We start from the raw sequence: 144,179 nt of genomic DNA on the forward strand, positions 1-144,179 counted from the left end.
CTTTGTATGTCATGGTTAGGATTTTGTATTGGGGTCTCTGGGTAATGGGGAGCCAGTGAAGGGATTGACAGAGGGGAGAGGTCGGGGAATAGCAGGGGGATAGGTGTATTAGTCGGGCAGCAGAGTTTAGAATAGATTGGAGGGGTGTCAGAGTGTTAGAGGGGAGGCCACAGAGCAGGAGGTTACAGTAGTCGAGGTGGACTAGGGCATTTGCAGATTCCTGGTTGAGGAATGTACAGATCCGTGAAATATTTTTGAGTTGAAGGCGGCAGGAAGTGGAAAGGGCTTGGATATGCGGTTTGAAGGAGAGGTCAGTGTCAACGATTTCTCGAAGACAGCGAGCTTGTGGGACTGGGGAGAGTGGGCAGCCATTTACTGTAATGGATAGGTTCATTGGGGGGTCGCGTAAGATGGGGAAAGACGATGAATTCTGTTTTGTCCATAGAAATTTAGCTGAGAAGGATGAAATAGCGGATAGACATTGAGGGATTCTGGTTAGTAGGGTGGTGATATCTAGTCCAGAGATGTAGATCTGTGTGTCGTCAGCATAGAGATGATACTGAAAACCGTGAGATTCTATGAGCTGTCCCATGCCAAAAGTGTAAATGGAGAAGAGCAGGGGCCCTAGAACTGAGCCTTGCGGGACTCCGACAGATAGGAGCGAGGTGAGGAGGTGGTGTGTGAGTGGGAGACGCTGAATGTCCGGTCAGTTCGGTATGACGAGATCCAGGATAGGGCCAAGTCTGTGATGCCATGGGATGAGAAGGTCTGCAGCAACAAGGAATGGTCCACTGTGTCAAAGGCAGAGGACAGGTCCAGGAGGAGGAGGATAGAGTAGTGTCACTTGCTCTTGGCGGTTAATAGGTCATTGGTGACCTTAGTTAGGGCAGTTTCAGTGGAGTGGTGTGACTGGAAACCTGATTGTAAGCGGTCGAAGAGGGAGCAGGAAGATAGATGGGAGGACAGTTCAAGATGGACGTGTTGTTCCAGTAGTTTTAAGGCATAGGGGAGAAGTGATATAGGGCGATAGCTCGATACAGAGGATGGGTCAAGAGAGAGCTTTTTGAGGATAGGTGTGATTGAGTCATGTTTAAAGCTTGAGGAGAAAACACCAGTTGTTAGTGATAGGTTGAAGAGATGGGTTAGGTTTGGGATGAAGACTGTGGCGAGGTTTGGGGTGAAGTGGGAAGGGATCGGGTCAAGCGCACAGGTGGTGAGATGCGATCTTGAGAGTAGAGTGGAGAGTCGATCTTCTGTAATGGTGGAGAAGTTGGTTTTGGAGGTGGAGGGCTGGGTAGTTGGGAGGAAGGGTTCTGGGGGTTGTCGACTAAAACTCTCTCTGATGTTCTCAATCTTCTGCTTGAAAAATGAGGCAAAGTCTTCAGCTGAGATGAGTGGGGAGGGAGGAGGTGCTGGGGAACAGAGGAGAGAATTGAAGGTGTTGAATAACTGTTTAGGGTTGTGAGACAGGGAGGATATGAGAGATGAGAAGTAGGTTTAACTGTGGCGAGTGTAGTCTTGATAGTAGTGAGGGACTGTTTGAGTGCGATGAAGTGCTCGTTGGAGTGGGATCTTTTCCATCTCCACTCAGCAGCCCTGGAAGCTCGCCTCAGTTCTTTGGTCAGGCTGGTGTGCCAGGGCTGTCTGTTGATTTTGCGGGCTTTGGTATGTGTGAGAGGGGCAAGAGATTCCAAAGCTACAGCTATTGTGGTGTTATATAGAGTGGCAGCATCATCCTCATTGTGTAGGGAACTTATGTCTGTGAGAGGGAGGAGGGATTCAGAGAGTGAATGTAGATCGAAATGTTTAAGATTTCTGCGAGGGTGTGCAAGTTTGTGGGGTGGGGATTGTAGACAAGGAGTGGAGAGGGAAGAGAATGTGAGTAGATTGTGGTGTTAGAGATCCCTCATAGCTTTGCATTTTCTAGATGGTGCACCAGGTGTGGTGACCTTGATTATGTAGTTTCTGGACATAAAAAGCCAGTGCACCAAAATGGGAGCTGATTTTGTGCAAAACAATGGAACGGACAGAACGTGAGCCAGGGAAGAATCTGAGGCTGAGGAACCAGGCCATGGTAAAGCACCAAGGCAGCAGGTTGTGGCACCCTGGAAAACATAACCCTGCCGCCACCAGATGAGTCCCAAAATCCAGTCTACGCCAGCCAAGACCCGAGAACCAGACCTGCACCAGTTAAGACCCAGAATCCAGACTATGCCAGTCAAGGCCCGAGAAACAGACCTTCCTATTTTGAGTATGAGAGACGTCCGCTGTTGGTCAAGCACCAAAGATCCGAGAGGAGAATCCGCTCAGGAGTGTATGACTCCAGTAAAGAATGAGAGTGGCGAGTGATCTGGGCTGCTGCTTCCAGCACTGACGTAGGGTATAGGGGTTGGTTTGGGCTAGTACAACAGATAGGGCATGGGCCAGTTGAAGTGAAGGCAGCCCTGGGAGCCTTGATAGACTTTGTCAGGAGGAAATGTGGTCTACATGCGTCGGGACTATCACTTTTGTCAGTAACTAAAGTAACAGTTGGTTAGAGGCTGCTTATACAGTTAGAGCGAGCCGGAGAATTAATTGTGTATCTGATATTGTATATTTTAACTTGTAATCACCCTGTTTTGTATTATTCACTGTTGCCATAGTGATCACAATTCCTGCCATTATTAGGGAAATACATAATTATATTGGTTACTTCTGCCTTGTGTTTGTCAGTGTGTTGTATCCGGTCACCTGCTTACAGGGGCATTCTACTATCTGTGGTGGATGGCAGTACTGTGGGAACATTAGACTGTGTGAGGGGGCATCATACATCCTGCATAAGGAGCATTATGGTCGCATTACACTGTCGGGGAACAGAAAGGGGCCCTGTACTGTGAGAACAATACATTTCCTCACTTCCTGTCTCCCATAGTTGGGTCGTCTGTATCTATTAAAGGAAATCAAACAAAAATGCAATGATTCTTATAAAGTGGCAACAAAACCCCCAAAAGAGTCTCAGTGCTGAAGGGGTTAATGTCACCCACACTCAGTAATGGGGAACCTCCATCACCGACCTCCACCCGCAGAGCCGCACACCATATATGGCTGCTCTGTGCGCACAAGACCTGTGATGAGGTCACATGATCAGGGGCCTCAGTGTATGCAGGACTCTGCTGTGCTGGTTGTCATGGTGCTGGATGAGGAGATGTGTGGGGTCAGGAGGGGTTTACAGTGTATGGAGCGGAGTCGCTGGACACACGTGCCTCCTCTCCATATGCCTTGTACACGCGCGCCTCCTCTCTGTTCACCTCATGTGTGTACTAGGAGTACGGAGAGGAGCCGTGTGTGTAAAAGGTTTACGGAGCGGAGCCGTGTGTATGGAGCAGAGTCGTGTGTTTTAGGCGTACGGAGCAGAGCCGCATGTGTACGAGGTGTATTAAGCGGAGCCGCATGTGCACGAAGCAGAGCTGCCTGTGTACAACGTGTATGGAGTGGAGTCGCGTGTGTACGAGGTGTACGGAGCCCTGTGTACAAAGCAGTCTATTTATGGAGCCATATTTGTATAGAGATCTGCGTGTACAAAGCCGTGTGTGTACAGAGCCCTGTGTACAGAGCCATTTGCATGGAGCCCTATGTGTGCACACCCCTGTGTGTTCGGAGCCGTGTATGGAGCTCTATGTTTGCAGAGCCCTGTGTGTATGCTGTATACTGCCGTATACTCCCCATCTTCAGGCATCGTGGCTCTTTATCACACTGTAGAAGAACTGACACCGGACACACACTGTAAAACTGCGGTTGGACGTTTCTTGTTTCTCGCACATATAAAGCTGATCTGATCAGCAATCACGTACCCCTACCAGCCGGGTATGGTATTGCTATCCACCCGCGGCTGTTAAGACGTTAAATGCCACTGTTAGCTCCGACAGCAGCATTTAACATGGCCACGCCGGAAGTGCGTCACTAGCTCCCCTCGTCAGCGCCCCGTCACATGATCGCAGGGTGCTGATGAGTTGGCATGGTGACCCGGTGTCTGCAGGAGACCCCTGTGGTTATTTAATGATCGCAGCTTCTAGCCTCCTAAGGGGACTGCCAAAGCAAGAAAGAAGTAGAAAAAAAAGTTTTTACAAATATTTACATTTTTACAAATATATAAGCTCAAATCACCCCCCTTCAAAATAAAACAATAAAAATAAAATCAAAAATACACATTTGGGATCGCTGAGTTTAGAAATGCCCAATCTATCAAAATATAAAAATATTCCAATCGGTAAACGGCGTAACGAGAGAAAAAAAATCAAAACGCCAGAATTATGTTTTTTTTGTTGCACTAATGGGCGATCAAAACATCGCGTCGACCCCAAAATGATACTGATAAAAACGTCAGCTCTCGCCCAGCCCTAGATCCTGAAAACTGGAGCCGCTACGGGTCTCGGAAAATGGCGCCATTATTATCACCAGTTACATAACAAAAAAACTATACAATTTTGGTATCTGGAGACTCATAATCGCCGGTCAGTAGGTCTAGCATTTAGTGAACATGGTAAAAAAAAAATAAAAAAATTGTGAAATAGCACTTTATTGGAATTTGTTCCTGTTTTCCAGTACATTATATGGTAAAATCAATGGTGTTGTTTAAAAGTACAACAACTCATCCTGCAAAAAAAACCAAGCCTCAAGGCCTCACACGGCCATATTGTCAGAAAAATAAAAAACTTATGGCTCTGGAAAGAAAGGGAGCAAAAAAACGGAAAAGGAAAATGAACCGGGGGTGAAGGATTACCAACATTTTGTTTTTTTATACAAACATTGCGAGAAAAACAATAAAAATAAAAACCAGTCAACAATACAACAAGCGGTGACAATGAGATAAATCCCAATTTCGCTCTATAGTGCAATGCTTTGGAATAGTAATTTTTTAGTGATGAGCTAATATACTTGTTACTCGGGTTTTCCCGAGCACGCTCGGGGGTCCTCCGAGTATTTTTTAGTGCTCGGAGATTTAGTTTTTATTGCTCAGCTGAATGATTTACATCTGTTAGCCAGCATAAGTACATGTGGGGATTCCCTAGCAACCAGGCAACCCCCACATGTACTTATCCTGGCTAACAGATGTAAATGGTCCAGTATAGGATTTCTGAAGCAATACCTGGGGTAATTAACCATTGTTCCCATATTTGTATGGATTTCTTGAGAACGTTCCTTTAATATAAGCTTCCCTTTCTAAGCATAGAGTGATATTTATCCTGGATTTTAGTTCTGTTATCGTTGGGGGAGAATTGTCTATCCAATGTAGAGCCAACAGTTTGCATATTGGAGTCTGGGTCTACGTCCTCTCCCAAGAGTCCTAGGATACAGATTTTAGGTTCCAACTGAAGGTGTATCCCAAATACAGAAAGTACAAGAGAAATCCCCCCTTTCCAGTAGTCGGCAATACCCCGTAGAATGTAAGTCCGCAAGTACAGGGTCCTCTCCCCTCTGTACCAGTCTGTCATTGTACATGTATTTACTGTATATGATATCTATAACTCTGTGCATAACCTCTTCTCATGTACAGCACCATGGAATGACTGGTGCTATATCAATAATAATATTCACACATTCTCACATCATATGCATCAGGTGGGTGTCATTGTAACCACATCAAGGGCATGTATCATCTGTTTGTATTCCAATTTTAAATAAAATACTTGGGGATCTACAGTGAAGGAAATAATTATTTGATCCCTTGCCAATGTAAGTTTGCCCGCTGACAAAAGACATGAGCATTAAGGGTAGGTTAATTTTAACATTGAGAGATAGAATATCAAAAATAAAATCCAGAAAATCGTATTAATAAATTAGAAAAATGTATTTGCATTTTGTAGTGAGCAATAAGTATTTGATCCCCTACCAACCATTAACCCCTTTCTGCCATTAGACGTACTATTCCGTCCATGTGGAGCGGGCCTTAATTCCCATGGACGGAATAGTACGTCATATGCGAGCGGCAGCGCTCACGGGGGAAGCGCCGCCGATCGCGGCCGGGTGTCAGCTGCTTATCGCAGCTGACATCCGGCACTATGTGCCAGGAGCGGTCACGGACCACCCCCGGCACATTAACCCCCGGCACACCGCGATCAAAGATGATCGCGATGTGCCGGCGGTACAGGGAAGCATCGCGCAGGGAGGGGGCTCCCTGCGGGCTTCCCTGAGCCCCCCGCAGCATTGCGATGTGATCGCGTTGCTGCGAGGGTCTTACCTCCCTCCCTGCCTGCTCCAGGCCCGGATCCAAGATGGCCACGGATCCGGGTCCTGCAGGGAGGGAGGTGGCTTCACAGAGCCTGCTCAGAGCAGGCACTGTGAAGCCTGCAGTGCTGTAAGTCAGATCAGTGATCTGACAGAGTGCTATGCAAACTGTCAGATCATTGATCTGTGATGTCCCCCCCTGGGACAAAATAAAAAAGTTAAAAAAAAAATTTCCAAATGTGTAAAAAAAAACAAAACAATATTCCTAAATAATGAAAAAAAAAAATATTATTCCCATAAATACATTTCTTCATCTAAATAAAAAAACCCAATAAAAGTGCACGTATTTAGTATCGCCGCGTCCGTAACGACCCCACCTATAAAACTGGCCCACTAGTTAACCCCTTCAGTAAACACCGTAAGGGAAAAAAAAAAAACGAGGCAAAAAACGCTTTATTATCATACTGACGAACAAAAAGTGGAATAACACGCGATCAAAAAAACAGATATAAATAACCATGGTACCGCTGAAAACGTCATCTTGTTCCGCAAAAAACGAGCCGCCATACAGCATCATCAGCAAAAAAATAAAAAAAGTTATAGTCCTCAGATTAAAGCGATGCAAAAATATTTATTTTTTCTGTAAAATAGATTTTATCATATAAAAGCGCCAAAACATAAAAAATGATATAAATGAGGTGTCGCTGTAATTGTACTGACCCGAAAAATAAAACTGCTTTATCAATTTTACCAAACGCGGAACGGTATAAACGCCCCCCCAAAAAAGAAATTCATGAATAGCTGGTTTTTGGTCATTCTTCCTCACAAAAATCGGAATAAAAAGCGATCAAAAAATGTCACTTGCCCGAAAATGTTACCAATAAAAACGTCAACTCGTCCCGCAAAAAAACAAGACCTCACATGACTCTGTGGACCCAAATATGGAAAAATTATAGCTCTCAAAATGTGGTAACGCACAAAATATTTTTTGCAATAAAAAGCGTCTTTCAGTGTGTGACGGCTGCCAATCATAAAAATCCGCTAAAAAACCCGCTATAAAAGTAAATCAAACCCCCATTCTGTTGTGAATTCTGTTGTCGAGCTCCCTCCTGTGTTCGTGAATGGTACTTCGGTGAGTTCTGTCCGTGGGCTCCCTCTGGTGGCTGTGAGTGGAGCTGCTGCTTCTGAGGTTCCTTACACAGGTGACGTGGTTTATCCTTTGGTTGGCTTCTCTATTTAACTCCACTTAGATCGTTACTCCATGCCAGCTGTCAATGTTTCTGCATTGGTTCAGTTCGCTCTTGGATCTTTCTGGTGACCTGTCTACTCCAGCAGAAGCTAAGTTCCTGATAGTATCTAATTCGTTCATTGTTTTCTTGTCCAGCTGGATATCATGATTTTGTCTTGCTAGCTGGAAGCTCTGGGATGCGGAGGTCTTTTTGCACACTCTGCATGGTCTTTTGTAGTTTTTTGTGCTGATCGCAAAGCTACCTTTCCTATCCACTGTCTATTTAGTAAGTCTGGCCTCCCTTTGCTGAAACTTGTTTCATTTCTGCGTTTGTGACTTTCATCTTTACTCACGGTCACTATATGTGGGGGGCTGCCTTTTCCTTTGGGGAATTTCTCTGAGGCAAGGTAGGCTTTATTTTCTTTCTCTAGGGCTAGCTAGCTCTTAGGCTGTGACAAGGCACCTAGGTAGAGTCAGGAGCGCTCCATGGCTATTTCTAGTGTGTGTGATAGGATTAGGGATTGCGGTCAGCAGAGCTCCCACATCCCAGAGCTTGTCCTGTGGGAGTTTTAACTATCAGGTCATTCCGGGTGCTCCTAACCACCAGGTCATAACACCCTTCATCACCCCCTTAGTTAGGGAAAAATTAAAAAAATGTATTTATTTCCATTTTCCCATTAGGGCTAGGGTTAGGCTAGGGTTAGGGTTGGGGCTACAGTTAGGGTTGGGGCTAAAGTTAGGGTTAGGGTTTAGATTACATTTACAGTTGGGAATAGGGTTGAGATTAGAGTTAGGGGTGTGTCAGGGTTAGAGGTGTGGTTAGGGTTACCGTTAGAATTAGGGTTAGGGGTGTGTTTGGATTAGGGTTTCAGTTATAATTGGGGGGTTTCCACTGTTTAGGCACATCAGGGGCTCTCCAAACATGACATGGCGTCCGATCTCAATTCCAGCCAATTCTGCGTTGAAAAAGTAAAACAGTGCTCCTTTCCTTCCGAGCTCTCCCGTGTGCCCAAACAGGGGTTTACCCCAACATATGGGGTATCAGCGTACTCAGGACAACAACTTTTGGGGTCCAATTTCTCCTGTTACCCTTGGGAAAATACAAAACTGGGGGCTAAAAAATAATTTTTGTGGGAAAAAAAAGATTTTTCACGGCTCTGCGTTATAAACTGTAGTGAAACACTTGGGGGTTCAAAGCTCTAACAACACATCTAGATGAGTTCCTTAGGGTGTCTAGTTTCCAAAATGGTGTCACTTGTGGGGGGTTTCTACTGTTTAGGCACATTAGGGGCTCTGCAAACGCAATGTGACACCTGCAGACCATTCCATCTAAGTCTGCATTCCAAATGGAGGTCCTTCCCTTCCGAGCCCTCCCATGCACCCAAACAGTGGTTCCCCCCCACTTATGGGGTATCAGCGTACTCAGGACAAATTAGACAACAAATTTTGGGGTCCAATTTCTCCTGTTACCCTCGGGAAAATACAAATCTGGTTGCTAAAAAATAATTTTTGTGGGAAAAAATTTTTGTTTCATTTTTTGGCTCTGCATTATAAACTTCTGTGAAGCCCTTGGTGGGTCAAAGCGCTCACCACACATCTAGATAAGTTCCTTAGGGGGTCTACTTTCCAAAATGGTGTCACTTGTGGGGGGTTTCTACTGTTTAGGTACATTAGGGGCTCTGCAAACGCAATGTGACACCTGCAGACCATTCCATCCAAGTCTGCATTTCAAATGGCGCTCCTTCCCTTCCGAGCCCTCCCATGCGCCCAAACAGTGGTTCCCCCCACATATTGTGTATAATCGCACTCAGGACAAATTGGGCAACAAATTTTGGGGTCCAATTTTTCCTGTTACTCTTGGGAAAATACAAAACTGGGGGCTAAAAAAATAATTTTTGTGGGAAAAAATTTTTGTTTTATTTTTACAGCTCTGCATTATAAATTTCTGTGAAGCCCTTGGTGGGTCAAAGCGCTCAAAACACATCTAGATAAGTTCCTTAGGGGGTCTACTTTCCAAAATGGTGTCACTTGTGGGGGGGTTCAATGTTTAGGCACATCAGTGGCTCTCTAAACACAACATGGCGTACCATCTCAATTCCTGTCAATTTTGCATTGAAAAGTCAAACGGCGCTCCTTCAATTCTGAGCTCTCCCATGCGCCCAAACAGTGGTTTACCCGCACATATGGGGTATCAGCGTACTCAGGACAAATTGTACAACAACTTCTGGGGTCCAACTTCTTCTCTTACCCTTGGGAAAATAAAAAATTGGGGGCGAAAATATAATTTTTGTGAAAAAATATGATTTTTTATTTTTATGGTTCTGCATTATAAACTTCTGTGAAGCACTTGGTGGGTCATAGTGGTCACCACACCTCTAGATAAGTTCCTTAGGGGGTCTACTTTCCAAAATGGTGTCACTTGTGGGGGGTTTCAATGTTTAGGCACATCAGGGGCTCTCCAAACGCAACATGGCGTCCCATCTCAATTCCTGTCAATTTTGCATTGAAAAGTCAAACGGCGCTCCTTCCCTTCCGAGCTCTCCCATGCGCCCAAACAGTGGTTTACCCCCACATATGGGGTATCGGTGTACTCAGGACGAATTGTATAACAAATTTTGGGGTCCATTTTCTCCTGTTACCCTTGGTAAAATAAAACAAATTGGAGCCGAAGTAAATTTTTTGTGAAAAAAAGTTAAATGTTCATTTTTATTTAAACATTACAAAAATTCCTGTGAAGCACCAGAAGGGTTAATAAACTTCTTGAATATGGTTTTGAGCACCAAGAGGGGTGTGGTTTTTAGAATGGTGTCACACTTGGGTATTTTCTATCATATAGACCCCTCAAAATGACTTCAAATGAGATGCGGTCCCTAAAAAAAAATGGTGTTGTAAAAATGAGAAATTGCTGGTCAACTTTTAACCCTTATAACTCCCTAACAAAAAATTGGTTCCAAAATTGTGCTGATGTAAAGTAGACATGTGGGAAATGTTACTTATTAAGTATTGTGTGTGACATATCTCTGTGATTTAATTGCATAAAAATTCAAAGTTGGTAAATTGCGAAATTTTCATAATTTTCGCCAAATTTCTGTTTTTTTCACAAATAAACACAGGTACTATCAAAGAATTTTTACCACTATCATGAAGTACAATATGTCAAAAGAAAACAATGTCAGAATCACTGGGATCCGTTGAAGTGTTCCAGAGTTATAACCTCATATAGGGACAGTGGTCAGAATTGTAAAAATTGGCCCGGTCATTAACGTGCAAACCACCCTTGGGGGTAAAGGGGTTAAGAATTCTGGCTCCTACAGACCAATTAGATGCTCCTAATCAACTCGTTACCTGCATTAAAGACATAGTCACCAAGACCAAAGAGCTTTTTAAGAATGTCAGGGACAAGATCATAGACCTGCCCAAAGCTGGTATGGGCTACAAAACCATAAGTAAGACGCTGGGTGAAAGGGAGACAACTGTTGGTGCAATACTAAGAAAATTGAAGAAATACAAAATGACTGTCAATCGACATCGATCTGGGGCACCATGCAAAATTTCACCTCATGGGGTATCCTTGATTTTGAGGAAGGCGAGAGAACAGCCTAAAACTACGTGGGGGAGCTTGTTAATGATCTCAAGTTAGCTGGGACCACAGTCACCAAGAAAGCCATTGGTAACACATTATGCCGTAAAACTTTACAATCTTGCAGTGTCCGCAAGGTCCCCGTGCTCAAGAAGGCACATGTGCAGGTCCATCTGAAGTTTGCCAATGAACACCTGGATGATTCTGTGAGCGATTGGGAGAAGGTGCTGTGGTCAAATGAGACAAAAATTAAGCTATTTGGCATTAACTCAACTCGCCGTATTTTTAGTAAGAGAAATGCTGCCTATGACCACCATCCCCACTGTCAAGCATAGAGGTGGAAACATCATGTTTTGAGGGTGTTTCCCTGCTAAGGGCACAGGACTACTTCACAGCATCAATGGGAGAATGAACAGAGTCATATAACATATTGTAATATCCTGAGTGACAACCTCCATCCCTCCGCCAGGACATTAAAAATTGGTTGTGGCTGGGTCTTCCAGCAAGACAATGACCCAAAACATACAGCCAAGGCAACAAAGGAATAACTCAAAAAGAAATACATTAAGACCATGGCGTGGCCTAGCCAGTCTCCAGACCTTACTCCCATAGAAAACGTTTGGAGGGAGTTGAAGCTCTGAGTTGCCAAGCGACAACCTAAAAATGTTAATGAGTTAGAGATGATCTGCAAAGAGGAGTGGACCAAAATTCCTCCTGACATGTGTGCAAACCGCATCCTCAACTACAAAAAACGTCTGACTGCTGTGCTTGCCAACAAGGGTTTTGCCACCAAGTATTAACTCTTGTTTGTCAGAGGGATCAAATACTTATTTCTCACTGCAAAATGCAAATAAACTTATATAAAATTTATACAGTGTGATTTTCTGGATTTTATTTTTGATATTCTATCTCTCAATGTTAACCTACCCTTAAAATTATAGACTGTTAATGTCTTTATCAGTTTTTTTTTTTTTCTTTATGTCTGACTGTCTGGGGCTGGGGCAATGCTGGACACACTGGGGCAATACTGGAGACCATGGGGCAGAATGCTGGACACACTGGGGCAGTACAGGAGACTATGGGGCAGATTGCTGGACACACTGGGGCAATACAGGAGACCATGGGGCAGATTGCTGGACACACTGGGGCAATACATGAGACCATGGGGCAGATTGCTGGACACACTGGGGCAATACAGGAGACCATGGGGCAGATTGCTGGACACACTGGGGCAATACTGGAGACCATGGGGCAGATTTCTGGACACACTGGGGCAATACAGGAGACCATGTGGCAGAATGCTGGACACACTGGGGCAATACAGGAGACCATGGGGCAGATTGCTGGACACACTGGGGCAATACAGGAGACCATGGGGCAGATTGCTGGACACACTGGGGCAATACTGGAGACCATGGGGCAGAATGCTGGACACACTGGGGCAATACAGGAGACCATGTGGCAGAATGCTGGACACACTGGGGCAATACAGGAGACCATGGGGCAGATTGCTGGACACACTGGGGCAATACAGGAGACCATGTGGCAGAATGCTGGACACACTGGGGCAATACAGGAGACCATGGGGCAGATTGCTGGACACACTGGGGCAATACAGGAGACCATGGGGCAGATTGCTGGACACACTGGGGCAATACTGGAGACCATGGGGCAGAATGCTGGACACACTGGGGCAATACAGGAGACCATGTGGCAGAATGCTGGACACACTGGGGCAATACAGGAGACCATGGGGCAGATTGCTGGACACACTGGGGCAATACTGGAGACCATGGGGCAGAATGCTGGACACACTGGGGAAATACTGGAGACCATGGGGCAGAATGCTGGACACACTGGGGCAATACAGGAGACTATGGGGCAGATTGCTGGACACACTGAATACTGGAGACCATGGGGCAGATTTCAGGACACATTGAGGCAATGCTGGAGACCCTGGGCAGACTTCTGGACATACTGGGGCAATACTGGAGACCATGGGGCAGATTGCTGGACACACCGGGGCAATACTGGAGACCATGGGGCAGAATGCTGGACACACTGGGGCAATACAGGAGACCATGGGGCAGATTGCTGGATACACCGGGGCAATACTGGAGACCATGGGGCAGAATGCTGGACACACTGGGGCAATACAGGAGACCATGGGGCAGATTGCTGGACACACTGGGGCAATACTGGAGACCCTGGGGCAGATTTCTGGACACATTGAGGCAATGCTGGAGACCCTGGGGCAGACTTCTGGACACACTGGGTCAATGCTGGACACTGGGGCAGATTGCTGGGCACACTGGGGGTAATATGCTGGACACACTGGGGCAGTGCTGGACACTGGGGGTAATATGCTGGACACACTGGGGAAAGGCTGGACACTGGGGCAGATTGCTGGACACACTGGGGGCAGTGCTGGACATACTGGGGCAGATTGCTGGACACACTGGGGGTAATATGCTGGACACACTGGGGCAGATTGCTGGACAACATGGGGGTAATATGCTGGACACACTGGGGCAGATTGCTGGACAACATGGGGGTAATATGCTGGACACACTGGGGGCAGGACTTGAGGCATGGGCAGAATGTACATACGGGGCATGATTGGAGACACGGGGCAGGATTGGATCATGGGGCAGGACGGATACGATGGAGGCTGGTGGGGCAGGATGTGGAGATCATATGGGGTAGAATGGATACTCATGAGGGCAGGATGCGAGAACATATGGCTGGAGCCAGGAATGAGAAACGGGGCCAGGGTGGGGAATATTATTACCATAGGGGCTAATTAAGGGATATTATTACTGCAGTGATGTATTTATTTTATTTTTTGAGTATACTGTTTTAAATGGGGGGGCGGTCCTGTTACTGTGCAGAGTGACACTATATCACCTTTTTTTCTTCATGTGATGTAATGTAGAAGTTGTGAAAAATTAAGTAATGTGTTCTGCAAGCGGAGCTCGAGATAACTGTGTTATTTCCTGCAGAAACGAGTCCTGGCTGGAAGGAATGATGGCGGTCTGTGCTGGATGAAAGATGAAGGACTTCACCTAGAGACGTCACTGGTGAGTCAGTGTTACCTATACACTGACACTATACACTGTATACTATATAGAGGTCCTGTGTATAATGTCACCAGTGATCTCTGTATTACCTCTACACAGACACTGCATACTAAGTACAGATCTCCTGTGAATACTGGCACTTATGGTGATAGTATTGTGTTTTTTTTTTTATTACTGATCAGTATTGTAGTATTCAGTCACTATGTGGTGGTAATATGTGGTCTGGAAATGGTGTTGTGGTATTTGTCCCTTGTATGTAGTATTATTCGGTCACTATGTGGCCTGGTCATGGTGTGGTGGTATTAAGTCACAGGTGTGGCATGTGGGGGTGACACCATTAGGCCCAGTTTAAGTTCTACAAAACAGGAAAACCGTTTTTGGTAACCTTTGTGTGTATTGAGCCGGGGGGGGGGAGGGGGGCGCCAAACTCGGGAACAGCCCCGGGCGGCAAAAGCTCTAGCTACGCCTCTGAGGATAGACTGGCCACAGGAACGATCCAGGAGGAAGCAAGACCAATACTAGAACATTGACTGGAGGCCAGGATCAAAGCACTAGGTGGAGTTAAATAGAGCAGCAACTAACGACTTAACCTCATCACCTGAGGAAGGAAACTCAGAAGCCGCAGTACCACTCACATCCACCAACGGAAGCCCATAGACAGAATCAGCCGAAGTACCACTTGTGACCACAGGAGGGAGCTCGACCACAGAATTCACAACACTTTGTGACTCAGACAAGGAACGTTTATTTGTCAAATTCAGTATTTCTCCCATGGCTCCTCAGATAAGCCACCCACATCCTCCTCCATTTTGTCTTACCTATCAAATGTAGTGACAGTACCTGCCTATAGATAAGGGATATTAGACCTTTTGTGTCCACCACTGTAGAGATGGTATCTATTGTGTGATATCGATCAATCAGTATGGCGCTTATTCTAAGTTGTGTACTATACACATGACGTATTTGCAGATATTGATAAAACACGCTATGCGGAAGGTTGACATCTGCCTTTATTTGTTCATAGCTCTTGAATAATCCATCCCTCAAGAGTTGTGATAACAAACATATACGCCTAACCTCGTTTTAGTTTATGTTGTTTGTCAAGGAGATCAATCCGCTCAAGCAAATGGGAGATTTCAGCTGCTCTTTTTTTTTTTTGCAGGATCCATGTTTTATTATTATCCCTCTGAGGATGCATTTGAGTGCTTTCTATTGATGTGGTAAGACAGTTTCATCATATTTTTGAGGGAATCTATAGGTCTGAGACACAGAGTGAGCATTTCAGCAGATTATCATTTATGATCCATCATCTGAAGTTTTGGTGGAGTCTGGTACAGTCAGATTACAGTATACAGGAGCATGATCTGACCATATAGCAGGTCCTGAGATGTAGGTTGCCATGTAAGCAAGTGATGGGTAATTAAGAAAAAGGTTATACGGCTATGTGTATTGTGTATAGGAGAATAATACGTATAATCCCTTATGTCTGGATGTAGTGTCCTCCATACATCGACCAGTTGGAGAGACCGGAGCACGCTTAGCAAAGCTTTTGTTTGCGTTTTAGATTGCCCAAGGATGCATCTAAAGAAGGATCCTAGACAAAATTTAAGTTCAAGAATAAGACCCTCTGCAAACTTTTAAAATGTGTTTAAGTCTTGATGGCATGTCTTAATTAGGTCACAATTAGTGATATAGAAGCATAAGTCAAACTTTCAGTCCTAGGGTTCCTATTAAAGAGAACCATGGAATATATAGAGAGTAAAGTAATACAGTAAAATAATGTGAACTCAACTTATATGCCATTCTAAGATCTTATATGAACTGAGACATTCTATATAGTCAGAGAGAGAGGAAGACAGAACTCTATTTAGCTAATAATAAGCTTAAACTAATAAGTAAGCATCTGCAAACTGTCTCATCAAGGAAGACAAGATTAATTTCAGGAGCTCATAAGATTGACAGGTTCCTTTCTCATCTAGGTGCATCACCATCAAGTTCCTGATCCATTGAATATCTTCTGTGCTGTGCTGGAACTCTCTATGGCAAGGGTGAAGCAAGTGGCCAGTCAGATATAGATGCCTTTCACAAAATTAGAATATCATCAAAAAGTTAATTTATTTCAGTTCTTCAATACAAAAAATGAAACTCATATTATATAGTCATTACAAACAGAGTATTCTATTTCAAGTGTTTATTTCTGTTAATGTTGATGATCATGGCTTAAACCAATGAAAACACAAAAGTCATTATCTCAGTAAATTAGAATAATTTACAAAAATCAAAGGCTTTATAAGCATTTAAAAAGGTCCCTTAGTCTGTTTTAGTAGGCTCCACAATAATGAGGAAGACTGCTGACTTGACAGATTTCCAGAAGGCAGTCACTGACACACTCCACAAGGAGGATACACCACAAAAGGTCATTGCTAAAGAAGCTGGCTGTTCACAGAGTGCTGTATCCAAGCATATTAGTGCAAAGTTGAGAGGAAGGAAAAAGAGTGGTAGAAAAAGGTGCACAAGCAACTGGGATAACCGCAGCCTTGAAAGGATTGTTAACAAAAGGTCATTCAAAAATTTGGGGGAGATCCACAAGGAGTGGACTGCTGCTGGAGTCAATGATTCAAGAGCCACCACACACAGACGTATCCAGGACATGAGCTACAAGTGTCACATTCCTTGTGTCAAGCCACTCATGACCAATAGACAACACCAGAAGAGTCTTACCTGGCCAAGGAGAAAAAGAACTGGACTGTTGCTCAGTGGTCCAAGGTGTTGTTTTCAGATGAAAGTAAGTTTTGTATTTCATTTGCAAATCAAGGCCCCAGAGCCTGTAGGAAGAGTGGAGAGGCCACAATCCAAGCTAGTTTGAAGTTTCCACAATCAGTGATGGTTTGTGGAGCCATGTCATCTGCTGGTGTAGGTTCACTGGTTTTATCAAGATCAAAGTCAGCACAGCCATCTACCAGAAAATTATAGAGCACTTCATGCTTCCCTCTGCTGCTAAAGCTTTTTGGAGATAGAAATTTCAATCTCCAGCAGGACTTGGCACCTGTCCACACTGCCAAATGTACCAATACCTTGTTTAAAAACAACAGAAACACTGTGCTTGTTTGTTGGCCAGCAAATTCGCCTGACCTTAACCACATAGAGAATCTATGGGGTATTGTCAAGAAGATGAGAGACACTAGACCAAACAATGCAAATGAGCTGAAGACTGGTCTCAAAGCAACCTGAGCTTCCATAACACCTCAGCAGTGCAACAGACTGATGACCTCCATGCCACACCGCAGTAATTAATGCAAAAAGGAGCCCCGACCAAGTATTGAGTGCATTTACTGAACATACAATTCAGTAGGCCAACATTTTAGATTTTAACATAATTTTTCAAGCTGATATAATAAAGCAGGGGTGTCAAACTGCATTCCTCAAGGGCTGCAAACAGGTCATGTTTTCAGGATTTCCTTGTACTGCACAGGTGATAATTTAATCACCTACACACATAATGATTACAGCACCTTGTGCAAAGCTAAGGAAATCTTGAAAACACGCATGGTTTGCGGCCCTTGAGGAATGCAGTTTGACACCCCTGTTATAAAGTATTCTAATTTACTGAGATAATAACTTTTATTGTCTGTAAGCCATAATCATCAACATAAACAGAAATAAACACTTGAAATAGATGACTCTGTTTGTGATGACTATATAATATGAGTTTCACTTTTTGTATTGAAGAACTTAAATTAACTTTTTGATGATATTATAATTTTGTGAGAAGCACCTGTATATGGATTCTGGGAATGTCAATGGCATCACAGAATGGTCTCATGTAGCTCGGATCTTTAAAAGTAATCAACGTTCCTTTTTTCTGGACCATCAGCTGGAAAGGGCACCCCCAGGAGCACATTAGGCCATTTTCCCAGATGGCACCAACTCCCTTGATTTCCTCATAATGGCCTCTTTAACATTAAAAAGATGTGTGACAGATAATGTCTCTGGCGCTCAGGATATGGGCCTTGATTTCCTAGTGTATATCGATCTCCAGCTACTTATCAATAGGATCACCAAAGATATTCTTGAATAATGTGCACAGTATTGGCTTAATCACTTGTGAGTAGTGTAGCTTACATATCATTCGTCAAACTTAATTTGACAGGTGGCCCGCCCCTATCAAAGTGTATCAAAAGTGTGTAACCCCCTCCCCTCCCTATCAGTGTATCTGGCTGCCTCCCCTTTGATACGGGTTTGATATTGTTATCATAGTATTTGATACAGCGCTTCTCACTTTATATCATATCAATTAGATTCTCATTTTATATGAAGGTGATATGAGTTTGCTGGTGTTATCAGAGCAACGTATTTGTTAGTCCCAATGATCACATAGACCAAAATGATAGTGTTTCTGCAGCATGCTATGTGAAAGGCAATCTGTGTATCACAGACTAGGTGTCGTGTTCAGGAGCTATTTCCAGGCTTAAATACAACCAGATGTGCTCATGCTGATATATCCAGACATCCACAACAAGCAGATCAATCTCCCCACTACATGTGGGGCACAGATATGTCCACACATCCACAACAAACAGATGGGTGTTATGAGTTCTGGGTCACAGAAGTGAAAAACACTAGATGCAGAAGCACAAAGATCAGCTTAAAATGTTTATTGCCAGAACTAAATGAAAAAGAACACATTATAAGGTAGCAATGCCATACACAACATCATTGGAATGTAATCATTCAATTTCCATTTAAAATGGGCATTAGGGAATTTAGCTTATTGCTAGCAGCCGCTAGGTATCAATGGGGCTCTGTCCCGCTCAGACATCCTGAGGTCAGACATCTAGTTCAACGAAACTGACAAAGACAACCACATTTTTGTTGAAATAGATAACGCGTGTTAGAAAGGAGCTTTAAAGTTGTTAATTTTGATGCCACAAAATCTGTTACGATTCTTTCATTTCTCTGCAAGTCAGATGTGAAACACTGTAAAATCTTTTTGAATGGTAATCCGCACACTAAATGATGTCATACATATATGCAATAATGACCACATACAGAACTATACGTATCCTGGATTTGCGTGTTTTGGTAACAATAAGATTCACAATTCTTGTTCAGGAATGTCTCAAATTCATGTGGAAAGATAATACTATCCGGACAAAAGCCAGAGCTATAAAAAAATATGTCCATCTTATCGCAGAGTACGATTAATATCCAATGGCGCCCAGCTTGACTCAATGGGTCTGTATTCACGATATATGCTGCGGGTCTCTGAGTCACTCTTTCTTCTGGAAGCAAATCACACGGAAACACACCGGCGAATATGCGTTCTGTATTATTATCTGACTTCAGTACTGCTGTAATCTGTAGACTGTCCATTGTTACTTAATTAAAATCGTACAAGATCTATCTTCTATTATTAATTTCCAGAATGGTGGGGTTGATTGCAAAAACAAACATATTTATCGTGTGGGGTGTCGGTAGCGCAAACCGGACTTCAGCACGCAGGTTACCTGTTTTATTCAGCGAGAAATGCCCTCCAGGCTATTGATTAGGCGATAAATCAAGCGCAAATAGAGTGAATCCAGCCATAAATTCTTCATGATCTATTGCTATGGCACAATCAGCATTTTGCTTACCAGATATATGGGCAAGCGCCATATACTTTCTGATGGCTAAATCAACAAACATTAAAATTAGGATTATAAGGTCTTGCGGGTATCTGTTGGTCATCCAGATATAAAGCCGCATGGCTGACATGCTAGTGATAGAACACCAAGGGTTTTTAGCATAAGACCCGCTAAATGCTTCTTCATCTACAAAGCGCAATATAACCGTTTTTGGTATCTGGCCTAGGAAGAGGTTCTTATGGTTCGTGATCCATGTCCCTGCAGCGATGCTGTACACTTTCATGCATGTTCGGTCAATAGCATACTTGGCGGTTGCGGATAAGAGGGCCTGACTGTAGCCGATTCGGACTGCTGGAGATACCTGCACTCTCTTTACATAGAGAGATGCTTGTGAGATTTGCACTTTCAGCGGCTCGGCTTCTGCTGACATGAGGCAGAAAGCATCCTTATTTCTTGTTAACTTAACCTTAAGGTCAAGTCCGTTCAATATTAACTTTGGTTGATTAAATATATCCCCAAAAATGGGCCCCAAGAGGTCGACCGGCTTTGAGTGGGAAGTTGCATTGGCTCTTTTGACACATCCTGCATTTGCGCCATCCAAGCTCCGGTCATTATGATGGCCCGCAGTGTGTTTATAGAACAAACCGGCTGTAAATTGTGATGACAGCGTCTGCGAGCTGTAATTTAAAAGGGTCTCTATGTACGCTCTATAGCTGTAGAGATTGTCCGATTGAGAGATAAGTCAGTCTCCCAGAGTAATATCGACCTGATTAAAAAGAGTGGCTAGAGGGTAGTTTATGAGCGCCACACGCGCAACATCAGTGATATCCGTATTATCTTGCTTGACGATGCGTCAATTTATGTACAGCAGGGTGTTGTTCAGATCATAATAATCTCCGCTCCCAGATAAGAAAAATTCCAATGGTCCATTGGCTGACAGTGCCGCAACTGGTTGTACTTCTACAAATAGAGATTTCTCTATACTAGTTTGTGTCGGCGGTATGTCAAAAATATCCAGATCAGATTTTGCGCACTCTACAGAAGCATCATGCAGGAAAGCCATGATAATTGATTAGAAGATGTCATCCACAGAGCGTCTTACTCTTTTCTGACGGGGTCGTCTCTTGGTTGTAGTTTTATTCATGAGCATTGGTGGTAAAGGCGGGCACGCACGTCTCTTTCTTTTTTGTGCTTTTTTAGCGACATAAATTATCCCAGAACCATCCTGCTGTGGTTGTGCATTTATCCTATTCATAAGGGCTGATGAGACAGTAGTGACAGCATCTTTAGCAATGTTTCTGACAGCCGTCTTCACGTGTGGTTTAACTAATTCTAAGCCTTTTCTGAAAGTGGTACGGCGCGGCAAAATAAGCCTTTAAATATCCCTGCCAGGCCTGAACCATACATGTACTCACTGCCGCTGAACCCCTCTAGCCCGTGCCCTGACTGGGCAATATAGTAGCGGGCATAAACAGCGGGGACTCCATACACCCTTTGAGACACCATTTTATCGTGTCAATACTGATGCGGTCTAAAATGTAATCGCACAATACTTTTTCCGTACTTGAATTTAACTGGTGTGCCTTGGTCTGATAAGATGCTGCTTGCATAAGGGCACGTAATCGGGACTTGTGTACTGAAGGGTAATAATCTCACCGCTCTTGCCAGTTACCTGAGCGGTTCTCAGAAGTTGGACATAGCTGCCCCCCACAAGCTGATGTTGTATTATATCTGTGTACACAAATAATGTACAAAATCCATCTTTTATATCTGCATAACTCTTCTTTCGCTCAACCAGACTGTTATCTACAGAAGCCTCAATGTATGGTTGGAGGCCTAAAATGTGCGCCAGTTTCTGGCCGGGGGCAAAATATATTGATGGCGAATCCGTTAGGGTAACACTCCACTTCACATCCTCATAACGCAGCTTAAAGCTGTCACTGGAAATCTTAAAAATATCAATTCTCTCATTAATCGCGCGTATGAGGTCTGCAATTGTTGAATAAAATCCCAACTTTACGTAATATTCCTTTAGCACATCGCCACGTTTTCCTATATAGAAATTCCCATCATTCTGTTCAAATGTGTACCATGTATGCGGATATTGAATTTCCGTTAGCGCAACCTTGTATGGACCGCCAAGTTGAACAGGCTTAGATAATTTAGTGGTATTCTCTGCAATTGTATTTTCGGGAAATATATCGCTAGACGCATTGGATGGAAGGGTAATATGAAATGAGCCAGCTTCCATGACTATATATCTATCAGCTCTGAAGATGGGATCCAACTACTGAATTTTTTGGGGAACCCCAGCCATTTGACAAAGCACTGGGTCACACCCCTGACACGTTTTTTTCTCAAAATCTTTTCTACTCTGTAGACACGATTCTCATCCAAAGGTATTTTTTTGCAGCTTTTCCTTAGAAAATGACCCCTCTACAGCATCGCCGGCTAAGTCACTAATTTTATAAAGAGGTTTATGAAATGTATTGGAGACAGCGGTAATTAAAAAAATCTCTCGCTGTATGTTTGTTCATAACCCTTGGAAAAAGTTCCCTTATACCGCAATATCCTGACATGATCACCAATTTTTAAAGTTGGTTTAATAGGTTTATTAGTCATACTAGCGCTATAAATATTTCTCCATATTTGTAGCGAATTTTGCTTCGTCACATCAATCAGCCTGCAGCGAATAGTGGAATGGTAAGTATGATTGTAGCTATGCACCAAATATCAATGTACCTAAATGTGTTATGTCTCGTAAGATAGCCCCACATCCGGGTTTTTAATGTACGATTAAAGCTCTCCACCATAGAGGCCTTTATGGTATTGTTGGTAAAAAAAATGATGACTATTATGCATAGTACATAGCCACTTGAGTGATGAATTTATAAATTCTTTGCCGCGATCCGTCTGCAATTTCTCCGGTATGCGCTTATCATTTTGAAATATTAGTTCGAAAGATCTGGCTACAGCTGGTCCAGTCTTGTTTGATAAGGCCACGCACCATGCGTATCTCGATAGAGTATCAATCAACGTCAGGATGTATTTGATATAATTTTCCCTTGAATATTCAATCAAACTTACAAGATCTGCTTGCCACTGTTTATCTATATCTGAAACTATAAATTTTATTTGTCTGAAATCTTTTTCTTACAGGCTTATGCAAAATATATGTATCTTGGTTATTCAGCCAATCACTCACATCAGATCTCTCAATTTCATGGCGTCTTGTCTCTCTAAATAATTTGTCAATTCCACCGAATGATCCGGGTGCCTTAGGTGTGAAATACAGTTTCTGCAATATTTCCTCATAGGAATTAGAAGCCATGAGATCATCAACCTTTGATATCGTTACCAGAAATTCAATTGAATAATTTCATATTAAATGCTGTATTTATTCCAAATATTTCAGTCCTAGATAATATATTTCAGGCCTAGATAAGTTAGTTAATTTTAACACAAGAGCTGCGGCTCATTATAATAATAATGATTTGTTGAAATCACCGAAGAGGTGTACATGAGCAGAACTTGTGAGTGGTGTATTCACTTTAAATACAGGCCAGACTTGCTTCAGTCTTGACAAACAGAATCTTAAAGACAGGCTTTTTTTTCTGGGAATCTGAACAGCTGCTCTACTCTTTGAAAAAAAGTAAGTGTTTACTGATTTAATTGATGCCTGTAGCGTATATATTTGTTATATAGTTATAAACTGAATCTTTGCAATGTCTAGTTAGTTATATTTATCTTTTTTATTATAATTCATATATAGTATATATTTGTTATATATATATATAGAGTTAAACTGAATCTTTGCTAATTCATATATAGTATATATTTGTGATATAGTTATAAACTGAATCTTTGCTAATTCATACATAGTATATATTTGTTATATAGTTAAAAACTGTATTTATCCACGGTATAGATATAGATAAAACTTTTCCCATTTTTATTTAAGATGGAATCCCAATATTCCTGCAATCAATACAATACCCTTCAAACAAGCACACAATTAGGTAATATATCGAATATAGTGTACAGAGTATTGTCTCATTCTGATTAAGTCATTGTTTTGTATATTAATGATATATTTTTTTCATTCTTTCTTATTTAAGAAGAGTGTATGTCTCCTGAATTTGGCCATAATGTCAACACTCAGAATTATGAAGCCTTTGAATCCGTAGCTGCGAAACCATTAGAAGATAATAAGTCTGCTCATCAGTCTATCACAGGTAATTAGATTATCCTTTTTGCATTTAGATAGGAAAAAAATGTCGCTGTAACACGGTATATATTTATCTTTCGTGTATCACAGGTAAGAAATATATATACACATACATATATCAGCTGATTTAAACCTTTATATGTAGGCACAAACTAAATGCAATTTGTCATACAGATACTGACATGCATCAAACGGCCTATATGTCAGAAAACAGGTATGCTCCTGAACCAAGTGAAAATCAGGATTCAGATGTTGAGATCATAGATGTCAAAATGCCTGTAATTCCACCGGTACCCGATGCTCCTAAAAGACGTGGAAATTCGTTAAGCAGGAGTCTCAAGAATAGAAAAGGTAATGGTTCGATTGAAATACATACGATTCTCAGTTTTGTGTAGAAAATCAATTCTGGGTTAACTAATAGTTATATTTTATTTACAGCTGCTAAACTAGTGGCCAGAAAAATTCAATTTGAAAAAGAGAATATTCCCGTGCCACCGAGTTCGAACAATGAGATGCCCATTAATCCAAGAGCTGCGGAAGTGCAATTCCCAGTTCATACTTGTAAGTATATATTTAGTCTGTTCTATACTGGATTTATACAAACATTGTTACATTGATTTCATGGATAACTATCACAGATAACTTTTCAAATATTACGCAGGATCATAGATAACTGAGGGCATGTAGCTTTTCCAATTTTACACAGGTTTCACAGATAACTGGCACTTGTATCTTTTCTTTTAGATACGTCGAATCTTCAGCCTCGAGTTTTGCAACAGTGTAATTACGGATCTGCACAGAATCCCCCCCAAAGAGCTAATGCGGCTGTGAGAACAATTCCTCCTTCGCCCATCTGTGTTGTGGATCGTGAGGAAAGCTATGCGACACCCAAACACCCCGGGAATCCAATCCCCAAGATTTCACATAAAAAATATAAGAACGTTTCAAAAGATTTGCATCGCAGAACGACGATAGCCCATCATTATTCAGGAAGCTAATAGCTCAATCAGCATTCCACAAGTTACTTTTGAAAACAGAGAACAGCTCTACAAGGGTAAGAAGAGTAATAAGCGGGACAATATACGGGTGTGTCAAACTGTACAGTCTGCAGATATTACTCTTGCAGATTCGTCTAGCGATTTCGGCATTGTATTACCTCTAAAGAAACGGTAAGAATCACGACGTTGTGTAAGTAAAAAGCAAAAAGTTGCTGAACATTCATCTTACACAGGGAGTCCTGTGTGGGATGATGAACATGTCAAAATATTCACTGCTATGTCTGCTCAGTCCATCCATACCAAACTCGCCCAGATGAAACTAATATCTTTCTGTGACACGTATGAAAGACTGATAAATGCATGTCCAACACTTGACATTATCGCGGACCTATTTGATTTTAAACTAAATCATGCAAGTGTACAATCACCCCCTGTGAATTTAAATAAATCTAAATCCATGTGACTAAGCTTGGTTGGTTATGGGTTGAAAAAATTTACTAAAATAATGCCGCATAGATCTTATAGAGCAAGAGTCATTAAGAAGGCTCTACAGATGTTGGTTAGTTCCAGAAGATTGCAAGCAACTAGAAGAGGGCGAAAGACATTTTGCAGCGCAATAACTACACAATACCCCCAGAGGCTGTTACATGATTCAACTCCGCTTCTACACATCCAAGACCACCCTGGAGGTGTCAACACCAATGTGGATCCAGATGCTCAGAGCAGTGAGCATCTTAAAACACATGCTGAAAATGCGCATGATGCAGCCTCTGTAGGTAATGGTGGTTATGATAATGAAATGTCCGTAGATCATTTAGACTTTTTACAACATTTTTATCATCATCAAAGGTCCCTCCGCAATTTCAATGCGCATATACATACAGATCATTTAAGATTTGTAAATTTGGAGCATGTACAATCATTTGTAGAGGGCGTTAATATTGTTCATGACAGCATTCAGTCATTACTGGATAGAATCATCAGGTACATTGAACCTGGTGACTTTGTACAGTTAAGGCTTGAAGGTGGTGATACTTTAGACCCTATTTTCACTACAAAACAAACCCGGGAAGATTTTAATTCTGAATCTTTTTAAATGCTGTTGCCCGCACACTTCAAAGTAACGCTGAATGCCTAGCATCAAATTCGTTAAAGCTAGTTGTCACCATCATTAAAAACCGCCGCGGTGGTGTAAAAAAGGCGCTTGAAATCTATAGCGAGCAGTCAGATCATTAAACAAAAGAGGCAATGGCTTGATTTTAACAATTACACAACAAATCTGTGTTTGGCTGCTAGTGTGTGCTGTTGTGAATTCTGTGGCCAAGCTCCCTCCTGTGGTCGTGAGTGGTACTTCGGCTGGTTCTGTCTATGAGCTTCCTTTGGTGGATGAGAGTGGTACTGCGGCTTCTGAGTTTCCTTCCTCAGGTGATGAGGTTAAGTCGTTAGGTGCTGCTCTATTTACCTCCACCTAGTGCTTTGATCCTGGCCTCCAGTTAATGTTCTAGTATTGGTCTTGCTTTCTCCTGGATCGTTCCTGTGGCCTGTCTACCCTGCATAAGCTAAGTTTTGCTTGTGTTATTTTTGTTTGCTATTTTTTTCTGTCCAGCTTGCTATATTGGTTTTTCTTGCTTGCTGGAAGCTCTGGGACGCAGAGGGAGCACCTCCGTACCGTTAGTCGGTGCGGAGGGTCTTTTTGCCCCCTCTGCGTGGTTGTTTGTAGGGTTTTGTGTTGACCGCAAAGCAATCTTTCCTATCTTCGGTCTGTTCAGTAAGTTGGGCCTCACTTTGCTAAATCTATTTCATCTCTGCGTTTGTATTTTCATCTCAACTCACAGTCATTATATGATGGGGGCTTCCTTTTCCTTTGGGGTATTTCTCTGAGGCAAGGTAGGCTTATTTTTCTTTCTTAGGGCTAGCTAGTTTCTCAGGCTGTGCTCGAGGCGCATAGGACTGGTCAGGAGCGCTCCACGGCTACCTTTAGTGTGGTTGGATAGGATTAGGGATTGCGGTCAGCAGAGTTCCCACGTCTCAGAGCTCGTCCTATGTTTTTGGTAATTGTCAGGCCACTTTGTGTGCTCTGAACTTCAAGGTCCATTGTGGTTCTGAATTACCTGTTCATAACAGTGTGCGCCTTGATGGACGGCACGTATGTCATGCACTGATGAAACTAAGAAAAGCCAGTACATTGACTCCTTTCTTGAAAAAGGTGTACAATTACCCAACAAAAACACAAACATTTTTTATATCGTGTTTTACAACAGCGTTTGCTCGTCTAGAGCTCTATTCGCTGCTGGACTGGCTGCAGGAGAGGTGTCTTTATCACGACACAGATTCAGTTATTTTTGTACATAGGGAAGGTGAGTGGCAACCGCCATTAGGCGATTACCTGGGGGAGCTGACCAGTGAAATACCCGATGGCACACACATCACAGAATTTGTATACGCGGGCCCCAAAACTTATGGATACAAACTCAACATTGGTAAAACTGTCTTAAAAGTGAAGTATATAGCACTAAATGTTGGTAACTTTCAATCTATTAATTTCAACAGTCTAAAAGATCTAGTTCTGGACTACCCGCGTAATTCTGACACAGAAACTCAGAAACGTATTGTCGTACAGCAGCAGGCCATTGTGAGAAATAAAATGTACTGGGACATTGAAACAAGACCATTACGCAAAACCCAAAAGTGCGTTTACACAAAGTGGCGACTATTAGACGATTTCACCACCTTGCCTTTTGGCTGTTAGCGGAGTATTGTGATGGATACGTGACTACAACACCCATTCTCATGCATTCTAGCAGGCCCGTCTAATTCTGGAAAGAGCTATTTTGTAAAACAAATGCTATATAATATTGAAAGTAATTTTTCTCACAAACCCGATAATATTGTTTGGTTTTATTCATGCTGGCAAAAACTATATGATGAAATCTCTCTCTCTTTTCCTAACACCAGATTTGTGGAGGGTCTGCCGAATACATTCGTAGATGACGAATTATTCCCTCCAGACAAGGTGAATTTGACTATTGTTGATGATCTCATGGAGAGTGCTAGCGAAAACTGCGAAATAGAAAAAGCATTCACCAAGTATGTGCACTACAGAAATCTCAGCATTTTCTACCTGGTACAAAACATATTTTGCCAGGGTAAGAAAAGCCACACAATAAATTTAAACACTAAGTACATGGTGCTTTTTAATAATCCTCAAGATAAATTACAAATTTTAACTCTAGCTCGCCAGATGTACCCCGGGAAAAAACGTTTTTTCCTAGAAGCTTTTGAGGATGCCACGCGGGAGCCTTATGGGTATTTGCTGGTAGATTTGAGAGCTAATACCCCTGAGCATCTTCGCTTAAGGACTGGATTGTTTCCACCAGCATTGCCTGCTGCCTATGTTCAAAAGAAAAACACTTCTAAAAAGTGAATTTTACGTGGAATCAGACATTCTATGCTGCGTGCGTTCTGATGTAAAGATGTCTGAGAGACTCCGGCGTAACTGGGCTCTCTTGAAAACCCTGGTGAAAGCAACCCTTGCTGTCAGAAAGTCTATTTTGCACAATGCAAGCAATGATTTAATTACAGCCAAAGTCGAGATTGCTCTAAACATCTTAAAAGGCAGGATTCCGCTGAAAGAGCGCCAAAAAGGCATATTAAAGAAGTGGCGTAAAGCTATAAGAACCCCGAGTGACAGATCTCAACCCATAAAGAAAAAGAAGCAACTACTAAAGGAGACCGGCGGGTTTATTGGCCCTCTTTTAGGTTTTGCAATTCCAATAATAAAAAGCCTGCTCACAGGCAAATAATAGAGCATACAGAGAAAATGTATCTAGTTCCCAAACAGGAGCTAGTCAAACTAAGACTCCCTACTACAGATAACATACGCAAAAGTGTTATTCGTTGCCTTGATGATGAAATTAGCGCCGTTTTGCAACGTCGTGACATCCCCGATGATATGAAAATTAAAATGTATAGCTACGTGCTACAACAAACTTGGTACATACTATGTACTTGGTACATACGCGGCACAGCTCAAAAGAAGTAACGACTTTAAATCTCGTTAGCACTCCTGATCCTGATCAAGAACAATTGTCAAATACCGACTGATAAAAATCAAGAGGTAAGCCATATAAACCAAAGATATAAAAAGAATGCAGAATTTTTACTAAACATGTTACTGCAGAATAAAAAATGTTACAGCCTGGAATAATAAAGCCGAATTTATTTTCAAAGGCGCCGTAATACGCGGATCTAACTTATTGCATTTGGTACGTAGTACAACACATAGTCATGCTCTGACCAGCAGAAGTTTACCTCCGGGTTGGGATTAATTTATGCAGGCTATGTCCGAGCTAAATATACCATCTACAGTTGTGGGTAATCCCACTACTAGACAGCTTTTAGATGGCTTAAAAATTTCCATCAGTGAGGGACATGCTGTATCTACACCACAGAAGCTATCCCCGCTGCCCCGAACAATTCAATCTTTACATTCCCCGTCATTAGGCACCACACGTGGAACTCTGCTACCTTATAAAAGGTCTCTACCAATACTAAAATCCATGTGGCTCACAATGTAAAGGATGTACTGGATAAATGTTGTAGTTAGCTTGTAACACTATATGATTTATTTTGTAAGAAGTGTAATTATGTATGTTAATTGTACTTGTGATACTATTTACTAATTTATTTTGTAAGAAGTATGTTGCTGTATGTTATTTGTACTATTTAATGATTTTTTTATATTCTGTAAGAATTTTTATATTATTGAAATGTCTTTGAGATGTATTTATTTTACAACAATAAAATCTTTTAAACTTTTACAATATTGTGTCTTTGCTTTTTACAAACGTAAAAAACATCCCGCTTCATACTTGATAGTGTTGTAACATGGCCATATACATAATATGCCCATACAATGAGCCTGGTGTATTATAAGCCATGTGTTAAATGAGAATCACAGTATCAAATAAACACACTGCTAGGATATAAAATCATATAAATTGCTGAACAAGATATGCCAGAAACACTATAAGTTTGGTCTATGTGATCGCATTGTGGCTATCAAATAAAATACGGATATAAAATCATATAAATTGATAAACAAGATACTCCAGAAACACTATCATTTTGGTCTATTTAATCATTGGGACTAACAAATAAAATACATTGTTCTGATAACACCAGCAAACTCATATCAACTTCATATAAAATGAGAATCTAAGTGATATGATATAAAGTGAGAAGCGCTGTATCAAATACTATGATAACAATATCAAACCCGTATCAAAGGGGAGGCAGCCAGATACACTGACAGGGATGGGAGGGGTTACACACTTTTGATACGAATGAGTTTGACGAATGATATGTAAGCTACACTACTCTTGTGAATTGATGCTTTTAGGTATACCCCATATCCGGATATCATTGTGATGTTCTTGGTAATCAACCATATTAAACAGACTGTTTATTTGCTGGCTGTGAAGATCCAGTGTTTGTTTATGAGCATTTTGATGGCTCAAAACTTGTACAACATCATCTTGTAATCTCTGACATGTCCTGGGAAAGATGTGGGCTCACCGCCGGAACCCACATCAAAGGGAGGGAGTCCGACATTAGCGTAAATTTATGCCCAGCATTGGAAAGGAGTTAAAATGTTTCAAACATTCTGAACATGTAAAAGGCTTATCCACTGTGTGGGTTCTCTGGTGTCTATTTTGAAGCGATTTCCAGCCAAGACATTTCCCACATTCTCAACAGAAAAAAGGCTTCCCCCCTGTGTGAGTTCTCTGGTGGTCATCATGCTGATGTTTCTGGATAAAACTTTTCCCACATTCTGAACATGAAAAAGGCTTCTCCCCTATGTGAGCTCTCTGATGTCTGATAAGACTTGATTTCTCTGTAAAACATTTCTCACATTCTGTACATGAAAAAGGCTTCTCCCCTGTGTGGCTTCTCTGGTGGCTAACAAGTTGCGTTTTCCAGTTAAAACATTTCCCACATTCTGAACATGAAAAAGGCTTCTCCCCTGTATGGTTTCTCTGGTGGCTAAGAAGTTGCGTTTTCCGGTTAAAACATTTCCCACATTCTGAACATGAAAAAGGCTTCTCTCCTGTATGGTTTCTCTGGTGGCTAACAAGTTGCGTTTTCCGGATAAAACATTTCCCACATTCTGAACATGAAAAAGGCTTCTCCCCTGTATGGGTTCTCTGGTGGTCTTCATGATGATGTTTCCATTTAAAACATTTCCCACATTCTGAACATGAAAAAGGCTTCTCCCCTGTATGGTTTCTCTGGTGGCTAACAAGTTGCGTTTTCCGGATAAAACATTTCCCACATTCTGAACATGAAAAAGGCTTCTCTCCTGTGTGAGTTCTCTGGTGGTCATCATGATGATGTTTCCGTTTAAAACATTTCCCACATTCTGAACAGGAAAAAGGCTTCTCCCCTGTGTGAGTTCTCTGGTGTCTAGTAAGAAGCAATTTCGAGCTAAAACATTTTCCACATTCTGAACATGAAAAAGGCTTCTCCCCTGTATGGGTTCTCTGGTGGTCTTCATGATGATGTTTCCATTTAAAACATTTCCCACATTCGGTACATGAAAAAGGCTTGTCCCCTGTGTGGCTTCTCTGGTGGCTAACAAGTTGCGTTTTCCGGTTAAAACATTTCCCACATTCTGAACATGAAAAAGGCTTCTCCCCAGTGTGAGTTCTGTAGTGGTTATCATGATGATGTTTCAGTTTAAAACATTTCCCACATTCTGAACATGAAAAAGGCTTCTCCCCTGTATGGTTTCTCTGGTGGCTAATAAGTTGTGTTTTCCGGTTAAAATATTTCCCACATTCTGAACATGAAAAAGGCTTCTCCCCTGTGTGGGTTCTCTGGTGGCTAACAAGTTGCGTTTTCCGGTTAAAACATTTCCCACATTCTGAACATGAAAAATGCTTCTCCCCTGTATGGTTTCTCTGGTGGCTAACAAGTTGCGTTTTCCGGTTAAAACATTTCCCACATTCTGAACATGAAAAAGGCTTCTCCTCTGTGTGACTTCGATGGTGCTTAACAAAATATGATTTCTGGTTAAAACATTTCCCACACTTGGAACAAAAAAATCTATTCTCCCCTGTGTGAATTTTTTGATGCCTAAGAAAAGACTTTTTGAGGGGAAAACTATTTCCATATTCTGAATGTGAAAATTCCTTATTTGCTTTTAGAGAAATTCGCTTTTTAATGCTTATTTTGTGACTTTGATTTTCCTTAGTAGTCAGTAATGAATCAGAAGTCAGGACCTGTTTCAATGGGTTAGATGATACATGGTTGCTGTGAAGAGATGATGGTATGTCTGGAGTAATGGCATTCACTTCAATTGTATCTTCTCGTATCTCAAGGTCATCTGATTTTAAAACTGAAGATGTCAGCTGCCCCCCTGATCTCCTGGTACAGTCAGCTGCCAAGAAAAAAAAACAATTATTATTTCGGAATAAGAAAAATTCTTGAATTTTACATATTTTGACATTTCTACTTAAACTGTCAGTAAAAGATGGCAAGTTATATAAAAAGATTCAATTATTCACCAAGACAATGACAGTTCACAGTCTAAAAATGAAGTGATTAACCAGAGTCAGCATGGGTTTGTAACTAATAAGTACTGTCAGACTAACTTAATTTCCTTCTATGACAGAATCACTGACTGGGTGGATCTGGGAAATGCTGTAGATATAGTATATCTTGACTTCAGGAAAGCATTTGACAAAGTATCTCACACAATCCTTATTGAAAAAATGACTAAGTATGGAATGGACAAGGCAACTGTTAGGTGGATTCATAACTGGCTTAGTGATCAGACCCAAAGAGTGGTCATAAATGGCTGCACATCCAGTTGGAAGAATGTCTCAAGTGGGGTACCAAAGGGCTCTGTCCTGGGCCCTGTATTGTTCAACATCTTTATCAATGATTTAGATGAAGGAATTGAGGGTAAACTGATTAAATTTGCTGATGACACAAAGCTAGGAGGGATAGCTAATACTAGAGAAGAGAGAGAGAATTCAAAAAGATAAAAATAAACTGGAGCAGTGGGCAGCAACTAACAGAATGGTTTTTAACAAGGAAAAATGCAAAGTACTACATCTGGGCAATAAAAATGAAAAAAGCATATACAGAATTTGAGGAATAGGGCTAAGCCACAGCACATGTGAAAAAGACTTGGGTATACTAATAGATCACAGACTGAACATGAGTCAACAGTGTGATGCAGCAGCAAAAAAGGCAAATGCAATTCTGGGATATATTAACAGAAGCATACAGTCTAGATCATGCAAGTTCATTATTGCCCTCTACTCCTCTTTGGTCAGACCTCATCTGGAATACTGTGTCCAGTTTTGCAAGTTCAGAGAAGAGCGACCAGAATGGTGACCGGTCCGCAAACCATGACCTATAAGCAACATTTACAGGATTTGGGAATGTTTAGCTTGCAAAAAGAAGACAGAGGAGAATTAATAGCTGAACAAAAAGAAAAAAGGAAAGTGTCACGCCGTTAACGGTGATAAAGTGGCAGGACGGCGTACTGGGACCCACACCTGTCCCTGCCACTATAATGGGGCCCTGGCTTTCCCTTATCTCAGGGGTACCTATGATGGTTAGGAGGCCTGAGCCACCAGCGTATCCCTGTCTCCTGTGCAGACCCTATCAGTGGCCTCCTCTCCCTCCAAGGGAAGTGGACTGCACCAGTGTATCAATACAACAAATAACAGGGTATACAGACAAGGTAACTAAAAGTCTCAAACTCACCAAATGCTCACACAACCACTGAGGAAACACAGAGAAGGGAAGAGAAGGAAAAAACTAGGAAGGAAAAGAGGTTTAACATGCAACCAAAACAGCAGATACCAATCTCTGTAAATAAACCTCCAAACTCCAACACTATGCTCCTTCAACCCCCAAGCCAGGCAGTAGAACTGATCACTGACAATAGCTGAAGTCAGGACTGGGTCTATATAGAGGATCAGATTACAAAATCCACTTCAGCTGAGAGACCCAGCTCTCAGCAAGTCAGCAATAAGGTTAACTCGTGCACTGCTTGCACAAAGCAGCCAGGTCAGAATACAGGAGAAGAGCTTCTGTTCACTGTGTGTGAACGAGGCCCAGACCGCTGCGGTTCTCTGGAACCTCTCTGTCGCGGTAGCCCCATGACAGAACCCCCCTTCTACGAGGGACCTCCGGAACCTCAGGACCAGGTTTTTCAGGATGAGCTGTATGAAATGCCTGAACCAACCTAACCGCATGGACATCGGCAGCAGGTACCCATGTCCTCTCCTCAGGACCGTACCCTCTCCAGTGTACCAGATATTGTAGGGATCGACGAACTAAACGAGAATCCATAACCCTGGAAATCTGGAACTCGAGATTTCCATCAACAAGGACCGGAGATGGAGGTGAAGGGGACTGATTGGATGACGTCACAACCTTTTTGAGTAAGGAGCGATGAAAAACTTTATGGATCTTAAATGAGTGAGGCAACGCCAGCCGAAAAGCAACGGAATTCACGACGGCCACAATCCTATAAGGGCCAATGAACCTAGGGCCCAATTTCCACAAGGGAACTCTCAGCTTAATATTTTTCGAGGACAACCAAACCCAATCACCCACACACAGGTCCGGACCTTACACACGTCTCGATCAGCCGCATTCTTATACCTGGAACCCATCCTCTAATTTATCAAGAACCCATTGCCATACGGACGTGATGGATGAAGAAAACCTCTCCTCTTCAGGAACACCTGAGGAATCCCTCCTATTAAATTAACTAAATTGAGGATGACAACCATATGCCCCGAAAAACGGGGACTAACCAGTAGACTCATGAGTACGATTGTTTATAGTAAATTCTGCTAACGGTAACTACTTAACTCAGTCCTCCTGATTCTCTGAGACGAAGCACCTGAGATAAGTTTCAAGATTTTGATTTACGCGTTCAGTCTGACCATTGGATTGAGGATGAAAAGCTGAAAACGACAAATGAGTCCCCAACCGGCTGCAGAAAGCCCTCCAAAACTTAGAAATAAACTGCACCCCACAATCTCAGACAATATCTGAAGGAATACCATGCAGTCTCACAACCTCCTTAATAAAGACCTGTGCCAGAGTCTTAGCATTTGGTAATGCGGGGAGCGCAATGAAATGAGACATCTTGCTAAATCTATCAACTACGACTAAAATAACTGTATTACCCTCTGAAACCGGTAAGTCAGTGATGAAATCTATTGACAAATGAGTCCAAAATCTATTGGGAATCTCCAAAGATTGGAGAGACTCAGACGGGCGAGAACAAGAGGACTTGGAATGCGCACACACACTGCAGGCAGCGACATATTCCTGTACATCATGTCTTACCCCAGACCACCAAAAACGCCGAGTGAGTAGGTCCGCGGTAACCTTACTTCCAGGGTGTCCAGCCAAAACCGAGTCATGATGCTCATTTATGACCCTGAGACGGAGATAAGCTGGAACAAAAAGTTTACCTAACGGACAGGCTGCTGGGGCATCCCCCTGTGCCTCTACCACCTCTCTCTCAAGATCAGAATTAATTGCGGCGACTACTACACCCTTCTGCAGTATAGGACCTGGTTCACAATTATCCCCACCCCCCAGGAAACAGTGGGATAACGCATCAGCCTCGACATTCTTATTTCCTGGCCTGTACGTAATGTAGAAATTGAACCTGGCGAAGAACAGAGACCACCTTGCCTGCCTAGGCGTAAGACACTTTGCCGTTTCTAAATACTACAGATTTTTGTGATCTGTGATCACCGTGACAGGGTGATGTGCTCCCTCCAAAAAATGACGCCATTCCTAAAATGCCCATTTAATTGCCAACAGCTCCCTGTTACCAATGTCATAATTCTTCTCAGTAGGAGTTAATTTTCTCGAGAAAAATGCACACGGATGCCACTTACTCGGAGAAATCCCCTGAGACAATACAGCTCCCACCCCTACCTCAGAGGCATCCACTTCTACCACAAATGGCTGAGTGATGTCAGGCTGTGTTAATATGGGTGCTGTGGAAAAACACTTTAAAAGTTTCAAAAGCTTTACAGGCCACACTGGACCATACAGAGAAATCCGTGCCTCTCCTGGTCATGTCTGTCAATGGTTTGGCTACCACTGAAAAGTATTTAATAAATTTGCGATAGAAATTTGCAAAACCTAAAAACCTCTGTAAAGCCTTAAGTGTTGTGATAGGCAATTCAGTATCACAATGGACATAACGGTCAGAGCACATACAGTGATCTGACAATAACCCAAAATAATAGAACGAGCTCTGAGACGTGGGAACTCTGCAGACCGCAATCCCTAATCCTCTCCAAACAACACTAGAGGCAGCTGTGGATTGCGCCTAACTCTGCCTATGCAACTCGGCACAGCCTGAGAAACTAACTAGCCTGAAGATAGAAAATAAGCCTACCTTGCCTCAGAGAAATACCCCAAAGGAAAAGGCAGCCCCCCACATATAATGACTGTGAGTTAAGATGAAAAAACAAACGTAGGGATGAAATAGATTCAGCAAAGTGAGGCCCGACTTTCTTAACAGAGCGAGGATAGGAAAGATAACTTTGCGGTCTACACAAAACCCTAAAGAAAACCACGCAAAGGGGCAAAAAGACCCTTCGTACCAAACTAACGGCACGGAGGTACACCCTTTGCGTCCCAGAGCTTCCAGCAAAACAATTAGACAAGCTGGACAGAAAAAATAGCAAACAAATAGCAAAGAAGAACTTAGCTATGCAGAGCAGCAGGCCACAGGAATGATCCAGGGAAAAACAAGTCCAACACTGGAACATTGACAGGAAGCATGGATCAAAGCATTAGGTGGAGTTAAGTAGAGAAGCACCTAACGACCTCACCAGATCACCTGAGGGAGGAAACTCAGGAGCCGCAGTACCACTTTCCTCCACAAACAGAAGCTCCCAGAGAGAATCAGCCGAAGTACCACTTGTGACCACAGGAGGGAGCTCTGCCACAGAATTCACAACAGTACCCCCCCCTTGAGGACGGGTCACCGAACCCTCACCAGAGCCCCCAGGCCGACCAGGATGAGCCACATGAAAGGCACGAATAAGATCGGGAGCATGGACATCAGAGGCAAAAACCCAGGAATTATCTTCCTGAGCATAACCCTTCCATTTAACCAGATACTGGAGTTTCCGTCTTGAAACACGAGAATCCAAAATCTTCTCCACAATATACTCCAATTCCCCCTCCACCAAAACCGGGGCAGGAGGGTCAACAGATAGAACCATAGGTGCCACGTATCTCCGCAACAATGACCTATGGAATACGTTATGTATGGAAAAAGAATCTGGGAGGGTCAGACGAAAAGACACAGGATTAAGAACCTCAGAAATCCTATACGGACCAATGAAACGAGGTTTAAACTTAGGAGAGGAAACCTTCATAGGAATATGACGAGAAGATAACCAAACCAGATCCCCAACACGAAGTCGGGGACCCACACGGCGTCTGCGATTAGCGAAACGTTGAGCCTTCTCCTGGGACAAGGTCAAATTGTCCACTACATGAGTCCAAATCTGCTGCAACCTGTCCACCACAGTATCCACACCAGGACAGTCCGAAGACTCAACCTGTCCTGAAGAGAAACGAGGATGGAACCCAGAATTGCAGAAAAATGGCGAAACCAAGGTAGCCGAGCTGGCCCGATTATTAAGGGCGAACTCAGCCAAAGGCAAAAAGGACACCTAGTCATCCTGATCGGCAGAAACAAAGCATCTCAGATAGGTTTCCAAGGTCTGATTGGTTCGTTCGGTCTGGCCATTAGTCTGAGGATGGAAAGCCGAGGAAAAAGACAAGTCAATGCCCATCCTACCACAAAAGGCTCGCCAAAACCTCGAAACAAACTGGGAACCTCTGTCAGAAACGATATTCTCTGGAATGCCATGCAAACGAACCACATGCTAGAAGAACAATGGCACCAAATCAGAGGAGGAAGGCAATTTAGACAAGGGTACCAGATGGACCATCTTAGAAAAGCGATCACAGACCACCCAAATGACTGACATCTTTTGAGAAACGGGAAGATCTGAAATAAAATCCATAGAGATATGTGTCCAAGGCCTCTTCGGGACCGGCAAGGGCAAAAGCAACCCACTGGCACGAGAACAGCAGGGCTTAGCCCGAGCACAAATCCCACAGGACTGCACAAAAGTACGCACATCCCGCGACAGAGATGGCCACCAAAAGGATCTAGCCACTAACTCTCTGGTACCAAAGATTCCAGGATGACCAGCCAACACCGAACAATGAACCTCAGAGATAACTTTATTCGTCCACCTATCAGGGACAAACAGTTTCTCCACTGGACAACGATCAGGTTTATTAGCCTGAAATTTTTGCAGCACCCGCCGCAAATCAGGGGAGATGGCAGACACAATTACTCCTTCCTTGAGGATACCCGCCGGCTCAGATAAACCCGGAGAGTCGGGCACAAAACTCCTAGACAGAGCATCCGCCTTCACATTTTTAGAGCCCGGAAGGTACGAAATCACAAAGTCAAAACGGGCAAAAAACAGCGACCAACGAGCCTGTCTAGGATTCAAACGCTTAGCAGACTCAAATAAGTCAAGTTCTTATGATCAGTCAATACCACCATGCGATGCTTAGCTCCTTCAAGCCAATGACGCCACTCCTCGAATGCCCACTTCATGGCCAGCAACTCTCGGTTGCCCACATCATAATTTCGCTCAGCAGGCGAAAACTTCCTGGAAAAAAAAAGCGCATGGTTTCATCACTGAGCAACCAGAACCTCTCTGCGACAAAACAGCCCCTGCTCCAATCTCAGAAGCATCAACCTCGACCTGGAACGGAAGAGAAACATCTGGTTGACACAACACAGGGGCAGAAGAAAAACGACGCTTCAACTCTTGAAAAGCTTCCACAGCAGCAGAAGACCAATTGACCAAATCAGCACCCTTCTTGGTCAAATCGGTCAATGGTTTGGCAATACTAGAAAAATTGCAGATGAAGCGACGATAAAAATTAGCAAAGCCCAGGAACTTTTGCAGACTTTTCAGAGATGTCGGCTGAGTCCAATCATGGATGGCTTGGACCTTAACAGGATCCATCTCGATAGTAGAAGGGGAAAAGATGAACCCCAAAAATGAAACCTTTTGCACACCAAAGAGACACTTTGATCCCTTCACAAACAAAGAATTAGCACGCAGGACCTGAAAAACCGTTCTGACCTGCTTCACATGAGACTCCCAATCATCCGAGAAGATCAAAATGTCATCCAAGTACACAATCAGGAATTTATCCAGGTACTCTCGGAAGATGTCATGCATAAAGGACTGAAACACTGATGGAGCATTGGCAAGTCCGAATGGCATCACTAGATACTCAAAATGACCCTCGGGCGTATTAAATGCAGTTTTCCATTCATCGCCTCGCCTGATTCGCACCAGATTATACGCACCACGAAGATCTATCTTGGTGAACCAACTAGCCCCCTTAATCCGAGCAAACAAATCAGATAACAATGGCAAGGGGTACTGAAATTTAACAGTGACTTATTAAGAAGGCGGTAATCTATACAAGGTCTCAGCGAACCATCCATCTTGGCTACAAAAAAGAAACCTGCTCCTAATGGCGACGATGACGGGCGAATATGCCCCTTCTCCAGGGATTCCTTCACATAACTGCGCATAGCGGTGTGCTCAGGCACGGATAAATTAAACAGTCGACCTTTTGGGAATTTACTACCAGGAATCAAATTGATAGCACAATCACAATCCCTATGCGGAGGTAGGGCATCGGACTTGGGCTCATCAAATACATCCCGGTAATCAGACAAGAACTCTGGAACCTCAGAAGGGGTGGATGACGCAATTGACAGAAATGGAACATCACCATGTACCCCCTGACAACCCCAGCTGGATACCGACATGGATTTCCAATCTAATACTGGATTATGGACCTGTAGCCATGGCAACCCCAACACGACCACATCATGCAGATTATGCAACACCAGAAAGCGAATAACCTCCTGATGTGCAGGAGCCATGCACATGGTCAGCTGGGTCCAGTATTGAGGCTTATTCTTGGCCAAAGGCGTAGCATCAATTCCTCTCAATGGAATAGGACACTGCAAGGGCTCCAAGAAAAACCCACAACGCTTAGCATATTCCAAGTCCATCAAATTCAGGGCAGCGCCTGAATCCACAAACGCCATGACAGAATACGATGACAAAGAGCAGATCAAGGTAACGGACAGAAGAAATTTTGACTGTACTGTACCAATGGTGGCAGACCTAGCGAACCGCTTAGGACAATCAGAGATAGCATGAGTGGAATCACCACAGTAGAAACACAGCCCATTCAGACGTCTGTGTTCTTGCCGTTCAACTTTGGTCATAGTCCTATCGCACTGCATAGGCTCAGATTTAATCTCAGGTAATACCGCCAAATGGTGCACAGATTTACGCTCACGCAAGCGTCAACCGATCTGAATGGCCAAAGACATAGACTCATTCAAACCAGCAGGCATAGGAAATCCCACCATGACATCCTTAAGGGCTTCAGAGAGACCCTTTCTGAATATAGCTGCCAGCGCAGATTCATTCCATTGAGTGAGCACGGACCACTTTCTAAATTTCTGGCAATATACCTCTATCTCATCCTGAGCCTGACAAAGAGCCAGCAAATTTTTTTCTGCCTGATCCACTGAATTAGGCTCATCGTACAGCAATCCAAGCGCCAGGAAAAACGCATCGATATTACTTAATGCAGGATCTCCTGACGCAAGAGAAAATGCCCAGTCCTGAGGGTCGCCACGCAAAAAAGAAATGACGATCCTAACCTGTTGAACTGGGTCACCAGAGGAGCGAGGTTTCAAAGCCAGAAATAGTTTACAATTATTTTTGAAACTCAGAAATTTAGTTCTATCTCCAAAAAACAAATCTGGAATAGGAATTCTCGGTTCTAACAAAGAATTCTGAACCACAAAATCTTGAATATTTTGAACTCTTGCCGTGAGCTGATCCACACATGAAGACAGACCTTTAATGTCCATTGCTACACCTGTGTCCTGAACCACCCAAATGTCTAGGGGAAAAAAAAGGCAAAACACAGTGCAAAGAAAAAAAAATGGTCTCAGAACTTCTTTTTTCCCTCTATTGAGAATCATTAGCACTTTAGGTTTCCTGTACTGTTGTGATAGGCAATTCAGTATCACAATGGACATAGCGGTCAGAGCACATACAGTGATCTGACAATAACCCAAAATAATAGAACGAGCTCTGAGACGTGGGAACTCTGCAGACCGCAATCCCTAATCCTCTCCAAACAACACTAGAGGCAGCTGTGGATTGCGCCTAACTCTGCCTATGCAACTCGGCACAGCCTGAGAAACTAACTAGCCTGAAGATAGAAAATAAGCCTACCTTGCCTCAGAGAAATACCCCAAAGGAAAAGGCAGCCCCCCCACATATAATGACTGTGAGTTAAGATGAAAAAACAAACGTAGGGATTAAATAGATTCAGCAAAGTGAGGCCCGACTTTCTTAACAGAGCGAGGATAGGAAAGATAAAACCCTAAAGAAAACCACGCAAAGGGGCAAAAAGACCCTCCGTACCGAACTAACGGCACGGAGGTACACCCTTTGCGTCCCAGAGCTTCCAGCAAAACAATTAGACAAGCTGGACAGAAAAAATAGCAAACAAATAGCAAAGAAGAACTTAGCTATGCAGAGCAGCAGGCCACAGGAATGATCCAGGGAAAAACAAGTCCAACACTGGAACATTGACAGGAAGCATGGATCAAAGCATTAGGTGGAGTTAAGTAGAGAAGCACCTAACGACCTCACCAGATCACCTGAGGGAGGAAACTCAGAAGCCGCAGTACCACTTTCCTCCACAAACGGAAGCTCCCAGAGAGAATCAGCCGAAGTACCACTTGTGACCACAGGAGGGAGCTCTGCCACAGAATTCACAACACTTAAGGTCCTCAGGACGATCCCACTCCAAGACCGCCCTGACTTTAGTCGGATCCATACGAAAACCTGTGGAGGATAAGAAATAACCCAAAAACGGAATCTCTTTGACCGCGAACATGCATTTCTCAAGTTTGGCAAACAGTTTATTGTCCCTGAGTACCTGAAGGACCTGCCGTACATGATCCTGATGAGACTCGAGGTCAGGGGAATAAATTAAGATGTCATCGAGATATACCACCACAAACCTACCTATTAAGTGACTTAGTATATCATTGACAAAGTGTTGAAACACAGCAGGAGCATTACTTAACCCAAAAGGCATAACCAAGTTCTCGTAATGTCCCTCTGGAGTATTACACGCCGTCTTCCATTCATCCCCCTCCTTCATCCGAATGAGATTATATGCCCCCCTGAGATCTAATTTGGAGAACCATTTAGCCCACACAATTTGATTAAAGAGGTCCGGAATAAGAGGGAGCGGGAAAGAATCCTGGACCGTAATTTGATTTAATTCACGGAAGTCTAAGCATGGGCGTAAACCCCCGTCCTTCTTCTTAACAAAGAAGAACCCGGAAGCAATGGGTGATGACGAGGGTCTGATATGACCCTTGGCCAGACTCTCCGTGATATAGTCCTTCATGGCCTGTCTCTCTGGGGCAGAGATGTTGTATAGCCTACTCTTAGGCAGTTTAGCACCAGGAATGAGACGTATTGCACAATCATAAGGACGTTGTGGAGGTAGCTCTCGACTCCCCTCCTCAGAGAATACATCCTCAAAATCTGAGATGAACTCTGGCAAAACCTGAGAACTCAACCCGGCCAGACGAGTACCCAGGCAATGTTCCTGACAAAACTCACTCCATCTAGTAATCTCCCGAATCTGCCAGTCTAACACCGGGTTGTGTAACGTGAGCCATGGTAAACCGAGAACTACAGGCGACGGCAAACCCCCAACACATAACAATCTAATGACTCAGAGTGTAAATTAACCCTGCCCCAGAGTCCAGAAAGGCAGAGATATTGAGCCTACTTTCACCAAGACGAATCTCGGCTGGTAGGAAAAATTGTGGTTTACCTAAGGAGGAAATTAGTACACCCGAGTTGCCAACCTCCCCACAACCCGGGCTCAATAGTTTTCCGGCGGTTGTCTTCAGGAAGGACACACATTCACAAAATGACCCCTTCTGCCACAAAAAAAAACATGCACCTCCCTTACGCCGTACTACTGCAGCCCCCTTAGAACAAGAAGCGCCACCCAACTGCATAGGTTCTCCTACAGACTCAGATTCTGGTGAGTCCAAATCTGAATTACCCTTGAATAGCGGCGATTCATTAAGTCTCTGGCGCAGGCGGCGGTCCACACGGATCGCAAGAGACATAGCTGCCTCCAGTGTGGTTGGTGTCTCCTGTAGGGTGAAGGCATATTTTATTTTATCAGTTAGGCCCTGATAAAATTGACTGCGGAGTGCAGGGTCATTCCACATTGTGTCAGTAGCCCATCTCCGAAACTCAGAGCAGTACTCCTCTACTGGCCGGTCTCCCTGTGTAAGATGGCGTATTGTGGACTCAGCGAGGGAGACGCGGTCAGGATTATCATACACTTGACCTAAGGCTCGAAAAAACTCCTCCACAGTCCGCAACGGCAAAGCGTCAGCGGGAAGTGAAAATGCCCAGGCCTGAGGGTCACCTTGTAGGAGTGATACTACAATTCCAACCCTCTACTCCTCTGAACCTGAAGTGTGAGGACGCAACCTAAAATACAATTTACAGGCCTCCCTGAATGCAACAAATTTGTCAGGCCCCCAGAGAACCTGTCAGGTAATGCAATTTTAGGCTCCAGCGAAGCTTGTGGAGGTGTAGCAACCCCTGCAGTGGCCACTGGAGTGCGCTGTACAACCGCCGAGTGGAGGTCAGCCACCTCTAGACTGAGTTGCTGCATGTGTCCAGCTAAAGCAGCAATGGGGTCCATATTGGGCCAAGAAAATTTTTATGGTCAGTAATAATATCACGCCGTTAACGGCGATAAAGTGGCAGGACAGCGTACTGGGACCCGCACCTGTCCCTGCCACTATAATGGGGCCCTGGCTTTCCCTTATCTCAGGGGTACCTATGATGGTTAGGAGGCCTGAGCCGCCAGCGTATCCCTGTCTCCTGTGCAGACCCTATCAGTGGCCCCTCTCCCCCCAAGGGAGGTGGACTGCACCAGTGTATCAATACAACAAATAACAGGGTACACAGACAAGGTAACTAAAAGTCTCAATCTCACCAAATGCTCACACAACCACTGAGGAAACACAGAGAAGGGAAGAGAAGGAAAAAACTAGAAAGGAAAACAGGTTTAACATGCAACCAAAACAGCAGACACCAATCTCTGTAAATAAACCTCCAAACTCCAACACTGCACTCCTTCAACCTCCAAGCCAGGCAGTAGAACTGATCACTGACAATAGCTGAAGTCATGACTGGGTCTATATAGAGGATCAGATTACAAAACCCACTTCAGCTGAGAGATCCAGCTCTCAGCAACTCAGCAATAAGGTTAACTCCGGCACTGCTGGCACAAAGCAGCAAGGTCAGAATACAGGAGAAGAGCTTCTGTTCACTGTGTGTGAACGAGGCCCAGAGCGCTGCGGTTCTCTGGAACCTCTCTGTCGCGGTAGCCCCGTGACAGAAAGACACTACTACAATATGCACACCACCCAATAATCATATAACAAAATACACGTTATTGGCACACGTAGTTAAAACATAATTAAAATCACTATGCTACTATAATCAACCTGGGTGCATAGTATAAATCCCTACAAGTTTCAATATACAGCCTGTTAAGTAGAAGCAGTAATATGCACAATATATAAGATCATACCACCCTTCCTAACGGCTCATGGGGTATCTAAGAGCATATATAGGGCATGGTAGATTTAGCAGAACACTGGAAAGCCAGTAACCACAAGGCTACCCATGTAACGGTAACAAAAGGTCCCTACCGTGTTTCCCCGATAGTAAGACACCCCCGATAGTAAGACGTAGTGGGGGGTTTAAGGGGGTCAGATAATGTAGGACGTATCCCCGAAAGTAGGACATAGTGGGACTTTTGGGGGTACCGTAAAATATAAGCCATGCGGTACCGTAGTACCGGTACCTTTTGCAGCATTAACTGCGGGATCCGGATGGTTAGGGCTTGTTGCCACTTGCGCCGAGTCTTGCATGTGGAAACGAAGCTCTGGCGCCGGCACTGCAGAGCGGAGCGTGCGGCTCCATGTGTTCCTATGCAGCCGCACGCTCCGCTCTGGAGTGCCGGCGCAAGAGCTTCGTTTCCACATGCGAGACTCGGACGTACATCTCGCAAGTGGAAACAAGCCGTTAGAGCGGGATGCGGAGGGATGTGGAGGCCGCGGGAGCAGCAGTAATGTTGTCCGGCAGTAATGTTGTCCGGCAACAACACACAGCCTCAGTGCCCTCATGTGCAGCCGCTGGTGGCCCCTCTGATTGGCCCAGCGGCTCCTGCATGAGGAAGAAGCCACACCTCTACCCAGCACCGCAGAGGAATTGATCTCCATTACGGTACACTTACTGTGGGATACTGTATGGGGCTGTAACCCTATGGATGGCAGGCTGTGTGGGATACTGTATGGGGCTGTAACCCTATGGATGGCAGGCTGTGTGGGATACTGTATGGGGCTGTAACCCTATGGATGGCAGGCTGTGTGGGATACTGTATGGGGCTGTAACCCTATGGATGGCAGGCTGTGTGGGATACTGTATGGGGCTGTAACCCTATGGATGGCAGGCTGTGTGGGATACTGTATGGGGCTGTAAACCTATGGATGGCAGGCTGTGTGGGATACTGTATGGGGTTGCAACCCTATGGGAGACTGTGATATGGAACCATAAGCAGTGCTTATACCGTGCGCTATATTTTTGCCCCTAGACATGAGCGCTTCCGGTTCCAGTGGTAAAAGGAAGAGCTACACCGTGGAGTATAAAAAAGCGATTGTCGAAGAATCTTGGGGCAAAAATGTAGTGGAGTTCTGCAAGGAGAAAATGTTGGATCACCGACTGGTCCAAAAATGGCATGCAGAATACACTAACCTGAGTGAAAAAGTGGAGAGCGGAATGGCTAAAAAGCGCAAGATTGGATGTGGTCGGCAACCAATGTATACAGAGCTGGAAAGCCTGGTCTCAGAGTGGGTTGCAGACAGGAGAGCAAAGACATTGGTGGTGACCAGGGCTCAGATTCAGGAGTATGCCCTTGCAGTGGCACCACAGTTTGACATTTCCCCTGAACAATTCAAGGCATCACAGCACTGGGTGGATAGCTTTCTTGAATGCAATGACCTGTCTTTGAGAAGATCCACAACCCTCTTTAGGCTGGAGGATGCTGAGATTGTAAAACGTGCATTTGCCTACAAGAAGTTTGTGGATGACATTGACTTCTCTAAATACAGTCTTTGCAACATGATCGCCATGGATGAAACTGCCGTGTTCATGGGCCAAGCAGCTCAAACCACCATTGATCAACGAAGTGCGTCCTCAGTGTACGTTCCCTCCACCGCTTATGAAAGTGCACGTGTCACCTGCATTTTGGCGATTCGCCTGGATGGCACTAAAGTAACACCGCTTCTCATTGCAAAGGGCAAGAAGGACAAGATTGAGCGGGTTTCTGGCATTTATGTGCTGGAAACTGAAAAAGCCTGGGCCACACAAGCTGTTATAAGGAAGTGGCTTGCTTTAATGCTGCCGCTTGTTATGCAAGGGAACAAAAGAGGGATGCTGATCTGGGATGCAGCCAGCACACACCGCGCCAAAAACATGAAAAACTTCCTTCATGAGCGGAGAATCGACCAAATCATGATTCCTGCAGGGATGACGGCTTATCTCCAGACTCTGGATATCGCCATTAACAAGCCGTTCAAGGACTATCTGCGTGCGGAAATCAATGACTACATTGAAAACCACATGGAGAGAAATGTACGTGGGAACTTTGTGAAGCCAAGACTGCCAGAGATTGTGAACTTGGTTAAGAATTCCTGGGATAAGATCACTGACACCTGCGTTGCAAATGCACTGCGAGCTGGCTACCTGGACAAGACCTGCTCATTTCAGGACAGTGCCATTGCTACCCATGACAGATATGGGCCAATGATTCAGCAGGAAATGGAGTCCCAAGAGTCCCAAGAAAATCCACAGGAACCTCAGAGTATGGATGTTTATGAAGATGTTCCTGAAGATGATGACATGGTTGTCATGGAATAAATCTGTTTTATCTTCCAGTATAACATATTCAGACTGTTCGTTCTTACCGTTTTTCATTGTTTTACATGTTATACATGGAAATACGGTACCATCATGATACGGTTGTAACAAGACATTCTTGGCATTTGCTTTTATAAAACTGTTTTGTGGTGAATACCATACTGTTCAGGTTGTTAATAAATGTTAATTTTATGTTTAAAACAAAAATCAACATTTTTTTCCCCAATATAAGACATACCCTGAAAGTAAGACATAGTGGGACTTTTGGGGGTAAAAAGAATGTAAGACACTGTCTTACTTTCGGGGAAACACGGTAGGCACCAGCATGAAAACCATGTCGTGGTTAAAAAAGCTGTAGTCTGATACATTCGAGAGGCGATACACATGGAGCTTTGGCCTGCTAATCCTCCTGGGTTTTCCAGCCTGGTTTCGTTAAGCGCCGGTTTGTATCAGACTACAGCTTTTTTAACCACGACATGGTTTTCATGCTGGTGCCTAGGGACCTTTTGTTACCGTTACATGGGTAAACTTGTGGTTACTGGCTTTCCAGTGTTCTGCTAAATCTACCATGCCCTATATATGCTCTTAGATACCCCATGAGCCGCTAGGAAGGGTGGTATGATCTTATATATTGTGCATAGTGATTTTAATTATGTTTTAACTACGTGTGCCAATAAAGTGTATTTTGTTATATGATTATTGGGTGGTGTGCATATGGTAGTAGTGTCTTTCCTTTTTTCTTTTTGTTCAGTTTTATTCTACTACTTGCACCCACTGTATATATATATTTTCTCTATGGTTGTGCGCCGGTTCTTTTGAATTATATGAGACTTAATAGCTGTCTACAAATATCTCAAGGGCTGTCACGTTCTAGAAGGATCATCTTTATTCTCGTTTTCACAAGGAAAGACTAGAAGCAATGGGATAAAACTGAATTGGAAGAGACACAGATTAGATATTAGAAAAAACTTTTTGACAGTTAGGATGATCAATGAGTGGAACAGGCTGCCACGAGAGGTGGTGAGCTCTCCTTCAATGGAAGTCTTCAAACAGAGGCTGGACAGACATCTGTCTTGGATGATTTAGTGAATCCTGCTTTCAGCAGGGGGTTGGACCAGATGACCCAGGAGGTCCCTTCCAACTCTACTATTCTATGATTCTATGATAATAGAAAACCTCACAGGATGAACCAGTGGAGCCTGGTGTTCAACTGTTTGTTCATGCTGCCTCCCAAATATTGAAATAAACAGCCACCAAACAATCTTATGTACTCGAAAATAATACCAATAAAATCTTGCACAGGTCAGGTCCTTGAGTGGAGACTTGGAAAAAAAAGTCTAAGTTACTTACCCGTAACAGGATTTTTCTAAACCTATGACTGCACCATGAGAGAGGGGATCCGCCCACCGAGCAAGGGAACATACAGGCTAAAAAGGTGGTACCTCTCCCTCCCATAAGTTTGATTAGACACCATGAGATAACCTCGATGTAACATAGTAACATAGTTAGCAAGGCCGAAAATAGACATTTGTCCATCCAGTTCAGCCTATATTCTGTCAGAATAAATTCCCAGAACTACGCACTTCTAAAGAGCCTAATAACTTTAAGATACAATATTGTTATGCTCCAGGAAGACATCTAAGAAAAGGTGTTGAACCCCTCAACTGAGTTCACCTTTACCACCTCCTCAGGCAAGGAAAACCAGATTCTCACTGCCCTAACAGTAAAGAATCCTCTTCTATGTTGGTGGATAAAACTTCTCTCCTCCATACGCAGAGAATGCCCCCTTGTGACCGTCACATTCCTTGGTATAAACAGATCCCCGGAGAGATATTTGTATTGTCCCCTTAATTACTTATACATGGTTATAAGAGCGCCCCTCAGTCATCTTTTTTTTTCTAGACTAAATAATCCTAATTTTGCTAATGTCTCTTGGTATTGTAGTTCCCCCATCACCTTAATTTTGTTGCCCTCCTTTTCACTCGGTCTAGATCCATTATATCCTTCCTGAGCACCGGTGCCCAAAACTGTGCACAGTACTCCATTTGCGGTCTAACCAAGGATTTGTAGAGAGGCAATATAGTAACATAGTAACATAGTTAGTAAGGCCGAAAAAAGACATTTGTCCATCCAGTTCAGCCTATATTCCATCATAATAAATACCCAGATCTACGTCCTTCTACAGAACCTAATAATATGTATTATTATATAATATAATGCTCTCGTCATGCGTATCTTTTTTTTTTTGTAACTTTTTTTTTGTTATTTAATTTTTTTTTCATATATACAGTACATATATCAATGCAGGTAATGTTTGATACATAGAGCTCTGGCAAAAATCGACACCACTGCACAGTTTTATAAAAATCAACTTCTCTACATGTCTGACAGACATTTCATTCCAGTGTCAGTTGAATTCCGACAAGAGTACACCCCATTCTACTTAATGTACTTCTGATTAGGTGATCACCTGAACCAAATCTTATTTAACAAAAGTAAACTATAAAAAGCACTGCTGTGGGGTTCACAATCCTTTTGCAATAGGACAAGCTGGATGGCAAACAAGTGCTAGTAATATCCCAAAAGTAATAGGAATGAAAAAATTACTTTTAACCATGCCAAAGGAGTTGAAAATAAAAGTCTTCTGAGGAAAAGAAGGGCTTTACTAGCAGAGGGACACAGTGAGTGTTATGTTGCCTCCATCCTTAAAATTTCAAATGCAGCAGACCATTACAACAAGGTCAAGCAGTAGACATTGGGGACAACAAAGCTACAGACCGGCAGAGGGCAAAAACTACTCTCCACTGACCAGGATGACCGCCATATTATTCGAATGTCACTCAGCAACCGCAGGATCAAATCAAGTGACCTACAAAAGGAATGACAACTGGGGTGAAGTGCATGGCAAGAACAGTTCGTAACAGGTTCCCATAGGCAGGACGCAAGTCATGTAAAGCTAGAAAAAAAGCCTTTCATCAATGAGAAGCAAAAGGAGGGCCAGGCTTAAGTTTGCCAAAGACATTAAGGATTGGACCATAGAGCACTGGAGTAAGGTCATCTTCTCTGATGAGTATAATTTTCAGCTTTGCCCAACACCTGGTCATCTAATGGTTAGACGGAGACCAGGAGAGGTGTACAAGCCACAGTGTCTAGCACCCACTGTGAAATTTGGTGGGGGATTGGTGATGATCTAGGGATGCTTCAGCAAGCCTGTATTTGGGCAGGTTAATCTTTGCGAAGGACGCATGAATCAAGCCGCATACAAGGTTATCCTGGAAAAATAGTTGATTCCTTCTGGTCAGGCAAAGTTCCCCAACTCTGAGGACTGGTTTTTCCAGCAGGACAATGCACCATGCCACACAGCTAGGTCAATCAATGTATGGATGAAGAACCACCAAATCAAATCCCTGTCATGGCCAGCCCATTCTCCAGATCTGAACCCCATTTAAAAACTCTGGAATGTAATCAAGAGGAAGATGGATAGTCACAAGCAATAAAAGAAGAACTGCCTAAATTTTTTTACCAAGAGTGGCATAAGGTCACCCAAAAGTAGTGTGAAAGACTGGTGCAAAGCATGCCAACACGGATGAAATCTGGGATTAAAAATCATGGTTATTCCACAAAATATTGATTTCTGAACTCTTCCTGAGTCAAAACATTAGTATTATTGTTTCTAAATAATTATGAACTTATTTTTTTTGCATTATTTGAGGTCTGGAAGCAATGCATTTTTTGTTATTTTGACCATTTCTCATTTTCAGAAAATAAATACAAAATTTATTGCTTGGAACTTTGGAGACATGTCAGTAGTTTATAGAATAAAAGAGCAATTTACATTTTACTCAAAAATATACCTATAAAGAGAAAAATCAGGCAAACTGAACATTTTGCAGTGGTCTCTTAGTTTGATATATATACAGCTCTGGCAAAAATTATCATCATTAGAGGTTCCATTATTATACAGAACATTAGATCAAGACAGACACGGTGTTACGTGTTACGGAACCACTCAGCACCCGGAATATGTTGTGCAGTTATATGTATGTATAATAGGTTCCATGGTAGATGCATGTCCCTAATGCATCAGCCCACAGGCTGCGCCCCTGGGCAGAGGGGACATGATATTCCCCTTTTGTCCTCCTCCCACGTTTGTAATTCCCACAGTAAATATCGGCAGACTCCGGCCACCTGCGGCTATTGTAATGTATGTCTGGCCTGCCGCTTTTCTGTTGGCCTGCCCTCTGTATCTGTGAGATATATACTGTGTCCTGTGAGTAAAGTGTTGTCAGACTGGAAATACGTGGAGAAGCAGTGATCTTTTATATGCGCTCATGTAACCAAGCAATTCCAGCCAGCGTCCTTCATTCAGACTCCAGCCAAAGCAGAGTGGACGTCCTGAAACACGGGGTGGTACTGAAAGAGGTACCCCAGCTTGGTAGACCCCGTTACACATGGAAAGCGGGGGGAAAAAAAGGGGAGGGAGAAGAGAGGGGAGGGATGCATGTCAAAAACAAGTATAATATTTATACATCAGGCACTCAGTATGTGTGTCTAACTTTAAGTACAGGACCCACCAAAACCAAAGTACACCCCAAACACGCAGAAATGTCTGTCTGTGGCGGTTCACACAAAGACATCATTGTACAGGTGTCTACCCCAGTAATAGCTGCTCCTGGTACTAAATCATCTGCTGGAAAATCCAGACCTCTTTTAATGCACCCCATGATCCTGTTTGCCTTGGTAGCTGCTGCCTGGCACTGGCTGCTCCAGGTAAGTTTATCATTAACTAGGATCCCTATTATGAAAGGTAATTCAGTAACACATTGGACATAGAGGTCAGCGCACATACAGTGACCTGGCAATAACCCAAAAAACAAGAACGAGCTCTGAGACGTGGGAACTCTGTTGACCGCAATCCCTAATCCTCTCCAACCACACTAAAGGCAGCCGTGGATTGCGCTTAACGCTGCCTATGCAACTCGGCATGGCCTGAGAAACTAGCTAGCCTGAAGATAGAAAATAAGCCTACCTTGCCTCAGAGAAATACCCCAAAGGAAAAGGCAGCCCCCACATATAATGACTGTGAGTTAAGATGAAAAGACAAACGTAGAGATGAAATAGATTTAGCAAAGTGAGGCCCAACTTTCTGAACAGAGCGAGGATAGGAAAGGTAACTTTGCTGTCAACACAAAACCCTACAAAAACCACGCAAAGGGGGCAAAAAGACCCTCCGTACCGAACTAACGGCACGGAGGTACACCCTCTGTGTCCCAGAGCTTCCAGCAAGCAGAAAAAAACAAATTGACAAGCTGGACAGAAAAAAACAGCAAACAATAGCAAAGAGGAACTTAGCTATGCAGAGCAGCAGGCCACAGGAACGATCCAGGAGGAAACAGGTCCAATACTAGAACATTGACTGGAAGCCAGGATCAAAGCACTAGGTGGAGTTAAATAGAGAAGCTCCTAACGACTTCACCACATCACCTGAGGAAGGAAACTCAGAAGCCGCAGTACCACTTTCCTCCACCAACGGAAGCTCACAGAGAGAACCAGCCGAAGTACCACTTGTGACCACAGGAGGGAGCTCTGCCACAGAATTCACAACAGTACCCCCCCCCCCTTGAGGAGGGGTCACCGAACCCTCACCAGAGCTCCCAGGACGACCAGGATGAGCCATATGAAAGGCACGAACAAGATCGGGAGCATGGACATCAGAGGCAAAGACCCAGGAATTATCTTCCTGAGCATAACCCTTCCACTTAACCAGATACTGGAGTTTCCGCCTTGAAACACGAGAATCCAAAATCTTCTCCACAATATACTCCAACTCCCCCTCCACCAAAACCGGGGCAGGAGGATCAACAGATGGAACCATAGGTGCCACGTATCTCCGCAACAATGACCTATGGAATACGTTATGTATGGAAAATGAATCTGGAAGGGTCAGACGAAAAGACACAGGATTAAGAACCTCAGAAATCCTATACGGACCAATAAAACGAGGTTTAAACTTAGGAGAGGAAACCTTCATAGGAATATGACGAGAAGATAACCAAACCAAGTCCCCAACCCGAAGTCGGGGACCCACACAGCGTCTGCGATTAGCGAAACGTTGAGCCTTCTCCTGGGACAAAGTCAAATTGTCCACCAAATGAGTCCAAATCTGCTGCAACCTGTCCACCACAGTATCCACACCAGGACAGTCCGAAGACTCAACCTGCCCTGAAGAGAAACGAGGATGGAACCCAGAGTTGCAGAAAAACGGTGAAACCAAGGTAGCCGAGCTGGCCCGATTATTAAGGGCGAACTCAGCCAAAGGCAAAAAGGACACCCAGTCATCCTGATCAGCAGAAACAAAGCATCTCAGATATGTTTCCAAGGTCTGATTGGTTCGTTCGGTCTGGCCATTAGTCTGAGGATGGAAAGCCGAGGAAAAAGACAAGTCAATGCCCATCCTACCACAAAAGGCTCGCCAAAACCTCGAAACAAACTGGGAACCTCTGTCAGAAACGATATTCTCCGGAATGCCATGCAAACGAACCACATGCTGGAAAAACAATGGCACCAAATCAGAGGAGGAAGGCAATTTAGACAAGGGTACCAAATGGACCATCTTAGAGAAGCGACCACAGACCACACAAATGACTGACATCTTTTGAGAGACGGGAAGATCTGAAATAAAATCCATAGAGATATGTGTCCAAGGCCTCTTCGGGACCGGCAAGGGCAAAAGCAACCCACTGGCACGAGAACAGCAGGGCTTAGCCCGAGCACAAATCCCACAGGACTGCACAAAAGTACGCACATCCCGCGACAGAGATGGCCACCAAAAGGATCTAGCCACCAACTCTCTGGTACCAAAGATTCCAGGATGACCAGCCAACACCGAACAATGAACCTCAGAGATAACTTTATTCGTCCACCTATCAGGGACAAACAGTTTCTCTGCTGGGCAACGATCAGGTTTATTAGCCTGAAATTTTTGCAGCACCCGCCGCAAATCAGGGGAGATGGCAGACACAATTACTCCCTCTTTGAGGATACCCGCCGGCTCAGATACACCCGGAGAGTCGGGCACAAAACTCCTAGACAGAGCATCCGCCTTCACATTTTTAGAGCCCGGAAGGTATGAAATCACAAAGTCAAAACGGGCAAAAAACAACGACCAACGAGCTTGTCTAGGATTCAACCGCTTGGCGGACTCGAGATAAGTCAAGTTCTTATGATCAGTCAAGACCACCACGCGATGCTTAGCTCCTTCAAGCCAATGACGCCACTCCTCGAATACCCACTTCATGGCCAGCAACTCTCGATTGCCCACATCATAATTACGCTCAGCAGGCGAAAACTTCCTGGAAAAGAAGGCGCATGGTTTCATCACCGAGCAATCAGAACTTCTCTGCGACAAAACAGCCCCTGCTCCAATCTCAGAAGCATCAACCTCGACCTGGAACGGAAGCGAAACATCTGGTTGACACAACACAGGGGCAGAAGAAAAACGACGCTTCAACTCTTGAAAAGCTTCCACCGCAGCAGAAGACCAATTGACCAAATCAGCACCTTTCTTGGTCAAATCGGTCAATGGTTTAGCAATACTAGAAAAATTGCAGATGAAGCGACGATAAAAATTAGCAAAGCCCAGGAACTATTGCAGACTTTTCAGAGATGTCGGCTGAGTCCAATTATGGATGGCTTGGACCTTAACAGGATCCATCTCGATAGTAGAAGGGGAAAAGATGAACCCCAAAAATGAAACCTTCTGAACACCAAAGAGACACTTTGATCCCTTCACAAACAAAGAATTAGCACGCAGGACCTGAAACACCGTTCTGATCTGCTTCACATGAGACTCCCAATCATCCGAGAAGATCAAAATGTCATCTAAGTACACAATCAGGAATTTATCCAGGTAGTCTCGGAAGATGTCATGCATAAAGGACTGAAACACTGATGGAGCATTGGCAAGTCCGAATGGCATTACTAGATACTTAAGATGGCCCTCGGGCGTATTAAATGCAGTTTTCCACTCATCGCCTCGCTTAATACGCACAAGATTATACGCACCACGAAGATCTATCTTGGTGAACCAACTAGCCCCCTTAATCCGAGCAAACAAATCAGATAACAATGGCAAGGGGTACTGAAATTTTACCGTGATCTTATTTAGAAGGCGGTAATCTATACAAGGTCTCAGTGAACCATCCTTCTTGGCTACAAAAAAGAACCCTGCTCCCAATGGCGACGATGACGGGCGAATATGCCCCTTCTCCAAAGACTCCTTCACATAACTCCGCATAGCGGCGTGCTCAGGCACAGATAAATTAAACAGTCGACCTTTTGGGAATTTACTACCAGGAATCAAATCGATAGCACAATCACAATCCCTATGCGGAGGTAGGGTATCGGACTTGGGCTCATCAAATAAATCCCGGTAATCAGACAAGAACTCAGGAACCTCAGAAGGGGTGGATGACGAAATAGTCAGAAATGGGACATCACCATGTACCCCCTGACAACCCCAGCTGGACACAGACATGGATTTCCAATCTAAAACTGGATTATGGACTTGTAGCCATGGCAACCCCAACACGACCACATCATGCAGATTATGCAACACCAGAAAGCGAATAACCTCCTGATGTGCAGGAGCCATGCACATGGTCAGCTGGGTCCAGTACTGAGGCTTATTCTTGGCCAAAGGCGTAGCATCAATTCCTCTCAATGGAATAGGACACTGCAAGGACTCCAAGAAAAACCCACAACGCCTAGCATACTCCAAGTCCATCAAATTCAGAGCAGCGCCTGAGTCCACAAATGCCATGACAGAATACGATGACAAAGAGCAGATCAAGGTAACGGACAGAAGAAATTTTGACTGTACCGTATCAATGGTGGCAGACCTAGCGAACCGCTTAGTGCGCTTAGGACAATCAGAGATAGCATGAGTGGAATCACCACAGTAGAAACACAGCCCATTCAGACGTCTGTGTTCTTGCCGTTCAACTCTGGTCAAAGTCCTATCGCACTGCATAGGCTCAGGTTTAAGCTCAGGTAATACCGCCAAATGGTGCACAGATTTACGCTCGCGCAAGCGTCGACCGATCTGAATGGCCAAAGACATAGACTCATTCAGACCAGCAGGCATAGGAAATCCCTCCATGACATCTTTAAGGGCTTCAGAGAGACCTTTTCTGAAAATAGCTGCGAGCGCACCTTCATTCCACTGAGTGAGTACGGACCACTTTCTAAATTTCTGACAATATACCTCTATTTCATCCTGACCCTGACACAGAGCCAGCAAATTCTTCTCTGCCTGATCCACAGAATTAGGCTCATCGTACAGCAATCCGAGCGCCAGGAAAAATGCATCGATATTACTTAATGCAGGATCCCCTGGCGCAAGGGAAAATGCCCAGTCCTGAGGATCACCACGCAAAAAAAAAATAACGATCCTTACTTGTTGAACTGGGTCACCAGAGGAGCGAGGTTTCAAAGCCAGAAATAGTTTACAATTATTTTTGAAACTCAGAAATTTAGTTCTATCTCCAAAAAACAAATCAGGAATAGGGATTCTCGGTTCTAACATAGAATTCTGAACCACAAAGTCTTGAATACTTTGCACTCTTGCCGTGAGCTGATCCACACATGAAGACAGACCTTTAATGTCCATCACTACACCTGTGTCCTGAACCACCCAAATGTCTAGGGGAAAAAAAAGGCAAAACACAGTGCAAAGAAAAAAAAATGGTCTCAGAACTTCTTTTTTCCCTCTATTGAGAATCATTAGTACTTTGGCTTCCAGTACTGTTATGAAAGGTAATTCAGTACCACAATGGACATAGAGGTCAGCGCACATACAGTGACCTGGCAATAACCCAAAAAACAAGAACGAGCTCTGAGACGTGGGAACTCTGTTGACCGCAATCCCTAATCCTCTCCAACCACACTAAAGGCAGCTGTGGATTGCGCCTAACGCTGCCTATGCAACTCGGCACGGCCTGAGAAACTAGCTAGCCTGAAGATAGAAAATAAGCCTACCTTGCCTCAGAGAAATACCCCAAAGGAAAAGGCAGCCCCCACATATAATGACTGTGAGTTAAGATGAAAAGACAAACGTAGAGATGAAATAGATTTAGCAAAGTGAGGCCCAACTTTCTGAACAGAGCGAGGATAGGAAAGGTAACTTTGCCGTCAACACAAAACCCTACAAAAACCACACAAAGGGGGCAAAAAGACCCTCTGTACCGAACTAACGGCACGGAGGTACACCCTCTGCGTCCCAGAGCTTCCAGCAAGCAGAAAAAAACAAATTGACAAGCTGGACAGAAAAAAACAGCAAACAATAGCAAAGAGGAACTTAGCTATGCAGAGCAGCAGGCCACAGGAACGATCCAGGAGGAAACAGGTCCAATACTAAAACATTGACTGGAAGCCAGGATCAAAGCACTAGGTGGAGTTAAATAGAGAAGCACCTAACGACTTCACCACATCACCTGAGGAAGGAAACTCAGAAGCCGCAGTACCACTTTCCTCCACCAACGGAAGCTCACAGAGAGAACCAGCCGAAGTACCACTTGTGACCACAGGAGGGAGCTCTGCCACAGAATTCACAACAGATCCCCAAGTCCATCTCCATGTCCGATTTACCCAGTGGTTTCCCGTTCAGTGTGTAATGGTGATATTGATTCCTTCTTCCCATGTGTATAACCTTACATTTATCATTGTTAAACCGCATCTACCACCTTTCGGCCCAAGTTTCAAACTTATCCAGATCCATCTGTAGCAGAATGCTATTTTCTCTTGTATTGACTGCTTCACATAGTTTTGTATCATCTGCAATATGGATATATTACTTTGTAAACCTTCTACCAGATCACTAATAAATATGTTGAAGAGAATAGGTCCCAACAAGGACCCCTGCGGTACCCCACTGGTCACAGCCACCCAGGTAGAGAATATGACATTTATAACCACCCTCTGCTTTCTATCACTAAGCGCGTTACTTACCCATTTACACACATTTTCCTCCAGACCCAGCATTCTCATTTTGTGTACCAACCTCTTGTGTGGCATGGTATCAAAACGCTTTGGAAAAATCAGGATATACCACGTCTAATGACTCACCTTGGTCCAGTCTATAACTATCTTCTTCATAAAAAGTAGATTGGTTTGACAGGAGCGATTCCTCATAAACCCACACTGATATGGAGTTAAACAGTTATTCTCATTGAGATAATCCAGAATAACATCCCTCAGAAACCCTTCAAATATTTTACCAACAATAGAGGTTAGACTTCCTGACCTATAATTTCCAGGTTCACTTTTAGAGCCCTTTTTGAATATTGGTACCGCATTTGCTATGCGCCAGTCCTGTGAAACAGACCCCGTTGCTATAGAGTCCCTAAATATAAGAAATAATGGCTTGTCTATGACATTACTTAGTTCTCTTAGTTCTCGTGGGTTTATGACATCCGGACACGGACATTTATCTACCGTATTTTTCGGACTTTAAGAAACCTTTTTTCCTCCCAAAATGTGGAGGAAAATAGGGAGTGCCACTTATACTGGCTCTGGCTGTGGTGGCGCAGTGGTTTCGGCAGAGCAGCGGGTCACAGAGGCAAAAGCTGGTGGCTCCATCTAAATTCCTGTGCCTGCTGCTAAAGAGAAATGAATATTCAGTACATTCCAAGCCCATTGGCATGGAAGGCAATGAATTTTCATTTCTTTTTGGCATGCAAAAATGATTGGTCCCATCCTTATTCTGGTATGATTGGCCCCATCCTGTTCCTGATATGCATGTCCCCATCAGAAAAGATGAAAAAAAAACAACTCAAAAACATTACACTTACCAATTAAGCCAGGGGTCAGGAATCTTTTTTCTGCCAAGGGCCATTTGGATATTTGTACTATCCTTCGGGGGCCATACAAACTCCGCCCACAAAGTACATCTTGACTCTGGCACTGGTTTCAGGACGTAATCTTTCATTGCATGCCCTTCAGTGTTCAGTAGTGAACACTGCATGTGTGTTCTATTAGAGCAAGAAGAAATTAATGAGCTGGTTGTAATCAAAATACAGCACCTTGCCCAAGAATGCGGACCCTAAGAATCTGTTCAGGGGCCTGATAAAAGGTCATCGAGGGCCGTAAATGGCCTTGGGCCCGAGGTTCCCTACCGCTGTACTAAACACTCCCTCGCAGTGTCCTGCTCCGTTGCCAGCAGTTGCTTAATGCTTGTAAGCAGCGCATGGCAGGGACATCATGCGCTACTCACAAGCTGAGCATAGCTGCCGGAATACTCACCGGGACTGTTCATCGCAGAGAGCGGTGAGTATTCATTCCTCTTCAGTAGGGCAGTTTCAGCTGCCGGCTTCCTGCTGGTGGTCACGTGTGCCGACACTTAAGAAAAATGATTATATTCAGAATATTAATTTCTCTTAAGTATCGGCACCAGGATAAGGATGGGGCCAGTAATACCAGAATCAGGATGGGGCCAATCCTACCAGGATAATGATGGGACCATGCATACCAGGACTGGGATGGGGCCAATCATGCCAGGATAATGATGGGACCATGCATACAAGGAACGGGATGGGGCCAATCATACCAGGATAAGGATGGGACCACACATACCAGGATAAGGATGAGGGAGCCATGCACACAAGGGTAGGCATGAGGGAGCCATGCACACAAGGATAGGGATGAGGGAGCCATGCACACCAGGATAGGGATGAGGGAGCCATGCATACCAGGATAGGGATGGGGGAGCCATATTGACCACATCTTTTGCTTCAGTTTTTTTTCCATAATTTTCTCCTTTAAAACCTAGGTGCGTCTTATGGTCCAGTGCATCCTATAGTCCAAAAAATACAGCATTTTAATCTTATTTAGCCAGTTTCGCACCTTTTCTTGAATTAGATTGGTGAGCCTTAATATAGGGTTTTCTTTGTCTGTCGGCATTTCACCTAGCATTTCATTTTCCACCATGACCATTATTTTTAATCTTTAAAGACTACATAATAACAGGGTCTGTACCACAGGACGGGCGTATAGCAAATGTGGTGCCAATATTCAAAAAGGGGACAAAAACCGAACTCGGAAATTATAGGCCAGTAAGCTTAACCTCTACTGTGGGTAAAATCCTTGAAGGCATTCTAAGGGATGCTATACTGGAGTATCTGAAGAGGAATAACCTCATAACCCAATATCAACATGGGTTTACTAGGGACCGTTCATGTCAGACTAATCTGATCAATTTCTATGAAGAGGTAAGTTTCAGACTGAACCAAGGGAACGCAGTGGACGTAGTGTATATGGACTTTTCAAAAGCTTTTGATATGGTGCCACACAAAAAGTTGATACATAAAATGAGAATAATGGGGATAGGGGAAAATATGTGTAAGTGGCTTAAGAGCTGGCTCAGGGATAGGAAACAAAGGGTGGATATTAATGGAGCAAACTCGGACTGGGTCGCGGTTAGCAGTGGGGTACCACAGGGGTCAGTATTGGGCCCTCTTCTTTTTAACATATTTATTAATGACCTTGTAGGGGGCATACAGAGCAGAATTTCAATATTTGCAGATGACACTAAACTCTGCAGGGTAATCAATGCAGAGGAGGACAATTTTATATTACATAATGATTTATGTAAACTAGAAGCTTGGGCTGATAAATGGCAAATAATAATATAATAATAATAATAATTTTTATTTATATAGCGCCAACATATTCCGCAGCGCTTTACAACTTATAGAGGGGACTTGTACAGACAATAGACATTACAGCATAACAGAGATCGCAGTTCAAAACAGATATCAAGAGGAATGAGGACCCTGCTCGCAAGCTTACAAACTATGAGGAAAAGGGGAGACACGAGAGGTGGATGGTGACAATTGCTTTAGTTATTCAGACCAGCCATAGTGTAAGGCTCAGGTGTTCATGTAAAGCTGCATGAACCAGTTAACTGCCTAAGTATGTAACAGTACAGACACAGAGGGCTAATAACTGCATAAAGTGCATGAGAACATGATGCGAAGAACCTGATTATGTTTTTTTTTTTTTTTATTAGGCCACACAGGGATAGTTAGGCTAATGCATTGAGGCGGTAGGCCAGTCTGAACAAATGAGTTTTTAGGGCACGCTTAAAACTGTGGGGATTAATCGTATTAACCTAGGTAGTGCATTCCAAAGAATCGGCGCAGCACGTGTAAAGTCTTGGAGACGGGAGTGGGAGGTTATGATTATTGAGGATGCTAACCTGAGGTCATTAGCGGAGCGGAGGGCACTGGTAGGGTGGTAGACTGAGACCAGAGAAGAGATGTAGGGTGGTGCTGAGCCATGGAGCGCTTTGTGGATGAGGGTAGTAGTTTTGTACTGGATTCTGGAGTGGATGGGTAACCAGTGTAATGACTGGCACAAGGTAGAGGCATCGGTGTAACGGTGTTGTGAATTCTGCTCTTGGGCTCCCTCCGGTGGTTGTAAGTGGCACTTTTGTGAGTTCTGCTCTTGGGCTCCCTCTTGTGGTTTCTAGTGGTATGGCTGCTCCTTGGAGTTAGCTGTCCTCACCTGCCTCCACTTATCGTCTCTTCTGCTCCGCTATTTAAGTCTGGCTCTTTCTTCAACCTGTGCCACTTGTCAATGTTCCTGGCTGGATTCACATCTCTGCTTGGATTCTCCTGGTTTCCTGACCAGTTCTGCAAAGATAAGTTCTGGCTTTGCCCATTTCAGTCCCCAGGTTGTGGACGTATTGTTCTGTGCATTCTTTTTTTGTCCAGCTTGTCAGTATGGATTTTTTCTGTTAGCTGGAAGCTCGGGGAAGCAGATTTACCCTCCACACCTTTAGTCAGGTGTGGAGATTTTGTAAACTCTGTGTGGATTGTTTTGTAGTTTTTATACTGACCGCACAGTATCCTTTCCTGCCCTATCTATCAAGCTAGACTGGCCTCCTATGCTAAAATCTGATTTCATTTCTGCGTATGTTATTTTCCCCTCCTCTCACCGTCAATATTTGTGGGGGGCTATCTTTCCTTTGGGGATTTTCTCTGAGGCAAGATAGGTTTCCTGTTTCCATCTTTAGGGGAAGTTAGATCTTAGGCTGTGCCGAGGGGTCTAGGGAGCGTCAGGTACCCCCCACGGCTATTTTTAGTTGCGCTGCTAGGTTCAGGGTTTGCGGTCAGTACAGATACCACCTCCTTTAGAGCTTGTCTCATGTTGTTCCTAAACCACCAGATCATAACAGTACAAGTGGCCAAAAATGAATTAAATGTATTTCAAAAGAAGGAAAAGAAAGTTCTGAACCATTTTTTTTTCGGTGCTCTGGTTTGTCTTTTTTTTCTTCCTCTTGATATCTGAGTGGTTCAGGATATATGTTTTGGCATGGATGTTCAGGGTTTGTTTTCTCGTGTGGATCAACTTGCTGCAAGAGTACAGAATATCCAGGACTATGTTGTCCAGACTCCGGATTTAGAGCCCAGAATTCCTACTCCTGATTTGTTTTTTGGGGACAGATCCAAGTTTTTGAACTTTAAAAATAACTGCAAATAATTTTTTTTGCTTTGAAACCCCGTTCTTCTGGTGATCCCATTCAGCAGGTGAAAATCATCATATCCTTGCTGCATGGTGATCCTCAAGACTGGGCTTTTTCTCTTGAAACAGGGGATCCGGCATTATTGAATGTAGATGCATTTTTTCAAGCGCTCGGATTATTGTATGACAAACCTAATTCTGTGGATCATGCAGAAAAGACCCTGTTGGCCTTGTGTCAAGGTCAGGAAGCGGCAGAGTTATACTGCCAGAAATTTAGAAAATGGTCTGTGCTCACTAAATGGAATGAAGAGGCTCTGGCTGCTATTTTCAGAAAAGGTCTTTCTGAAACCCTTAAAGATGTTATGGTGGGCTTTCCTACGCCTGCCGGTTTGAGCGAATCTATGTCTCTAGCCATTCAGATTGATCGGCGTCTGCACGAGCGCAAAGCTGTGCACCATATGGCAGTATCCTCTGAGCATAGTCCTGAACCTATGCAATGTGATAGGATTTTGACTAGAATAGAACGGCAGGAATTCAGACGTCAGAATAGGCTGTGTTTTTACTGTGGTGATTCGGCTCATGTTATCTCTGATTGCCCTAAGCGTACTAAGAGAGTCGCTAGGTCTGTTACCATTAGTACTATACAGCCTAAATTCCTCTTATCTGTGACCCTGATTTGCTCATTGTCGTCCTTTTCTGTCATGGCATTTGTGGATTCAGGCGCTGCCCTGAACTTAATGGACTTAGAATTCGCCAGGCGCTGTGGTTTTTCCTTGCAGCCTTTGCAGAGCCCTATTCCTTTGAGGGGCATTGATGCTACACCCTTGGCCAAGGATAAACCTCAGTACTGGACACAGATGACTATGTACATGGCTCCTGCACATCAGGAAGATTGCCGTTTTCTGGTGTTGCATAACCTGCATGATGTTGTTGTGCTGGGATTTCCATGGTTACAGGAACATAATCCGGTGCTGGATTGGAAAACTATGTCGGTGACTAGTTGGGGTTGTCGAGGAGTACATAGTGACGTTCCTTTGATGTCAATTTCCTCTTCCCTCTCTTCTGAGGTCCCTGAGTTTTTGTCGGATTTCCAGGATGTATTTGATGAGCCCAAGTCCAGTTCCCTTCCTCCACATAGGGACTGTGATTGTGCTATTAACTTGATTCCTGGTTGTAAGTTCCCTAAGGGCCGACTTTTCAATCTGTCTGTGCCAGAGCATGCCGCCATGCGGAGCTATGTTGAGGAATCTTTGGAGAAAGGGCATTTTCGGCCCTCTTCGTCACCATTGGGAGCGGGTTTCTTTTTTGTTGCTAAGAAGGATGACTCCTTGAGACCCTGTATTGATTATCGTCTTCTTAATAAGATCACGGTTAAATTCCAATACCCCTTGCCTCTGCTTACTGATTTGTTTGCTCAGATTAAGGGGGCTAGTTGGTTTACTAAGATTGACCTCCGAGGTGCATATAATCTTGTTCGTATTAAACAGGGTGACGAATGGAAAACTGCATTTAATACGCCCGAAGGCCATTTTGAATACCTTGTGATGCCATTTGGGCTCTCTAATGCTCCATCTGTGTTCCAGTCTTTCATGCATAATATTTTCCGCAATTATCTTGATAAATTCATGGTCGTATATTTGGATGATATTTTGATTTTTTCCAATGATTGGGAGTCTCATGTGAAGCAGGTCAGGATGGTGTTCCAGATCCTTCGTGATAATGCTTTATTTGTGAAGGGGTCTAAGTGCCTATTCGGAGTTCAGAAGGTCACTTTTTTGGGTTTTATTTTTTCTCCCTCGTCTATAGAAATGGATCTTGTTAAGGTCCAAGCTATTCATGACTGGATCCAACCCACATCTGTGAAGGGACTTCAAAATTTTTTGGGCTTTGCTCATTTCTATCGCCGTTTCATTGCCAACTTTTCCAGTGTGGTTAAGCCCCTTACTGATTTGATGAAGAAAGGCGCTGATGTGACGAATTGGTCATTTCAGGCTGTTGAGGCCTTTCAGGAGCTTAAACGCCGATTTACTTCTGCCCCTGTATTGCGTCAACTGGATGTTTCTCTTCCTTTTCAGGTTGAGGTCGACGCTTCTGAGATTGGGGCAGGGGCCGTTTTGTCTCAGAGGGAGTCTGATGGTTCTTTGATGAAACCGTGTGCTTTTTTTTTCCAGAAAGTTTTCACCTGCGGAACGCAATTATGATGTCGGCAATGAAGTGGGCGTTTGAGGAGTGGCGACATTGGCTTGAGGGAGCTAAACACCGTGTTGTGGTTCTGACCGATCATAAGAATCTGATTCACCTCGAGTCGGCCAAGCGGCTGAATCCTAGACAGGCTCGATGGTCCCTGTTTTTCTCCCGTTTTGATTTTGTGGTCTCGTCTCTTCCGGGATCTAAGAATGTTAAGGCTGATGCCCTCTCTAGGAGTTTTTCACCTGATTCTCCTGGAGTCCTGGAGCCGGTTGGCATTCTTAAGGAGGGGGTGATTCTTTCTGCTATCTCCCCTGATTTGCGGCGGGTGCTTCAGGAATTTCAGGCTGATAGGCCTGACCGCTGTCCAGTGGGGAAGCTGTTTGTTCCTGATAGATGGACAAGTAAGGTAATTTCTGAGGTTCATTGTTCAGTGTTGGCTGGTCATCCTGGGATTTTTGGTACCAGAGATTTGGTTGCTAGGTCCTTTTGGTGGCCTTCCTTGTCTCGCGATGTGCGTGCTTTTGTGCAGTCCTGTGGGACTTGCGCCCGGGCCAAGCCTTGCTGTTCCCGCGCTAGTGGGTTGCTTTTGCCTTTGCCAGTCCCTGAGAGGCCCTGGACGCATATTTCCATGGATTTTATTTCGGATCTTCCTGTTTCCCAGAAGATGTCTGTTATCTGGGTTGTTTGTGACCGGTTCTCTAAAATGGTCCATCTGGTACCTTTGCCTAAGTTGCCTTCCTCCTCAGATCTGGTTCCATTGTTTTTTCAGCATGTGGTTCGTTTGCATGGCATTCCGGAGAATATTGTGTCTGACAGAGGTTCTCAGTTTGTCTCTAGATTTTGGCGGGCCTTTTGTGCTAGGATGGGCATTGATTTATCTTTTTCTTCGGCGTTTCATCCTCAGACTAATGGCCAAACTGAGCGAACTAATCAGACCTTGGAGACCTAATTGAGATGCTTTGTGTCTGCTGATCAGGATGATTGCGTGTCTTTCTTGCCGTTGGCTGAGTTTGCCCTTAATAATCGGGCTAGTTCGGCTACTTTGGTTTCACCTTTCTTTTGTAATTTTGGTTTTCATCCTCGTTTTTCTTCTGGGCAGGTTGAGCCTTCTGATTGTCCTGGTGTTAATTCTGTGGTGGACAGGCTGCAGCAGATTTGGACTCATGTGGTGGACAATTTGACGTTGTCTCAGGAAAGGGCTCAACGTTTTGCTAACCGCCGTCAGCGTGTTGGTCCCCGGCTTCGTGTGGGGGATTTGGTTTGGTTGTCTTCTCGTCATGTTCCTATGAAGGTTTCTTCTCCTAAGTTTAAGCCTCGGTTTATTGGTCCTTATAAAATTTCTGAAATTATTAATCCGGTGTCTTTTCGTTTGGCTCTTCCTGCCTCTTTTGCCATTCATGATGTTTTCCATAGATCTTTGTTGCGGAGATATGTGGTGCCCGTTGTTCCCTCGGTTGACCCTCCTGCCCCGGTGTTGGTTGAGGGAGAGTTGGAATATGAGGTTGAGAAGATTTTAGATTCTCGTTTTTCGAGGCGGAGGCTTCAGTATCTTGTCAAGGGGAAGGGTTGTGGCCAGGAGGATAATTCTTGGGTTGTTGCCTCCGATGTCCATGCTACCGATTTGGTTCGTGCTTTTCACTTGGCTCGTCCTGATCGGCCTGGGGGCTCTGGTGGGGGTTCGGTGACCCCTCCTCATTAGGGGGGGGTACTGTTGTGAATTCCCCTCTTGGGCTCCCTCCGGTGGTTGTAAGTGGCACTTTTGTGAGTTCTGCTCTTGGGCTCCCTCTTGTGGTTTCTAGTGGTATGGCTGCTCCTTGGAGTTAGCTGTCCTCACCTGCCTCCACTTATCGTCTCTTCTGCTCCGCTATTTAAGTGTAGCTCTTTCTTCAGCCTGTGCCACTTGTCAATGTTCCTGGCTGGATTCACATCTCTGCTTGGATTCTCCTGGTTTCCTGACCAGTTCTGCAAAGATAAGTTCTGGCTTTGCCCATTTCAGTCCACATGTTGTGGACTTATTGTTCTGTGCATTCTTTTTTTGTCCAGCTTGTCAGTATGGATTTTTTCTGTTAGCTGGAAGCTCTGGGAAGCAGATTTACCCTCCACACCTTTAGTCAGGTGTGGAGATTTTGTAAACTCTGTGTGGATTGTTTCCTGTCCTATCTATCAAGCTAGACTGGCCTCCTATGCTAAAATCTGATTTCATTTCTGCGTATGTTATTTTCCCCTCCTCTCACCGTCAATATTTGTGGGGGGCTATCTTTCCTTTGGGGATTTTCTCTGAGGCAAGATAGGTTTCCTGTTTCCATCTTTAGGGGAAGTTAGATCTTAAGCTGTGCCGAGGGGTCTAGGGAGCGTCAGGTACCCCCCACAGCTATTTTTAGTTGCGCTGCTAGGTTCAGGGTTTGCGGTCAGTACAGATACCACCTCCTTCAGAGCTTGTCTCATGTTGTTCCTAAACCACCAGATCATAACAAACGGTTGGTGAGGAATATGTTCCTGGCAGCAGCATTCAGGACAGATTGGAGCGGGGAGAGTTTGGTAAGAGGGAGGCCGATTAGTAGAGAGTTACAATAGTCCAGACGAGAATGAATAAGTGAGACAGTAAGAGTTTTTGCAGAGTCGAAAGTAAGAAAAGGGCGAATTCTAGAAATGTTTTTGAGATGCAGATAAGAGCGAGCCAGTGATCGGATGTGGGGGGTGAATGAAAGCTCGGAAACAAGGATGACCAAATGAGCTTTAATGGGGATAAATGTAAGGTCATGCACTTGGGTAGAAGTAAGATGTGTAACTATGTGCTTAATTCTAAAACTCTGGGCAAAACTCACATTTAGTGGCCAGTGTCAGGCAGCTGCTACAAAGGCAAATAAAATAATGGGATGCATTAAAAGATGCATAGATGCTCATGAGAAGAACATAATTTTACCTCTATACAAGTCACTAGTTCGACCACACTTAGAATACTGTGTACAGTTCTGGTCTCCGGTGTATAAGAAAGACATAGCTGAACTAGAGCGGGTGCAGAGAAGAGCGACCAAGGTTATTAGAGGACTGGGGGGACTGCAATACCAAGATAGGTTATAACACTTTGGGGCTATTTAGTTTGGAAAAACGAAGGCTAAGCGGTGATCTTATGTTAATGTAAAAATATATGAGGGGACAGTACAAAGACCTTTCTGATGATCTTTTTAATCATAGACCTGAGACAGGGACAAGGGGGCATCCTCTACATCTGGAGGAAAGAAGGTTTAAGCATAATAACAGACGCGGATTCTTTACTGTAAGAGCAGTGAGACTATGGAACTCTCTGCCGTATGATGTTGTAATGAGTCATTCATTACTTAAATTTAAAAGGGGACTGGATGCCTTTTTGGAAAAGAATAATGTTACAGGGTATATATACTAGATTCCTTGATAGGGCGTTGATCCAGGGAACTAGTCTGATTGCCGTATGTGGAGTTGGGAAGGAATTTTTTTCCCCAATATGGAGCTTACTCTTTGCCACATGGTTTTTTTTTGCCTTCCTCTGGATCAACATGTTAGGGCATGTTAGGTTAGGCTATGGGTTGAACTAGATGGACTTATAGTCTTCCTTCAACCTTAATAACTATGTTACTATGAATACCGTGGAGAATTATATATATATTAGTCATCTACAACTATTCTTTCCTCACAATTTTTTAAGAGGCCTACACTTTCACTTATGATTCTTTTACTATTGATATAGTTGAAGAACAGTTTGGGATTAGATTTATGCTCCTTAGCAATGTGCTTCTCTGTTTACTTTTTGGCAGCTTTAATTAGTTTTTTTAGATAAAATATTTTTCTCCATATAGATTTTTAGTGCTTAAACGGTGGCATCCTGCTTAAGTAGTTTAAATGCATTCTTTTTACTGTTAATTGCCCCTCTTATTTCTTTGTTCAGCCACATTGGGTTTTTCCTATTTCTTGTCCTTTTATTCCCACAAGGTATAAACCACTTACAGTGCCTATTTAGGATGTTCTTAAACATTTCCCATTTATTATCTGTATTCTTATTTCTGAGGACATTGTTCCAGTCAACCAGATTAAGGGCATCTCTAAGCTGGTCAAACTTTGCCTTCCTAAAGTTCAGTGTTTTTGTGACTCACTGACAAGTCCCCCTAGCTAAAGACAAGTGAAACTGTACAATATTGCGACGCTACTTTGGAAAGGTAGGCTGGATTGGGCTTAAAGATTACCCTATCATCTAGGATTTGGGTGAATGGTGGGACTCTAGAAAGAGTCCGAATATCACTGACTCTTCTGGCTGATGTCAATGTTACCAGCAGACCTGTTTTAAGAGAACGAACCTTCAGGGATGCCGATTCCATGGGTTCAAAAGGTGCGTCTGTTAAGGGTATGTGCACACGTTGCGGATTTTGCTGTACAAGGTAAACCTATGGGAAACGAAATCCACAGCGCACATGCTGCGGAAAAAAACGCGTGGAAACACAGCGGTTTTCAATCCGCAGCATGTCAAGTCTTTCTGCGGAATCCGCAGCGTTTTTACACCTGCTCCAATAGAAAACTGCAGGTGTAAAACCGCAGTGGAATCCACAGTAGAAACCGCAATAAATATCACAGCGGTTTTGCACTGCGGTTTTCCAAAATCCGCAGTCCTCCAGGATACGTGTGCACATACCCTAAGACTGTCAGGCCTAGATTTAAATCCCACAATACTGTGATGGAAATATATATATATATATATATATATAAATATATATATATACAAGGAAGCGACTTGTCCCTGACCGTGAACATCCACTAACGACGCGCTGCTTTTACATTTACCAGTTTCAAAAGAGGAGGCAAAAGAGCTAGAGGCTGAGTCAGCAAGGTAAGCCAAAACTTGCTCTTGCTGCTCCGGCTTTAAAAGCGGTTTTCCTACTCCCAGAAAAGGGAGCGTTCGAGGCCTTCTGTAGCCAGACGACGAACCTGGCTCCACAGCTCCAGGCTTAGGTGCAATATTTTTTTTCCCACGACCACCTGATGCTCCACTACCACTACCATCATTACCAGCTGACAATGAACGCCCACGGCCACGACCTCTTCCACCAGACTTCCTCATTGTTTTAAAAACGTAACCAAAGTAACGGTATTTGTTGCTGTCAAACAACTTACACGGTGAGCTATAACTTCAGTATGATTTAGATATCCCTTTACAGGTGGGTGAGACTGCAAGGAAAATCAGGCACAATGTTACACACTCTGTTTTCGGTGGCACCAAATGAGAGAGATGCCACACACGCAGGACTGTCACTCAAGCAGAAATGTCAATATTGTTCTCCCACTTTTTTTTTTTGATTTGTTCAGGGAGAATTTAGAAACCAAATAAAGAAAAAATAGGCTTTCTATGGCCCACTATTTGAGAGAGAGAGATGGCACACCCAGGAGTCAAGACTGTCACACAAGCAGAAAGGGCAATATTAATCTCCCACTGATTTTTTTTTTTTTTTTCAGGGAGACTTTAGAAACAAAATAAAATAAAATGATTTTTTTCAGGAAGAATTTAGAAACCAAATAAAATAAAATGATTTTTTCAGGGAGAATTTAGAAACCAAATAAAAAAAAATAGCCTTTCTATGGCCCAGTGCCCACTATTTGAGAGAGAGAGATGGCACACCCAGGAGTCAAGACTGGCACACAAGCAGAAAGGGCAATATTAATCTCCCACTGATTTCTTTTTGATTTTTTCAGGGAGAATTTAGAAACACAATAAAAAAAAAATTAGGCTTTCTATGGCCCAGTGCCCACTATTTGAGAGAGAGAGATGGCACACCCAGGAGTCAAGACTGGCACACAAGCAGAAAGGGCAATATTAATCTCCCACTGATTTGTTTTTGATTTTTTCAGGGAGAATTTAGAAACCAAATAAAAAAAAATAGCCTTTCTATGGCCCAGTGCCCACTATTTGAGAGAGAGAGATGGCACACCCAGGAATCAAGACTGGCACACAAGCAGAAAGGGCAATATTAATCTCCCACTGATTTTCTTTTTTTTTTCAGGGAGACTTTAGAAACAAAATAAAATAAAATGATTTTTACAGGAAGAATTTAGAAACCAAATAAAATAAAATGATTTTTTCAGGGAGAATTTAGAAACCAAATAAAAAAAAATAGCCTTTCTATGGCCCAGTGCCCACTATTTGAGAGAGAGATGGCACACCCAGGAGTCAAGACTGGCACACAAGCAGAAAGGGCAATATTAATCTCCCACTGATTTTTTTTTGTTTTTCAGGGAGACTTTAGAAAAAAAATAAAATAAAATGATTTTTTCAGGAAGAATTTAGAAACCAAATAAAATAAAATGATTTTTTCAGGGAGAATTTAGAAACCAAATAAAAAAAAACAAAAATAGCCTTTCTATGGCCCAGTGCCCACTATTTGAGAGAGAGAGATGGCCCACCCAGGAGTCAAGACTGGCACACAAGCAGAAAGGGCAATATTAATCGCCCACTGATTTTTTTATTTTTTTTTTCAGGGAGAATTTAGAAACACAATAAAAAAAAATAGGCTTTCTATGGCCCAGTGCCCACTATTTGAAAGAGAGAGATGGCACACCCAGGATTCAGGAGTGGCACACAAGCAGAAAGGGCAATATTAATCTAACACTGATTTTTTTTTTTTTTTTTCAGGGAGACTTTAGAAACAAATAAAATAAAATGATGTTTTCAGGGAGAATTTAGAAACCAAAAAATAAAAAAAATAGGCTTTCTATGGCCCACTATTTGAGAGAGAGATGGCACACCCAGGAGTCAAGACTGGCACACAAGCAGAAAGGGCAATATTAATCTTCCACTGATTTCTTTTTGATTTTTTCAGGGAGAATTTAGAAACACAATAAAAAAAATTGGCTTTCTATGGCCCAGTGCCCACTATTTGAGAGAGAGATGGCACACCCAGGAGTCAAGACTGGCACACAAGCAGAAAGGGCAATATTAATCTCCCACTGATTTTTTTTTTTTTTTTCAGGGAGACTTTAGAAACAAAATAAAATAAAATGATTTTTTCAGGAAGAATTTAGAAACCAAATAAAATAAAATTATTTTTTCAGGGAGAATTTAGAAACCAAATTAAAAAAAAATAGCCTTTCTATGGCCCAGTGCCCACTATTTGAGAGAGAGAGATGGCACACCCAGGAGTCAAGACTGGCACACAAGCAGAAAGGGCAATATTAATCTCCCACTGATTTTTTTTTTTCAGGGAGACTTTAGAAACAAAATAAAATAAAATGATTTTTTCAGGAAGAATTTAGAAACCAAATTTAAAAAAAATAGCCTTTCTATGGCCCAGTGCCCACTATTTGAGAGAGAGAGATGGCACACCCAGGAGTCAAGACTGGCACACAAGCAGAAAGGGCAATATTAATCCCCCACTGATTTTTTTTTTGTTTTTCAGGGAGACTTTAGAAAAAAAATAAAATAAAATTATTTTTTCAGGGAGAATTTAGAAACCAAATAAAAAAAACAAAAATAGCCTTTCTATGGCCCAGTGCCCACTATTTGAGAGAGAGAGATGGAACACCCAGGAGTCAAGACTGGCACACAAGCAGAAAGGGCAATATTAATCTCCCACTGATTTTTTTTTTTTTCAGGGAGACTTTAGAAACAAAATAAAATAAAATGATTTTTTCAGGAAGAATTTAGAAACCAAATAAAATAAAATGATTTTTTCAGGGAGAATTTAGAAACCAAATAAAAAAAAAAATAGCCTTTCTATGGCCCAGTGCCCACTATTTGAGAGAGAGAGAGATGGCACACCCAGGAGTCAAGACTGGCACACAAGCAGAAAGGGCAATATTAATCGCCCACTGATTTTTTTTTTTTTTTTTCAGGGAGAATTTAGAAAACACAATAAATAAAAAAAATAGGCTTTCTATGGCCCACTATTTGAGAGAGAGAGATGGCACACCCAGGAGTCAGGAGTGGCACACAAGCAGAAAGGGCAATATTAATCTCCCACTGATTTCTTTTTTATTTTTTCAGGGAGAATTTAGAAACACAATAAAAAAAAAAAATAGGCTTTCTATGGCCCAGTGCCCACTATTTGAAAGAGCACACCCAGGAGTCAGGAGTGGCACACAAGCAGAAAGGGCAATATTAATCTCCCACTGATTTCTTTTTTGATTTTTTCAAGGAGAATTTAGAAACACAATAAAAAAAAAAAAGGCTTTCTATGGCCCAGTGCCCACTATTTGAAAGAGAGAGATGGCACACCCAGGAGTCAGGAGTGGCACACAAGCAGAAAGGGCAATATTAATCTCCCACTGATTTCTTTTTGATTTTTTCAGGGAGAATTTAGAAAAACAATAAAAAAAAAATAGGCTTTCTATGGCCCACTATTTGAGAGAGAGAGATGGCACACCCAGGAGTCAGGAGTGGCACACAAGCAGAAAGGGCAATATTAATCTCCCACTGATTTTTTTTTATTTTTTCTGGGAGTATTTAGAAACCCAATAAAAAAAAATTAATAGGCTTTCTATGGCCCACTATTTGAGAGAGAGATGGCACACTCAGGACTGGCACAGAAGCCCAAAGGCCAATATTAATCTCCCACTGTTTTTTTTTTATCAGGGAGAATTTATAAACCCCACAAAAAAAACAGAAAAATGAAAAGGCTTTCTATGGCCCACTATGTGAGAGAGATGGCACACACAGGGATGGCACTCTAGCAGAAATGCCAATCTTAATCTCCCACAAAAAAAAAAAAAACAGGGACTGTCCTACAATTACTATCTCCCTGCAGTAATCTCAGCCAGGTATGGCAGGCAGCAATAAGGAGTGGACTGATGCACAAATGAAATAAAAAGTGTGGACAAACAAACAAGATAGCTGTGCAGAAAGGAAGGAACAACAGGATTTGTGCTTTGAAAAAAGCAGTTGGTTTGCACAGCGGCGTACACACAGCAATGCAGCTATCAGGGAGCCTTCTAGGCTAGAATGTAGCTTCCACTGTCCCTGCAAACAAAAGGTGGTGTTGGACAGTGGAAATCGCTACAGCACAAGCGGTTTGGTGGTTAATGGACCCTGCCTAACGCTATCCCTGCTTCTGACGAAGCGACAGCAACCTCTCCCTAGGCTCAGATCAGCAGCAGTAAGATGGCGGTTGGCGGGAACGCCCCTTTATAGCCCCTGTGACGCCGCAGACAGCAAGCCAATCACTGCAATGCCCTTCTCTAAGATGGTGGGGACCAGGACCTATGTCATCACGCTGCCCACACTCTGCGTCCACCTTCATTGGCTGAGAAATGGCGCATTTCGCGTCATTGAAACGCGACTTTGGCGCGAAAGTCGCGTACCGCATGGCCGACCCCACACAAGGGTTGGATCGGGTTTCATGAAAACCGACTTTGCCAAAAGTCGGCGACTTTTAAAAATGAACGATCCGTTTTGCTCAACCCTAGTGGTGACTTTTGTGTTTCGACTTTTATGTGGTGAGGTTGGTGTATGTGTGGTGAAATGTGTGCTGAGGGTGGTATATGTTCAAGCACGTGGTAGTGTGTGGCGCATTTTGTGTGTGTGTTCATATTCCTGTGTGTGGTGAGTATCCCATGTCGGGGCCCCACCTTAGCAACTGTACGGTATATACTCTTTGGCGCCATCGCTCTCATTCTTTAAGTCCCCCTTGTTCACATCTGGCAGCTGTCAATTTGCCTCCAACACTTTTCCTTTTTCCCCATTATGTAGATAGGGGCAAAATTGTTTGGTGAATTGGAAAGCGCGGGGTTAAAATTTCGCCTCACAACATAGCCTATGACGCTCTCGGGGTCCAGACGTGTGACTGTGCAAAATTTTGTGGCTGTAGCTGCGACGGTTCAGATGCCAATCCCGGACATACACACACACATACACACATTCAGCTTTATATATTAGACTAGCTGAAGAGCCCGGCGTTGCCTGGGCATAGTAAATATCTGTGGTTAGTTAAAGCACCTCACTTCTCTTATTTTCCCATCACGCCTCTCATTTTCCCAATCACATCTTTCATTTTCCCCCTCACATCTCTCATTTTCTCCCTCACACCTCTCATTCCCCCCTAACACTTGTCATTTCAACCTCACATCTGTCATTTTCTGATCACTCCACTATTTTTCCTCACTCCTCTCATTTTGCACTCACACCTTTTCATTTTCACCTCACACCTCTCATTTTCACCTCATCACCTCAGTATATACATGTTTGTCATCTCCCTTATATATAGTATACATCTGTATGTCATCTCCTGTATATAGTATATACCTGTATGTCATCTCCCCTGTATATAGTATATACCTGCTGTGTGTCATCTCCCCTATATATAGTATATACCTGAATGTCATCTCCTTCTATATATAGTATATACCTGTATGTCATCTCCTCCTGTATATAGTATATACCTGTGTGTCATCTCCCCTGTATATAGTATATATCTGAGTGTCATCTCCTCCTGCATATAGTATATACCTGCATGTCATCTTCTATATATAGCATATACCTGTATGTCATCTCCTCCTGTATATAGTATATACCTGTATGTCATCTCCTCCTGTATATATATGTACCTATATGTCATCTCCTCCTCTATATAGTATATACCTGTGTGTCATCTCTCCTGTATATAGTATATATCTGTGTGTCATCTCCCCTGTATATAGTATATACCTGTGTGTCATCTCCTCCTGTATTATACCTCGTTCACACGTTATTTGCTCAGTATTTTTACCTCAGTATTTGTAAGCTAAATTGGCAGCCTGATAAATCCCCAGCCAACAGGAAGCCCTCCCCCTGGCAGTATATATTAGCTCACACATACACATAATAGACAGGTCATGTGACTGACAGCTGCCGTATTTCCTATATGGTGCAATTGTTGTAGTTTGTCTGCTTATTAATCAGATTTTTATTTTTGAAGGATAATACCAGACTTGTGTGTGTTTTAGGGCGAGTTTCGTTTGTCAAGTTGTGTGTGTTGAGTTGCGTGTGGCGACATGCATGTAGCGACTTTTGTGAGATGAGTTTTGTGTAGCAACATGCGTGTAGCAACTTTTTGTGTGTCGAGTTGCATGTGACAGGTTAGTGTAGCAAGTTGTGTGCAGCAAGTTTTGCGCATGGCGAGTTTTGCGCGTTGCGAGTATTATGTGTGGTGCCTTTTGAGTATGTGCAAGTTTTGTGTGAGGCAACTTTTGCATGTGTTGCAACTTTTGTGCATGTGGCAATTTTTCCGCGTGTGCAAGTTTTGCGTGTGGCGAGTTTTTCATGAGGAGAATTTTGCACTTGTGGCGAGTTTTGCAAGAGCCTAGTTTTTGCATGTGGCGAGTTCTGCACGTGGCGAGTTTTGAGTGGCGACTTTTGTGTTTTGACTTATGTGGCGAGGTTGGTGTATTTGTGGTAAAATGTGTGCTGAGGGTAATATGTGTTCAAGCACGTGGTAGTGTGTGGCGCATTTTGTGTGTGTTCATATCCCCGTGTGTGGTGAGTATCCCATGTCGAGGCCCCACCTTAGCAACTGTACGGTATATACTCTTTGGCGCCATCGCTCTCATTCTTTAAGTCCCCCTTGTTCACATCTGGCAGCTGTCAATTTGCCTCCTACACTTTTCCTTTCATTTTTTCCCATTATGTAGATAGGGGCAAAATTGTTTGGTGAATTGGAAAGCGCGGGGTTAAAATTTCACCTCACAACGAAGCCTATGACGCTCTCAGGGTCCCGACGTGTGACTGTGCAAAATTTTGTTTCTGTAGCTGCGACGCCTCCAACACTTTTCCTTTCACTTTTTCCCCATTATGTAGATAGGGGCAAAATTGTTTGGTGAATTGGAAAGCGCGGGGTTAATATTTCACCTCACAACATAGCCTATGACGCTCTCGGGGTCCAGACGTGTGACTGTGCAAAATTTTGTTGCTGTAGCTGCAACGCCTCCAACACTTTTCCTTTCACTTTTTTCCCCATTATGTAGATAGGGGCAAAATTGTTTGGTGAATTGGAACACGCGGGGTTAAAATTTCGCCTCACAATATAGCCTATGACGCTCTCGGGGTCCAGACGTGTGACTGAGCAAAATTTTGTTGCTGTAGCTGCGACGCCTCCAACACTTTTCCTTTCACTTTTTCCCCATTATGTAGATAGGGGCAAAATTGTTTGGTGAATTGGAAAGCGTGGGGTTAAAATTTCACCTCACAACGTAGCCTATGACGCTCTCAGGGTCCAGACGTGTGACTGTGCAAAATATTGTTTCTGTAGCTGCGACGCCTCCAACACTTTTCCTTTCACTTTTTTCCCCATTATGTAGATAGGGGCAAAATTGTTTGGTGAATTGGAACGCGCGGGGTTAATATTTCACCTCACAACGTAGCCTATGACGCTCTCAGGGTCCAGACGTGTGACTGTGCAAAATTTTGTTGCTGTAGCTGCGACGCTTCCAACACTTTTCCTTTCACTTTTTTCCCCATTATGTAGATAGGGGCAAAATTGTTTGGTGAATTGGAACGCGCGGGGTTAAAATTTCGCCTCACAATATAGCCTATGACGCTCTCGGGGTCCAGACGTGTGACTGTGCAAAATTTTGTGGCTGTAGCTGCGACGGTGCAGATGCCAATCCCGGACATACACACACACATACACACACACACACACACATTCAGCTTTATATAGTAGATATTTATTTATATATTTCCATCACAGTATTGTGGGATTTAAATCTAGGCCTGACAGTCTTAGGGTATGTGCACACGTATCCTGGAGGACTGCGGATTTTGGAAAACCGCAGTGCAAAACCGCTGTGATATTTATTGCGGTTTCTACTGTGGATTCCACTATATATAGATCCATATATATTTATATACTAGCTGAAGAGCCCGGCGTTGCCTGGGCATAGTAAATATCTGTGGTTAGTTATAGCACCTCACTTCTCTTATTTTCCCATCACGTCTCTCATTTTCCCAATCACATCTTTCATTTTCCCCCTCACATCTCTCATTTTCTCCCTCACACCTCTCATTTTCTCCCTCACTCCTCTCATTCCCCCCTAACACTTGTCATTTCGACCTCACATCTGTCATTTTCCGATCACTACACTATTTTCTCTCACTCCTCTCATTTTGCACTCACACCTCTCATTTTCACCTCAGTATATACAGTACATGTTTGTCATCTCCCTTATATATAGTATACACCTGTATGTCATCTCCTGTATATAGTATATACCTGTATGTCATCTCCCCTGTATATAGTATATACCTGCTGTGTGTCATCTCCCCTGTATATAGTATATACCTGTATGTCATCTCCTCCTATATATAGTATATACCTGTATGTCATCTCCTCCTATATATAGTATATACCTGTATGTAATCTCCTCCTATATATAGTATATACCTGTATGTCATCTCCTCCTGTATATAGTATATACCTGTGTGTGATCTCCCCTGTATATAGTATATATCTGTGTGTCATCTCCTCCTGTATATAGTATATACCTGTAAGTAATCTTCTCCTGTATATAGTATATACCTGTATGTCATCTCCTCCTGTATATAGTATGTACCTGTATGTCATCTCCTCCTCTATATAGTATATACCTGTGTGTCATCTCTCCTGTATATAGTATATAACTGTGTGTCATCTCCCCTGTATATAGTATATACCTGTGTGATCTCCTGTATTAGACCTCATTAACACGTTATTTGCTCAGTATTTTTACCTCAGTATTTGTAAGATAAATTGGCAGCCTGATAAATCCCCAGCCAACAGGAAGCCCTCCCCCTGGCAGTATATATTAGCTCACAGATACACATAATAGACAGGTCATGTGACTGACAGCTGCCGTATTTCCTATATGGTACATTTGTTGCTCTTGTATTTTGTCTGCTTATTAATCAGATTTTTATTTTTGAAGGCTAATACCAGACTTGTGTGTGTTTTAGGGCGAGTTTCGTTTGTCAAGTTGTGTGTGTTGAGTTGTGTGTGGCGACATGCATGTAGCGACTTTTGTGAGATGAGTTTTGTGTGGCAACATGCGTGTAGCAACTTTTTGTGTGTCGAGTTGCATGTGACAGGTTAGTGTAGCAAGTTGTGTGCAGCAAGTTTTGCGCATGGCGAGTTTTGCGCGTGGTGAGTTTTATGTCTGATGCCTTTTGAGTATGTGCAAGTTTTGTGTGAGGCAACTTTTGCATGTGTTGCAAATTTTGTGCATGTGGCAATTTTTCCGCGTGTGCAAGTTTTGCGTGTGGCGAGTTTTCCATGAGGTGAGTTTTGCACTTGTGGCGAGTTTTGCGTGAGCCTAGTTTTTGCATGTGGCGAGTTTTGCGCGTGGCGAGTTTTGAGCGGCGACTTTTGTGTTTGGACTTTTATGTGGCGAGGTTGGTGTATGTGTGGTGAAATGTGTGCTGAGGGTGGTATATGTGTTCAAGCACGTGGTAGTGTGTGGCGCATTTTGTGTGTGTGTTCATATCCCCGTGTGTGGTGAGTATCCCATGTCGGGGCCCCACCTTAGCAACTGTACGGTATATACTCTTTTGCGCCATCGCTCTCATTCTTTAAGTCCCCCTTGTTCACATCTGGCAGCTGTCAATTTGCCTCCAACACTTTTCCTTTCACTTTTCCCCATTATGTAGATAGAAGAAAAATAGTTTGGTGAATTGGAAAGCGCGGAGTTAAAATTTCACCTCACAACATAGCCTATGACGCTCTCAGGGTCCAGACGTGTGACTGTGCAAAATTTTGTGGCTGTAGCTGCGACGCCTCCAACACTTTTCCTTTCACTTTTTTCCCCATTATGTAGATAGGGCAAAATTGTTTGGTGAATTGGAACGCGCGGGGTTAAAATTTCACCTCACAACGTAGCCTATGACGCTCTCAGGGTCCAGACGTGTGACTGTGCAAAAATTTGTTTCTGTAGCTGCGACGCCTCCAACACTTTTCCTTTCACTTTTTTCCCCATTATGTAGATAGGGGCAAAATTGTTTGGTGAATTGGAACGCGCGGGGTTAAAATTTCACCTCACAACATAGCCTATGACGCTCTCGGGGTCCAGACGTGTGACTGTGCAAAATTTTGTGGCTGTAGCTGCGACGGTGCAGATGCCAATCCCGGACATACACACACACACACATACACACACACATACACACATTCAGCTTTATATAGTAGATTTCATATAGATCTCACTTGCATATACAGTGCCTTGCAAAAGTATTCTGAGCTCAAGCTGTTTGCCAACGAAGAATGGGCAAGAATTTCAGTCTCTCGATGTACAAAACTGATAGAGACATACCCTAAGCGTCTTGCAGCTGTAATCGCAGCAAAAGGTGGCGCAACAAACTATTAAGCTAAAGGGGCCGGATAATATTGCTCGCCCCGCTTTTCAGTTTTTGAATTACCACAAAAATTTATAACCAATATATTTCGTTCAACTTCACAATTGTGTTCCACTTGTTGATTCTTCACCAAAAATTTACATTTGGTATCTTTATGTTTGAAGCATGACATGTGGGAAAAAGTACAAAAGTTCCAGGGGGCTGAATACGTTCGCAAGGCACTGTATACTCATATATTCACAGCTAATATATACACTAAAATATATAATATATAATTTCATAAAATGGCTGACAAACTGATATAAGCCATACAGACTGTTTGGGGCCTTCCAGATGAAAAAGCGGAACACCACCAGATGTGCTAAGTGATGAATAGACATCTATCTTTAGTTGCTTAATCAGCATTCATATGTGCATTAATCACAATATTCCATATATATTTAGATAACCAATAACAGAGGAGCTTGACAATATGGTAATTAACTAACCACCCCCTTTCTATATGCAATTATAAAATCATGTATGTACAATAAACCATCAGCATTGGTGGAATGTCATTCTGTCACCACGGTGTATCGTGTCATTCTTGATGAGCACTCAAAATACTCAGTCTTATTGGGAACGGCCGCAGCACACACAAGGATAGATTTATCCAAACCAAATTTCCATAACATCTGGTGCCCAACTTGGGGCAGTGGACGAAACGCACGGGGACCCTGCTGACCGGAGAGAAGGGGGTTCAGCCATGGCCTAGGCTCACGGGACAGAGTCTGCAGCTCCATAGTAAGGTAAGAAAATTTTGTCATCTTACCTGAAAGTCCCCTGTGCCCAGTCCTGGTCTATACCTCTTGCCGGCCAGGTGTGGTCACGACCGCATTCCCAGGTAGTTTAAAAAGTCCATGCCTTATCCAAACCCTGGGATATAAGTCAAAGTGTCTGCTGTGTGCCGTGTATATGTTCTGTCTGTTGGCTGAGAAACTCATAACAGTAAGTCAAATCGCTTGATAAGTTATCACAGATTCCCATGCACAGGAGGGAGAGGTGGTCCCAGAAGTCCAGGCTCGGATGGTGATAACTTAGAGGGATACCACAGATTTCCGTAGTCGGCGAGCCAGACAGGATGACCAGAGCCGAGGGTGTTGCTCTGTGCGATTGGCAGTTTTCGGTTACCAGGACACAGAATAATAAAGAGGGCTTTGATTTCTCCCGGACGACTATTGATGATTGTAATGTAACATGCTGTCGCTTTCAGTGGAGTTATAGCAGAAAGCATTTTTGCATACTTTCCCTGAAAAATACCTTGTAAATCACACAGTCACAACTGTTTTTGCTCTGTTTCCTGTTTTTGTATTCTGAGATAACTTCTAGCTGTGAGCATAGAAACTTTCAGAAACTGAAACTGAGCGGTATCTGTGACTTCTGTGAGATACCTGTTTTTTGATATGTGACTTTAGATACACCAGCAGAGAAAAGGGGACGAAGTGCCAGCAGACAAAAAGGGGAATTGTCTGAGTGCGTCCGAGCACAAACTAAGTATTAGAAGCGGTTTCAACCTTTTGAAGGTTTTGGAATGGGGAATAAAGTGGGCAAACAGGAGGGTCTTTTACTTCCTGATGAGAAAACTGCCCTCCAGATAGTAGCTGATCAAGAAGGTGTTAAGTATGTGAAAAATTTTAGGAGGCTCATGAAGGTTACATAGTTACATAGTTATTAAGGTTGAAGGAAAACTATAAGTCCATCTAGTTCAACCCATAGCCTAACCTAACATGCCCTAACATGTTGATCCAGAGGAAGACAAAAAAAACCCATGTGGCAAAGAGTAAGCTCCACATTGGGGAAAAAAATTCCTTCCCAACTCCACATACGGCAATCAGACTAGTTCCCTGGATCAACGCCCTATTAAGGAATCTAGTGTATATACCCTGTAACATTATACTTTTCCAGAAAGGTATCCAGTCCCCTCTTAAATTTAAGTAATGAATGACTCATTACAACATCATACGGCAGAGAGTTCCATAGTCTCACTGCTCTTACAGTAAAGAATCCGTGTCTGTTATTATGCTTAAACCTTTTTTCCTCCAAACGCAGAGGATGCCCCCTTGTCCCTGTTTCAGGTCTATGATTAAAAAGATCATCAGAAAGGTCTTTGTACGGTCCCCTCATATATTTATACATTAAACTAAGATCACCCCTTAGTCTTCGTTTTTCCAAACTAAATAGCCCCAAGTGTAATAACCTATCTTGGTATTGCAGACCCCCCAGTCCTCTAATAACCTTGGTCGCTCTTCTCTGCACCCGCTCTAGTTCAGCTATGTCTTTCTTATACACCGGAGACCAGAACTGTGCACAGTATTCTAAGTGTGGTCGAACTAGTGACTTGTATAGAGGTAAAATTATGTTCTCCTCATGAGCATCTATGCCTCTTTTAATGCATCCCATTATTTTATTTGCCTTTGTAGCAGCTGCCTGACACTGGCCACTGAATATGAGTTTGTCATCCACCCATACACCCAGGTCTTTTTCATTGACGGTTTTGCCCAGAGTTTTATCATTAAGCACATAATTATACATCTTATTACTTCTACCCAAGTGCATGACCTTACATTTATCCCCATTAAAGCTCATTTGCCATTTATCAGCCCAAGCTTCTAGTTTACATAAATCATCCTGTAATATAAAATTGTCCTCCTCTGTATTAATTACCCTGCAGAGTTTAGTGTCATCTGCAAATATTGAAATTCTACTCTGAATGCCCCCTACAAGGTCATTAATATGTTAAAAAGAAGAGGGCCCAATACTGACCCCTGTGGTACCCCACTGCTAACCGCTACCCAGTCCGAGTGTGCTCCATTAATAACCACCCTTTGTTTCCTATCCCTGAGCCAGCTCTCAACCCACTTGCACATATTTTCCCCTATCCCCATTATTCTCATTTCATGTATCAACCTTTTGTGTGGCACCGTATCAAAAGCTTTTGAAAAGTCCATATACACTACATCCACTGGGTTCCCTTGGTCCAATCCGGAACTTACCTCTTCATAGAAACTGATCAAATTAGTCTGACATGAACGGTCCCTAGTAAACCCGTGCTGATACTGGATCATGAGGTTATTCCTCTTCAGATACTCCAGTATAGCATCCCTTAGAATTCCCTCCAGGATTTTACCCACAGTAGAGGTTAAGCTTACTGGCCGATAATTTCCGAGTTCAGTTTTTGTCCCCTTTTTGAATATTGGCACCACATTTGCTATACGCCAGTCCTGTGGTACAGACCCTGTTATTATGGAGTCTCTAAAGATTAAAAATAATGGTCTATCAATGACTGTACTTAATTCCTGCAGTACTCGAGGGTGTATCCCATCCGGGCCCGGAGATTTGTCAATTTTAGTGATTTTTAGACGCCGCCGCACTTCCTGCTGGGTTAAGCCGGTGACATTTAATTGGGAATTTTTATCACTAGTCATTTTGTCTGCCATGGGATTTTCTTGTGTAAATACTGAGGAAAAAAAGTCATTTAGCATATTGGATTTTTCCTCATCCTCATCCACCATTTCACCCAGACAATTTTTAAGGGGGCCAACACTATCATTTTTTAGTTTCTTACTATTTATGTAGTTAAAGAATATTTTAGGATTATTTTTACTCTCTCTGGCAATGAGTCTCTCTGTCTCAATCTTTGCTGCCTTGATTTGCTTTTTACAGAATTTATTTAATTTTTTGTATTTATTTAATGCCTCCTCATTACCTACTTACTTTAATTCTCTAAATGCTTTCTTTTTGTCACTTATTGCGCCCCTTACAGCTCTATTTAGCCATATTGGTTTCCTCCTATTTCTAGTATGTTTATTCCCATACGGTATACACTGTGCACAGGTCCTATCCAGGATGCTAATAAACGTCTCCCATTTTCTTTGTGTATTTTTATGTCTCAGTATATCGTCCCAGTTAATTGCACCAAGATCCTCTCTCATCCGTTGGAAATTTGCTCTCCTGAAGTTTAGTGTCCTTGTAAGCCCTCTACTACAAATCTTATTAAAGGATACATGAAAACTTATTATTTTGTGATCGCTATTTCCCAAGTGACCCCCAACCCTTATGTTTGATATGCAGTCTGGCCTGTTGGTTAATATATAGCAGTGCCCCCCTTCTAGTTGGGTCCTGAACCAGTTGTGAAAGGTAATTGTCTCTGATAGTTGTCAAAAACCGATTACCTTTGCTGGAACTGCAGGTTTCTGTTCCCCAATCTATTTCAGGGTAGTTGAAGTCCCCCATAATAATGACTTCTCCTTGAGTCGCAGCTTCATCTATTTGCTTTACGAGGATATTCTCCATTGCTTCCATTATTTTTGGAGATTTATAACAAACCCCTATCAGTAATTTATTATTTTTCCCCCCTCCCCTTATCTCCACCCACAGGGATTCTACATTTTCATTAAATTCACCTATATTATCACGCAGGATGGGTTTTAAGGACGATTTTACATACAGACACACCCCTCCCCCTCGCTTATCTGTACGGTCATTTCTGAACAGGCTATAGCCCTGCAAGTTAACAGCCCAGTCATGGCTCTCATCCAGCCACGTTTCAGATATCCCCACCATGTCATAATTATGCTCCAACAACATTAGTTCTAATTCGTCCATTTTGTTGGCGAGGCTTCTGGCATTAGTATACATGCACTTGATGTTCCTCTCTGTACCTCTACTCTTTCTTAAATTATTAACTGTTTTAACCCCACCCCCCATGCCACCACCACCCCCAACTTCCTTATTTGTGCCCAGGTCTCTGTCTGCACTATCTTCCCCTCCTATAAATTGAATACCCTCCCCCCCCAATTCCTGGTTTAACCCCTTCCCGACCCATGACGCCACGTAGGCGTCATGAAAGTCGGTGCCATTCCGACCCATGACGCCTATGCGGCGTCATGGAAAGATCGCGTCCCTGCAGACCGGGTGAAAGGGTTAACTCCCATTTCACCCGATCTGCAGGGACAGGGGGAGTGGTAGTTTAGCCCAGGGGGGGTGGCTTCACCCCCTCGTGGCTACGATCGCTCTGATTGGCTGTTGAAAGTGAAACTGCCAATCAGAGCGATTTGTAATATTTCACCCATTATAACGGGTGAAATATTACAATCCAGCCATGGCCGATGCTGAAATATCATCGGCCATGGCTGGAAATACTAGTGTGCCCCCACCCCACCCCTCCGATCGCCCCCCCACCCCCCCGATCTGGCCGGTACACTGCTCCGGCTCCCCTCCGTCCAGTGCTCCGCTCCCCCCCGTGCTCGTGCCCGCTCCCCCCGTGCTCCAATCACCCCCCCCGTGCTCCAATCACCCCCCTGCACTCCGATCCACCCCCCCCCGTGCTCCGTTCCACCCCCCCGTGCTCCATTCCAGCCCCCCCGTGCTCCGTTCCACGCCCCCCGCGCTCCGTTCCACCCCTCCCGCGCTCCGATTCCCCCCCCCCGTGCTCCGATCCCCCCCCCCGTGGTCCCCCCCACCCTATCATACTTACCGATCCAGCCGTGGTCCCGTCCGTCTTCTCCCGGGCGCCGCCATCTTCCAAAATGGCGGGCGCATGCGCAGTGCGCCCGCCGAATCTGCCGGCCGGCAGATTCGTTCCAAAGTGCATTTTGATCACTGAGATATAATCTATCTCAGTGATCAAAATAAAAAAAATAATAAATGACCCCCCCCCCTTTGTCACCCCCATAGGTAGGGACAATAAAAAAATAAAGAATTTTTTTTTTTTCCACTGTTAGAATAGGGTTAGGGTTAGGGGTAGGGGTAGGGTTAGGGGTAGGGGTAGGGTTAGGGGTAGGGTTAGGGGTAGGGTTAGGGGTAGGGTTAGGGGTAGGGGTAGGGTTAGGGGTAGGGTTAGGGGTAGGGTTAGGGGTAGGGCTAGGGTTAGGGCTAGGGTTAGGGTTAGGAATGTGCACACGTATTCTGGTCCTCTGCGGATTTTTCCGCTGCGGATTTGATAAATCCGCAGTGCTAAACCGCTGCGGATTTATGGCGGATTTACCGCGTTTTTTTCTGCGCATTTCACTGCGGTTTTACAATTGCGATTTTCTATTGGAGCAGTTGTAAAACCGCTGCGGAATCCGCACAAAGAAGTGACATGCTGCGGAATGTAAACCGCTGCGTTTCCGTGCAGTTTTTCCGCAGCATGTGTACAGCGATTTTTGTTTCCCATAGGTTTACATTGAACTGTAAACTCATGGGAAACTGCTGCGGATCCGCAGCGTTTTCCGCAGCGTGTGCACATACCTTTAGAATTAGGCTATGTGCACACGGTGCGGATTTGGCTGCGGATTCGCAGCAGTGTTCCATCAGGTTTACAGTACCATGTAAACATATGAAAAACCAAATCCGCTGTGCCCATGGTGCAGAAAATACCACGCGGAAACGCTGCGTTGTATTTTCCGCAGCATGTCAATTCTTTGTGCGGATTCCGCAGCGTTTTACACCTGTTCCTCAATAGGAATCCGCAGGTGAAATCCGCACAAAAAACACTGGAAATCCGCGGAAAATCCGCAGGTAAAACACAGTGCCTTTTACCCGCAGATTTTTCAAAAATGGTGCGGAAATATCTCACACGAATCCGCAACGTGGGCACATAGCCTTAGGGTTAGGGTTGGAATTAGGGTTGTGGTTAGGGTTAGGGGTGTGTTGGGGTTAGTGTTGTGGTTAGGGGTGTGTTGGGGTTAGGGTTGTGATTAGGATTATGGCTACAGTTGGGATTAGGGTTAGGGGTGTGTTGGGGTTAGTGTTGGAGGTAGAATTGAGGGGTTACCACTGTTTAGGCACATCAGGGGTCTCCAAACGCAACATGGCGCCACCATTGATTCCAGCCAATCTCGTATTCAAAAAGTCAAATGGTGCTCCCTCAATTCCGAGCCCTGACGTGTGCCCAAACAGTGGTTTACCCCCACATATGGGGTACCAGCATACTCAGGACAAACTGCGCAACAATTACTGGGGTCCAATTTCTCCTGTTACCCTTGTGAATCTAAAAAAATGCTTGCTAAAACATAATTTTTGAGGAAAGAAAAATGATTTTTTATTTTCACGGCTCTGCGTTGTAAACGTCTGTGAAGCACTTGGGGGTTCAAAGTGCTCACCACATATCTAGATAAGTTCCTTGGGGGGTCTAGTTTCTAAAATGGGGTCACTTGTGGGGGGTTTCTACTGTTTAGGCACACCAGGGGCTCTGCAAACGCAACGTGACACCCGCAGACCATTCCATCAAAGTCTGCATTTCAAAAGTCACTACTTCCCTTCTGAGCCCCGACGTGTGCCCAAACAGTGGTTTACCCCCACATATGGGGTATCAGCGTACTCAGGAGAAACTGGACAACAACTTTTGGGGTCCAATTTCTCCTGTAACCCTTGGGAAAATAAAAAATTCTGGGCTAAATAATTATTTTTGAGGAAAGAAAACGTATTTATTATTTTCACGGCTCTGCATTATAAACTTCTATGAAGCACTTGGGGGTTCAAAGTGCTCACCACACATCTAGATAAGTTCCTTTCAGGGTCTAGTTTCCAAAATGGGGTCACTTGTGGGGGGTTTCTACTGTTTAGGCACATCAGTGGCTCTGCAAACGCAACGTGACGCCCGCAGAGCATTCCATCAAAGTCTGCATTTCAAAACGTCACTACTTCAATTCCAAGCCCCGGCATGTGCCCAAACAGTAGTTTACCCCCACATATGGGGTATCACCGTACTCAGGAGAAACTGGACAACAAATATTGGGGTCAAATTTCTCCTGTTACCCTTGGGAAAATTAAAAAATTCTGGGCTAAATAATTATTTTTGAGGAAAGAAAACGTATTTATTATTTTCACGGCTCTGCATTATAAACTTCTATGAAGCACTTGGGGGTTCAAAGTGCTCACCACACATCTAGATAAGTTCCTTTGGGGGTCTAGTTTCCAAAATGGGGTCACTTGTGGGGGGTTTCTACTGTTAAGCCACATCAGGGGCTCTGCAAACGCAACGTGACGCCCACAGAGCATTCCATCAAAGTCTGCATTTCAAAACGTCACTACTTCACTTCCGAGCCCCGGCATGTGCCCAAACAGTGATTTACCCCCACATATGGGGTATCAGCGTACTCAGGAGAAACTGGACAACAACTTTTGGGGTCAAATTTCTCCTGTTACCCTTGGGAAAATAAAAAATTGCAGGCTAAAAGATCATTTTTGAGAAAATAATTTTTTTTTTTTTTTCATGGCTCTGCGTTATAAACTTCTGTGAAGCACTTGGGGGTTCAAAGTCCTCACCACACATCTAGATTAGTTCCTTTGGGGGTCTAGTTTCTAAAATGGTGTCATTTCTGGGGGATCTCCAATGTTTAGGCACACAGGGGCTCTCCAAACGTGACATGGTGTCCGCTAATGATTGGAGCTAATTTTCCATTTAAAAAGCCAAATGGCGTGCCATCCCTTCCGAGCCCTGCCGTGCGCCCAAACAGTGGTTTACCCCCACATATGGGGTATCAGCGTACTCAGGACAAACTGGACAACAATATTTGGGGTCCAATTTCTCCTATTATCCTTGGCAAAATAGGAAATTCCAGGCTAAAAAATCATTTTTGAGGAAAGAAAAATTATTTTTTATTTTCATGGCTCTGCGTTATAAACTTCTGTGAAGCACCTGGGGGTTTAAAGTGCTCAATATGCATCTAGATAAGTTCCTTGGGGGGTCTAGTTTCCAAAATGGGGTCACTTGTGGGGGAGCTCCAATGTTTAGGCACACAGGGGCTCTCCAAACGCGACATGGTGTCCGCTAACAATTGGAGCTAATTTTCCATTCAAAAAGTCAAATGGCACGCCTTCTCTTCCGAGCCCTGCCGAGTGCCCAAACAGTGGTTTACCCCCACATATGAGGTATCGGCGTACTCGGGAGAAATTGCCCAACAAATTTTATGATCCATTTTATCCTACTGCCCATGTGAAAATGAGAAAATTGAGGCGAAAAGAATTTTTTTGTGAAAAAAAATTACTTTTTCATTTTTACAGATCAATTTGTGAAGCACCTGAGGGTTTAAAGTGCTCACTAGGCATCTAAATTAGTTCCTTGGGGGGTCTAGTTTCCAAAATGGGGTCACTTGTGGGGGAGCGCCAATGTTTAGGCACACAGGAGCTCTCCAAACGCGACATGGTGTCCGCTAACGATGGAAATAATTTTTCATTCAAAAAGTCAAATGGCGCTCCTTCCCTTCCGAGCCTTACCATGTGCCCAAACAGTGGTTTACCTCCACATGTGAGGTATTGGTGTACTCAGGAGAAATTGCCCAACACATTTTAGGATCCATTTTATCCTATTGCCCATGTGAAAATTAAAAAATTGAGGCTAAAAGAATTTTTTTGTGAAAAAAAAGTACTTTTTCATTTTTACGGATCAATTTGTGAAGCACCTGGGGGTTCAAAGTGCTCACTATGCATCTAGATAAGTTCCTTGGGGCGTCTAGTTTCCAAAATGGGGTCACTTGTGGGGGAGCTCCAATTTTTAGGCACACGGGGGCTCTCCAAACGTGACATGGTGTCCGCTAAAGAGTGGAGCCAATTTTTGATTCAAAAAGTCAAATGGCGCTCCTTCCCTTCCAAGCCCTGCCGTGCGCCAAAACAGTGGTTTACCCCCACATATGAGGTATCAGCGTACTCAGGACAAATTGGACAACAACGTTCGTGGTTCAGTTTCTCCTTTTACCATTGGGAAAATAAAAAAATTGTTGCTAAAAGATAATTTTTGTGACTAAAAAGTTAAATGTTCATTTTTTCCTTCCATGTTGCTTCTGCTGCTGTGAAGCACCTGAAGGGTTAATAAACTTCTTGAATGTGGTTTTGAGTACCTTGAGGGGTGCAGTTTTTAGAATGGTGTCACTTTTGGGTATTTTCAGCCATATAGACCCCTCAAACTGACTTCAAATGTGAGGTGGTCCCTAAAAAAAATGGTTTTGTAAATTTCGTTGTAAAAATGACAAATCGCTGGTCGAATTTTAACCCTTATAACTTCGTAACAAAAAAAAATTTTGTTTCCAAAATTGTGCTGATGTAAAGTAAACATGTGGGAAATGTTATTTATTAACTATTTTGTGTCACATATCTCTCTGGTTTAACAGAATAAAAATTCAAAATGTGAAAATTGCGAAATTTTCAAAATTTTCGCCAAATTTCCGTGTTTATCACAAATAAATGCAGAATTTATTGACCTAAATTTACCACTAACATGAAGCCCAATATGTCACGAAAAAACAATCTCAGAACCGCTAGGATCCGTTGAAGCGTTCCTGAGTTATTACCTCATAAAGGGACACTGGTCAGAATTGCAAAAAACGGCAAGGTCTTTAAGGTCAAAATAGGCTGGGTCTTGAAGGGGTTAAACATTCCTCCAACCTTCTAGCCATTTTCTCCCCCAGCACAGCTGCACCCTCCCCATTGAGGTGCAGCCCGTCTCTAGTGTAGAGCCTGTAGCCAACTGAGAAGTCGGCCCAGTTCTGCAGGAACCCAAACCCCTCCTTCCTACACCAATTCTTGAGCCACTTATTAACCTCCATAATCTCCCGTTGCCTCTCTGGCGTGGCACGTGGTACAGGCAGTATTTCGGAAAATACCACGTTGGAGGTCCTTGCTTTCAGCTTGCGGCCTAAATCCCTGAAATCATCTTTAAGGACCTTCCACCTACCTCTAACTTTGTCATTTGTGCCAATGTGCACCATGACCGCTGGGTCCTCACCAGCCCCTCCCTATAATCTGTCCACCCGATCAGCGATGTGTCGGACTCGAGCGCCAGGTAGGCAGCACACCGTTCGACGATCCCTGTCTTTGTGACAGATTGCCCTATCTGTTCCCCTAATAATTGAGTCCCCCAGTACCAGCACCTGTCTGGCCTGCCCTGCTCTCCTATTTCCCTCCTTACTGGAGCAGTCACTCCTCCGGCTTTCAGAGGACATGCCTGGCTGCAGCAGTGCTACCCCTGTACTGGCACCCCCTCATCCACCAACTTAGCAAACTTATTGGGGTGTTCCAGATCAGGACTAGCCTCCCTGGCACTCTTCCCTCTACCCCGCTTCCTAACTGTCACCCAGCTTGCTACTTCACCATCCTGCAGCTCCATCCTACCATCCCCCCCTCATCTGTCCCATTGAGCGTCTGCTCAGTGAGCAGAAGACTCCTTTCTATATTGTCTATGGATCTCAGTGTTGCCAGCTGCACATTTAGATTCAAAATCTGGGTTTCCAAATGCACAACGTGCTCACATCTCGCACAGCAGTATGCACCCTCGATCGGCTGCTCAAGGAATGCATACATGTGGTAAGATGTGCACTGGATGGCATTAACAAGAGTGGAGCACATTTCCTAATGGGGATTGCACCAGACAGAAAAGTTAAATAAAAAAAATAAAAAACAAATACAAAGTGTTAATAAGAAACAGACAGCAATTCAGTAATTCCTCCCCTGGAAACTCCCTGACTCCAAAGTCACTGAATCACAAGTCACACTTACACAATGCTGAAGATTTATAGATTTTTTTTTCTTTCTCTAGTTCCCTTAACAGCAATCCACCTTGCTGTTCAAATGCACTTCCAAAAAAAAAAAGGTATGTGGCTTTCTTAAGGAAGGCAGACTTCCAGGCTGCAGAGTGGTATGACGTATTGAGAAAGGAAAAAAGGGAAGTTAGTTGATATTAAATTGCTGAATGATGCTAATACATGGTATAAAGTAGCAACAAATTTACATTGCTTTGGAGGTACAGAAAGATATCTGAACAAACCAGGAAATAATTTTTATGTGTATAAGATGGGGAAAGGTGTTAAGCCATCAGCGCCTCCTCCATATGGGGACGGGAGATATTGGATATGTGCAGTCTGCTCCCAACAGATTCCATAGTATAGGGAAAATTATACAGAGTGTGGTGCTCCCCGCTCCTCCTTACAGGGAGAAGGCATCATTGTTCCAACCATGCCCTCTCAGGCTGCACAAAAGGTGGAGGAATTTTCTCCTCCCCCCACTTCATTTCTCTCTCCTTCTCCACACCTCTCTCCAACTCCTACTCTGCCACGCATCTCTCCTCCTCCCCCTCCTTCTCTGTCACTCCCCTCTCCTCCTTCATTTCTATCTCCTTCTCCTCCACACCTCTCCTCCTCCTTCTCTGCCACACCTCTCTCCTCCCCCTTCTTCTGTCACTCCCCTCTCATCCTTCTTCATTTCTATCTCCTCCTTCTCCTCTACACCTCTCTCCTCTGCCACACCTCTCTCCTCCTTCTCTGCCACACCTCTCTCCTTCTCTTCCACACCTTTCTCCTCCTCCACCTCCTTCTCTGCTACACCTCTCTCCTCCTTCTTCAGGGCTCAAAATATTGAGTCTTATTGGGAACGGCCACAGCACACACAGGGATAGATTTATCCAAACCAAATTTCCATAACAATGCTAAGTTTACTTTAGAAATTGTCCTAGATTTTAATGATGCTTTTATAAATCGTGAAACCCAATAATTACCGACCACATCACAGCTGTACAGAGCCCAAGAGCTGCCGCATGCACTTTTATGGTACTGGTGGACATACCTACTCAAGGCTTTCTGCAAAAATTCGAAGATCATCCCTACCAGCGGTCCATCATCAACCCTAAAACCTGAAGAGTGTAACATTTTTCCAAGTCCTAGCATATATCCTGGTCATGACTGCTTTCCTATTCTGAAGCAGAGTAGATGCAAGATTTAGGAAAAAACCTTTCCCTTAACAGCGCGCTTTCAAATTCCATTCCGACAAGTGGAGGCTGGCTGGTTGCAGATGGAACACGGGCCCCTGAGAAAGCAGCTTCATCACCTCCGAAAGAACCCATGGATCGGACACCTACATCCTTCTTACCCATGAAAACCATGGTCTTTTGGGCCAGAATGGAGCAATCAACAATCCTTGCCCTGTCCTCCCTGATTCGGGCTATTGCAGGGAACGTGTATGTCAAGTGTTAGCACCACGTCGGACCCCTGCTGACAGGGTCACTGGCGTGTTTCTTCACTCACCCATGCTGCAGACAGTCCTCTCCTTCCTTCCCCATGCTCAGCATGCTACCAGCCGGTCCTCTAGCCATGTTCTTAGGGCTCGCATGCGTGTGCTCCCACCCTCTTATAGGGCCAGAATGTGCACTTGGCATTTCCTCCCCAGCCAATGGCTATAAGACATTATGTATATATTGCTTCCTTTCCAATGGGGAGGTGCCTGAGCAACCTTCCTGTTTCGCAGTCTAAGTTGTGTAAGGTTGCATACCAGTCCCAGCTGCACTCTAATGCAGACACTGCCTGCTGCACTCTAATGCAGACACTGCCTCCTGCACTCTAATGCAGACACTGCCTCCTGCACTCTATACTCTTTACCTACCACCAGGAAATCCTCCAGCTATGGAATGATCAAGAAATCTTTTTCCTGGAATGAGCCATTACCTCCATGACCACCTTTGTGAAGACCTTAGGGCTACAGTCAGCCCAAATGGGAGGGCCCTAAACTGCAAGTGTCTAACTTCCCTGTCAATGGCAAATGCAACTATAAGATATCTCTAATGTTCCATGTGTATGGGCACATGATAATATGCATCCTTAAAATCCAGCACTGTCATGAAACAACCAGGAAAATGCAACTTTATTGCTTATTTAATGGATCCCATTTTAAAGGCCTGCACCTTCAGGGACTTGTTTTTAGCCTTCAGATTAATTATAGTTTTGAAGGAGTTGTCTGGGTTGGTTATTAGAAAGAGAGGGGAGAACAGCCTTGACCTGGCCTGGATGACCCCTGGCCAGTATTTCAGCCATAAAGACCTACAGGCTGCATTGGAAAGGGCAGCCAACTTTGCCGTCAACCTTTCAGAGTCCGCTGAAGCATCCTATAGGAAGGCTGCTGCCCCCTGCATAAATATCTCTTGACATCCTGTCATTAAACTGGGATTCCAGTATATTCAGCCAGAACATCAAGGACCTGGCCGTGCATGTGCTGCTACTGCCGATTTCAGGGCACCAGCAGATGTTTCCCAAGTCCCCTTTAAGAAAGGCATCCGCTTTTCAATTCAGGGGATCCCTCAATGGCCCCATATGAAAGGGCATAGATGATCTTTTGAAGATCTTTGTTATTACAACAAAGGGGTATTTTCTAGAGACAAGGAAATATTTAAATGATCTGTTCGCAATATTCGCCAATTAATTTGTTGAATATTTGCCAAACATAACTGAACGCCATACAAGTCAATGGGAGGCAAAAACAAACGCATGCACAACACCTTATAACGGTCCCAAATGCTGCCAAAACACAACAAATGAGGGGCAGACACCAGGAAAGTGGCCTCAATTCACACACAGTACAGATTTCAGAATGGCACTCCAGCAATCAGCCAGGCATGAGGTATTGGAATCTGGGACAGTATTTACAGCTTTCCAATGAACATCACAGTAAAAGGAGGTGGGTGAGGGATCGGTGTAGAGCCCCTTTGCTGGGTGCCCTGATACCACATGCAACACCTCTACCTGCTTTCATGCTGAGCCACACTCAAATGGCACAAATATCAGTTTTCTAGACTACCATTGTCAGAAAAATTTAAGGATAGTAACACGGGTAGTTGATTCCAAGGAAGGGGAGGCCTGACAGTCTCGGAGGCCTACTGCTACAGGCAATACGCATGAAGGAGACCCAACCAGGAGGGTTCACATTTCCAAAAATTATTGGCAGACACCACCAAAGTGGCATCAATTTCACCACAGTAGAAGTAGTATAACAGGGACCGACAGTTCTTCCACTACACCCAATCAAACAGATGGACACCCAACAAGGAGTGATCACAGTTAAAGAAATGAGGGCCTTACACTATAGAAGTTGAATGACTGTCATAAAAATAGAAATTGTATAATTGGGACCGAGACTTTTTCACTACAGCTAACCCAGCAGAGGTAGACCCACCATGGCTGTTTATATTTCCACAAATTTGTGTTAACATCAGCAGCAGCCACAGCAGGCACAGAAGCCACACTAAAGATATCAGAGCGCAGTTACGTGACATTAATGCATCACACTAAAAAATCGAATATCACCTAGTCTGTACAGTCTGAGTTTGGGGTGCTAAAGTCCTTGGAGATCCATGACTTTTTCATCTTTTAGGGGACAGCCGCTTATCCGTCAGGACACCACCAGCAGCGCTGAAGACACGTTCTGAGAGAATGCTGGCTGCTGGGCATGATAAAACCTCAAAGGCGTGTGAGGCAAGCTCTGGCCAGTCATCCATTTTGCAAGACCAAAATGTGAAAGGATCCAAACCCTCCCTGGAGGTATTGATATTTAGTTCTAGACACTCCTGCACCATCCACTCCATTCATTCACCACGTGTAAGACTTGGACTCTGTTGAGGTAGTGCATGAGTTGGTCTAAAAAAGTGTCAAAGGAAAGGACTCAGAAATTGCTTCCTCCACTTCCACCACTGGTGCTACTGCTAATGTTTTTGTGTTGACGAATTGACGTGCTGGAGGATGTAAGTCTACAGCTGCGATACAAACTGTGTGCTTCACTGCTGCCTTGGAAAAAAGCTCTCTTAAGGTTGTGTTAAAGTGTTTTTCGATACGACAGCATTTGCGGTCCCTTTATAGTGTGGGAATCATATGACAAAATTTGGTTTTATAACGTGGATCTAACAAAGTGACAATCCAGTAGTCAGCTTTATTCCTAATCATAACTATACAGGAATCATGTTGCAGATAGTGCAGCAAGAAGGCACTCATATGTCGGGCTCTACTACGAGGTCCAAGCCACGTAGTGTGTTGGCCCAGGCTATACGACAGGACATACTGAGTCAGGGCTCGTTGCTGGGGCCACAGTCGCTACAACATGTACAAAGTGGGATTCCACCTTGTCTGCACATCACATATCAACCTGTTAACTAGTATGGACAAAGACCTCTGTATCGATGCAAGTCGATGACCGGAGGGGTGCGAATGGCGGAAATGAGCACACAGCTTATGTGCTTTCTGGAGCAGCTCACCCAGGCCAGAATAGTGGCTGAGAAAACACTGTACAATCAGGTTGAGGACGTGAGCCATGCAAAGCATGTGTGTGAGCTTGCCTTGCTGTAGGGCCGCCATCAGGTTTGCACCGTTATCGAACACGGCCTTCCCTGGATGCAGGTTCTGCGGAGACAGCTATTGATCAAACTCAGCCTGGAGAGCTGTCTACAACTCTTCAGCTGTATGACTGCGATCTCCAAGGCATAGGAGTTTTAAGACTGACTGATTGCGGTGAGCCCTGGTTACGCAGTATGGAGGTGGTGGTTCACTCTGCACTGTTGGAATGTGTGTCTCATTAAGGCAGAAGTTGAGGTCGCAGATGGAGGCCCTAGAGGAGATAGAGGAGGCAGAAGCAGCGGAGGAAGTGTTTACGGTAGACGTTTGTCCTGCAAGCCTTGGGGATTCCAAGACTTGTGAATTAGCGCCTGTCCCCACAGCCACCAGTCACCAAGTGCCCAGTCATTGAGATGTAACGCCCTTGGCCATGCTTACTCATCCAAGTGTCTGTGGTGAAATGCATCCTGGCAGACAGATATTGTCAAGGAACGGGTGATGTTGTCTGTGACATGCTGGTATAGTGCAGGCACAGCTTTCTTATAAAAGTAATTGTGACTGGGTAATTGATACAAGGGGACTGGGACGGAAATCAGCTTTTGAAAACCATCTGTATCTACCAGGCGGAAAGGCAGCATTTCCGTGGTCAACAAATTGGAGATGGCGGAGTTCAACCTCTTAGCTTTGTCATGCGTAGAAGGGAAACAATCTTTTAAGTGACCACAACTGCGGAACCATGGTCTGGCTGCAGTACTGAGAGAGGGTGGAGTACAGTTAACTGGACAAACTGCTAGACTGTGAGAGAGGGGCAGGCGGAGAGGTTACGGTGGATTGAGAAACTTGTGGTGTGCTTGTTCTCTGGGATCGGCCAAAAACAGCAGGCATGTCCGCTTCCGTTACAGCTAAAGGAGGCCTCTCAGCGTGACTGGAGCGGGTAAAGAAACCGAGGTTCTGCGGTCGAAGACCTGTGTCTCAATAGTTGGCACGGTAACAGAGGAGGAGGAAGAAGCAGCAGATGTGATTGATGGGGCATCTTATGGTTGTTGAGGTCTGTATTTTTGCGCAGTGGGATTCTCACAGCAAAGCATGTTGATTGCGCATGTGAAGGTTCGTACATGTATTAGTCAAATTATTGCACCTCGACTCAGTTTTTTTGCAAAATTGACAGATTATGCGAGTTGGCTCATCCTTTGCAGTGCCAAAAATGGCCCAGGCTAGGCAACCCCTGTAAGCTGCAGACCCATGGATGCTGCTGGTCAGAGGCACAGTTATGGCTGAGGATGCATCGCTCATCGTGTCTGCATCACTACGTGCCTGCGACGGACGACGCAACCTAATCTCCACGTCTTCCTCCTCAGATGACCTACTCAGTTGTGTGCCTCTATATTAGCTTCAAGTGATTTTCTAACTTGTCAGCACATTCTATGCATGCAGTTATTTGGCTTTGTAGTTTACAGATCTGGGCAGGTAACTATCAGCGTTTGCTAATAACAGGGTATAGGTGAATCCTCCAGGTTGGAAGTTCTATAGAAAAGGGCTTTAAATACCCAAAGTAATTTAAACAGTTTGTGGTCTAGAGGCAAAATGATTGTGATACGGCCAGACTACACCACTGATAAAGCAGCCACAGCGGGTGACTGAGAAGAATCTGTGACTTCTCTGCATTTAGTGGTCACTACTCACCTGGGTAGTCATATGTAGGAATCTCCTCTTTACACCGTTCATCACCCCTCACATATGTCTCTGTAGTATTAATATGGGTCAGATCTTCACCCTGAAACAAATATTGTAAAAGTCACAGACAGATGGAGAAGTCACATCTATGGCTAGGTTCACATTTGCGGTTGAGTCCGCAGCATCTCATCCGCAACCGCATTGCAAAACACATGCAAACACATGATAACACTGTGTGTTTTATCCGCATCAACTTACGCATGATGGATAAAAAACGCAACGTTTGCACGGTTGCATGAGTTTTTGCATGCATTTGCGTGTTTTATGTGCATGCGCTTGATAGGAAAAAACATTTTCAAGGAGAATTTCCTTGAATCAAGCCACGCCAAATGGGTGTGGCTCATGGGATAGCTCTATATAAACCCTTGCACTGATGAAATCCTCACATTTTGCTCGTGTATCCTGTGTTAAGATGGATCTTAGCATGGAGAGTTTCTATCGGAATCTGGATTTGAATGTCAACTTGTTTCTTTCCTTTGCATTTGCTTGTGAGCAAGAACGGGAAAGAGAAAAACAGAGAAGACGGCGTCGGCACTTTTGGCAGCAATCAATTCTTTAACTGCGACAGAGCCGTGGAGCCTACCACTACTTATTCAGTGAGTTCCGAAAAAAATATTTTGAGTACACGAGGATGTGTAAAGACAGCTTTATGGAATTGCTTGACCGTGTACAAGGAGCCATCAGCAGGCAGGACGCTCCGTAGAGCGATTCCTGCTGAGGAACATCTGCTGGTGACACTAAGGTACATAATATTTAAACATTAAGGCTACGTTCACACTAGCGTTCGGCTAGTGTGCGTCGCTCTAGCGTCGGGCGATGCAGCGGCGACGCACGCGTCATGCGCCCCTATGTTTAACATGGGGGACGCATGCGTTTTTGCTTGTTGCGTTTTCCGACATGTGCGTCTTTTTTGACGCTAGCGTCGGACCAAGAAAACGCAACAAGTTGCATTTTTCTTGCGTCCGATTTTCGTCAAAAAACGACGCACACGTCGAAAAACGCAGCGTTTTTGCGTGCGTTTGCACGCGTTTTTCGGTGCGTTGTGCGTCGCGTCGCCGACGCAGCGGCGCACAACGCTAGTGTGAACGTAGCCTAACGCCTGTCATAATTATTTTTGTTCTGCAATGTACTTAATATTTTTCCCTTTTTCTGTTTTGCTAAAATACTGTCCTAAATATTATTGTTACAAAAGCCATGTTCTTTCCCTTTCTTTTTCTTTCTTTCTTTCTCTGTTTTTCAAAACCCCAGTCATCAAAATTATTGTTCTGATTTATATTTTTATTTCTCTTTTCAGCAGATTACTGGCTACCGGAGAGAGCCTATCATCGCTCCATTTCCAGTACCGGATAGGAATTTCCACACTATCTGGGATTGTCGCAGACACCTGCCGGGCTTTGTGGGATGTTCTCCGTGTGGAATTTATCCCCCTACCCACCACGGAAATCTGGCAGCAAACTGCAGACCAATTTTTTTAAGTTTGTAATTTTCCCAACTGTTTGAGAGCAGTGGAAGGAAAACATATCAGGATTATCAAACCGGCTGGAACTGGATCCAAGTACTTTAATTATAAAAATATTTTTCCATAGTGCTCATGGCGATTGCAGCTGCGGACTGTAGGTTTGTCGCTGTGGACATTGAATCTTTTGGCCGTGGTAATGACTCCCAGACATTTAAAAACTTGGACATGGGCCAACGGTTGTATGGGAATCATTTCAATTTCCCCCTGCCATGACCTCTTTCCAACACTGAAGGCCCGCCAATGCCATTTGTTGTGCTTGGGGATGAGGCCTTTCAGGTGTGTGGAAACCTCCTGAAACCATACTCCAGTCGGGAGTGAACCACACAAAAAGGATTTTTAATTACAGACTGACCAGGGCACAAAGAACTGTTGAGTGTGCTTTTGGTATCCTTGTCTCAAAATGGCGCATTTGTAGGGACAGCCATTAATCTCAAAATTGAGACAGTCAAGGCGTGTGTGGTGCTGCACAACTATACAATGGCTAAAGAGCGACCCAACATTGAACTTGATGAACCTGTTTGTAAACCCATTGCCAGATTACCATCATCACTCTCTAAGGACAACAGTTAAAGTTGTCCAAATGAGGAATATATTTGCGTCCGACTTTGTTTCTGAGAGTGGACGTCTGTCCTGGCAGGTTGACATGGTTTAGTGTTCTTGTAATGTTGTGTAATGTTATGTACCTGCAATTATTAAAATGTATTTTAATGTTTGCTGACAATATAACACCTCTAGTAAAAAACTTTTTCCAAGGGCCTTCAATATTACCAAAAAAATTTTAAAGTTTAAGGTGATCACTGGTTCACAACTACATTTTTTATATAATCCACTCGCTGTATCATGCAGATTGCATGATACAGGAATTGGACTATAACCAAATTGGGTTATATAACCCATGATTTACACTACACCTGTACTATCTGAGGTCAGTGCTATGGTAGGAGACATTGGATTAGCTCAATCGTGTCTTCAGTCTGCATTTCTATATATTAATGCAGACTGAAGAGATGGAGCTAAGCCACCTCATATCTTTAGTCACCTCCATTTAGTCAGCTCCATTACACACAAGAAGCAAAGCTGCAGTGTAAAGCAAATAAAGAAGAGGAGCAGTAGATTGTGTGTCATGGAGCTATGAGGTGGCAAAACCACAGTGTGTGTACACGGCGACATGTGTGTTGACAGCGACGAACAACACAAAGATCAAGAAGTGATTAGGGAAAACACCACAAATTTATTTACAAAAAAAAGAACCAATGAGGAGGAAATTATATGGACCTTGGGGTTGTGGAGCTGGGAGGATTGGCCACGGGTGGACGATAAAGGGGTTCCAGGGGAAGGGGTAACTAAACTTGTGGGGTCTGGCAGGTAAAGGATGGAAGCAGACACATTAGGAGTGGAAGCATGGGATGGGAGAGACACATTGGAAGGGATAGAAAAACTGGACAACACAGACACATTGGGAGGTGAGGGGGGAGGTAATACGACACTTCTGCTGCCTTTAGTCCTTTCTGGACAGTTTTATGATACATCCTCCTTTTGTTGTGTCTCCTTGGGAGGGTGGGAGTGGTGGGGTCAACAGGGCTTGTATGGACCCGGCCTGGTGGTGGCGGTGGACAGCCGTTCATGTTCTTCAGGTAACCTATTGGTGGTGGACAGCCATGCAGGTTCTTCAGGTCCCCTAGTGGTGGTGGTGGTGGGCAGCCGTGCAGGAGCAGGACTCGCCATGGTGGTGGTGGTGGTGGAGTGGATTTTAGCAGCACACCGTGGTTGTTCCTTCCTGGTGAAAGACCTGGCTATTTATTGCTTGCGTTGAGAAACACGTGATGGTGTCTCCGTGGCTTTTCTACATGCATTTGCATATTTCCCATAAGGGATGGGGGCAGTGTTCTGGATCACTGTGTTGAGAAACACGTGATGGTGTCTCCGCGGTGTTGGATGTTTTGATCTCCCCGAGGTCATTAATCCTTATGTCTATAGTCCTTTTACTAGGCACTGCTCCTAATAGCCAGTTTCCTACTCCACACTGATGAGGGGCAAATACCCCGAAACAGCTGTCTGTTGATGGATACCATGTTTTGGCATAGGTGGTTTTCCTTTTTGGATGCTGCCCTTCCCGTGGTTGTTCCTTCCCTATTAAAGACCTGGCTATTTATTGCTTGCTTTGAGAAACACTTGATGGTGTCTCCGCGGCTTTTCTACATGCATTGGCATGGTGGTGGCGGTGTAGTGGTGTAAGGCAGGACTGGGCATGGTGGTGGCCATACAGTGGAATGCAGCAGAACTCGCTATTAATGTTAAATGTGCAATTGGTGGCACAGGTAGAAATACCACCTGTGGCTGGTGGAAGAACCGAGTCTGCTACATAGCCTTGAACGTAAGCAGCATTGCAGGCCTGTATCACGTTGAGCTGGAGTTCAGGCGTAAGGTGTTCCGACATGCCCTACTCTATCTTATTAAAAAAATGGTGTGCTGATCTCTGGAGGTCGGCTTCCAGACGGTTAAGGCGTTGGTTGACATCCTGGAAAACGTGTGTGTGATATGGGTCAGACCACTTTCCAGTCTATCTCCCAGCGCCTTCAAGCCATTCTGGAAGACCAAGCTCAAGTGACTAAACTCTGACATGAGTGACCTGTCCGAGAACTTCTGCCGCTGGCAGGAAGAGCCCAATAAAAAAAAGGAGGCAGAGAACTGAGATAAGGGAACACCTGAAGGACCAGCTGCCTGTTCTCCAGCCTGTGACGCCGGCCCACTTGCTGCTTTGCTGGTGGATGGCTAGGACTGGTCCGTGGCAGTTCGATGAAAGACAATCCAGGTTCGATGGTGCTGCTACAGGTTCTGTGAAAAGTAAAATATTACTACACAAAAATAACAATTGTAAAAGCGCCAACTCCTGTGGAATAGAAAAATTCATATTAGTGAGTACAACACAATGGAATACAACACAAAAATACTTAAGTTCTCTGAGCAAGGACAGGCCTCAAGAAATCCAGCACCCGGTGGTATTTGTATTTCCGATCCTTGCTGCAGCACCACTGCAAACTTGGATCTCCTGTCTCAGGTCCTTGTTGAAGAGAGCCTTCATCAAAAGCTAACGGGTTTTGACTTTGATCACTGTGAATAGGGAAAAAAACATTTGTTAAACAATGCACTTTGGGCCGGGATCACACAACCGTGTGTGATGCGAAAACCTCGCAGGAGTTTCTTGCATCACACACGGTTGTGTGATCCCGGCCTTCAGGTTCACTACCACATCAGACCACACTGCAATACTTACGAAAAGCCTTTCTGACTCGTGATGTGGCGTTGTCCCAGTCATCCATCAGCGCTTGGGCCACCTCATTCCATTGATGAGGAGGTCGTTGTCAATAAAATCCTCCTCCTGTTGTGGGACCTAGAAATTAAAAAAAAGAAATTCATGTTGGAAAGATAAAACACTTAAAACAAAAACAGTCAAAATGAAAAAAAGAATCAAGAGTCCCAAAAACAGTCAAGAATAAAAAGCCAAGAATACTTACACGCCGTCTTGCCATCGGAGCTTGGGCCTGAGTCTGCTGCTCCTGCTCATCTGCACTGAAAGGGTTCTGTAAAAATAAAAATAAATATTTTGCCACATGTGTATAGTGACAGTGAATACTTACCAATCAGTTGCAAACGTACTCACTTCAGTCTCTTGTCCACTCTGTGAGCTCTGATCTTCAGTGGAGGACATGATGAGAAATGCTGCAGGAGAGACAGAAATGTTTAAAGACTGCAGGGAGAAAAACAGACAGGCAGACATATAGCTTGTATACTTACATTTAGATACAGAGTCTTTCAAACTTGATGCTGCAATGCTTGTATCGCTTCCAGAGTCTTGAGAGTAATGGACTTCCACTGCCCACACTTTCTTTTATAAGGTTTGTTTGGGGGGTGGCTTAAAACAAGTTCCTAGACATGCTTACTCATAAGAATGCATGCATATGCAAACACAAGTCCTTGCGTACACATGCGTTCTCATAGACTGTAATGCGTTTATTTGACGCACTCCTTCTGCAAGCGTCTGCATGCGTATGGCGGCAGAAATTTGCCGCCACAAAAATTCTAACATGGTGAGTTAGCCGCGCACAGCCGCACACCGCGAAGATATGCATGCGTAAGGAAACACGGGCAAATGCATGCAAACGCATGCACCTACGTCTACAATGTAAAAGATAGGAAATCAAGATGCATGTGGATGTATGCGTCCAAAACGCTGTGGACACAATCACAAATGTGAAACCAGCCTATGATCAGCTCTAATCCTTCCATCTCCACCGTTCTCATTACACAAGTATAAAACATATAATACTGTTGGATAAAACAAGACTGAGCACAAGACCTTCACAGCCATCTACACATCATAGGGGAGATCTCATGACTAGTGTTGAGCATTCCGATACCGCAAGTATCGGGTATCGGCCGATACTTGCGGTATCGGAATTCCGATACCGAGATCCGATACTTTTGTAGTATCGGGTATCGGTATCGGATACATAGAGATGTGTAAAATAAAGAATTAAAATAAAAAATATTGATATATTTACCTCTCCGGCGGCCCCTGGACTCAGTGCGGGTAACCGGCAGGCTTCGTTGTTCAAAATCAGCGCTTTTAGGACCTGAGAATCACGTCTCGGCTTCTGATTGGTCGCGGGCCGCCCATGTGACCGCCACGCGACCAATCACAAGCCGCGACGTCACCGCAAGCTATTAACGCGCTCATTTTTAAAAATGAGCGTGTTAATGGCTTTCAAAGACGTAGCGGCTTGTGATTGGTCGCGGCCACGCGACCAATCACAAGCCGCGACGTCACCGCAAGCTATTAACGCGCTCATTTTTAAAAATGAGCGCGTTAATGGCTTTCAAAGATGTAGCGGCTTGTGATTGGTCGTGGCCACGCGACCAATCACAAGCCGCTACGTCTTTGAAAGTCATTACCGCGCTCATTTTTAAAAATGAGCGCGTTAATAGCTTGCGGTGACGTCGCGGCTTGTGATTGGTCGCGTGGCCGCGACCAATCACAAGCCGCTACGTCTTTGAAAGTCATTACCGCGCTCATTTTTAAAAATGAGCGCGTTAATAGCTTGCGGTGACGTCGCGGCTTGTGATTGGTCGCGTGGCCGCGACCAATCACAAGCCGCTACGTCTTTGAAAGCCATTAACGCGCTCATTTTTAAAAATGAGCGCGTTAATAGCTTGCGGTGACGTCGCGGCTTGTGATTGGTCGCGTGGCGGTCACATGGGCGGCCCGCGACCAATCAGAAGCCGGGACGTGATTCTCAGGTCCTAAAAGCGCTGATTTTGAACAACGAAGCCTGCCGGTTACCCGCGCTGAGTTCAGGGGCCGCCGGAGAGGTAAATATATCAATATTTTTTATTTTAATTCTTTATTTTACACATCCCTATGGATCCCAGGGCCTGAAGGAGAGTTTCCTCTCCTTCAGACCCTGGGAACCATGAGAATACCTTCCGATACTTGATGTCCCATTGACTTGTATTGGTATCGGATATCGGTATCGGCGATATCCGATATTTTTCGGGTATCGGCCGATACTATCCGATACCGATACTTTCAAGTATCGGACGGTATCGCTCAACACTACTCATGACACCTTCTCTCCATCTACCTGATGATCCTGAGGAACATTGGGATCTTCTTGTTTGCAGTCCTGTGGAAGAAGAGGACGGGGACATCTCTCTGGTGTTGTCTTCTTACTGGATAGAGCTGGAGGAAACACATACAGGGACTGAATTCATTCTTTACATACAGATAATTACAGGCCATGTGTATTTAGTCCTGTCTATTACCTGGTGATGTGAGGGGCTGGGGAACCCCCATCATGACGTCCTTGTACACATCTTTGTGTCCTTCTAAATACTCCCACTCCTCCATGGAGAAATACACGGCGACATCCTGACACCTTACAGGAACCTGACACATACAGTGATACCGTTATCCCCCGATCCCTTCATAGTGTTACTGCATAATGTCCCAGCATTCCCAGCAGTGTCACCTCTCCAGTCAGCAGCTCAATCATCTTGTAGATGAGTTCTAGGATCTTCTGGTCATTGATGTCCTCATATATCAGGGGGTGAGGTGGAGGTCCTGTGATTGGGCTCAGGGGTCTTCCGCATCCCTCAGACACAGGGTCCTGACAGCGCTCACTAGAGGTCTTCTTCACTACTGTGTAATCCTGGTAATGGAGAGACACATTAATAAATCTCACTACAGACATTTCCAGAGTCCTCACCTCTCCAGTTCTGTCCATCTGTTATTCCCATAGATAAGAATGATGTAATGTGACGTCATCAGAATCTCTCACCTCTCCAGTAAGCCGGAAGAGGATCTCTAGGGTGAGGTGTAATATCCTCTCCGCCATCTTGTCTCTGTCCATATCCATCTTTGATGGGAAAATCAGGAAAATTCTCTTGCATAGAAGATCTTCACTTACAGGATCCGATATTTTAGGGACCTGAATAGAAAGACGATGAACCGATGTAACATCATAAGAAATTCTGTATAATAATACAATTACTGGAGATAATAAGGGAAACATATCAGGAGATGTTGTATTCTCTTGTCTTACAGTATATGGACTGGTACATAAGTGGAATTCATCTTCCATAATGACAATTCTCATCTCATTTACCGACACTGGAATCAGCATTAGTAATACTGCAGGAGATATTCATTACACGTGACAGGAGAAATACAGTTATATGAAAAAGTTTGGGCACCCCTATTAATCTTAAGCTTAATGTTTTATAAAAATTGTTTTTTTTGCAACAGCTATTTCAGCTTCATATATCTAATAACTGTTGGACACAGTAATGTTTCTGCCTTGAAATGAGGTTTATTGTACTAACAGAAAATGTGCAATCTGCATTCAAACAAAATTTGACAGGTGCATAAGTATGGGCACCCTTATCATTTTCTTGTTGTAAATACTCCTACCTACTTTTTACTGACTTACTAAAGCACTTTTTTTGGTTTTCTAACCTCAATGAGCTTTGAACTTCATAGCCAGGTGTATGCAATCATAAGAAAAGCTACTTAAAGGGAACCTGTCACCCCGAAAATCGCGGGTGAGGTAAGCCCACCGGCATCAGGGGCTTATCTACAGCATTCTGTAATGCTGTAGATAAGCCCTCGATGTTACCTGAAAGAGAAAAAGACGTTATATTATACTCACCCAGTGGCGGTCCCGCTGCTGGTCAGGTCGGATGGGCGTCTCCGGTCCGCTGCGGCGCCTCCCATCTTCATTACAAGACGTCCTCTTCTGATCTTCAGCCATGGCTCCGGCGCAGGCGTACTTTGCTCTGCCCTCTTGAGGGCAGAGGATAGTACTGCAGTGCGCAGGCGCCGGAAAGGTCAGAGGCCCGGCGCCTGCGCACTGCAGTACTTTGTCTGCCTTCAACAGGGCAGAGCAAAGTACGCCTGCGCCGGAGCCGTGGCTGAAGATCAGAAGAGGACGTCTTGTAATGAAGATGGGAGGCGCCGCAGCGGACCGGAGACGCCCATCCGACCTGACCAGCAGCGGGACCGTCCCTGGGTGAGTATAATATAACGTCTTTTTCTCCTCTTTCAGGTAACATCGGGGGCTTATCTACAGCATTACAGAATGCTGTAGATAAGCCCCTGATGCCGGTGGGCTTACCTCACCCGCGATTTTCGGGGTGACAGGTTCCCTTTAAAGTGGCCACTTGCAAGTTGTTCTCCTGTTTGAATCTCCTCTGAAGAGTGGCATCATGGGCTCCTCAAAACAACTGTCTAATGATCTGAAAACAAAGATTATTCAACATAGTTGTTCAGGGGAAGGATACAAAAAGCTGTCTCAGAGATTTAACCTGTCAATTTCTACTGTGAGGAACATAGTAAGGAAATGGAAGAATACAGGTACAGTTCTTGTTAAGGCCAGAAGTGGCAGGCCAAGAAAAACATCAGAAAGGCAGAAAAGAAGAATGGTGAGATCAGTCAAGGACAATCCTCAGACCACCTCCAGAGAGCTGCAGCATCAACTTGCTGCAGATGGTGTCACTGTGCATCGGTCAACTATACAACGCACTTTGCACAAGGAGAAGCTGTATGGGAGAGTGATGCGAAAGAAGCCGTTTCTTCAAGCACGCCACAAACAGTCGGCTGAGGTATGCAAAAGCACATTTGGAGAAGCCAATTTCTTTTTGGAAGAAGGTCCTGTGGACTGATGAAACCAAGATTGAGTTGTTTGGTCATACAAAAAGGCGTTATGCATGGCGGCTAAAAAACACAGCATTGCAAGAAAAACACTTGCTACCCACAGTAAAATTTGGGGGAGGTTCCATCATGCTTTGGGGCTGTATGGCCAATGCCGGCACTGGGAATCTTGTTAAAGTTGAGGGTCGCATGGATTCCTCTCAGTATTAGCAGATTCTTGACAATAATGTTCATGAATCAGTGACAAAGTTGAAGTTACGCAGGGGATGGATCTTTCAGCAAGACAATGATCCAAAACACCGCTCCAAATCTACTCAGGCATTCATGCAGAGGAACAATTACGCTGTTCTGGAATGGCCATCCCAGTCCCCAGACCAGAATATCATTGAACATCTGTGGGATCATTTGAAGAGGGCTGTCCATGCTCGGCAACCATCAAACTTAACTGAACTGGAATTGTTTTGTAAAGAGGAATGGTCAAAAATACCTTCATCCAGGATCCAGGAACTCATTAAAAGCTACAGGAAGCGACTAGAGGCTGTTATTTTTGCAAAAGGAGGATCTACTAAATATTAATGTCACTTTTCTGGTGTGGTGCCCATACTTATGCACCTGTCAAATTTTGTTTGAATGCAGATTGCACATTTTCTGTTAGTACAATAAACCTCATTTCAAGGCAGAAACATTACTGTGTCCAACAGTTATTAGATATATGAAACTGGAAAAGTTGTTGCAAAAAAACAATTTTTATAAAACATTAAGCTTAAGGTTAATAGGGGTGCCCAAACTTTTTCATATAACTGTAACTACTTCATCATGAGGACGACATCTCCATCTTCTACTACGGCTCTAGAAACAGATTTGTCCAGAGTCCGTCACTGACTCCATCACCACCGGCCGTCTATATGAAGGTTTCCCGTCTTCCCCGCACTGTAATCTTCTATCACGTTAGATCTCAGGTCTGATTCACACACAGAAGTTTGAGACTTTTATAAGAGATTGTTTGTAAGAACAACAACACAGGAATTATTTGATGCCAATGTCTCCATGTACAGTGGGGTTTCTTTCTGGATATGATTTTTTTTAGGGCATTTTGACGTAGGCTTCCATATATTATACGAAAAAAAAACCCAAGTGTTAAAATGTTAGAAAATAAAATTGATGATTGAGGTACTGTAGGAATATTATACTGTATGTGGGTGTATGGCGGTACTGGAACAAGTTTTTTTGTTGAAATAAAATATTTTTGTGTTTTTTTTCTTTTAGCTTATTGGGTTAGTAATGGGTGTGTCTGATAAGCACCTCTCTACTACTAACCCCTGGGCTTGGTGTCAGCTTGCAATACACAGCTGACATCAACCTCCAAAAATATTACTCCAATTGCTAATGTGCTAGGGCAATAGGAAAGAGCCAGGCAAAGTGCCAGGGTTGGTATTTTTAGGCTGGGAAGGGGCCAATATCTACGGACTTTAACAGCCTGGTAATATTAGCTCCCAGCTGTTTGCTTTACTTTGGCTGGATTATATAAAAAAAATAGAATTAGTCTTGCTGGTAATTCGGTTTCTAGGAAGCTTCCACGACAGCAGTATCGGAGAATGTCTCCCTACCCTAATGGGGGACAGGAAACACAAAGAGGTTAAATCCCCTCCCCTTCTTGCAACCACCAATGTTTTTCTGGACACACTAGCATGAATAGTTACTATCAAAGTGCAAGCATCATTGTCATGATATGTACTTTTTCCCTGTCCTGTATTTTGTATAATATGTCATGATGTGATGCGACTTCTCTTTCGTTGTATTTACTGTACATTTTGCAATGTCATGGGGTGTATGTAACTAACCTGTCTCCTTCCCCCATTACTTGCAGCCCTGAGCTATAATGTAATTAAGCTTTGTCAACATCACTAGTGGAGGAATAGCCATTCTTCCTCACAGCAGGTGGCTAGTCAAATGTACATACTACATAGACTACGTGGAGCCCACCAGTCTAGAATCTTCTGGTGGACCCAACCATTGAATAGAAGGTGTGATCCTACCCCCCTTCATGGGTGGATCCCAGGAGCTCAGACAATCCATTCTTATTTTGAGATCAGATGTGAGTTGATCCTTGAAGGAGAAGGAGTGGGGATTCTTAGCTGAGGCAAGACCCCACGCCCATCTGGGACTGCGGAAGCGAACGGGGCGAGACTTGAGCTGAGGACATATCTCGTCGTTCGTGAGATTGTTTTGGGATCCCTTGGACTAATTGTGGACTCTGTAGATCTACCTGCATGTGTTGTTCCAGCGTTCTTGATAATAAATCTGTGGAATCATCCCTTGGCCTGTTGTCCCTTCTTGCTCTGCCATACACCCCGTCACAGACTGGTTGGCAGCGGTGGGATCAGAGCAGAAGGAATGGAGGACAATGGCCCAACATCGGGAACCAACACCGCAGAGTACAAGAACTGGACTTTGGGGAGCCTACAATCAAAGGCCCGTGATGTAGGAGTCCGTTTTAAAGGACTCTCCAAGGAGCAGCTAATTGAGGCTTTGGAAGGAGTTCGCCTGCAAGATGACGCTGAGGAAGGATCCTCACAGCAAATGGAGGAAAGAAGGCAGCCGGAGGTAAATACCCAAAAAAGTCAGTGGGTTGTGTGGTACGAGGAGGAGTTGGCATTGCTGGGAGAAGAGGCCACCATAGACTATAAGAGGGAGCTCAGCTCAGGAGAGGGAGAGGGAGGGCATTTACAGAGCCGAGGACAGAGCTCAGGAGATGGCATTGCTGGAAAGGCAGATCACTTTGGAAGCAGCTAGAAGCTCCAGACAGACTCTAACCCCAGCACCCACCATGAGGGAACTCCCCAGAGTGTCCCGCAAAGACTTCAAGCCCTTTAATGAGGCTGCAGGCGACATTGAGGGCTTCTTCCAGGACTTTGAGCATCAGTGTCGATTAATGGAAGTCCCGGAAAGGGACCGAGTCCGACATCTGGTGGGGCTCTTAGAGGGTGGAGCTGCCGCAGCCTATAGAGCTATGGACCCTCAGGGGAACTGTGAGTATGCGGAGATTAAACGGACTATTCTAGAACATTATGCTGTTACCCCAGACACTTACAGGACTCACTTCCGTACTTTAGCCTGTGATGAGGAAGTGTCTTTCAAGATGTATGCCCACAGACTCAAACAGATATTTCATCGCTGGCTGGAGGCAGAGGGGGCCTTAACCTTGGAGACCTTCCTCCAGGTTATCCTAAAAGAGCAGTTTTACTTCAAGTGCCCTGCTGAGATCCGGGAATGGGTGCGTGAAAGGAGACCAGCCACTGTGGAGGAAGCTGCAGCTCTAGCTGATGAGGCTCTCACCATCAAGCCTCAGTGGAGGATTCTGTTGGAGGATGGAGAGAGGCCTACCAGCTCCACAACACCGGTGGCCCCCAGTTCTTCTGTCCCCATTGTTCCCCGTTCCTCTAAGCCACCACCTCATGCTGATACCCGTGCCAAAGTGCCTCCAGTTGCTTCTACTGCGTTTTCTGGAATACGACGAGGAGAGGAAGTAGCAGAGCGCAGGTGTTATGGTTGTGGGCATCTGGGGCATCTGCAGGCCTCATGCCCAGCCAGCTCATGGAGAAGTCATCCTCAAACCCCTAAAGCACCTTCAGGTGGGAGCCGGCCTCCAGGTTCCCTTACCCCTCGCTCAAGAGGACGCCTTGGATGGAGTGAGACCCAGCAGAGATGCTATCGATGTGGACAGCCGGGGCATCTGCAAGCCTCCTGCCCAGCTGTTCAAATGAGGATTAATCCTGTACCCAGTCGTATTATTAATTATGTACACCCAAGTGCCATGGAGGACGACGTGTCACCACTACGTGAGGACTGGCCTAGTGCCTCACCCACCCATGTTGCACCACTAGGAGTTTATGGTGTGCGACCCGCAGCTATGACGACTTGTGCTCATCGAGGTAAGCACTTGCAGGAGGTCGTGCTGGATGGACAGAGACTTATTGGATTTTGTGACTCAGGGGCTTTCCTCACACTGGCTGATCCCCGAGTGGTTCGGCCTGAGGCAATCCATCAAGGACCTGGGATTGTCATTGAACTGGCTGGTGGACGATGGAGGACTATTCCCACAGCCACTGTGGATCTGAACTTTGGTTTTGGGGTCAGGCGATGTGTGGTTGGGGTGATGGGTGGTCTGCCTGCAGATGTTCTCCTGGGCAATGATGTGGGAGAGCTATGATGCCAATTCGTGGCTGCATGAAGCCACATGTAAGTTATGCTCTGCCTGTGTGTACTTAACCAGCGACCTATAGAGGTCCCTGGTACATACACAAATTGGGAGGGGAAGGGATTGTCATGATATGTACTTTTTCCCTGTCCTGTATTTTGTATAATATGTCATGATGTGATGCGACTTCTCTTTCGTTGTATTTACTGTACATTTTGCAATGTCATGGGGTGTATGTAACTAACCTGTCTCCTTCCCCCAATACTTGCAGCCCTGAGCTATAATGCAATTAAGCTTTGTCAACATCACTAGTGGAGGAATAGCCATTCTTCCTCACAGCAGGTGGCTAGTCAAATGTACATACTACATAGACTACGTGGAGCCCACCAGTCTAGAATCTTCTGGTGGACCCAACCATTGAATAGAAGGTGTGATCCTACCCCCCTTCATGGGCAGATCCCAGGAGCTCAGACAATCCATTCTTATTTTGAGATCAGATGTGAGTTGATCCTTGAAGGAGAAGGAGTGGGGATTCTTAGCTGAGGCAAGACCCCACGCCCATCTGGGACTGCGGAAGCAAACGGGGCGAGACTTGAGCTGAGGACATATCTCGTCGTTCGTGAGATTGTTTTGGGATCCCTTGGACTAATTGTGGACTCTGTAGATCTACCTGCATGTGTTGTTCCAGCGTTCTTGATAATAAATCTGTGGAATCATCCCTTGGCCTGTTGTCCCTTCTTGCTCTGCCATAGACCCCGTCACAATCATCCAATAAGAACGTTAGATAGGGAGGGAAATTGTTGCTGTCGTGGAAGATTCCTAGAAACTGAATTACAGGAAGACTAATTCTATTTTCTCTAGTCACCTTCCACGACAGCAGCATCGGAGTAATACCAACAACTAATTTCTTAGGGAGGGACCACAGCATGCAGAACTCGTCTGCCGAATGTTAAATCTCTATTAAAATCTAATCTGTAGTGTCTGATAAAGGTATGGACAGAGGACCATGCAGCAGATCTGCATATCTGCTCAGTAGATGTGTCCCCTCTCTCTACCCACGCTGCTGATATTGAACGTGTAGAATGAGCCTTCAGTGATGCAGGAGGAGATAAATTCTGTGATGAGCATAGTAGATAGCTTGATTGATCCAATTGGCGATCATATTCTTAGGCTTCTTTCACACTAGCGTCGGAATCTCCCCGTCGCAATGCGCGGTCGGAAAAAGCGGTCCGTCAGGAGCAAAAAAGGTTACATGTAGCATTTCTTGCTCCCGACAGTCCGCCAAAGCACGACGCATCCGTCGCTCGACGGATGCGACGTGTGGCAATCCGTCGCAAATGCATCGTCAATACAAGTCTATGGGGAAAAAACGCATCCTGCAAGCACTTTTGCAGGATGCGTTTTTTCTGCAAAACGACGCATTGTGACGGATTGCAGAAAACGCTAGTGTGAAAGTAGCCTTAGCTGCCTTCTTGCCCTTATTCCGTCCTGAGGGCTGAATGAATAAGTTTCGGTCAATCCTCCAACCTTCGGTTTGCTGGAGGTAGTAGAGAACCACTCTACGAACATCGAGGGTGTGAAAGGCCTCTTTTATATTGGAAGGATTTGGGGAGAAGGAGGGTAGCAAAATATCCTGACCTCTATGAAAGTCTGAGACTACCTTAGGCATAAAGGAGAGATCTAAGCGGAGGATAATGCTATCTGCAGTAACTTATGAAGGGCTCTTGCATTGATAGGGCCTGCAGCTCTCCTACACGTCTAGCGGAAGTAATTGCTACCAGAAAGACAGTTTTAAGGGTAAGGTGTTTAAAACGCATAGATTATAAAGGTTCATATGAATCTCTGCTTACACTGTTAAGCAACAGATATAAATTCCAAGTGGGAATCCGGCTACGAAGTCTAGGCCAGATTCTAGCTGCTGAGGTCATGAAACGCTTTATCCAGAGATGTCTAGCTAAGATCTGGTCAAAGAAAAAGCTAAGAGGTGACACCCAGAGTACTGGGTGTAAGACCTAGAAAATCCAAAATCTGAGCAATGTTAGGATGAAAGGGATCAGGAATATTCAGAGAACACCAGGATGAGAATTTCTTCCAAATCTTGCCATTAATGGCGTTGGTCACTGGCTTCCTACTCCTCCTATTCTTCATCTGAAAGCCCTTTAGCTCGTAGGATTCTGGCTTCAGTAGCCAGGCCGCAAGGTTTAACCCATGAAGGTACGGATGTAGCAGGGGACCCTGGTGAAGGAGGTTGTCTTTCTGGGATAGAAGTAGTGGACCTTCCTGGGCCATGTCCATCAAAGCGCTGTACCAACCTCTTCCCTGACACATGGGAGCGATTAGAATCGTGTTGACTTAATCAGACCGTATCATCAGTAACATCCTTGCTAGAATCGGGATCGGTGGGAAGGTATAGGCCAGTTTGAACCTCCAAGGGTGAGAAAAGGCGTCTATTCCCAATGCCCCATCTGCGGGATTCAGGGAGAAGAAAGTCTTCACCTTCGCATTCTGGCCATTGGCAAATAGATCCACATGTGCAATCCCCCATCTTGTCACAAGGGATAGAAAGATTGCTAGGTCGAGGCACCAATCCCCCAGATGGATGTCTTTTCTGCTGAAGAAGTCCACCTGAATATTGGTGGACCCCTTCAGATAGGCTACTGAAATGGACAGAAGACTTTTCTCTGCCTAGGAAAAAATTGATTTCAATTTGACGTATTTCATGCCTCCCTGGTGACGGAGGTAGGCCACTGTGGTCATATTGTCGGAATAAATACGTACATGATGACCTTGGATAAGGGCAGATGCGGCTCCTCTACCACCTTCAGCTATCTGAGGTTTGAGGATCTGGATCTGATGTCTGGGGACCATAAACCCTGGAAGTGGGTTTTCTCTACCACAGCGCCCCAGCCCCTCTGACTGGCGTCTGAAGTGATTATCTTCAAAGGAAGCTTATCCCAGCTGACCCCCCTCTGCAGGTTCAGGTAGTTTAGCCACCATGCAAGGGAAGACTTCACAATACCAGGAGGGGAACTCTCCTGGTCAGAGAATTCTGATGCCTGTCCCAAGACGAGAGAACATGAGTCTGGAGGACATGTGTATGGGCTTGAGCCAGGGATACTGCCTGGATGCATGATGTCAACGATTCCAGAATAGACATTGAGTCCCTCAGGGTAAGAGCCCTCTGGTCTCTGAACTTGGAGATCCTCTGAAAAAGATCGACGATCTCTGGGCAAGAAGGATGCTCTTTTTTCTGAACCCAGGAGGATTCGCAGGAATTTCTTCCTTGGTGAAGGATGAAGATCTGACTTCTCCAGATTTGGAATCCAGCCCAGGGATTCCAGGATTTCCAAGGCCTTTGCCACATCTAGATGTAGACGGGGAAATAGATGGTGCGACGATGAGGAAGTCGTCTAAATACGGAATAATACAAAACCCCTGATGACGAATGAAGATTACTACTTCTGTCATAATCTTGGTGAATACCCGCAGTGCTGATGAAATGCAGAACGGGAGGACAATGAACTGGTAATGGCCGACGCGGTGATCATGGGAAACTGCACATCTGAGGAACCTCTGATCATCTGGGTGGATTGGCACATGAGAATAGGCATCCTTCAGATCTATTGTAGCCATTACCCAATCCTGTCCAAAGAGTGGGATTGCTGATTTGATCAATTCCACCTTGAACCGTCTGTATATGATCACTTGATTCAGGGGTTTCAGATTGATGATAATTAGTGATGGGCGAGCAGCAAAATGCTCGGGTGCTCGTTGCTCGAGTCGAGCAAATTGGAATACTTTAGGTACTCGACCCGAGCAACGAGCCCAATGTAAGTCTATGGGAAACCAGAGCATTTATACCGCGATCCCCCCCCCCCCGGGGGTCCTTTTACGGTCTAAAAATGTCTGAAAATGATGGAAACACTACTCAAATGACACGGGAACATCATGGGGATCGCCCCTGGAAACATTTCTGACTCCTAGGTCACAGCTGTAAGCAATGTCAGAGTTTCACGCCATTTTAACAGGTGCACCAAAAATTAAAACTTACAAAAATGAAACCAAAATGGATTTTGCTGGGAAATATGTGAAGGTACATCCTTTCCAGGGTAACGACTTGTATATAAGGCAAAATATTTATCCCCAGACCAAAATGTTCCTCCACCCCTCAGGCTATGTTCACACGCAGTGTTTTTTCTGCGTTTTTCAACTTTGACATTGCTTTCAACCAATAGAAATGCATTCACTGGGAAATGTCATTGCAACATTTAGCCACCCTAGCTGGCCATGTGGTGTGTGACATCTTGACTCATTTATGGAGGAGGGACTCAAAGTCACAAAGCCTAATTTTAGAGTGACATTAGGCGGCATTAATATTCTTAAAGGGCCATTATTAAACAATGGGTCTCCTATGTTGTTATTGCCTATGCAGTGAGTGGCTAGGCTGCCAAGAGTTACGACGCACTCAAATAGCCCTTTCATGAGAGGTACATGAGGGCTTCCTGAAAAAATGTTGCATTGAATGCAAGGCCTGCCCTGGTACCAAGTCATATGCACCCCAAGAAACCATTGAATCCAGGTACTGGATGGCCACAGGAAAACCCACTTCACATTCTTCAGTTGGTCCTGCCATACCGTTTCCTTATGCATTGAATGTAAGGGCCACCTTGACCCAAATTTGAACGCACCCCAATCCCCCCTTGGAAGAAACATGGAGGGCTTCCTAAAAAAAAAACAAAAAAACAAACAAAACAAAACTGTCCCATTACAAAGGAGCTGGTCTCCTAGACTTCTAATGCCAATACACCAAGTGCATGGGCTCACAAACATTTCTCCATGGGGAGTACTTTTTTTAAATTTTTCATTGGGATCATAGACAACCTTCCTAAAAAATTGACTGGCTGTAGCAGCATGGAACACGTTAACCCTGGTGATCTAGTGGCGGAAAATGATGAGACGTGGAGGAAGGAATCATAAAAAACTAGGCCCAATTTAAAGGAGCGGGTTTCCTAGACTTGTAATGTCCATACAGAAAGTTCATGGGCTGAAAAACATTTCCCCATGGGGCTCATTTTAAAAAATTTTTTATGAGGATCATAGACCACTTTGCCAAAAAATTGACTGTCTGTAGCAGCACGGAACACTTTAAACCTGGTAATCTAGTGGCGGTGGATGATGAGATGTTTAGGAAGGCCTCATTAAAAACTAGGCGCAATTTAAAGGAGTGAGTCTCGCTGTTTTCATTCGGTGGTGTACAGAAGACTTGCCCAATCCAGCCCTTGTTCATTTTTATAAGAGTCAGCCTGTCAGCATTTTCAGTTGACAGGTAGATGCACTTATCAGTTATAATTCCACCAGCGGAACTAAAAACCCGCTCTGACAGAACGCTAGCAGCAGGGCAGGCCAGGACCTCCAAGGTGTAGAGAGCCAGTTCATGCCACGTGTCCAGCTTGGATACCCAATAATTAAAAGGCACAGAGTAATCCTGGAGGACGTTTGTACAATCAGCAAGGTACTCCCTCAGCATCTTCCCAAACATTGCACTTCTTGTGACAGCACCCCTTGCCTCTGTGCCGGCGTGATTGGAGGGTCTGAGAAGTCCCAGAACTTTGCTATTGTTCCTCTGCCTGTGCTGGATTGTACTTCCGTCTCTCTCATTTTACTCCTTGGTTGTGCAACAAACTGACAACTGCTGCCAGAGTTCTCATATGGGAATTTTTTTTGTAATTCCGCTACAAGGGCCCTCTGCACTATTTTAGTACACCTGTCTGCCTCTAGAAGAAGAGATTGAAAGTTATCCTTGTAGCGTGGGTCTAGAAGTGTCACCAACCAGTAATGAGTGTCTCTGAAAGCGCAACATAAAGTCAGCCATGTGTGCCAGACTGCTAACAGGCAAGACTTCCTTGTCCTCACCAACCGGATGACTGACTATGCTGTCCTCCTCCTCCTCCCTGTCCTCAGGCCATCCATGCTGAACAGGCTGTATGACAGCTGTGCTTGTAGTACTGTCTATAGCACATGAAAGAAGCGCCTGTTCCTCCTCCTCCTCGTGTACCAATCCACGTTGGGACATGAGGCTGGGCTGTGTGTAATCACCCTGTATGGTTCCTTGCTCCATGTGCTCGTGCTCCGCCTGCAATGCATCCTCAGAGGATCTCCTACCTCCTCCTCCCTGCAGGCCCCGGATCCAAAATGGCCACGGGGGGCCTGCCGGGTCCTGCAGGGAGGTGGCTTACAAGCGCCTGCTCAGAGCAGGCGCCAGCAAGCCTCCCTGCAGTGCCTGTCAGATCGCTGACACTGCACACTGCACAGTGCACTACTGTTCAAAGATCTATATAGTCATGTCCCCCCCTGGGACAAAGTAAACAAGTAAAAAATATATATATTTACACTTGTAAAAAAAAAAAAGCCTAAATAAAGAAAAGAAATATTGTTCCAATAAATATATTTATCTAAATAAAAAAAAAAACATTAAAAGTACACATATTTAGTATCGCTGCGTCCGTAACGACCCGACCTATAAAACTGTCCCACTAGTTAACCCCTTCATTGAACACTGTAAAAAAAAAAAAAAAAAATAATAATTTTTTTTATATAAAATAATTTTTATCGTATAAAAGAGCCTAAACATTAAAAAAATGATATAAATGAGGTATCGCTGTAATCGTACTGACCCGAGAAATAAAACTGCTTTATCAATTTTACCAAACGTGGAACGGTATAAACGCCTCCCCCAAAAGAAATTCATGAATTGTTTGTTTTTGGTCACAAAAATTGGAATAAAAAGCGATAAAAAAAGTCACGTGCCCAAAAATGGTATCAATAAAAACGTCAACTCGTCCCGCAAAAAAACAAGACCTCACATGACTCTGTGGACCAAAATATGAAAAAATTATAGCTCTCAAAATGTGGAGATGCAAAAAACAATTCTTTGCAATAAAAAGCGTCTTTCAGTGTGTGACAGCTGCCAATCAAAAAAATCTGCTAAAAAACCCGCTATAAATAGTAAATCAATCCCCCTTCATCACCCCCTTAGTTAGGGAAAAATAATAAAATTAAAAAAAAGTATTTATTTCCATTTTCCCATTAGGGTTAGGGTTGGGGCTAAAGTTAGGGCTAGGGTTTGGATTACATTTATGGTTGGGATTAGGGTTAGGGGTGTCAGGGTTAGGAGTGTGTGGTTAAGGTTATAGTTGGGATTAGGGTTACGGGTATTTTCACACCTTAATTAACCTGTTAGGGTTATCGCTTGTTCGCTATCATTGTTAGGAAAGGCCAGGTGATGCAAATTTCCCAGCTTTGTAAAAACCCGGCCTCCTCTAACCTTGTGCAGCCATGGGTTCTAAGCAGCTGCCGAGCTCTGACAATGGTGGAGGCCACAAAGCAGGAGAAGGATAGAAGAAGATAACAAAGAGTTTTCAAGTTGCCCTTTCCTCTGTTCAAAATGTAACTTAGAAATAGCAGTTACCAGGAACAATAGAGGTCAAGATAAGGACTGGAAGACCAAGCAATATATTTCTAACATTAATGCGCCAAAAATGGGGAATCTCCACATACCTTCACTTGCAGAGCCGCAACCACATATATGGCCGCTCTGTGCGCACAGGACCTGTGATGAGGTCACAGGAGGGGAGGAGTCAGGGTCACATGATCAGGAGCCTCAGTGTATGCAGGACTCTGCTGTGCTGGTTGTCATGGTGTTGGATGAGGGGAAGTTTGTGTGTGGGGTCAGGAGGCGTTTACAGTGTGGATGTAGCTGAGGTGCACGGAGCGGAACCATGTGTGTACGAGGTGTATGGAGCAGAGCCGTGTGTACGAGGTGTATGGAGCAGAGCCGTGTGTGTACGGGGTGTACGGAGCGGAGCCGTGTGTGTACGAGGTGTACGGAGCGGAGCCGTGTGTGTACGAGGTGTACGGAGCAGAGCCATGTGTGTACGAGGTGTATGGAGCGGAGCCGTGTATACGAGGTGTATGGAGCGGAGCCATGTGTGTACGAGGTGTACGGAGCGGAGCCGTGTGTGTACGAGGTGTATGGAGTGGAGCCGTGTGTACGAGGTGTACGGAGCAGAGCCGTGTGTGTACGAGGTGTACGGAGCGGAGCCGTGTGTACGAGGTGTATGGAGCGGAGCCGTGTGTGTACGAGGTGTATGGAGCGGAGCCGTGTGTGTACGAGGTGTATGGAGCGGAGCCGTGTGTGTACGAGGTGTATGGAGCGGAGCCGTGTGTGTATGAGGTGTATGGAGCGGAGCTGTGTGTGTACGAGGTGTATGGAGCGGAGCCGTGTGTGTACGAGGTGTATGGAGCGGAACCGTGTGTGTACGAGGTGTATGGAGTGGAGCCGTGTGTGTATGAGGTGCACTGAGCGGAGCCGTGTGTGTACGAGCTGCACTGAGCAGAGCCGTGTGTGTACGAGGTGTATGTAGCAGAGCCGTGTGGTTACAAGGTGTACAGAGCAGAGCCGTGTGTGTACGAGGTGTACAGAGCAGAGCCGTGTGTGTACGAGGTGTATGTAGCAGAGCCGTGTGGCTACGAGGTGTACAGAGCAGAGCCATGTGGTTACGAGGTGTACGTATTGGAGCCGTGTGTGTACAAGGTGTATGTAGTGGAGCCGTGTGTGTACGAGGTGTATGTAGTGGAGCCGTGTGGTTAAGAGGTGTATGTAGCGGAGCCGTATGTGTACGAGGTTTATGGAGCAGAACCGTGTGTGTACAAGGTGTATGTAGCAGAGCAGTGTGGTTGCGAGGTGTATGTAGTGCAGCCGTGTGTGTACGGAGCTGAGCTTTGTTCCATGTTTTGGTTAATTTAATAAGTAGATTTTGTATAAAACAATGATTGGATCCATCTGAATATTCCATGTTTTGTTCTCCAATATTTCCTCTCTATTTTTCCCTTCTGTGTATTATCGTCTTGTGTCTTTTTCCTTCTTCCTAATATTATACTCTGCTCCACACAGGGCGTCTTGCTAAAGACCATGGACTACAAAGCCCAGGAACAGTCTTGGCTCGCACACGTAAATCCAGTTTCCAATAACAAACCACCAACTGGCGGCTCTGGGGCTCAGAGTATGAAGGATTTTAATGTTTTGATAAAACAATCTACTCTTTATACAAACGAAAACCTGGAGGAACAAAGCTTTCCTGGAAATGATCGTCCCCAACAATGAATCCTGAGAGGATTGCGGATACGTGTGAGACCTTCTTCTCTTATTGAGGACCAAGAGTTCATCAATAATTGGGAAATATTTGTAATAACAGCTCAAAGAAAATCATGGAACTTTCACTAAGATTTATAGCAAGACCCTATTAAATATTGAACACCAACTGAATGAAGCATTTACAGTGGCATGTAAAAGTTTGGCACCCCTGGTCAAAATTGGTTATTGTGAACAATTAAGCAAGTTGAAGATGGAAAGATCTCTACATCTCTAAAAGGCCTAAAGTTAAAGATATCACATTTCCTTTGTATTTTAGGCAAAAAATACATTATATATTGTCATTTTTTACATTTTAAAAATTCCAAAACTAAAATAGCCCAATGCCTATAGGGTGTGGGCAACGTTGAAGATTTGTCTGCTCAGATAACTTTGATCAAGGTTTCAGACCTTAATTAGCCTGTTAGGGTTATGGCTTGTTAACTTTCATTGTTAGAATTAGGAAAGGCCAAGTGATGCAAATTTCCCAGCCTTATAAAACTCAGCCTCCTCTAACCTTGTGCCAAAAACAGCAGCCTTGGGTTCTTCTAAGGCTAGGTTCACATTGCGTCAAGTACATGGTGTTAAACGGATGCGTTAAACGCATGCACAGAAAAGGAGCAAAAATATGTGAAATTCGTCGTCACGGTAACGCTAGCGTTAACGCATGTGATCGCGTTTTTTCATTTTGATGTCCGTTTACGAAGTATCCGTTTGTCTGCGTTTGTCACTGTCAATAAAGTTGTTCTTTTTTTTTTTCCCCTTTTGTCATTGTCGGGTGTGGGCACAGACTCATTCTCCATTTTGAAAGCATTGAGTGAACTTCTGCTAGCAAGATGTTTGTGTCTGAGCTCGTCAGATTTCGCTTGATGCGGTTGCGACTTCGGCAGAGAAAGCGTAGTTCGCAAAGGAGATATTGGATCCACGAAGTGAATTTCTTGCGGAGTACATATGGTGCCTTTCACACCCTGTATGTGCAGCTTCGGGATCATCCCTTCAAATTCCAACGCTATCTACGGATGTCCATTGAGACCTTTGATGTTCTGCTCTCGCATGTGAAGGATGAGATACATCATCATCGCAGCACTTTTCGTGAAAGCATCAGTGCGGAGCAACGTTTAGTAGTGACTGTGAGGTAATTATACATTTTTTTTATCATTATATTGACAAAGACTAGATCTCGGTATCGTGTGGCCTAATGTTCATTTAGCAATTGTATATTCTATTGTAACTAGCCATTAGATGATCATTAAAATCCTAATTTTTTTTTGCTTTTTGTTTTTGAATGTCGACAGATATCTGGCTACCGGAGAAACTTTTGCGTCACTGCATTATCAGTTTAGACTTGGGAAGTCAACAATTTGTCAACTGGTTCGGGAAACTTGTGATGCCATTTGGAACAACTTGCAACCACTTGTGCTACCAACACCAACATCAGAAATGTGGCTAGCGATTTCCCAACAGTTTGAGGATGTGGCTAATTTCCCCAATTGTATTGGTGCCGTGGACGGAAAGCACATTCGGATTCAGAAACCTGCGCATAGTGGTTCCCTCTACTATAACTATAAGAAATACTTTTCTATAGTATTGATGGCGATTGCGGATGCCAGGTACCGTTTTGTTGCTGTGGATATTGGTGCTTATGGCCGGACTAACGATTCCAGAGTATTCAGAGACTCCAACATGGGCCGATGTTTGTACAGCCAACGTTTAAACATACCCTCATGACGACCTCTTCCGGGGACCAAAGGCCCAAGTTTGCCCTATGTTTTAGTTGGTGACGAGGCCTTCCAACTAGGACAAAATCTCCTCAAGCCCTACTCAAGCCGTAGTCTAGACCAGGGGTTCCCAACTCCAGTCCTCAAGGCCCACCAACATGTCATGTTTTCAGGATTTCCTTAGTCTTGCCCAGGTAATAATTGCATCACCTGTGCAATGCAAAGGAAATCCTGAAAACATGACCTCTTGGTGGGCCTTGAGGACTGGAGTTGGGGACCCCTGGTCTAGACTCCAGCAGGCGCATTTTTAATTATCGCTTGAGCCGGGCCAGACGTTATGTGGAGTGTGCCTTTGGGATTTTGACATTAAAATGGCGGATTTTACTAACCTGCATGCAACTGCAACCTGAAAATGTGGACCGTGTTGTGAAGGCGTGCATCTGTCTGCATAATTTTGTGGCGAGACATGAACCCCAGGTGGTACACCCCGATGATTGCGAGTCGAACCTCAGTAGCATTGAATCGAATGCAGTTCGGTCAGCAGCACAAATAATGAGGATTCGTGATCAATTTGCACATTATTTCACACATGAAGGCCATGTTCCATGGCAAGACAGATACGTGTGAAAATATTGTAAAGTCTTCCTGATGTCGTGTAAAAAGTTATGTTGTTTAACCTGATGTCGTGTAAAAAGTTACGTAGTGTAAAAAGTTACCTTATGTCATGTAAAAAGTTGTTTAACCTGATGTCGTGTAAAAAGTTACCTTATGTCGTGTAAAAAGTTATGTTGTGTTAAAAGTTAAAGTCATACAAGAATCTTACATTTGAAACAGTTTACTAAATGTTTATGGATTTTTCCAACAAACTGTTGGTACACAGGTTTAACATATGATATCCCATAGGGATGAAAAAAAAGGAAAATAGAAATTCACAACAAAAAAACATAACAAAAAAAAAAAAAAGAAAACTTGCAACGCGGTAATTGCACCTGGCTGGGGACAGTGAACGGTACTAAAGACTTTGGTACTGCACGGGAGTATTGTCTGCCCAACTATATGATGGACTGCTACATTGTCTATGAGGTTCCACGCTCGTTTCACCCCGGCCTCTATATTGAGGGTTGTAGGGCGGCATGTCCAGTCTTCTTGTTCCCGATGGAGCGGGTTCCTGGGGGCCTACAAATTCCTCTACAAGCTCGTTCAGTCTTTGTCTAAACATAAGGTTTCTATGTGCCGGGATATTTTGTGCTACAGGCACATAGGACAAGAAAAGTAGCTTCGACTCATTAGCAGAGTATACAGACTCGCGTGCTTGCAGCTCGGTAATTTCTCGCCTCAGGTCTTTGAGCTCACTGCGACACATGTCCTCTACCCGTTGGAGTCCATCCACGATAATTGCATCAGCTTCATCTTTTTGTGATGCTCGCTTGCGTCCACGCTGTGATTGCAACCGGGCACTCACACCTGCAGCAACAGTGCTTCTATCCGCAGATCGTGGCTCGCTGATGTCAGACACATCTTCAGGTTGCGTTGGTTCCACTGGAGAAGGCTCCAGTTCCTCTGTCGGTCTAGGAGCAGCGGTACTGCATATCGTGCTGTAACCCAAAAAAAAAAAAAGTAAATTAGTTTCCTTTAAACAATTTAGTCTCGCACACAGACCTATTTGTACTTACGAGCGCTGAGACAATGTTTTTTGAAGAAAGAGCAGTTGGTCGTAATGCACATACGGGGTCACCCGTTTACCACTGGATCCGCTTGGTGCATTCTGACTGTTCCGGTAGTCACGGACAAAGCGATCGCGGATGGACTTCCAACGGGTATGGACAGCATCGGCTTTAAATTTAAAAAAAAATATATATATATATAAAAATAGTAGATAGATAGTTTTAAGATATAGGAAACATTTTTCATAGTTTGCTAGGATAGTTGACATATAAATAGTAGATAGATAGTTAAGAAATAGTTTAGAAATAGTGTATAGATAGATAGATATATAGTGTACAGATAGTTGATAGTTGAGAGATAGACAACAAGTGGATAGGTTGATAGGATAGAATTTTTTATTATTTTTTTTTGGTTAACATTTTCCGATGTTACGTCACCAATATTTACCAATTTTTTTCTTTGAGGTTGTCGACTTCTCCATGTATCGGGGATCAAAGTGACAGATTATTTGATCCCACAACTTCCGGTTCTTCACGATGTCATGGTGGGAGCTGTCGCTCTGGTCCCATATGGAGGGGTTGGCTTCCACAAGGTTGATCAGTGTCTCGTTGTGGATAGTCAATGGCTCTTCGTCAACGACAATCCTTTTTTTTTTGGCCGCTGACTTGGACTATGTAAACACAAAAAGTTATGTTGATAGTGTCAATTTCACTGGATGGCCATATTCATATATACAGAGATAGATAGATACATAGATATAGCAATAGATAGATACATAGAGATAGATACATAGATATAGATAGATAGATATAGATAGATATATAGATACATAGATATAGATAGATACATAGATATAGATAGATATAGATATATAGATACATAGATATAGATAGATACATAGATATAGATAGATAGATAGATACATAGATAGATACATAAATATAGATGGATAGATATAGATAGATTGATAGATACATAAATATAGATAGATAGATATAGATAGATATATAGATACATAGATATTGATAGATAGATAAATAGATAGATACATAGATATAGATAGATAGATAGATAGATACATAGATATAGATAGACAAATAGATGGAGCGATAGATAGTTGATAGATAGTTTATAGGTATAGTAGATAGAAAGTGAATAGATAGATTGTTGATAAATATTGGATAGAATATTTCTAATTTTATATTTACCACTGGCAGTTGTGGTGACGACAGACGGCTAGGGACCTTCTTTCTTTTGTGTCCTCCGTGTGCCACAACCTATTGTGTATGTAAAATGTAAAAAAAAAAAAATTAACATTAAATAATGTATTCATTGGATCAATAAATTTATGCATGAAAAATTCAACATGTGTGCTATGTACCTTTGTGCTTTTAGCATGTTTTTTTGGGGGGTGGTCTAGCAGCCTCGGGCTCAGAAGACTCCTATTCACAATAAAACAAAACGGGATTGTTATGCCTAGCTCAATACAATGGAGTTTCACACAACATTATAGTGGTTTTTTAAAGTGCAAGCCTACCGACTGTGACGAAAAAATCGCAGACACGCTGCTGCTGCTGCTGACATCTGTATCCGACATCTGTGTGCAACAAAGCAATACATGTTTAGTACACACACATCCGACGGACATTACAGACTCCCATGATGTATACTGAGATATATATATAGAAATGTACTTACATTTCAGGAGAGCTATTGCAACACTCTGTCACGTGCAGTAAATGTGTGGGTGGTATATTCCTCCTTTAATGGCCGAAATCACATTTCCTGTCACATGACACATGTGACCACCCTCAAACGCTATTAAAACGTGTGGTCCTATTTGGAAATTTTTCATGATTTGCGTCTGACTGCATTTGCCATAGCCTTCTATGGCAGAATGAACGCTTCCGTTAGTAGTGCGTTAGCTTGGCCGGACCCGAGAACGCTGCAAGCCGCGTTGAAGGTCCGTCAGAAAAAAAACGTTATGTGACAAACGCATACCAATTTAAAATGCGTCACGATGCGTTAGACAATGCAAGTCTATGGGCGCGTAGGTATGTGCGTTACATTGCGTTTTTACTACTTAAAAACGAGTCCGTTAGATGGACACACCTAGCGCAATGTGAACCCAGCCTAAGTAGCTGCCAAGCCCTCTGTAAATTAAAATGGTGGAGGTTCACAAAGCAGGAGAAGGCTGTTAGAAGATAGCAAAGCGTTTTCTTCAAGTTGCCATTTCCTCAGTTCGAAATGTAATTAAGAAATGGCATTTAACAGGAACAATGGAGGTCAAGATACGGTCTGGAAGACCAAGCAAAATTTCAGCGAGAGCTGTTTGTAGGATTGCTAGAAAAGCAAATCTGCTCCTCGCTTGGCTGTAAAAGATTTTTTCTATAATGAAAAAAAGGAAAAAAAAATCAAAAAAGTGTATAACATGTAATCCCTTAAAAAGTATAAGTTTTTAATGAAAATTTGGTTAAAAATGCCTTCCCAGTGCAATACAAATATAAGAACAGTATAGGTCTATAAGATAACCTAACAATTCCCTACACTCGCCTACTATCCCTTCCTAACAGTGGGGGTCGGCACCCTGAAAGGTTCGATTGTTTGGCGCCTCCACTCCACGACGGCTGTTCATGACTAGCCCTGGTGCATACTAATATACTATAGGTTGGAAAACAAAAAGCAATAACAGAGATGAAGGGATAGAACTTATCAATAACTATATGTAGAGAAGAGGTTGATTCAAGTCTTGTGTACCCTTAATGATTGTTCATCAAAAAAAGTCCCAATTATATATTCAGAGGGTGTGTCCTATCAGGGTCATGTGCAATACAGAAGCCGTTAAAGTCAGGTATCCACAATATACAAACACACAGATATAGAAAATATGCCCTGACAGAATTGTATGTATGTTCACAGTACCCTAAGGCTAGGTTCCCATTGCGTTAATGGGACCGCGCTAACAGACAGCGTTGCACGGTGAAATTAACGCCGTGCAACGCGTCCGTTAGCGCACCCATTAACAGCAATGGGGACGCGTGTTATGAACAGGTGATTCAGAACCACAATGGACCTAGTGGTTAAGAGCACACAAAGTGACCTGATACTAACATAGGACGAGCTCTGAGACGTGGGAACTCTGCTGACCGCAATCCCTAATCCTATCATACAACACTAGAGGTAGCCGTGGAGCGCTCCTGACCAGACCTAGGCGCCTCGGGCACAGCCTGAGAAACTAGCTAGCCCTGAGGATAGAAAAATAAGCCTACCTTGCCTCAGAGAAATTCCCCAAAGGAAAAGGCAGCCCCCCACATATAATGACTGTGAGTTAAGATGAAAATACAAACACAGAGATTAAATAGATTTTAGCAAAGTGAGGCCCAACTTACTGAATAGACCGAGGATAGGAAAGATAGCTTTGCGGTCAGCACAAAAACCTACAAACAACCACGCAGAGGGGGCAAAAAGACCCTCCGCACCGACTAACGGTACGGAGGTGCTCCCTCTGCGTCTCAGAGCTTCCAGCAAACAAGAAAAACCAATATAACAAGCTGGACAGAAAATATAGCAAACAAAAGTAACACAAGCAAAACTTAGCTTATGCAGGGCAGACAGGCCACAAGAACGATCCAGGAGAAAGCAAGACCAATACTGGAACATTGACTGGAGGCCAGGAACAAAGAACTAGGTGGAGTTAAATAGAGCAGCACCTAACGACTTAACCTCGTCGTCACCTGAGGAAGGAAACTCAGAAGCCGCAGCCCCACTCACATCCACCAAAGGAAGCTCATTGACAGAACCAGCCGAAGTACCACTCATGACCACAGGAGGGAGCTTGACCACAGAATTTACAACAGTACCCCCCCCTTGAGGAGGGGTCACCGAACCCTCACCAGAGCCCCCAGGCCGACCAGAATGAGCCAAATGAAAGGCACGAACCAGATTGGCAGCATGAACATCAGAGGCAAAGACCCAGGAATTATCTTCCTGACCGTAACCCTTCCACTTAACCAGGTACTGGAGTTTCCGTCTCGAAATACGAGAATCCAAAATCTTCTCCACTATATACTCCAACTCCCCCTCAACCAAAACCGGGGCAGGAGGATCAACGGATGGAACCACAGGTGTCACGTATCTCCGCAACAATTACCTATGGAATACGTTATGGATGGAAAAAGAAGCTGGAAGGGTCAAACGAAAAGACACAGGATTAAGAACCTCAGAAATCCTATACGGACCAATGAAACGAGGCTTAAACTTAGGAGAGGAAACTTTCATAGGAATATAACGAGATGACAACCAAACCAAATCCCCAACACGAAGTCGGGGACCCACACAGCGCCTGTGGTTAGCGAAACGTTGAGCCTTCTCCTGAGACAATGTCAAATTGTCCACCACATGAGTCCAAATCTGCTGCAACCTATCCACCACAGTATCCACACCAGGACAGTCAGAAGACTCAACCTGCCCTGAAAAGAAACGAGGATGGAAACCAGAATTGCAGAAAAACGGCGAAACCAAAGTAGCCGAGCTGGCCCGATTATTAAGGGCGAACTCAGCCAAAGGCAAAAAGGACACCCAATCATCCTGATCGGCAGAAACAAAACATCTCAGATATGTTTCCAAGGTCTGATTGGTTCGTTCAGTCTGGCCATTTGTCTGAGGATGGAAAGCTGAGGAAAAAGACAAATCAATGCCCATCCTAGCACAAAAGGCTCGCCAAAACCTCGAAACAAACTGGGAACCTCTGTCAGAAACGATGTTCTCCGGAATGCCATGTAAACGAACCACATGTGGGAAGAACAATGGCACCAAATCAGAGGAGGAAGGCAATTTAGACAAGGGTACCAAATGGACCATCTTAGAGAAGCGATCACAAACAACCCAAATGACCGACATTTTCTGAGAGACGGGGAGATCCGAAATAAAATCCATAGAGATATGTGTCCAGGGCCTCTTCGGGACTGGCAAGGGCAAAAGCAACCCACTGGCACGAGAACAGCAGGGCTTAGCCCGAGCACAAATCCCACAGGACTGCACAAACGAACGCACATCCCGCGACAGAGACGGCCACCAGAAGGATCTAGCCACCAAATCTCTGGTACCAAAGATTCCAGGATGACCAGCCAACACCGAACAATGAACCTCAGAGATAACTCTACTCGTCCATTTATCAGGGACAAACAGTTTCTCCGCTGGGCAACAGTCAGGTCTATTAGCCTGAAATTTTTGCAGCACCCGCCGCAAATCAGGGGAGATGGCAGACAAAATTACCCCCTCTTTGAGAATACCCGCCGGCTCAGACAAACCCGGAGAGTCGGGCACAAAACTCCTAGACAGGGCATCCGCCTTCACATTTTTAGAGCCCGGAAGGTACGAAACCACAAAGTCAAAACGGGAGAAAAACAGCGACCAACGAGCCTGTCTAGGATTCAACCGTTTGGCAGACTCGAGATAAGTCAAGTTCTTGTGATCAGTCAAGACCACCACGCGATGCTTAGCTCCTTCAAGCCAATGACGCCACTCCTCGAATGCCCACTTCATGGCCAGCAACTCTCGATTGCCAAAATCATAATTACGCTCAGCAGGCGAAAACTTCCTGGAAAAGAAGGCGCATGGTTTCATCACCGAGCCATCAGAACTTCTTTGCGACAAAACAGCCCCTGCTCCAATCTCAGAAGCATCAACCTCGACCTGGAACGGGAGCGAAACATCTGGTTGGCACAACACAGGGGCAGAAGAAAAACGACGCTTCAACTCTTGAAAAGCTTCCACAGCAGCAGAAGACCAATTGACCACATCAGCACCCTTCTTGGTTAACTCAGTCAACGGTTTGGCAATACTAGTAAAATTATTGATGAAGCGACGATAAAAATTAGCAAAGCCCAGGAACTTTTGCAGACTCTTCAGGGATGTCGGCTGAGTCCAATCATAAATGGCCTGAACTTTAACAGGGTCCATCTCGATAGTAGAAGGGGAAAAAATGAAACCCAAAAATGAAACCTTCTGAACACCAAAGAGACACTTTGACCCCTTCACAAACAAAGAATTCGCACGGAGGACCTGGAACACCATTCTGACCTGCTTCACGTGAGACTCCCAATCATCTGAGAAGACCAAAATATCATCCAAGTATACAATCAGGAATTTATCCAGGTACTCTCGGAAGATGTCATGCATAAAGGACTGAAACACTGATGGAGCATTAGAAAGCCCGAATGACATAACCAGGTACTCAAAATGGCCCTCGGGCGTATTAAATGCTGTTTTCCATTCATCTCCCTGTTTAATACGCACAAGATTATACGCACCACGAAGATCTATCTTGGTGAACCAACTAGCCCCCTTAATCCGAGCAAACAAATCAGACAGCAGCGGCAAGGGGTACTGAAATTTGACCATGATTTTATTTAGAAGGCGGTAATCAATACAAGGTCTCAGCGAACCATCCTTCTTGGCCACAAAAAAGAACCCTGCTCCCAATGGCGACGACGACGGGCGAATATGACCCTTCTCCAAGGATTCCTTTACGTAACTCCGCATAGCGGCGTGCTCAGGCACAGACAAATTAAACAGTCGACCTTTAGGAAACTTACTACCAGGAATCAAATCGATAGCACAATCACAATTCTTATGCGGAGGTAGGGCACTGGACTTTGGCTCATCAAATACATCACGGTAATCCGACAAGAACTCTGGGACCTCAGAAGGGGTGGATGATGAAATAGACAGAAATGGAACATCACCATGTACCCCCTGACAACCCCAGCTGGACACAGACATTGATTTCCAATCCAATACTGGGTTATGGACTTGTAGCCATGGCAACCCCAACACGACCACATCATGCAAATTATGCAACACCAAAAAGCGAATATCCTCCTGATGCGCAGGAGCCATGCACATGGTCAGCTGGGTCCAATACTGAGGCTTATTCTTGGCCAAAGGCGTAGCATCAATTCCTCTCAATGGAATAGGACACTGCAAGGGCTCCAAGACAAACCCACAGCGCCTAGCAAACTCCAAGTCCATCAAATTCAGGGCAGCGCCTGAATCCACAAATGCCATGACAGAATAGGAAGACAAAGAGCAGATCAAAGTAACGGACAAAAGAAATTTCGACTGTACTGTACCAATGGTGGCAGACCTAGCGAACCGCTTAGTGCGCTTAGGACAATCAGAGATAGCATATAGTGAGATTATCCATCAAAGAGGACAGACCCTGAATGTCCATGTCCACACCTGTGTTCTGAACCACCCTGATGTAAAGGGGAAAAGAAAGACAGAACACAGTGCAAAGAAAAAAAAATGGTCTCAGAACTTCTCTTTTCCCTCTATTGAGAAGCATTAGTACTTTGGGCCTCCAGTACTGTTATGAACAGGTGATTCAGAACCACAATGGACCTAGTGGTTAAGAGCACACAAAGTGACCTGATAGTTACTAACATAGGACGAGCTCTGAGACGTGGCAACTCTGCTAACCGCAATCCCTAATCCTATCATACAACACTAGAGGTAGCCGTGGAGCGCTCCTGACCAGACCTAGGCGCCTCGGGCACAGCCTGAGAAACTAGCTAGCCCTGAGGATAGAAAAATAAGCCTACCTTGCCTCAGAGAAATTCCCCAAAGGAAAAGGCAGCCCCCCACATATAATGACTGTGAGTTAAGATGAAAATACAAACACAGAGATTAAATAGATTTTAGCAAAGTGAGGCCCGACTTACTGAATAGACCGAGGATAGGAAAGATAGCTTTGCGGTCAGCACAAAAACCTACAAACAACCACGCAGAGGGGGCAAAAAGACCCTCCGCACCGACTAACGGTACGGAGGTGCTCCCTCTGCGTCTCAGAGCTTCCAGCAAACAAGAAAAACCAATATAGCGAGCTGGACAGAAAATATAGCAAACAAAAGTAACACAAGCAAAACTTAGCTTATGCAGGGCAGACAGGCCACAAGAACGATCCAGGAGAAAGCAAGACCAATACTGGAACATTGACTGGAGGCCAGGAACAAAGAACTAGGTGGAGTTAAATAGAGCAGCACCTAACGACTTAACCTCGTCGTCACCTGAGGAAGGAAACTCAGAAGCCGCAGCCCCACTCACATCCACCAAAGGAAGCTCATAGACAGAACCAGCCGAAGTACCACTCATGACCACAGGAGGGAGCTTGACCACAGAATTCACAACAGACGCGAGTAGTGTATAATTCAGATTATTCGTCAAACTCAATCTGACAGGTGCCCCGCCCCCTATCAAAGTGTATCAAAGTGTGTAACCCCTCCCCTCCCCTTGTCTGACGGCTGGTATCCAGCTGTCCCTCCTTGTTTGATTTCCCCTTTTGATATAGTTTGATATACTTTAATTTGTTGCATTTTGATATTATTCCCGTATTTTTGTGGAATAACACATTTTTATAATTATATCCTAGTCGTGTATTTATTTTACACGTGGTTTATAACACCTTTCTCATTTGTTTTATATTAGATTTTATACGTAGCCCCGAGTTTGATTCTGTAAGCTGTGTTTTATTCACAGTGTATTCATATAGTGGAGAACTTAAAACACACCAAGCTGTTTATTTGTGATCCTACTGAACATTATGGTGAACATTAACTAAATGTTTATTTTCACAAACAGAGAATCTGCTGTGGGTCAGAGGTTTATAACACCTAGGTCAATTGTTGTTGTATTTGCTATCTGCATGTCATGTGCCCAGGCATTGTGTATTATTTATGTTTTATAACGCCGAATGTTTGATATTTGCTTTCTCTTTTTTGTGTCCTGAAGATGGCATCTGAGAAGTTATTTGTACCTCTACTGCGCATTAACTAAATTGGGGTCAGCTGTGTTATCTGAGGGTCATATTTTTTTTTGTACAAAGCAATGCTGTTTTGGTGATCTTTGTGCATGTAGGTGTTATCTGAGGGTCATCTGTGTTTTCTGAGGGTCATATTTTTGTACAAATTCATGCTGTTTGCTGATCTTTGTGAAGCAGAACTTTGTTTTATAACACATTTGTGCCTGTAGATGTTATCTGTGGGTCAGCGGTGTTATCTGCGGGTCAGCTGCTTGGAGGTGTTATGGTATATAATTATATCCTAGGATCTGCACGACTACATACAGCGTGTTATATTCATTAAAATGTTTTATTGTCAGAACTAATTGGAAATAAAGAATACATTTTAAGCTAACCGCACTCACTTTACACAAACAGAAAAAAGGAAACACACACACAAGCAAGTAAGAAGCAGTGTGTTTTATACGAATATAAATTTTATTTCTCACAATAAAACAGCATCTCAAATTTTAAGTTAGCTAACAGCATGATGCTGACAAATGCATCTTTGCGGTATCTGATAACGACACGATGAACATTAATTCTGCATTATTTTATCACATGATGAAAATAGCCATTTTATATTGAATTACTGCAGATCGCCGGCATGACTGAGTGTAATATTGCACTCAATACTGTGCAAAGGGTCTGAATACTTATGTCCGTGTGATATTTCAGTTTTTCTTTTTAATAAATTCGCAAAAAAATCTACATTTCTGTTTTGTTCAGGCATGATGGCGTGGAGAGTGTACATTAATATATATATCTCAGAATGCAACTGAATAGTAATGCTAATTAGTCCATATAAATAGAAAATTATGTAGAAACCCAAAGTTTTGATAAGTGTATGAAAATACACCAATATTAACTATTTTCGCCCGCATTTTATATAAAATCTGCATAAAAAAATCTTCTTGGCTGCACCAAAACACGTAAGAAACAAATGTACAACTTTTAGCGCTGCCGCATCCGCAGATATTATTCCAGCGTTCTTTAATTCTACATTATTTTATCACACATTAATTTCACAACTTTTATATGATATTTATAACACATTCTCATTTATAAGGGATTTATAACACAATATTGTAAAATCATTTATTGGTTCGCGGCCTTACTAATATCCTTTGAAAATAAATTCAGCATTATTATTCCATGCTGTGACATTTTTATTCTGCAGCAACCTGTTTAGTAAAAATTCAGCATTCTTTTTATATCTTTGGTTTATATTATATTAGCTTTTTGTCATAGGTCAGGGATTTTTTGCACTTTATTAATATGCGGTTATTAGTCATTTAGGACTTATGTTATCATGTTTTTGCACTTTATTAATATGCTGACCACATAGGTCAGGGATTTTTGCACTTAATTAATATGCGGGCCACATAGGTCAGTGATTTTTGCACTTTATTAATATGCTGTACACATATAGTATTTTTGATATCTCAAAAGGGTGTGACACATTCCCATATATTATTCCAGCTTATTTTAATTCTACATTATTTTAGCACATATTAATTTTACAGGGGCCTGTGCTGTCTATAATTTGACTCCTTTTTATTCAAAGACATCTAACATATACAGACTTTTAATGTTTTTGTGTAAAATCGCGGGCAGACAGGCACAAACACACACACAACACAGAACCCACACACAACAAACACACAGAACCCACACACACAACACATACAACACACACAAGAAATAGACATTTAGGACTTATTTATGATTAATATGCGATTATTAGTCATTTAGGACTTATGTTATCATGTTTTTGCACTTTATTAATATGCTGACCACATAGGTCAGGCACGAACACACACACACAACACAGAACTCACACACAACAAACACACATAACATACAAAACACACACAACACATACAACACACACGACAAACATACACACACACACAACATACAGAACACATACAACACATGCGACACACACACACAAACAACACACACACAACAAATACACATGATTTTTTGCACTTTATTAATATGCGGGCCACATAGGTCAGTGATTTTTGCACTTCATAGGTCAGGGATTTTTTTGCACTTTATTAATATGCGGTTATTAGTCATTTAGGACTTATGTTATCATGTTTTTGCACTTTATTAATATGCTGACCACATAGGTCAGGGATTTTTTGCACTTTATTAATATGCGGTTATTAGTCATTTAGGACTTATGTTATCATGTTTTAGCACTTTATTAATATGCTGACCACATAGGTCAGGGATTTTTGCACTTTATTAATATGCGGTCCACATAGGTCAGTGATTTTTCCACTTTATTAATATGCTGTACACATATAGTATTTTTGATATCTCAAAAGGGTGTGACACATTCCCATATATTATTCCAGCTTTCTTTAATTCTACATTATTTTAGCACATATTAATTTTACAGGGGCCTGTGCTGTCTATAATTTGACTCCTTTTTATTCAAAGACATCTAACATATACAGACTTTTAATGTTTTTGTGTAAAATCGCGGGCAGACAGGCACGAACACACACACACACACAACACAGAACCCACACACAACAAACACACAGAACCCACACACACAACACATACAACACACACAAGAAATAGACATTTAGGACTTATTTATGATTAATATGCGATTATTAGTCATTTAGGACTTATGTTATCATGTTTTTGCACTTTATTAATATGCGGTTATTAGTCATTTAGGACTTATGTTATCATGTTTTTGCACTTTATTAATATGCTGACCACATAGGTCAGGGATTTTTTGTACTTTATTAATATGCGGGCCACAAACACTTCTGCACCCACGGGCGCTTCTCAGCCAACCATGCATCCGGTACTCATCAGGCACTGTGAAATAATGCAAAAATACATCTGTGTGCGGCTGTCGGCATCAACATTTTGCTATTATAAGTTTATGGTTCTGTAAAGAACACGCAACACATACAGAACTCACACACACACACACAAATACACACAACACACAACACGCACATATTATGAAAAATGACAATCATTGTATGTGATTTAAAAGACTTTAGTTAGATTTATCAGGGGTGATTTAGTTTGAAAGCACGCAGCTCCTCGGTAATGTCTGGTGTTGGACATGCATTTAACAGTCTTTCATATGTATCGCAGAAAGATTTTAGTTCCATCTGTGCGAGTTTGCTTTGAGCGTACTGCGCAGACATGTCAGTAAACATTTTGACATGGTCAGCATCCCACGAAGGACGACCTGTGTAAGGTGTATGTACAGCAACTTTTTGCTTTCTACCTACACGGCGCCGGGATACGGCGCGTTTCTTTAGAGGTAATACAGGAGCAAAAACGCTAGAAGAGCCTGCAAGAGCAGTATCTGCAGATTGCACAGTCTGGCACACAGGTATATTGAGGGGCTCTATGGGTGACCACATACCCTCGGAGAGCTGTTCAATTTCTCTGTTTTCAGGAGTAACTTGTGGTATGGCGTCTGTGCTATTGGCGGGCCGAGTTATGCGGGGCCTAGCGTTCTGCGCTGCACGTTTCTCTCTTGAAACGTTCGTATATTTCTGATGTGAAATCTTGGGGCTTGGATTCCCGGGTTGTTTTGGTGCCGCGTAGCATTCATCACGATCCACAACACAGATGGGCGAAAGAGATGTTGTTCGCACCGCCGTATTAGCTCTTTGTGGTTGATTCTCTTCAGCGCCATAATTACGCCGGTGCAAAACTCATTGCTGAAGAGGCGACGTATCTAAAAGAAAAGATACAAGTGGCGGTTAGCCGCGAAACGGCGCAAAATTGGAAAAGCTAAACGGCGACGCATAGCTATGATCATGCGTAATATTTGAAAAGTTAATGGGGACAGGTACCCATGAAATCATTGTAACAATATTTACATAAACCTGTATAGAGCAGTCCAGATATATACTTACAAATATGAAGCGGGAATTGTCCCACAACAGCTCCTGGTTTAATGGGCGGCGCGATGCTCAAACTCGCAGAGGCGGGAATATTCTCTTTTTCAAGCTGTATTTTCCGGGCAACTAGATTAGCTGGTGTAAGTAAAAATATAACGATTAGCGAACACAGAATTGATTTTCTACACAAAACTGCAGCGTTGAGACGGATATAGATATATATATATATATATATATGTATATATATTCAAAAATGAATTTTCTGACAGTTAGCTAGCAGCTGTAAGTAAATATGAGTATTACACAAAAGTGAGAATCGACTGTATTTCAAGTGAACAGATACCTTTTCTATTCTTGAAACACCGGCGTAACGAGCTGCCGCGTCTTTTAGGCGCATCGGGTTTCGCTGAAGTTGCAAGGTTCTTGACATCTATGATCTCCACGTCTGAACCCAGCGTATCGCGTGGTTCGGGAACACACCAGTTTTCAGGCATATCGTCAGATGTCTCCGTGTCAGTATCTGTATGAGAAATTGCACGTAGTTCGTGTTTACATACAAAGGATTAAAGCAACTGATATAGTATAATATAGTTTTACGGTATAAACATATTTGCGGTGTAAATTAATATAGCAAGACTTATGCCGCTATATATTAATAATTCAGTATTATATTGGTGGCTACCGCTATTATTTGTTTTATTAATTTAATCATATATTTATTATGACATAATTTGTGTAATACAATAGTTAATAGATGCTATAGTTTTATGCAATAAACAGTATATATTAACATAGATAATATATATATATATATTTAGCTTTCTTACATGTGATACATGAAAGATAAATATCTTTGTACCGTGTTACAATGACATTTTTCCCTATCTAAAAGCAAAAAGGTGCTCCTAATTACCCATGATGAGGTGAAGAGCAGGCCCATTATCGGCTAGCGGCTCCACAGCTTCAATGCGCTCATAATTCTGCGTTATGAAATTATTGCGCCAATCGGGCGACATACACGGCTCTTAAATAAGAAAGAATGCATGAATATATAATTAATATAATTTACTTATAATATAATGACACAATCAGAATGAGTCAATACTCTGTACATTATACGCGTATAATACTGAGTTAATACATGCATTAATTGCATGTATGACTGTGTTCTGGGTGTTAACAGAAGGCGTGTGATGTGGCGTAACTGGGTGTGTTTCTGGGTGTTAACAGCTGAGTTGCTTTCTGACACTCAGGATAAATACAGCTGACTGTCCCACTACAGTACAACAGACATCCACCAGAAGCCAGACTAGGCTAAAAGAAGGACTATTCTAAATGTAAGTATATAAGACACTTGTCTTATTATTCGCAAATGCTTAATTATATTTAACTATGCATCTCTAAACCATAATTAAGGATGTTATTTGTTTAATAAGTTAGTGTTATACTGGAAGCTAACTGCATATTTAGTAGCGATGTATAATATAGTTTTTACTGTATTAGCCATATTTGTGGGACATAATTAATATAGAAAGGCTTATGGCTGGGCCGTAACCACCATTGTTATCTGACATGTGCTAGCAATTAGTCACGGGTGCCGTATAATGCGGTTTTCCTGTAGGTGTGTTCACGGTGGGTGGTAATTTCTCTCTGAACAGTTGCGCTACTCTCTGAAAAGTAAGTGTTTACTGTTTTATTTGCGGTCTAATATTATCAATGCCTGTAACGCATATTTTTGTAACGTAGTTTTAAACTGTATTTATTGGCGGAGCAGTTATAGATAAAACTTATCCCCTATTTATTTAAGATGGAAGCCCAATACCCTCGCGAGCAATGCAGCCCCCTTCTTGCAAGCACACAATTAGGTATTATACGCGTATAATGTACAGAGTATTGACTCATTCTGATTGTGTCATTATATTATAAGTAAATTATATTAATTATATATTCATGCATTCTTTCTTATTTAAGAGCCGTGTATGTCGCCCGATTGGCGCAATAATTTCATAACGCAGAATTATGAGCGCATTGAAGCCGTGGAGCCGCTAGCCGATAATGGGCCTGCTCTTCACCTCATCATGGGTAATTAGGAGCACCTTTTTGCTTTTAGATAGGGAAAAATGTCATTGTAACACGATACAAAGATATTTATCTTTCATGTATCACATGTAAGAAAGCTAAATATATATATATATATATTATCTATGTTAATATATACTGTTTATTGCATAAAACTATAGCATCTATTAACTATTGTATTACACAAATTATGTCATAATAAATAAATGATTAAATTAATAAAACAAATAATAGCGGTAGCCACCAATATAATACTGAATTATTAATATATAGCGGCATAAGTCTTGCTATATTAATTTACACCGCAAATATGTTTATACCGTAAAACTATATTATACTATATCAGTTGCTTTAATCCTTTGTATGTAAACACGAACTACGCGCAATTTCTCATACAGATACTGACACGGAGACATCTGACGATATGCCTGAAAACTGGTGTGTTCCCGAACCACGCGATACGCTGGGTTCAGACGTGGAGATCATAGATGTCAAGAACCCTGCAACTTCAGCGAAACCCGATGCGCCTAAAAGACGCGGCAGCTCGTTACGCCGGTGTTTCAAGAATAGAAAAGGTATCTGTTCACTTGAAATACAGTCGATTCTCACTTTTGTGTAATACTCATATTTACTTACAGCTGCTAGCTAACTGTCAGAAAATTCATTTTTGAATATATATACATATATATATATATATATATCCGTCTCAACGCTGCAGTTTTGTGTAGAAAATCAATTCTGTGTTCGCTAATCATTATATTTTTACTTACACCAGCTAATCTAGTTGCCCGGAAAATACAGCTTGAAAAAGAGAATATTCCCGCCTCTGCGAGTTTGAGCATCGCGCCGCCCGTTAAACCAGGAGCTGTTGTGGGACAATTCCCGCTTCATATTTGTAAGTATATATCTGGACTGCTCTATACAGGTTTATGTAAATATTGTTACAATGATTTCATGGGTACCTGTCCCCATTAACTTTTCAAATATTACGCATGATCATAGCTATGCGTCGCCGTTTAGCTTTTCCAATTTTGCGCCGTTTCGCGGCTAACCGCCACTTGTATCTTTCCTTTTAGATACGTCGCCTCTTCAGCAACGAGTTTTGCACCGGCGTAATTATGGCGCTGAAGAGAATCAACCACAAAGAGCTAATACGGCGGTGCGAACAACATCTCTTTCGCCCATCTGTGTTGTGGATCGTGATGAATGCTACGCGGCACCAAAACAACCCGGGAATCCAAGCCCCAAGATTTCACATCAGAAATATACGAACGTTTCAAGAGAGAAACGTGCAGCGCAGAACGCTAGGCCCCGCATAACTCGGCCCACCAATAGCACAGACGCCATACCACAAGTTACTCCTGAAAACAGAGAAATTGAACAGCTCTCCGAGGGTATGTGGTCACCCATAGAGCCCCTCAATATACCTGTGTGCCAGACTGTGCAATCTGCAGATACTGCTCTTGCAGGCTCTTCTAGCGTTTTTGCTCCTGTATTACCTCTAAAGAAACGCGCCGTATCCCGGCGCCGTGCAGGTAGAAAGCAAAAAGTTGCTGTACATACACCTTACACAGGTCGTCCTTCGTGGGATGCTGACCATGTCAAAATGTTTACTGACATGTCTGCGCAGTACGCTCAAAGCAAACTCGCACAGATGGAACTAAAATCTTTCTGCGATACATATGAAAGACTGTTAAATGCATGTCCAACACCAGACATTACCGAGGAGCTGCGTGCTTTCAAACTAAATCACCCCTGATAAATCTAACTAAAGTCTTTTAAATCACATACAATGATTGTCATTTTTCATAATATGTGCGTGTTGTGTGTTGTGTGTATTTGTGTGTGTGTGTGTGAGTTCTGTATGTGTTGCGTGTTCTTTACAGAACCATAAACTTATAATAGCAAAATGTTGATGCCGACAGCCGCACACAGATGTATTTTTGCATTATTTCACAGTGCCTGATGAGTACCGGATGCATGGTTGGCTGAGAAGCGCCCGTGGGTGCAGAAGTGTTTGTGGCCCGCATATTAATAAAGTACAAAAAATCCCTGACCTATGTGGTCAGCATATTAATAAAGTGCAAAAACATGATAACATAAGTCCTAAATGACTAATAACCGCATATTAATAAAGTGCAAAAACATGATAACATAAGTCCTAAATGACTAATAATCGCATATTAATCATAAATAAGTCCTAAATGTCTATTTCTTGTGTGTGTTGTATGTGTTGTGTGTGTGGGTTCTGTGTGTTTGTTGTGTGTGGGTTCTGTGTTGTGTGTGTGTGTGTGTGTGTGTGTGTTCGTGCCTGTCTGCCCGCGATTTTACACAAAAACATTAAAAGTCTGTATATGTTAGATGTCTTTGAATAAAAAGGAGTCAAATTATAGACAGCACAGGCCCCTGTAAAATTAATATGTGCTAAAATAATGTAGAATTAAAGAAAGCTGGAATAATATATGGGAATGTGTCACACCCTTTTGAGATATCAAAAATACTATATGTGTACAGCATATTAATAAAGTGGAAAAATCACTGACCTATGTGGACCGCATATTAATAAAGTGCAAAAATCCCTGACCTATGTGGTCAGCATATTAATAAAGTGCTAAAACATGATAACATAAGTCCTAAATGACTAATAACCCCATATTAATAAAGTGCAAAAAATCCCTGACCTATGTGGTCAGCATATTAATAAAGTGCAAAAACATGATAACATAAGTCCTAAATGACTAATAACCGCATATTAATAAAGTGCAAAAAAATCCCTGACCTATGAAGTGCAAAAATCACTGACCTATGTGGCCCGCATATTAATAAAGTGCAAAAAATCATGTGTATTTGTTGTGTGTGTGTTGTTTGTGTGTGTGTGTCGCATGTGTTGTATGTGTTCTGTATGTTGTGTGTGTGTGTATGTTTGTCGTGTGTGTTGTATGTGTTGTGTGTGTTTTGTATGTTATGTGTGTTTGTTGTGTGTGAGTTCTGTGTTGTGTGTGTGTGTTCGTGCCTGACCTATGTGGTCAGCATATTAATAAAGTGCAAAAACATGATAACATAAGTCCTAAATGACTAATAATTGCATATTAATCATAAATAAGTCCTAAATGTCTATTTCTTGTGTGTGTTGTATGTGTTGTGTGTGTGGGTTCTGTGTGTTTGTTGTGTGTGGGTTCTGTGTTGTGTGTGTGTGTGTGTGTTCGTGCCTGTCTGCCCGCGATTTTACACAAAAACATTAAAAGTCTGTATATGTTAGATGTCTTTGAATAAAAAGGAGTCAAATTATAGACAGCACAGGCCCCTGTAAAATTAATATGTGCTAAAATAATGTAGAATTAAAGAAAGCTGGAATAATATATGGGAATGTGTCACACCCTTTTGAGATATCAAAAATACTATATGTGTACAGCATATTAATAAAGTGCAAAAATCACTGACCTATGTGGCCCGCATATTAATAAAGTGCAAAAATCCCTGACCTATGTGGTCAGCATATTAATAAAGTGCAAAAACATGATAACATAAGTCCTAAATGACTAATAACCGCATATTAATAAAGTGCAAAAAATCCCTGACCTATGACAAAAAGCTAATATAATATAAACCAAAGATATAAAAAGAATGCTGAATTTTTACTAAACAGGTTGCTGCAGAATAAAAATGTCACAGCATGGAATAATAATGCTGAATTTATTTTCAAAGGATATTAGTAAGGCCGCGAACCAATAAATGATTTTACAATATTGTGTTATAAATCCCTTATAAATGAGAATGTGTTATAAATATCATATAAAAGTTGTGAAATTAATGTGTGATAAAATAATGTAGAATTAAAGAACGCTGGAATAATATCTGCGGATGCGGCAGCGCTAAAAGTTGTACATTTGTTTCTTACGTGTTTTGGTGCAGCCAAGAAGATTTTTTTATGCAGATTTTATATAAAATGCGGGCGAAAATAGATAATATTGGTGTATTTTCATACACTTATCAAAACTTTGGGTTTCTACATAATTTTCTATTTATATGGACTAATTAGCATTACTATTCAGTTGCATTCTGAGATATATATATTAATGTACACTCTCCACGCCATCATGCCTGAACAAAACAGAAATGTAGATTTTTTTGCGAATTTATTAAAAAGAAAAACTGAAATATCACACGGACATAAGTATTCAGACCCTTTGCACAGTATTGAGTGCAATATTACACTCAGTCATGCCGGCGATCTGCAGTAATTCAATATAAAATGGCTATTTTCATCATGTGATAAAATAATGCAGAATTAATGTTCATCGTGTCGTTATCAGATACCGCAAAGATGCATTTGTCAGCATCATGCTGTTAGCTAACTTAAAATTTGAGATGCTGTTTTATTGTGAGAAATAAAATTTATATTCGTATAAAACACACTGCTTCTTACTTGCTTGTGTGTGTGTTTCCTTTTTTCTGTTTGTGTAAAGTGAGTGCGGTTAGCTTAAAATGTATTCTTTATTTCCAATTAGTTCTGACAATAAAACATTTTAATGAATATAACACGCTGTATGTAGTCGTGCAGATCCTAGGATATAATTATATACCATAACACCTCCAAGCAGCTGACCCGCAGATAACACCGCTGACCCACAGATAACATCTACAGGCACAAATGTGTTATAAAACAAAGTTCTGCTTCACAAAGATCAGCAAACAGCATGAATTTGTACAAAAATATGACCCTCAGAAAACACAGATGACCCTCAGATAACACCTACATGCACAAAGATCACCAAAACAGCATTGCTTTGTACAAAAAAAAATATGACC

At 43.5% G+C, this 144,179-nt stretch overlaps 1 protein-coding gene and 1 long non-coding RNA gene across 2 annotated transcripts; both read right to left on the bottom strand.

Moving 5' to 3' along the window:
* Window positions 1–29,268: 29,268 nt before the first annotated feature.
* Window positions 29,269–119,597, bottom strand: LOC138663292 (zinc finger protein 605-like). Its single transcript, XM_069749469.1, has 7 exons — window positions 119,535–119,597; window positions 105,909–106,058; window positions 105,600–105,779; window positions 105,394–105,517; window positions 105,213–105,310; window positions 98,001–98,091; window positions 29,269–32,383 (listed from the first exon to the last, which is right to left on the bottom strand). The coding sequence occupies exons 2-7, from the start codon at window positions 105,984–105,986 to the stop codon at window positions 30,693–30,695; spliced, it is 2,262 nt and encodes a 753-aa protein (XP_069605570.1). The 5' UTR covers window positions 105,987–106,058; window positions 119,535–119,597; the 3' UTR covers window positions 29,269–30,692.
* On the bottom strand, window positions 100,791–104,069 carry LOC138663308 (uncharacterized). Its single transcript, XR_011318152.1, has 4 exons — window positions 103,232–104,069; window positions 103,086–103,151; window positions 102,845–102,961; window positions 100,791–102,681 (listed from the first exon to the last, which is right to left on the bottom strand). It is a non-coding gene; the product is annotated as an uncharacterized lncRNA (long non-coding RNA).
* Window positions 119,598–144,179: the final 24,582 nt, after the last annotated feature.

Source organism: Ranitomeya imitator, chromosome 2 (genome assembly GCF_032444005.1).
Source record: "Ranitomeya imitator isolate aRanImi1 chromosome 2, aRanImi1.pri, whole genome shotgun sequence".
Classification (NCBI taxonomy): Eukaryota; Metazoa; Chordata; class Amphibia; order Anura; family Dendrobatidae; genus Ranitomeya; species Ranitomeya imitator.

Excerpts from the sequence above, each read along its gene's own strand:
- LOC138663292 (XM_069749469.1), bottom strand. The coding sequence starts at position 105,986 with ATGGATATGGACAGAGACAAGATGGCGGAGAGGATATTACACCTCACC. Across the intron at positions 105,780-105,908 it reads TCTTCCGGCTTACTGGAGAG|GATTACACAGTAGTGAAGAA; the intron begins GTGAGAGATTCT and ends CTCCATTACCAG. Across the intron at positions 105,311-105,393 it reads CCAGCCCCTCACATCACCAG|CTCTATCCAGTAAGAAGACA; the intron begins GTAATAGACAGG and ends TGTTTCCTCCAG.